The sequence below is a fragment of the Moschus berezovskii genome, chromosome X (genome assembly GCF_049115385.1).
Source record: "Moschus berezovskii isolate FMDL1 chromosome X, NW_MosBer_1.0, whole genome shotgun sequence".
In the NCBI taxonomy this organism is placed as follows: Eukaryota; Metazoa; Chordata; class Mammalia; order Artiodactyla; family Moschidae; genus Moschus; species Moschus berezovskii.
This window is the reverse complement of record NC_142488.1, coordinates 91,361,074-91,471,343: the sequence shown is the minus strand read 5'-3', so window position 1 is coordinate 91,471,343 and position 110,270 is coordinate 91,361,074. Positions and strand designations below refer to the sequence as shown.

General features: G+C 39.8%; 2 protein-coding genes across 3 annotated transcripts; both read left to right on the top strand.

The window, feature by feature from the left end:
- Nucleotides 1–13,880: 13,880 nt before the first annotated feature.
- TMEM35A (transmembrane protein 35A) lies at nt 13,881–26,649 on the top strand. The gene is made up of 2 exons (XM_055438352.2): nt 13,881–14,131; nt 24,885–26,649. Exons 1-2 carry the CDS (start codon nt 14,012–14,014, stop codon nt 25,296–25,298), a joined length of 534 nt encoding a protein of 177 aa, XP_055294327.1. The 5' UTR covers nt 13,881–14,011; the 3' UTR covers nt 25,299–26,649.
- Nucleotides 26,650–28,173: 1,524 nt separating this feature from the next.
- CENPI (centromere protein I) lies at nt 28,174–98,743 on the top strand. Of its 2 annotated transcripts, XM_055393391.2 has the most exons (21): nt 28,174–28,234; nt 30,100–30,332; nt 31,207–31,332; nt 35,847–35,965; nt 36,250–36,357; nt 48,600–48,648; nt 48,918–48,964; nt 50,216–50,305; nt 50,645–50,767; nt 51,000–51,167; nt 51,317–51,437; nt 52,978–53,069; nt 58,164–58,281; nt 58,369–58,433; nt 61,382–61,476; nt 64,667–64,802; nt 65,921–66,045; nt 67,525–67,573; nt 67,689–67,907; nt 81,486–81,527; nt 82,199–98,743. In XM_055393391.2, the coding sequence occupies exons 2-21, from the start codon at nt 30,113–30,115 to the stop codon at nt 82,298–82,300; spliced, it is 2,214 nt and encodes a 737-aa protein (XP_055249366.1). In that variant the 5' UTR covers nt 28,174–28,234; nt 30,100–30,112; the 3' UTR covers nt 82,301–98,743. The 2 variants fall into 2 exon arrangements, with proteins under 2 accessions (XP_055249366.1, XP_088689796.1); XM_088833670.1 differs by lacking the exons at nt 64,667–64,802; nt 65,921–66,045; nt 67,525–67,573; ... (1 more) ...; nt 81,486–81,527; nt 82,199–98,743 and having other exon boundaries at nt 61,382–61,480.
- The last annotated feature ends 11,527 nt before the right edge of the window (nt 98,744–110,270 follow it).

The window sequence follows — 110,270 nt, the reverse complement described above, 5'->3', positions numbered from 1 at the left end:
ACCTGATGAAAAGACAAGACACACAAAGCCAGAACACACAACCATGGGTTTTGGTAATTCTAGGAAAGCAGCAGATCTTCTTGGTAGTCAAGGAAGGAAGAGAATGAGAATTGGACTGAATGCATAGAATTTTAATCACTTGAGAGGAGGTGGGGGCTGCAGCATGAAAACAGGAATAAGCAATATGTGTCCATATGTGTCCAACGTCCAAGGCCCAGGAGGAGGCAGGCCGGGTTGGAAAAGATTGTGGTGACTTTTTTCCGTGCATCTTGCTGGATCTTATTCCATTGGACTGCCAGGGAATTCCTCCTATTATATTTTTATACATTTTGGCAGATTAAATATTTTGATTAAATAGAATAAAAAAGAAGGGCCTGGAGTTGGAGTGCTGGGATGCAGGGTTTGAACTAGTACCCTTAACAACAGGCATCTGGTGAAGAGTCTTTCATGAGATGTTCCTGGAAGGGAATTCAAGGAGCTGTGTCATCAAGATGGGAGGTGCTGAGTCTTTGTACTAAGGCAGGCTACACTGTATTCTGTAAGAGTATTTTAATATGTGCACAGAAGCCCATGAGCAACTCAAGCAGGGGATGATTGTAACACACGTAGGTTTCTGAGCCCTACTCCACACCTACAGAATCGAAATCCTGTGGTGGGTAGGGCTCAGGCATATTGGGCTTTTAATAAGCACTCCAGTGATACCCATGAAAATTTGAGCCCACTACCAGGCAACAACTCAAAATTCCAGATGAATTAACTGAAGGTCAAAAAAATAAAATAAAATCCCTAAAATATAGATGATTTTACCTCTGAAATTTGGACATGGGAAAACTTTAGCAGTGAGAAAAACCACCATGTAGGTAGATTTTACCACACAAATTTGAAAAACTTACATATGACAAAAATTTAATTAACAAATTCAGTCATTAAACAGAAAAATATATATGACTATGGCAAAAGAGTATTATTTTACTGTATAAAGAGCTATATAAACTGATAAGAAAAACCCAATGACCCCAACATAGACCTTGGCAAAGGCACGGAGACATAATTCACAGGAAAAGAAACATAAGTGGTCAAAAATTGCTTTGTTCTACCTCTCTAATAATGACAGAACATGCCAACTACATCATGTAGATAATATTATTTTATCTATAAAATTAATGGGAAAAAAAGAACCGATGTTACTGAAAGTAGTCCATGGACTGTGAGGCAGATGCTCTAGCACATTGCTGGTAGAATTGTAAATTGATACAAATTTCCTGGAAAGCAATTAGAATCCAGAGCTTTTAAAATTTTCATACTATTTGCCCCAGAAATTCCACCTCTAGGCATCTATTTTAAGGAAGTAGAGATGTGAACAAAGATATATGACCAGAGGGTCTCCAAGTTAAAAATAAAAAACCACCTTCAAGGTCCAACATTAGAAGAATAGGGAGTGGTTACATAACATATGGTCTGTCCATAGATGATAACAGAAACACTAAAAATTATGCTTGTGGCATGGTGTTAGAAATCAGGATGCCCTTTAGGGTGCAGAGAGTGGCTGTCAGGGGGCATGAAGAGGCTTCTGAGGTGCAGATAGTATTTTATTTCTTCATCTGGGTGCTGGTTATAAAGATGTATTCACTTTGTGAAAATTCATTGTTATACTCTTGATGTGTATGCTTTTCTGTATGCATGTTATATGTCGATTAAAATTTACTTAAAATTGTGTCTTTGAAAAATCTATAATGACATGAAAGTGGTGTAGAAGGCAATCTTAAGTGAAAAGAGCAGGATAAAAAATCGTGCACTCAGTATAATTTTAAATTTGTAAAGAAAAAAATGCATTGGAAGACAATGGTTGCTTCTAAAGAGGGGACTTGGGGTGACCATTTACAAAATTTTTTTCCATTTTTCCTTTTCTATACTTCCCAATGTTTTCTACAATGAACAGTCATTACATTGATAATTAGGGGAGAAAACACCTAAAATATCAGAGAAAAAGTAAAATGATGAATCTTAGTGAAACTCCCATAATATGTGAAACTGAGAACAAGATTTCATCATTTCCCAGGGAAGTGGTTTAGACTCTGAGGGCCTAACTTACACTAAGCAGATTTATAGGAGACATAGTGCCAGTGAGGAATATAGTTTATGAAGACTGAAACATTCTTATCTCCCATATAAGGTTATACCTACCAGCCATGAATGTATTTGAAAAACCAAACTAACAATCATTTGTAGTTTGAATATATGGAGCTAAATGGTTTTGACTGAGCTCTTTGACTGGGTTATATTTAACACATTTATCAGATCAGTGTTTCTGTTACTTGATCAAAGATGGATAAACACTGACTCTCCAATGGTCTTTTCCCACCATCTCTAACTAGTTACCAGAATCTTCTGTCATTACATTATTAACTGCCTCCTAGCCTCATTCACAGTTGCCAAGGTAACAGCTCATCTTACATGAATTACATTCTAGGTTGGTAGCTCCCAAGTGAGATATTGGGAAGCATCTTAATCTCATTGGCAGTATATCTGCAAATTATATTCACAAGAAGTTGCTTCAAGGAAGAGTCACAGATGGCTAGTTTCATCCACTGTGAGCTTTTTAAATTTTTTCAATTGAAGAGTCTATCGCTTTCTGATATATGTGTCTAATTTTTTCTAAACTCTACCTCTTAGGTTTGGAGATACACATTACCTTGGGGGCCCTTCAATTACCTGATAAACATCAAGCATTTTGGATGATAGTACTTAGGAGAATGGCACTTACAAAAATACAGAAGTCAGAAAGGGAAGCTTTTGGGAGAAGGAGATGATAGTGGAACATCAAGTGAAGGTCCAGTGGGCATGTAGAAAAAAAAAAGAGTTAACATAATAGGAAAGCTCTTATGTTGGAGGTGGGAGGAATTACCCTGGAAACTGTCACCAAACTACCTAGCTACTTTTATGTTCTAGTTTCTAGGGTAACACAGATATTTACTACCTCACATTTACATGGGTGGTGCTAATGTTCATTTTTTATACAGCATTGAAATTTGCAATTCAATGTCAATAGCATTCCAGCATTGACAGCTCATCCCTTAGAGCTAGATTAGAGAAATAACGTGGGGACACCTATTCCCTGTCTTGCTCTACACTGGAATGCTATCAGTACATGAGCCTTGGCTTCATGCCTGGGATTCAGCACCAAGGGCACCAATTCTACAATTACCTAGAGGCCAAAATTTCAATCCTTTCCAAATTGCCATCCTCAGCAAACCCTCAATAACACAGACACTCATCTTTACTTTCTTTCCTGATACTGTGTGCCTGGATTTCTTTTAAGAGCCATTATTAGGTTGAATGGAATGGTAGAACTAGATTGCTTCTAAGTCGTGCCCCCACTTTAATGTTCCATGAATCGCTGAAGAAACTGATAGATGAAATACTTTTTGCCCCATCCCCACTGAGTTATTTGGGCTTCCCTTGCAATGAATCCGCCTGCAATGGGGGAAGACCTGGGTTTGATTCCTGGGTTGGGAAGATCTCCTGGAGAAGGGAAAGGCTACCCACTCCAGTATTCAGGCCTGGAGAATTCCATGGACTGTATAGTCCATGGGGTCACAAAGAGTTGGACACGACTGAGCGACTTTCACTCACTTCACTGAGTTAAGATGCACTACTAGGTTTATGATCTTATGATCAGGATCTTTTCCAAGGGAACCCAATCATATTGGAAATGAAAGGTGATTACAGTAAGTCCCCTACATGCAAATGAGTTTCATTCTGAAAGCACGTTCGTAAGTCCAGTCTGTTTGTAAGTCCAACAAATTTAGCCTAGGTATCCAACTAACATGATTGGCTGTATATACTGTAATAGGTTTATAATACTTTTCACACAAATAATACATAAAACAAACACAAAAAATAAATAAAACATTTTAATCTTACAGTACAATCCCTTGAAAAGTACAGTAGTACCAGCTACATCACCACTGTTTTTACACTTGCTTCTAGACTTCTGGAGCTTGAATTAGAGATACTGCACTACTGTAAGCTAGACATTACTGTAAAGTGCACAAAAGCACACACTTAATAAAGGATGCACACATGTGACAATGTACGCCAGACATGTGAACTAACTTGTGGATTTGTACATGCGAACTTATGTTTGCATCTTTAAAAGTTCTCAATGTGAAGGTTCCTATGTAAAGGACTTATTGCATCCAGAACAGCCCATATAATAATGAGTGTATGTGTGTGTGTTTAGTCACTCAGTGGTGTCCAACTCTTTGCAACTCTCTGAACTGTAGCCCACATGGGCTCCCCTGTCCTTGGGATTTTTCAGGCAAGAATACTAGTGTAGGTTGCCATTTCCTCCTCCAAGGGAATCTTCTTGACACAGGGATCAAACCTGAGTCTCCTGTGTCTCCTGAATTGCAGGCGTATTCTTTACTCACTGAGCCAAAGTATCCAACATTTACTGAATCCTTACTTTGTGCCTTATACTGTGCTCTGTGTTCTATACACATCATTCTGTGTAAGTACCTATTTTACAGAAAAGAAAACTAGCAGCTCTATTTTACAGATGTGATAACTGAGGATTAGAGAAGGATCAATAACCTGCCCAAGGTCACACTGTAAGTGATGGAACCAGAAATTGAATTCAACAGTCTGATGCCACATCTCCACTTTTAATCTTTTAACTTTTGGCCAGTGGTTCTCAAATTTTAGCATGCATCAAAATGCCTAGAGGGCTCCTCAAAACACAGATTGCTGGGTATCATCTTCCAGAGACTCTGATTCAGTAGATCTGGGGGCAGGGCCTGAGAATGTGCATTTGTAAGACATCCCCAAGTGATACTGGTCTTGCTGGAGTAGGGGAACCGCACTCTGTACTCTACTGCCTCTGGTCAAGAACAGAAGAGCCTACAGTGGAAAAGAAGCTCAGGTGGTTTGTGTTTGCCTCATGGCTCAGTGCTCAGGGATCCTGGGGATGTTCTGATCTGCAAGTTTCAGTTTCTTCTCCAGGAAGACCAGACAACTGGCTAGAGACAACACTCAGGGTGAGAAAACAGTGCACTGGCTGCCCTCACAGAATATAATATTTCTGGAAATAGCTAGACATATCCTGAGTTAGGCTCAGTTTCTTAGTCCTGACAATTATGGAAGCCTGATGCATGTACCGTGTGATCTTGGTTCTCTTTTGGAGGTAACCTGAGGAGTTAAGAGGAAGTTCAGTATTTGCCCAGTATAGCTACCTGTCAGTTGGGATTTTGATATAACTCAGACATTCAGTTCAAGGCTGTGGAGGGGCTTGATTAGCACCACTTGTGAAGCTGAGGAAAGAGCCATTACTGTGCAAGTTTTCCTTAGAGCTGGTTGTTCACACCTACCTTATAAAGAATGTCTGTTGCCTACAGTAGACAGACAGAAGCACACATTGAACATAACACTCACCCCACCATGACCTTATTTCTCTTTTCACTTTTTCCACCACGTGCCTCATATTTTCCTGAGATACAGCTGAGGCCGCTGAGTTTTAAGACAGCAGAATGCAGTGTTCATTAGTGTAGATGCATATTAGAAGCACTTGAACAGCTTTGTAAAAATACCACTGCTGGAGACCCCACCCCAGACAAATTAAATCAATCTCTGTCGATGGGTCCCACTGCTGCTGGTACTCAGGGGCTCAGTAGTGTCCAACTCTTTGCAGCTCTGTGGACTGTAGCCTGCCAGGTTCCTCTGCCAGAGGACTCTTTCAGGCATGAATACCTGCATGGAGTGCCATTCTCTTCTCCAAGGAATCTTCCCAACCCAGGGATCAAACCCACGTCTCTGTTGTTGCTGTTCTTCAGTTGCTATGTTGTGTCCGACTCTTTGCAACCCCATGGACTACAGCACTCCAGGCTTTCCTATCCTTCACCATCTCCTGGAGCTTACTCAAACTCATATCCATTGAGTCGGTGATGCCATCCAACCATCTCATCCTCTCTCATCCCCTTCTCCTCCTGCCCTCAATCTTTCCCAGCATCAGGGTCTTTTCCAATGAGTCGGCTCTTCGCATCATGTGGCCAAAGTATTGGAGCTCCAGCTTCAGCATCAGTCCCTCCAGTGAATATTCAGGGAGGGACTGAATATCAGGGCCTCTGAGCCCCACTAATATGCATTAAAAACCCATTTCCTGGTGATTTTAATGCTAGTCAAGGTTAAGGGTCAATAACGATCCAAAAATATAGGTTCTGCTGTGGCTCAGACTCCATTTCTAACTGTGCCACTTAGGAAAAGATGATCTTGGGCAAATGACCTAAACTCTCTGAACCTCAATTTCCCCCATCTGTACAAATTGGCATAATAACTGAATCCACTGGGCTTGTTCCATAGGACTATTTGGAGGATTGAATGGGCTGGCATATGTAATGCACCGTTATGATACAGTGCCTAGCACAGAATGATTGCTGTCAAGATGGTTGTTGTTCGGTCACTAAGTTGTGTCCCACTCTTTGCGACCCCATGGACTGGAGCACGCCAGGCTGGTAGCCAGTGATAAAATTAAGGCATCCCCCTTCAGTCTACAGAGCAAGTCATCGTGTTGTGACCCTATGGGAGGTGTGGGTGTTGTGCACATGCTGCTGTGACTCACAGTCTTTCAATCAGGACCACTGTTACAAGGCAAATGACTCAGCAGGACATCTACTGTACATCACAGCAAACCTCTCCCATAACAAATAGGGGAAATGGCGCTTCTTTGGATAAGACACAAGCAAAAGCAAACCAGAAGCAAAATAATATTGATTCTCTAAGAGATCAGCCCACAAAATACCTCAAGGAAATAATGGGCCACTTGAGGTTCTCAAACTACTCTTTGAAAACCACCAAAAGAATGTGAGTGATCTGCGCTATAATTGGTGCCCTCAGAGCATTCAGGAGTCACAATACAAAAACTTAGTATCTGCTGCCTAATGTGTCATCAATTAACACATTTATGTTAACTCTTCACTGTCTGCAGGCTTGTGAGTTTGCAATGCCTTGGGCAGTCACCATTCAGAGACCTTTAGAGTTGGAGCAAAAACCTACCAATATCTAAGTGCTAGGATGTAAGGAATGAGATGGATCAATAAAAGAATTTCTCAGGCCCTAAGAAACAACAAAGACGTCCACCTCTTTGAAGGAACAAAATATAAGATCTCAGCTCAGTTTCAAGTTCAAGACGAAAAATCTAGTATTCTATTTCACATCCAGAGCCAAATAAAGATAAAGACTATCCATCTCAAACCAACAGCCAACATCATGACAAATGATAAAATAGAAGTTAGCAAAACAGTAGTTGTTAACAAAATGAACTTTTGGTTTCACACCTACCTGGGTTTCAAATGCCGGCTCAGGGACATACAAGCATGTGACTTTGAGCAAATTACATAATCAATCAAAGCCTAACAATGATAGTTGCTACTGTTTAGGGTTGCCATAAGGAATGAATTAGATTACATGTGCAAAGCACTTAGAATGGCATTTGACACATGCTGAGTCCTCAAAAAATTGTAGCTCTTTACTAACTTGAAATAAAAGGCAAATGCATCCAAATGCCATGATGTGAGTTATGCTGCCATTGATGTCAGACACTGTTTGGTGTATAGGGAAAATTTGAGTAGCAGAAGTGCTTAGTAAGAGAAAAGACAAATTAACTTGTCAAGTCCTTCCTCTCTCAATAGCAATAGATTCTTTCATAACGATGATTGTTTCCCAGTAGTAACAAGCATTGGCTTTCATGCTTCTTTTTGTGTTCCAATTCATGGTTCCTTGACATGCAGTAAGTGGGCCTCCATTTGTACTCTTGCCCCAGGCCAGGCATATGTAAGAAGCTGGTCTGTAGCTAAAGCAATAAGATGTGAAAAAGAAACAAGGCGTAAGTATTGGAAGGGAGACAAAAATCATCATATTTGCAGCTGATCTGGTTGTCTAGCCAGAGAACACCCAAGGGAATCAATTGAAACCCAGAGATTTAACAAGAGTTCAGAAGAGTTCAGCAGAGTGGCTGAATACCAATCAATAGTTTTCCGGTAAGTCAGCAACAACTAGTTAGAAGTATAATGGAGAAAAAAATCCATTCATGATGACAAGAAAAGCATAAAATCCATAGGAATAACTTTTTAAAAAGTATAGGTCCTACACAAAGAAAACAAGGATGTTTGTACATCTCTCAGCAACTAGGATTTGAATAAATGGAAATCAATACCATATTCCTGGATGGGAAAGCTAAATTTTGTAAGATATCAAGCTTTAAAATTAATTACATGCTTAATTCAATCCAATCAAAATTCAAAGTTATTTATTTAACCTTGATAAAGTGATTCTAAAGTTTACATAAAACAATAAAGAGGGGAGAATGGCAAAGAAATTTTAGAAAAAGAATAATAGTGATGGGAGACTTGGCTTATAAGATATTAAAATGTATACATAAGTAATAAAGTTTATTTATTTTTATTTTTTATATAATATTTAAAATACAGTACTGTGATTCATGGGGTCGCAAAGAGTCGGACACGACTGAGCGACTGAACTGAACTGAACTGTCACAAGAGGGCTTCCCAGGCGGTCCTAGTGGTAAAGAACCCACCTGCCAATGCAGGAGACAATGGTTTGATCTCAAGGTCAGCAAGATGCCCTGGAGGAGGGCCTGGCAATGCACTCTAGTATTCTTCCCTGGAGAATCCCATGGGCAGAGGAGCCTGGCTGGCTACAGTCCATGGGGGTCACAAAGAGTCAAACACAACTGAAATGACTTAGCACGCATACATGCACATACTGTCACAAGAATCAGTAAACAAAATCAGTAGGATTGAACAGAAAGCCTTGAGACTGACCTAAAACAAAACAAGAACCTAATGATATACAATAATTTATGGCTGATTTGCATTGTTATATGGTAGAAGCTAACACCACATTGTAAAGCAATTTTCTTCCAATTCAAAAAGAAAAAGAAGCATCACAGACCAACGAGCACAGATTTCGTCAACAATATTAAATGTAAAAAAGATGAAAAACTAGAACTGCTTTACGAAAATACAGACAAATGTTTAATCTTGAGATTGGGAAGAATTTTCTAAGCAAAAATCAATGAATAAAATCACAAAAGGATTCCTAGATTTGACTCTACCAAATTTATTGACAAAGAAGAGCTCTTATGAATCAATCAAAACTCACTAACACTCAAAATAGAAATGGAAGAGGACATAAACTGCAGACATGCATACAACTAATAAATATATGAAAATATTCTAACATACTAATAATCCATGAAATACAAAATTCTACACAATGAAATTGGTGAAGATGAAAACCACACTGATACTCTTGGTGCAGATCTGATGTGGTGATGTATATATATTTCTATGTTGCTGATCAGACGGTACAATTTTTTTCTGGAAAGTACTTTATTAATATGAACCGAGTCTTTTAAATATTCATATCTTCTAAATGAATTAAAGGAGTGTGCACACCAAGTAGCTTCAGTCGTGTCCGACTCTTTGTGAACTCATAGACTATAGCCTGTCGGGCTCCTCTGTCCATGGAATTTCCCAGGCAAGAATACTGGAATGGGTAGCCATTCCCTTCTCCAGGGCATCTTCCTGATCAGGGATCGAATCCAGATCTCCTGTATAAGCAGGCAGGCAGGTTCTTTACCACTAGCCCCACCTGAGCACAGGCCTGAGCACCCTAATAGGTGGAAGCCCTGCTCTAGACTTGAGAAGATGTTTCCCTCCTGGCTCAGTTTCCTCATTCATAAAATGGAGACAATTAATAGTACTAATCTCACAGTACTTGCAAGTCACTTAGCATAGTGCCTGGTATCCTCTAAGTGATGAGTAAATGTTAGCTCTTATTAAATTTGTGTATATATGAAAACTTCGTAATTTTGACCTATCATCTTCTAGGAATTTATCCTAAGAAAAAGTTCAGGAATTCAGATAAAGATATATAAGGATATGCACAGGGAAAAAACATGGAAACATCAACCATCAATATCTAGCAATAGGAAAATAGTTAAATGAATTGCAGTACATTCAAAAGATGCTAAAGTTCTATGCGATCATTTTTTAAAGATGTGTCTAATGATACAGAAAAAATGCTAACAAGTTAAAAACAAAGCAGGGCATAAAGCTGACTCTATAGTAGGATCAAATTTTGAAAAACTAATTTATAAATATTTTGTACATAGGTATTTAAGAAAAATGTCAGTGAAAATATCGACCCATCAAAATATTAAGAATATTTATCTCTGCACACTGGAATCATGAGGAACTTTTTCCTTATTCAGGATTTTATTTATTATTCAGTATTTTATACATTTTTATAGTTAATAGAGGGCTTCCCTGGTGGCTCAGAGGTTAAAGCGTCTGCCTCCAATGCGGGAGACCCGGGTTCGATCCCTGGGTCGGGAAGATCCCCTGGAGAAGGAAACGGTAACCTACTCCAGTATTCTTGCCTGGAGAATCCCACGGACGGAGAAGCCTGGTAGGCTACAGTCCACGGGGTCGCAAAGAGTCGGACACGACTGAGCGATGGAACGGAACGGATAGTTAATAGTGTCATTCCCAATATCATGTAATCTGAAAGGAAAATAACATATATATATATATATTTTTAAAATCAGTTACTCAACTACGTGAATGGACATCCCTAAGTACTCATTTTACTGCCATGTTCAGTATAGGACATTTGGAAAACAAATTATCAAGACAAACATTTCATTTTGGATTATTCTTTCCAGTTTTTTTATGTATGAAAAAATTTTCTCCTCTCTAACAAATCCTACTCTCCACTATGCAACAAGCCCATTGGGAGCAGTATCTATGCCTCATTTATTTGTGTATTCCTACAGTGCCTAATTAACTTGTCTGTACGTTGCAGTCACTCACTAATTTATAGGTTGAATCATAATCAGAAAAGAGTCTAAAATGCTTCCACCATAAGATATAAATGATGGCTAAAGTTTAAAGTGTTACTACTCCCCAGAACGTGCTGTGCTGTGATTAGTCACTCAGTTGTGTCCAACTCTGTGACCCCATGGACTATAGCCCACTAGGCTCCTCTGTCCATGGGGATTCTCCATGCAAGAATACTGGAGTGGGTTGCTATGCCCTCTTCCAGGAGATCTTCCTAACCCAGGGATCGAACCCAGGTCGCCCACATTGCAGGTGGATTCCTTACCATCTGAGCCACCAGGGAAGCCCACTCCCCAGAATAGCTGCATTTAAATTCATCAAATTTTTCCCAGTTAAGATATATAAGGCTCTGGTGCACAACAGGGGTTGTTCTAGGTATTGGGGGAGATATGCAGAAGTTGTTCCTACCTTTTAAAAAAATTATTTATTTAGGTATTCTTGGCTGTGCTGGATCTTCGTTTCTGCATGTGAGCTTTCTCTAGTTGAGGCGAGTGGGGGTACTCTCTAGTTGCAGGTACAGGCTTCTCATTGCTATGGCTTCTTTTGTTGCAGAGCACTTGCTCTAGGGCATGAAGGCTTAGTTCCCCCTCAGCATGTGGAATTTTCTCAGACTGGAAATAGAACCTGTGTCCCCTGCATTAGCAGGCAGATTCTTAACCATTGGGCCACCAGGTAAGTCCTATTCCTACCATCTAAATGCTTACAATCATAGCTAGTTGTGGTGTGGATTAGGAAAGCAGAACAAGCAAGAAAAGAACCACATCCACTGAGGTCTCATTGTGTTAGACACTGTGCTAAGCAATTTATGAACATAAAATTCTTACAACAAACTTTTGAGGTAGAATTTTCATTCACACTTTATAAATGTGGAAATGGAGGCTCAGATAAGCGACTTATCCAAGTTTACAGTTAGTGGTAGAGCTGGGATTGAAACCCTGGGCCTTCTGGGTCTGACTCCAGACTGTTCTCTCTCTCTTAATGAACACTGCCTCTCAAAAAGTTGCATCTGTGTGTGTCATTACAACGTTCAGCAGTGTCAGGTAAGTGCCATATTTATGATGCAAAATATTATATAGAGAGGCAGTAGATGAATGGTTGAGAACCTGGGCTCTGGAAATGACTACCCAGGTTTGAATTCTGTCTCTCCACTTATTAGCATATACTCTAGGGCGAATTACTTAATTAACTTCCGTGTGCCTCAAGGTCCCATCCATAAAATGGGAAATAGATGGAAAAACAGTGGAAACAGTGTCAGACTTTATTTTTTGGGGTTTCAAAATCACTGCAGATGCTGATTGCAGCCATGAAATTAAAAGACGCTTACTCCTTGGAAGGAAAGTTATGACCAACCTTGATAATATATTAAAAAGCAGAGACATTACTTTGCCAACCAAGGTCCGTCTAGTCAAGGCTATGGTTTTTCCCATGGTCATGTATGGATGTGAGAGTTGGACTGTGAAGAAAGCTGATCGCCAAAGAATTGATGCTTTTGAATTGTGGTGTTGGAGAAGACTCTTGAGAGTCCCTTGGACTGCAAGGAGATCCAACCAGTCCATTCTAAGGGAGATGGATCCTGGGTGTTCATTGGAAGGACTGATGCTAAAGCTGAAACTGCAATACTTTGGCCACCTCATGCGACGAGTTGACTCACTGGAAAAGACTCTGATGCTGGGAAAGGTTGGGGGTGGGAGGAGAAGGGGACGACCGAGAATGAGATGGCTGGATGGCATCACCGACTCTGTGGACATGAGTTTGAGTGAACTCCGGGAGTTGGTGATGGACAGGGAGGCCTGGCGTGCTGTGATTCATGGGGTCGCAGAGAGTCGGACACAACTGAGCGACTGAACTGAACTGAACTGAACTGATGTTGTTAAGATGAAATTAGTTAACACAAGTCAAGGGCAGTGTCTAGCACTTAGTTAACAGTCAATAAATATTGGTTACTAGAACAGGAAGTCAGAGGGAGAAATCGTATCCAGCTGGGAGCGCATCAGGGAAGTCTTCATGGAGGAGGTGACACTGAAGAAGAGGCTGATTGCCGATGAAGAGTGACCGAGCAGGCAAAGAGAATGTAGGGGAGGTGGGACATCTCAGGTTGGATGGGACCATGAGTAGAAAGGAGACGGGGTGGCAGTGGGGGTTATTGGAAGATAAACCTCCAAAGGGGCTTCCCAGGTGGCTCATTGGTAAAGTATCTGCCTGTCAAGCAGGAGACGGGAGGGAGGGGGTGTGTGGGGGAGTTTGATCCCTGGGTTGGGAAGATCCCCTGGAGAAGGGCATGGCAACCCACTCTAGTATTCTTGCCTGGGAAATTCCATGGACAGAGAAGCCTGGTGGGCTACAGTCCATGGGGTTACAAAGAGTTGGACACGACTGAACACACACAAACCTCCAAAGAGAGGCAGAGGTTCAAATATGGAAGGCCTTAAATGTCAAATTTAAAACTCTGAAATTAACCACTGAGCAATAGGAGCCATGAAAAAACTTGGAGGAAGAGGAAGATAAAGCTTTCTTAGGCAACAATCAAGCCTTAACTTTGCAGATTCATCCTCGAGTGTTAGCAACTGCAGAAACTAGCAACTCCAAGGACTCATGTTTTGGTGAGGGAAAGTCAACGGGGAGAGAAGGAGAGAGGAAGGAAAATGGGAGAGGAGAGAGGCTGAAAAGTGAGAGTGAATAATTAAAGAACTAGAGAGATTGAAGCGCTCCTGGGGGGAAGTGATAGAATGATCTTCCTTCATTCCTCATTTCAGAGGCAGCCCGAGGACTGAATTCGCAGCATAACCTACCTATTTCCCCATTTAAGACTTGCAGTTTCTACCTCAGTTTGGGACTTCGTTTAATTTGGAGACTGTGCTTTCTGGCCAGTGAGGAGCAAGCGTAGGGCATTAGGACCCAGCGATTGTTGTAGTGAGAGAGGTTGAATCTCGATCTCTCAATTTTTCCCTCGAGCTCCCTCCTCTCCCTTTGTCATTCTAGCTGCCTGCTGCCTCCGCAGTGTTCCTCTAGCTCTCTCTGCGCTTAGTGCCTGCGCCTTAGACCGGAGGGTGCACAGAGCAGAACGATTAGTCCGGACCTGCCTTGGTGACCCCATGGCATCTCCTAGAACCATAACCGTCGTGGCCCTCTCAGTGGCCCTGGGACTCTTCTTTGTTTTCATGGGGACTATCAAGTTGACCCCCAGGCTCAACAAGGATGCCTACAGTGAGATGGTAAGTGAAGCAAGCGGGTGATGAGGAGCGCACTCCGCAGGGATGGAGAGTACCTCTCCCCTTCTTTCCTCCCTGGTCCAAGGTCCCAGCCTTTTCACCCCTACCCCCACCCCGGACCCTCCCTTCTCCCCAACAACTTTGCATCTGGGAAGGAGCAGCTGGAGGAGAGCGAGATCTTTTGTGGGCTAGCTGGGAACAACTGTTCGGGAGCCACTGAATGCCAGTTGGGGGAGGGGTTGCCCAAGTAAACCCTCCATCCCCAAGCAAACCCGAGGGCTGAGACCTGCGTAACACCTGTCACCGGCAGGAGCCCTCTCTTCCTTCCAGCACACCCAAGGTCCGGGCAACCAGCCTGCAAGTCTGATTGCTTCCCTTGGAACTAAGAGTTTAGCAAGCTGGAGAGTTCATTTATCTTGGGGAAGAACAAAAGGGAAGGAGGAAAGAGCTGAGGGCGAATGGGCTACTAAAACAAGCAATTTTTAGGGGCGGAGATGGTATCCCTCATCCCAGATGGGGAGTGGATGGTATTCCCCTAGCCGCCTGGGCGTGTGTCTATATCCTCGAGACAAAAGCAGACTTGGCCCAAATAAAGGTCACTGAAACCGTGCTTCTTCTTCTCTCAAGGGAAAGCTGGATGTTTTGTTTTATTTTGTGTTGTTTCTGGGCTAATCTGCAGTCTGCTTTTTCCCTCCCGCAAAATAGTCCATAATCCCCATCTTGGCTCCCATGGATGCCCAAGGCCAGGCCCTCTGCAGGGTTTCCCCTCTGCAGAGTTCAAATCACCTGAAGGTGACCAAAACATCTCCTCTGCAACCTGGGGGCTGGGCTGCACTCCCCAGCTGGGCGTTAAGCGAGAGTCTAGTCCCCAGACTGTGGAGTACGAAGGATATGACAGGAGATGCTTCCAGCACTTTCTTGCTCTCTCGCTTTTCCTCCAGTCACTCTGCCTCTTCATTACCCCACCCCAGCTGAAGAGAACCTGCTTCTCACTGCTTCTGCCAGACTGCCAGTCCTGGGAGGGAACCCATTACCAGGCTCTCAAGGTCAAAAAGGAAAGGAACTTAGGGGAGAAACAGGAGGAGAGAAGAGGCAAGAGGCACTCCCCATTAGGACTGAGGCAAGGAGGAATAGCCCCACACGCTGACAGTTGACAGGAATAAATAGCTCTCCTGGAGCTCACTGCGGAGCCTTCCAGAGCCCCTCAACCATGAGCTGCAAATGGATGGAGCCTGGCAAATCATAGGTACTTGGAAATGTTTGCAAGAAGCTCAGGCTTCAGTCTCAGGGTTTAAGCTAGTGTTTCCCATGTCTCTCTCATCACAGGATCACAGGATCACCTTGGGGTCAGGGAGGGCAGCTGACACTCAAGGGCCAAGGGCTAGCCCCAGTGGCAAATCCTAATGAGTTTCTCTTTCCTGCTTTCCCTCCTCCCACAACATTTGACCAGATGGAAATGAAATCAGGTCAAAATGAGTATCCAAGACAGCCTGCATTGGGGAGAGGAGGGGACAAGAGAAGAGGTGGGGTAGCAGAAGCCACCAAAAGCAGAGGGAAAGGGTAGAGAGGAATTGCCACTATATTTTTATCTTGGCAGTAGTAGTTTGGCGTTAGGTTATAAATAAATGCATATGCTCTTGATTTTCTTTCCTTTTCATATATACATACATTTATATGTTTGTGTATGTGTGTGTGTGTGCCTCAGGTATATTGAAGCTTTCCCTTTCTGTAGGGACATAGTACTCTTCCTCAGTATACTCCCTGTCTCCCTAGACCCTGCTCAGCTGCTTTAGAGGCCATTCAAGCTGCACTCTAAGTACAGTGTTAGGTTCTGCAGGCAATCCAACTAAGATGGAGTCACCGGGAAGCTTCCGATCAGCTTGGCAGGCACTCACGAGGAGGATCAGTCACAAATGGGTTTACAGTAGGTTTCTTCCCAGGGAGTGGAGCTGTCTGTTACAGTCTAGTGAAAGGCAGAAGAATATATGAAGATTCCATATCATACAAAGGAAGATATTTAAATAGGTGTAATCTAAAACAGCAGTACAGAATGATTGTGTGTGTCTGACTCTTTGCAATCCCATGGACTGTAGCCCTCCAGGCGCCTCTGTCCATGGGGATTCTCCAGGCAAGAATAATGGAGTGGGTTGCCATGCCCTCCTCCAGGTGATCTTCCCAACCCAGGGATTGAACCCAGGTCTCCTGCATTGCAGGTGGATTCTTTACCAGCTGAGCTACCTGGGAAGTGTGTGTGTGTGTGTGTGTGTGCGCGCGCGCGCACCCCCACGTGCACAGTTCTGTGCTTAAGGGCATCTGGAGGAAATGGAAGAACTATAGCTGGGAGGTAAACGTCACAGTACTATGAAGCTTGAGGAGGATTTTCAGACTGCCCTTGTCCAGAGTTCTCTCATGCATTGAGTATTAGGCCCCAGGCTAGAGATGGCTTTCTGGCATAGGGCCCACTGCATTGTGCCTGGGCCAGCCCAGCTTTATTGTTGAACCCATAGAAAGTGGGGACGATTCAGTTCTAGTACAAAGAAGGTGCTCAGTTTATATTCGTGGAATTGCTGGGTGAATGAATGAGTCATTGTAGCATTGTCTTGGCTGGTCACCACCCTTCAGATTTCTCTGGTTGGCTCTTGATGATGCAGTTCAGAAGTCATTTCTTGCCTCTTGGAAGCAGGTTACAACCCCTGAGGACTCCAACCAGAGATCAGCTGGGATGATGATCTGGGATTTTCTGTTCTCCATTGAGGAGTGATTCCTCTGTATTGATGGAGTTAGTCATGTTTTGACTGCAGTGCCTTTTTATATAAAATCTCAAGGTGTTGTTCTTATTGTTTATGATTGTTCTTTAAAATATCTCAGTGAGGTAGATTCATTTTTTAAAGTTATGCTTATTTTATTGATGGATAAACTGAAACAGAGAAAGTTTAATGACTTATCCAAGATGCTAGGCTAAGCTGCTCCTGGAGCAGAGATTAGAAACCAAATCTGTGACTCAATATTCCCAGTAGAGGAATCATTAATGGTTACAACTGCTTTTTTGGATGTCAGAACTTACAACCGATTCTTGAAAATATGTGGCACATTCTTTCTCCTTTTTTGGTACCAGTTCAACTGTCCCAATCCCATATTTTGGGGTTTCATTTTACATTGAAACCAATTTTTTTAAATTTGGATTTTTTTTTTGTTCTTCTGTCAACTATTTTTTTTTTCTAAAATCATTAGTGTTATGTTTAGGTGTTAACCTGTCCATGGAGAATCACTGCTAAAAACTAGACAGACAAATGAATATGAACTTCTTTCCTGTCTCTACTGGGGAAGCCAGAAAAGGTTACTGGAAAGAGTACAGACTTTGAGTCATATTGGTTTGGGTTCAAGACCTGACACTCTTGAAGTGTCTGCCTCAGTTTCCTCATCTGTAAAATGAGGATAATACCTACCACAGGAGGTTGTTGTAAATATCAACTGAAGTTGCATATGGAAGAATCTAGTACAGTATATGAATATGATAGGTGTTCAAGAAATGCTCTGGGTTCAGGTGATGATATAATTGACACATCAGTGATTTCCTGACTAATTTGAAGGACCAGTTGAAGGGACTGAAATCAGGCATTTAAAAGAGCAGGTTGCTATTTTTACATGCGTTGGTGAACAGACCTCTATGCAATCAGCTAATATAGAAAACCCTACACATGCTGCTGGGTTGCATAGTGAATCTTGTGCAGAATTTCTGGATGCCTCTCTTGAATAGCCCGTTTGGTATGTATCACTCCATACCTCCTCCCAATTTAGCAAGTGTCACTATAGAGTACTCTAAATCCCATGTGAATGCAACACGACTGACCACTCCCTTGACTAAGTGCCTTCATTAATTCACTTGGAATTGGGAGACGGTACACAAATGCTGCCAGGCAGTTTAACATATGAATGGTTGACTTGCTCTCTGTTTGGTATTCAGCTCTTTGTAGCAGGGGTTCACTAGCAGTGGTTCTATCCTGCACGCACAAAGGGCCACAAATGGAACAGTAAGAAAACACCAAAAATCCTGTCACATTGAAGCCAAAGGATTTTTGACCCTAAAGAGGACAGGGCAAGTCTTTGCCGCTTCTTTGCAGCCCTCATAGGGAAGGTTTGTTGTTGATTTGAATGATTTGCTTATTTGTAGTTAAATACCCTCCACTATTTCCCCAGGGTTTTATTTAATGTCCACAGGTGATCTTTTATGCTTCCAATCACACTATTAATTGCATTCCAACTGCATAATAAGATAGTAATTTACCAATGCTTAGACTGTTCTTTGAGGTGGTACAATACGTTTATTCCCTCAGAGAGGCGACTGACCCTGAGATGTGAAGTGACTTTGCTTAGCTTATACAGCTAGTTAGCCTAAGCTAAACTATGTTGGAATTTATGCCAGGAAGCTGGTAGCCTCCAATGGCCAACAGCTGTGCTTGTTTTAGAGTGACTTTTGACTGAAAGTGGAAGTCAGACCCTTCTCCCCTTTGATGCAGTCTGGGAGGGATCCACTCTGGTTAGTAGGGTCAGGCTTGCAGCTTCCTTTTTAGGTGGAAAGTAGAACTGCTTAAAAGGTGCTTTTATGCACATGATATTTGGCAATTAAGCATGTGATGGCTTTTTATTGCATTTAAGAGATGATCTATGATTCACATATGGCTTTTTTTTTCCTACAGAGATTCAGGAAAATCATACTTGAGTCAGTAAATTTTTCAGCACTTATGTAGCCTTTATGATCTAATATAGCAACCAGACTGAGGTTTTTAGCCAAAATATATTTTTGTCAGTGCCCTCTTCTGCTTTCATATAGTTTTCCCCTATAAACTGTATTGAAGTATAACATACATACTGAAATGTACACCCAAATGTACAGCTCAAGGAATTTTAAGAATTCTATGTAACCTAGATCAAGAAATAGAACATGACCAGCATCCCAGAAACTTCCCTCATGGCCCCTTCCCGTTAGTACCTACACCCACCCCCTGCATAAATCCCAACTTCCAACAATATAAGTTAGTTTTACTGTTTTTACTTTGGCTGCCTCATGCAAAGAGTTGACTCTTTGGAAAAGACCCTGATGCTGGGAAAGATTGAAGACAGGAGGAGAAGGGGACAACAGAGGATGAGATGGTCAGATGGCATCACCAATTCAATGGACATGAGTTTGAGCAAACTCTGGGAGATAGTGAAGGACAGGGAAGCCTGGCGTGTTGCAGTCCGTGGGGTTGCAAATAATCAAACATGACTGAGTGACTGAATAGCAACAAATAAATGGAATTATACAGTATATTAGCCAAATTATTTTTTTTTCGTTTACCTAACTGGTGTAAGTGAACTAAAGCGGAACAAATCATTTGCCCTCTCTTCCCATTTTGTCCTGTTAGCTGGCTTGGATGGGTAATTAACTGTAATCGAAGATGAGTATTATTAGACAGTTGTGAGCTGTTCAAGTTTAATGTAATTAATATGAGATCATGAACCCTAGAGTGTTGTGAAGACTAAATGATAAAAAGAAAAAAGATGTGACTAAAGAAAGGTTCCATATGCGTTTGATTCATGTCTGAATCATACCATCTCATACTATACAAACGAACCGGCTTGAATCATTGCTATTATCATTAAGGTAATTACTGTGGCTTGCAAATATATGGATTTCTAATTGTGTGCTTCAGTAATGATAAAACATGTGTATGTGGCCCTTGGTTGATGCTATGATGTTATGATTCTTTGACCAAATCTCCAAAATGCTCATTTAATTTCAAAAGGGGGGAAACTGAGGTAATACAATACTTAACTAATTTTCTCCAAGCAATTTAGGGGCAAAACTAGAATTGGAATTTAGCTAATCTTAGCCCAAGGGTATTTCTGGATGACAGTCTTTGATTAAAGGTATTTGGAAAAGTTGACTAAACCCCTCTCTCTCCTTTTACTATAAGGAAACTGGTTACAGTGTCTGGATCATGGCAATGAAAAAGAAACAGAACTATACAACGTCTGTGAGAAAGAAACAGACCTAACAAAGTGAACTGTGAGAGCCTTTTGAGAGAGTGACTCAGTTAACTCTTTATTCTTACTGTCACAACAATTAAAGTCTGTAGAGATCTAATTACTATAGACTTAAGACATGTGACCCTTCTATTAAAGTTGAGGTGACCTGGCCCAAGTCTTGTGGGGACTGGCAATAGTAGGATACTTTTGATGTTTCTATCCTACTCCACAGGAGAAAGAATAAAGGGCTTCCTATAGTGTCAAGACCCTATCCAAGCTGAGTCCCATCTGTAACAAGTTAAACATTCACTGTCTGGAGTCCTGGAGAAGAGATGCTATCTGTACCTACTCAGCTTTGAATTAATGATGTGATGAAATGACTTATCCACATGCAGTTTCCTCTTGAGAAAAGAAGGAAAGAAAGAGGCAACTGCTGCATACAAATATCCACAGCTACAGTTGCAGAGGTTAGATAAATTGAAAAAGTAATATGGAGTTATACCAAATGGAGAGAAAAGTGTTCATTGAGGTCATAGGAACTAGATCTAAAGACCTGGAATTTGGCCTACAGATTCTACTATAGTATAGATAAAAATCTATTCTTCAATGATGGGTGGTTAGCCCTAGGCAAAACAAAGGAATGTTTCCAGAAGCCACTCAGTCAGCATCTAGAAATCTTTGCTTTGAACTGATTGTAAGAAACTCATCCTGCTTCCTGTGTTTATTATGTTAGAAGGTTACACTTAGGACTTAGGATCTGCCTCTTGGGGAGCTTTGTGTTGCTAATTAGAAAAAGTCCTACCTTCAGAGTGATAAGAAAAACTCTTGGGTCTAGATTTCTTTCCCTCATGTCCCCCTGCTACCATCACCAGAGTGTAGAGGGACAGAGAGTGAGCAGGTGGCATCTAGGCCGATAGTGATAGGAAACCACCAGATGCCCTATCCCTTGACTCAACTCTGATCCACATGCATCTAGCTCAGTTAAACCCAGGGTTTTACTCATCCTACTGGTCAACCTCTCCTAATTTCTCTCTGAAAATCCCTGATTTAACCTAAAATGAGAAGGAGGAGGAAGGACTGATACTTTGAGTTTTCTTATATGCTCAGCAACAGGGTAGGGACTAGAGGTGAATGAAGTGAAAGTTGCTCAGTCGTGTCCAACTCTTTGTGAGTCCATGGACTGTAGCCCACCAGGCTCCTCTGTCCATGGGATTCTCCAGGCAAGAATACTGGAGTGGGTGGCCATTCCCTTCTCCAGGGGATCTTCCTGACCCAGGGATCAAACCTGGGTCTCCTACATTGCAGGCAGATTCTTTACTGTCTGAGCTACCAAGGAACCCAAATTATTTGGAAGCTTCAAGAGTCAAGGATACACCAAAAATGAGAACGCTGTGAGCAAGGAGATCAGACCAGTCAGAGGTGAATAAAGGTAAATAAAGACAACTAAGAACTGAACTGAACTGAACTGAAGACAGGATCTGACAGGGCCAGAGTTAGGAAGAGGTGTGAGGCAGGGTCGTACAAGTGCAAAATCGGATCCTGCCTCTGTTTAAAGTTGTGATTTTTTGTGTGTGTGGATATTATTTACCTTAATCAATGAGTGTTTTGGTGCCTTCTTAAATTTTGTACTCAGGGGACATAACCTTACTCATTTCGTCTTAGTCCCAGCTTTGCTCAGGAAAATGAGACTCAGAGAGGCAAGTAATTTGCCCAGGGGGCACCCAACTAGAAAGTAACAGAGATAGGATTTGAAGCCAAGCCTGTTTGAATCCAAACCCATGCTTTTTTTTTTTTTAACTAAACCATGGATCTTAAAACAGTACTCATAAAGGATTATCTTGTGCCACTCATGATAATTAGTCCATGAAATAAAGGTGCATTCACTAGAGAAATGACTTAACATTTGTTCCAAACTAGAGTGTGTGAACATTATTCTAAGCACCAGATGCTCCCAACAGGTCAAGCTGCCTTTCTGCCTAATTCTTGTAATATTTGTCTTGCATCTGGTGCTTTTGACTATTCTCTTCTTGAAATTCTTGGCCCTTATGACCCCATCTCTCCTGGGTTGCCTCCTACTTTTCTAACCACACTTGCCTCTGTCTATGTTGTGGATTCTCTTCTTCCTCCCCTTATTAAAATGTCTGTCACACAAATTTTCCCACTGTATACATTCTACCTGGGAATACTGATGACCATCAATTCTATATCTTTACCCCAGACCTCTATTACTGAGTTGCCTATGAGACAGCTCCACTTAGAGATGTCTTAGAGATACTTCAACTAAAAAACTCCAAATTGAGTTCCTCACTCCTTCTTGCCTCTTCCCCCCTTCTTCTGTATGCAGTCTTCTCCCTTTCCCTCCGTGGCCACATCCGATAAAACATCAATTCCTGTTGACTTTGCATTCGAAGTATCCTTGACTCCATCCCTTCCCTCTATCCTTATTGTCATTACTCTAGTCCAGGTCTCTCACCTGATCTCCTCACTTCCAGGCATACCTCTCCCAATCCATCCTCAATGCTACTTCCAAAGGGATCTTCCTTAAAAGCAAATTATGTTGTTCTCTTGGCTTATAGGATAAAGTCCAGCTCCACAATGCAACACTCTATGATCTGATTCATATCTGTCATCTCTGTTTCATGTCTCCCCCTTACCTCTCCCTCTCCCAACCTATGCTGAGCTGGGGCAGTGTTTAAAATACACCAGTCTATTATGTCCTTCAGGGCCTTTGCTCAGCCAGCTTCCTCTGCCTGCACTGCCCTTCCCTTGTTGATCCTGCAAACACCTGCTCTTCTTTAAGAGTCCATTCTAGCTTTTCTCAGTCCCCATCTGGGGAAATTTGACCACTCCTGTGCGTTTCCACTGTACCTACTACCATAATGCTACACTGTGTTTATGTACTTCCATAACTTTTCTTCCTATAAATGCAAATTTTAGGAAGGCAAGGCTTTTGAATGATTGATATCTGTATCCAGAGTACCAAGCAAAATGCTTAGCACAAGGAGGCACTTAATACATATTGAATGAATTAATGGATACTTCATGAAAACAAAGTAGTGGGCGAAACCAGGAAAAAACAGATTTGATAAAATCTCATCAATTTACTACAAGATGAGGATTGGGTCCATCTGAATAGTGAAAAATATTATTATCTATTACTGTAAGGTCAGTAAAATTCTATTACTTTGTAGTATAACCAGTGCCTCCCTTGTTTGTTCCATGGTATCTGCCTTTGGGCTACAATTAGACCTTACACAGTACTCTATTATATACCACTAACCATGCTGCTTCCGTAATGTTTTTATGCATGTTCCCTCCACTAGAACGATAGCTTCTTGACCCTGTTATATTCATCTCTATATCTCCATCACATAATCCATAATAGGTATTCAATAAGTGTTTATTGAATTAAAATTAATCAGTGTCTTGTAAAAGCCCAGGGATTTATGTCAATGACCATAAGAATGATTTTTGAAAAAAAAAAAAAAAGAATGATTTTTGGCTTACTATATCTTCAAGATATATAAGGGGCTAACATTTGCATACATTTAAATTTTTCTATTTGCTTCGCACACTTTTAAAAAAAAATTTACAGATTCCACAAATGTAAACTCCAACTCAGATATTTTTTGAATTATCAAAAATTCCAAATTAAGGAAGTCCAAATTAGTGAGGCTTTATTTTCTTGTTTCATTTTTGTTGTTGCTCATATGCATCTGCATTTGGACAAAGCAGGCACTGGAAAACGTGGATATGGCTAATCTGTATCAGTTTTTATGGGCCCAGTGAATTTTCTTTTAAATCCTAAATGTTGTTTATGATTTATAATCAGAAAAAAATTTCTTTCAAGGGTGCTTCCACTTCAGGGGGCCTGGGTTTGATCCCTGGTCTGGAACTAAGATCCCAAATCCCCAGTGCTGGCACTCATTGTGGTAGAAAAAAAATGTTTTTAAACTATAAAGTCAAATTCTGTTACCTTTGATGGTGTTCAGTTCAGTTCAGTTCAGTCGCTCAATCGTGTCTGACTCTCTGCGACCCCATGAATCACAGCACGCCAGGCCTCCCTGTCCATCACCAACTCCCGGAGTTCACTCAAACTCATGTCCACAGAGTCGGTGATGCCATCCAGCCATCTCATTCTCTGTCGACCCCTTCTCCTCCCACCCCCAACCTTTCCCAGCATCAGAGTCTTTTCCAGTGAGTCAACTCGTCACATGAGGTGGCCAAAGTATTGGAGTTTCAGCTTTAGCATCAGTCCCTCCAATGAACACCCAGGATTGATCTCCTTTGGAATGGACTGGTTGGATCTCCTTGCAGTCCAAGGGACTCTAAATAGTTTTCTCCAGCATCACAGTTCAAAAACATCAATTCTTCGGCAATCAGCTTTCTTCACAGTCCAACTCTCACATCCATACATGACCACGGGAAAAACCATAGCCTTGACTAGACGGACCTTGGTTGGCAAAGTAATGTCTCTGCTTTTTAATATACTATCTAGGTTGATGGTGTTACTAACGAGTAAATCACAAGGATCTCAGCGGATTGCTTGCTTTTTTCCCTTTATTATTTGTTTCCCTTTATTTATTATAAGATTTTTATTTACGGGACATGGTAAACGAAGAACAGGGCACCCTTGACTGGTGTGGAAAGGGAATGGTGGGGAAGAAGGACCTTGCTTGTGTGCTTTTCATTCTAATGGTAAAATCATGGTTAATGCAGCATTTTCTTTTATTGTATTCCACTCTAGAAACGTGCTTACAAGAGCTATGTGCGAGCCCTCCCTCTGCTGAAGAAAATGGGGATCAATTCCATTCTCCTCCGCAAAAGCATTGGTGCTCTTGAGGTGGCCTGTGGCATTGTCATGACTCTTGTACCTGGGCGTCCCAAAGATGTGGCCAACTTTGTCCTCCTTTTGCTGGTGTTGGTGGTCCTCTTCTTCCACCAGCTAGTCGGTGATCCTCTCAAACGCTACGCCCATGCCCTGGTGTTTGGAATCCTGCTCACCTGCCGCCTGCTGATTGCCCGCAAGCCTGAAGACCGGTCTTCTGAGAAGAAATCCTCAGCGCCAGGGAACGTGGGGAGTGACGGCAATGCAGGGAATACCGAGGAGCAGCCGTCCTTGTACGAGAAGGCCCCTCAGGGCAAAATGAAATTGTCCTAGGAGAGCAGAAGTGCAAAAAAGTGGATCTTCCAGGCAGTTGCCTCCATGACACCCAAGAAGATGTCAGTGTGTGTTTTTCATTTATCTTGGGTGAAAAGGGACACATATAACCTGCAAGTTGATGGTCCTATTGGCTTGTGTACACCTATACCCTAAAATGACCCCCCCACATAGATGTGCGTGCACCACCTTTAATCACTCTGGGGCAACTCTCACATCTTGCTGCATGTACATGTATATGGCTAACTATTGAAGTGTATTTGTGATGGATTCCAGCAAGCATGTGACTGAGATTATGTGTGGGTAAATGTTACTTACTGTGTGTGTGTGTGTGGGTGGGTGGGTGTATGTGTGTGTTCGCACACATGTGCTAAGGAGAACGCTCTGATCTTGAACTAATCCTGCATAGGTATCCTTTCCTTTATAGACTGATTCTAGTGAAGGCAGAATAAAATAAATCTCCTATAAAGAGAATCCCACTTACTTCTTGTTATAAAACAAACTATGTATTCCCATGGGATAGGGGGATCCCTCACTAGATTAAGCTGAAAACTTAAACCTCCCGCTTTAGGAAAAAGTTCCTTCAATTTGAGACACTGAGTTACATGTAAAATGAATTAACCTCTACTTTAAAAGTTGTTTAAATTGTAAATGCTCCATATTGAGTTTAATTAAAATAAGAGAAATATGCAGTCAGTAGATAGTCTAATTCTTCAAGTGATAAAATTTGAAGTTTCACCTTGCCTTTGTTGGAGCCCAGCCTACTAAGCTCCTTTACTCACAGTTGGAAACTGAAACAACAAACTTGTTATCAGACATCTGTTTTGGATTTTCTTAAGCCAAAAGCTGCCTCACTTCCACTGTTCTCCGCAGCTAACCAGGATTTGGCAGCTGCTCCACTGTTGTGGTTGAGGGAGCAAAGATTAGTCCTGTTAGAAGTCTGTGAATCTCCAACTCTAGCTGTTCTCTTCAATCATCTGAAATTTGACAGAGGAGCTGTATCCAGTCTTTCCTGCCAATCAGATTCACTATTCTTACTGAATTTTCACTGAACTTTGCTAGTGTAAGCAGAGATCCAAGTTACCCCCATGGTTGTCTCCTCTGCTACACCTCTTTCAGTGGGTGGAGTTTAGCTGGGGGAAGGCCATTTGATATGGGTTAGTCAGATTGAGCAGTATGTAAATTTGCTTTCTTTGTTATATACTGCTGCTTCTGCTTGTTAGATGTGCTCTCATGGTTTAAATATCATTGTACCAGGGATGGGGAAACGGGTGGGGGTGTTGTGTGTGGGGAGTACAAATTAATGTATTTTCTTCAGTGTCATTGTTCTTGTTAATTGATACCTCTCTGTCTTATTTCTCTCATTCTTTCAAAATAAACAGTTTTGAAGTTTGGAGGAAATAGTCTGGACAAATAATGAAAGTCTGGAAAGAAAGGGTCATATCATGGGATTCAGGCTGTTTTATTTTTGAGTGGATGTGGGAGGAAAATAAAGACAAGGGGGAGTACAATAATAATATACTAGTGAGGTTACAAACTTTCTAATCTCATTGAAGTTCACTCACAATTTTGTGATGTCAGTACATGAAACAGAAAGCCACAAAATTAAGATTTCAATACAATTCCCAGGTTTGGTGATGCCAAGGGAAGGTTGAAGAATGATTTCACAAAAAAAATTGTAGATTAATAAATAAAGATGAGACAGTGTGTCTCACTATATATGTACCCACAAACTGGCACAAATTCCAGTGCCACAGACTTGTAACATCAGGCAAATTATTTTACCACTCAGGGCCCCAATTTCATTTACAAAAACAGGTGATTGAAGGCTTAAAATTCTTTCCAATCTACATATGAGTCTATGAAATGATTAAAACTATGAAAATGTGTCTCAAGAATTTTTCAGTTTTACTAGATAAGGAAGAGCAGCTATCATAGAAAATATTGAATAGTCAGTTCTCATGCATGATTAAACACGAGTTCTTGAAAGTACTTTGAAAACCATGTAAGATGTGGCAAATAACCATTTTTGCTGTAGTCTTTCCCAAATACATCAACATAATCTGATTCTTCATCTCTCCCTAAGATTGCAAAGTTTCCTCCCACAGTTTTGCCTACAGTTTATAGGTTATGTTTTGGCCTCAAAAAAATCTGTGAGAGTCACTAAATTTTTATCTTTTCTCGCCACTCCCCACTCTAGGAAGATTAAACCAGGGACTAATCTCAGGTCTCAGACTAAGCCCTTGTTGCTGTTTTAGCCAGTGTCTGTCAAGTCCATTGACTCCTCAAAGATTAGGAATCTTTGCATTTTGATTGGCCAGCTACATACAAGACGCCGTTTCCAGCAAACCCTCGAAGGTATGCGTGCCCATTCTCGGTAAAAAGAAGGCAAATTCAGCTGTCCTTTCCTCTCACCTCCTAGAGACTGCTTCAGAGGTCTCAGGCCCTTTAACTTAATTCTCTTGCCCAGCAGGGGAGAACAGCCTTTGTTGAGAAGTTTGCAGTTTCATATTTTCTTACAAAGTCCCGACATTTGGGATCAGCCTGAGCAAAAGGATCACTATAATTGGTCTTGTTAAATTCAACAACCAAGACACTAATCGTTTTGTTTTACGCACAGTGACGAATGCGAACAATATTAGAACAAGGGGAACGTCAGACAATCAGCTGATTTCAGCAGCAACGGCTGACTTGCTGCGCGTCCCCGGGCCCGGGCGGGTGGGGCGCGCGGCTATTAAGTTTGTGTTAGCGTCAGCGCGCGCAGCGCCTCGCGCCAGGGAGCTGCGACTCAACCAATCAAGCTTCAGCAGAGCACGTGGCTCCGCCCCGCCGCGCCCGCGTCCCGCGGAAGCGCATGCGCGGGGTGGAGCTCGTTTATTTGAATCCGAGAGGTGGTGTTTGCAACCTGGAGCGTTTGGGACCGCGGAGTGTACGAGGTGAGGTACTTTTAAACACGGCAAATTGGGAGCCCAGGTGCTGAAGAGAATCAGTCTCCTGACTTCTGAGCAAGCCAGTCCTACAAGGTGTCGGGTTTCCCCCGGACCAGGAATCTGCCCAGTGGGTCTGTGGTCGCGGCCAGGTTTGCTCCCTGTTGAGGCAGGCTGTGAGAGGGGAGTTCTTGGGGAGCGATGGGACGGTTCCATCAGAAGGGGCCAGAAGCTGGTCGCCCGCCCTTCTTACGTAGGACCTGAGGAAACAACTGGCAACCTGGAACCTCCTGGTGGTCTAGACATACATATTGCTCTCCTTCCTGCTCCGGCCTCATCTGTTCCTAGAACATTCCTTTCGTTTTTCCCATTTGCAGCCCCAAACTTAGAAGTCATTCTGGCTTTCTCCCTTTTTCCCTACATCCAGTTCTTTTGTTATGGCCTTGATCAGTCTCCTTCCGAAATATTTCACGAATACAATCATCTTCTGTCTCTCTTTACACTTTAGGCCAGGTTCAGACCACAGTCATATCTCTTCTGGCCCTTTGCTAAACTTTTTAAATTGTCTGTTTCCACTCCTGGACCCCTGACATTCTGTTCTCTGCGCTGCAGCTAAAACGATCTTAAAATCAGATGGTATCACTTCCTCTCTGACACTGTTCCCTTCCCCTTGTAGTTAGTTGCCTATGACACTTAAAACCCAGACTCCTTGTTTTGGTTGACAAACCCCAATGTAGCAGTCCCTGTCTGCCTTTCTGACTTTGTCTCCCACTACTCTGTACCTCTTTCATGCCACTACTCATCCTCACCTCTTACTGGTGGTGTTGCTGTTTCTTTAACACACAAAGACCTTGCTTCAAGATCTTTGTATGTCTTGCTATTTCCTCTCCGTGAAATACTCTTTGACCAGATCTTAACATAGTTGGTTCCTCCTGGCATTTGAATTTAGCTTAAAGGTCACATCAGAGAGGCTTTCTCTGAACACTTGTTCCACAGTAGCTTGTCACTGTCACCTCACCTTTTTTTAATCACACCACTGTATTTTATGTTCACTATTAGTTATTTACTTATTTATTGACTCTCGTGCGCCTCCCCATCCCACACCGGTAAGTTTCACTATAGCAGAGGCCTTGACTTTTATTATTTATCCCTGATAAGTAGAACTGTGCTTGGCATATAGATGATGCTTAGTAATTATTTACTGAATAAGAGAATTAGTGAGGCATGTTTCTATTCTGAGAATCCTTAGTTTGGCAACCAGTTTGTGTTAAACTTTGCACTGACAAGGCTGCTACTGCTGCTGAGTCACTTCAGTCGTGTCCGACTCTGTGTGACCCCGTAGATGGAAGCCCACCAGGCTCCCCCCTCCCTGGGATTCTCCAGGCAAGAACACTGGAGTGGGTTGCCATTTCCTTCTCCAGTGTGTGAAAGTGAAAAGTGAAAGTGAAGTCGCTCAGATTAAAAGCAAAATCAAGGCAAAGTGGAGAGAAATAGGAGTGGAGAAAGTAACTTTGAGTTCATGAAATGAATTAGTGTTAGACTCACTTATGTGATACAGCCATTTTAGGAGAATTTGTAATGTTCCCTGTACTCTTACCATCTTTCCCCCCGCCTCCCACAGGGCCAGTTCAGCTGGTGAATGTTACCTTGGAGAGCTGTTTCTCTCTGTTCCCCTTTAGGTCAAAGGGCTTTTTGAGAAAGTTAACCTATAGATTTTGTTGCCTGGATTGCTGTCAGTTTTTACTGTGTACTTGTATGCTAGGTGCTCTGTACTGAATGTGGGGAGTACAGATAGGTGTGGTCCTTGTCTTTGGAGTAAAAAGGGAGGGAATGTTTGGCTGGTTAGTGACACCTTGACATTTGTTTCTGTATAGAACATATGCAGTAATGTCATCTCAAAAGAAAGTTAACTCTTGGACACGAAAGAGGACTTCACAGGGTAGTAGTAGCTATCAGACTAGACTCTCGGCCTGGAGAATACAAGAGGACCTAAATGACTCAAAGAGCCTCTCAAAACGTGGACAGAACAATACTGTGGAAGATTATGAAGGTACTGACGATCAAGCAGAAGACGCTCTGCAGATAGCATTGAGATACTTTGAGAAAGGTAAGAGATTGTTTTCCTTGTGTAAGGCTTGTTTCTGTGAAAAAATTCTAGACTCTTTTTGGTAAGGATCTTTAAAGGAAAGCATATTTTGCTCATTCGTGATTTTTGTTTATTTAATGGACATTTATCGAGCCCTTAACTACATATCGCTATGCTAGGTACTAGGGATACAACAACACAGAATGTTCCAGCAGAGTGGTTTTCAAACTGTTGCACATTGGGATTAAATTACCTCAGAATCTTTTTCTTTTAATATTGATTTATTTGACCACATCATGGATGCAGTTTTGTCACAGGAGGTGCGGATCTTTGTTGTGTGATGTGGGATATTCCATTTTACAGACTCTCTAGTTGTGGCACCAGGTCTCAGTAGTTCTGCAGCATGTGGGATCTTAGTTTCCTGACTGAGAATCGAACCCAAGTCCCCTGCATTGCACGGCAGATTCTTAACCACTGGACCACCAGGGAAGTCCCCTACCCGAGAATCTTTAGAAACCACTGGTACCTGGCATCCATCCACTCTTAGATTTTCTGATTTTATTAGTATGGGACACAACTTGCGCATTGGAATTTTTCAACAGCTCTCTAAGGTATTCAAATGTGCAGGAAAACTTGTGAACCACACTGTCTTAGTTATTGAAAACAGCTTAGTCTTAAGTTCAGTGCTTTTAGTTAATTTAGAGCAAAGAAACCAGGGAAGGACTCAGTTTTCCTGCTGTCAAATATTCTAGAGTTTTAAGGGCTTTGAAGGGTTTTTAGGAAGACTTCTTTTTTACATAAAGCTGTTCCTTTGAAGTAATATAATTTTAACTGTTGAGGCTGAGGAGTGAGAGGGTTTTAAAGTCCTCACTGTTTACTATTGTTCCTCTTTCAGGTCCCATTAAAACTTCACAGAGTAAAGAGAAACACTTGAAAACTGTGGAAAATGTGGCATGGAAGAATGGGTTAACTGCGGAAGGAATCGACATTCTATTAAGTGTGGCACTCAGTGGCAAATTTGGTATGTCACGGGGATACATTTTTCAGCATTAGTTTTGCCTTTCAGAATTTGAATTACATTGTTGACTGGAATCAGATGCAGTTAAAGAACTGTATATTTTTCCTATTCTCTTCATAAAACCAATCTAAGATTATACAAATGGACCGTTCTTATGTCCAGAATTCGCTTGTGGCTCAGCTGGTGAATCTGCCTGCAACGCAGGAGACCTGGGTTTGATCCCTGGATTGGGAAGATCCCCTGGAGGAGGGAAAGGCTACCCACTTCAGTATTCTGGCCTGGAGAATTCCATGGACTGTATAGTCCATGGGGTCGCAAAGAGTTGGACACGACTGAGCGACTTTCACTCACTGTGTTGAAACTACCTTAACAAAAAGTTTCTGTGTGCATATACTGAAAATGGCTAGTTATAATATTTTTATTTTTAAAGTGGATTCTTGTTACCAAATGCTTAAAAGTGATTTTTAGTATTTCTCTTAGGAAGGGTAGATAGCAGTTTAAGTAGTGTTGCTGGAAGGCACATTAAGAGATCACTGGTGTACTTTATTGCCTTTAGGTTCACTTATCAGTGACAGCAAGTTGCTGTTGATATTGTCTCCATTCCAGTGTCTGTGGCTTTACCAGTTAAGATGCTTTTTCTTTTGAGCAAATGCTTCCTTTTCTGTTCTAAGTTCATTTGTATGGGGGTGGAGGTGGGGAATCTTAGAAAGAAATAGTATCTGTCCATTATTCTTTTCACTTGAGAACCTTTTAACCTACCCTCATCCAAATTTACACTTAGAGAGTATTTTAGCCCTTGAACATTCTCATTTGAAATGTGAGGGAACTGAAGCCCAGAGTGGTTAAAGAGACTTGCTTAATCTCAGAGCTAGAACTGGGGAGCTCTGGTCTCCTTACTCCCCTTCTAGTGTTTATAGTGCACCACACTGCTACCAGATTTTCTACTTTTTTTCTTTAAGACAACTATCAAAATTGGATACTTAATACACCATTTTGCATATTGGGTTCCTTTGTGCATACCCTGTCATGTTTGCAAGGGTGTGTGTTAGTCCCTCAGTTGTGTCCCGACTCTTTGCGACCCCATGGACTGTAGCCCGCCAGGCTCCTTTGTCTATGGGATTCTCCAGGCAAGAATACTGGAATGGGTTACCATTTGCAAGGGTTTGTGTATGTATTTTAAAGAAACAATGCATGGCTAGCTGAATTCAGTATATGACTTCCAGGTATTTTAGTTCTCTATTTTTACCTGATTAGTGCTTTCTGTTTTCCTAGAAAGTTAAATTTGACCTAATAAAATTGGTCTTCTTATAAGTGGTTTCAGATTGTTTGCTTCTAACATATATCCATGAATTCATATTTAACTGATTAGTGTCCATCAAAAACAATTCTATCTATTCCTACTCCCCTTAAAACATGTATAGAATGTACAGATGTTTTGTACTTTGGAATTTCTCTTCTCTTTTATGATATCTCAGAAATGAATGATTAGGTTTTCGTGATGTTTGCTAGGTCTTAATCGGAGAAGGCAATGGCAAGCCACTCCAGTACTATTGCCTAGAAAATCCCATGGATGGAGGAGCCCGGTGGGCTGCAGTCCGTGGGGTCGCTAAGCATGACTGAGCGAATTCACTTTCACTTTTCACTTTCACACATTGGAGAAGGAAATGGCAACCCACTCCAGTGTTCTTGCCTGGAGAATCCCAGGGACGGGGGAGCCTGGTGGGCTTCCGTCTATGGGGTCACACAGAGTCGGACACGACTGAAGTGACTTAGCAGCAGCAGCAGCAGCTAGGTCTTAATAGCAAATGCATGTGTTTTTTAAAAATGAATGCCTCAGGCTTTGAAACTTGTATATAACAATTTGAAAAATAATCTCTAGCTTTCTAGTCTAATTTCATTTTTCTTTTAAGCTGGAATTTGGAGACATTAAAGGTCGCCTCCTTAATTGCTTTTCTCCTTTTAGTTATTTCTATGATATCCCCCATCACTATTAGATCTTTGTATGTAACTCCTTTGCTAAGCTGAAATGCATATTCAAGGGCAGGTATGCTAGAAATGTCATAATTAGATACAAAGAGACCGTATTCTTTAGTAATTAAAAAGTCACTGGGAAGTAAGAATAGAGTCAATATAGACTCTATTCAACATAGAATTCTCCCCTTGAATTTGGTATATGTATAGAGTATTAGTGGTCAGACTGTTATAAACTTTACAAGAATTGGGGGATGGGAATAGGGGAGAAGAGAGGTAAAAACAAGAAATCACTGAGTGGAGAGCAGAGATTTTTATTCTTATGATTCATTACCTGCCATCACTGCTTCCTTTTTTCAACACAAAATGATGGGGTAGAAATTGTAGTTATGTGGGATAAGTAAATCTAGAGAACATGATGACTAAAGTTAGTAATATTGTATAGAATATTGGAAATTTGCAAGAGAATAGATTTTAGGTGCTCTTATCACAGAAGAAAATGGTAACTATGTAAGGAAATAAAATGTTGATCAGTTTGACTATAGTGGTCATTTTACTAAATAGGTATATAGTATCTGCCAGGTGTTTACATGTTGCAACTATATAAATAGTTGTAAATATAATGTAAATGCAGTATAAATAGTTGCCCGTGTATGCCTAATTCAAGCTTTGCTGTTTGGAACTTTATGTAATATTTTTTTAGGAACACTTTCTGTGTTTAGTTGAATTCACAGATGTGGAACTTGAGGATATGGAGGGCTGATTATATCATATCATCATGTTGTGCATCTTAAATATATACAGTTTTTACTAAGGAAAAAAAAACAAGAGGTCTGCACCTGTAGGAAAATAAAAGACATGTATAAGATATTTCTGAGAATGCTACTTACGGGTGAAGTTAAGAGCAGTGTTATCTTAGTGAATGGATGTGATCACCATGCTATAGTGCATGTAAGACAGTGTTTAAAGACCTCTATGTTTCTAAGAATGCCACTTTCGGGAGAAGTTGAAAACGGTTATACTGAATGGATGTGATTACCACACTGTAATGCCTTTAAAACATTGGGTAAAAACACATGTATCCAAGATACTGTTGTGGCTTCTACTTGTATGAGAAGTTGAGAACACTAGTTTTCCAGTGAATGGTTCTGATCACCACAGTATAATGCAAATAAAACAATGTTTAAATACAAAAAGAAATTGATAATATATGTGTATATAAAATTATTGAAGCCTTAATAAGCAGAAGCTGATATAGGGTCTTTATTAAGACAAAGCTATTGGTCACATCACTTCTATTAGCAGATGGGAGAATAGCATGGAAGCCAGAGAATGATGGTAAGATTGGACCAATATAGAATGACAATACTACCAGCTAATGGGGTAGTTGTTTCATTCTGGTATCCTTTCCACTTTTGAGGGGTGGATGGAGAATACAAATGCATCTGTCCTTAAATGTAGCAGCTGATGTAAGATGTCTTACAGTAGATTTAAATAAATCAGAATCTATTATGCCATTTTAGAAAGTCCTTGAAATTTTCCTAGGAGTAAAACACTATTTTTGAGATGTAATTCACATACCATAAAATTCACTCTTTTGAAGCATATGGGGTTGGTTTTGTTCCTTTTTTTTTTATCATATCCATGGAGTTGGGTGGGCTTCCCAGGTCTGCCTACAGTGCAATCCGTCTGCAGTGCAGGAGACCCTGGTTCAATTCCTGGGTCAGGAAGATCCCCTGGAGATGGGATAGGCTACCCACTCCAGTATTCTTGGGTTTCCCTGGTGGCTCAGAAGGTAAAGACCTGGGTTTGAGCCCTGGGTTGAGAAGATCCCCTGGAGAAGAGAACAGCTACTCACTCAAATATTCTGGTCTGGAGAATGCCAGGGACTGTATAGTCCATGGGGTCGCAAAGAGTCGAACATGACTAAGTGACTAAGCACAGCACATAGAGTTGGGTAATCATGACTACTATCTAATGTCCAAACATTTTCATCCTTCCACGAAGAGATCCTATATTCATCCTCCATTGTTAGATAGAAATATTAGAGCCAAAGAATTTGCTTTATAGTTTATATTAGAAGTTAAAGGTACATTTTTGTTTCAAACTATGCTTTGTAATGATGATAAGTGTTATTGCTGCTGCTGCTGCTGCTAAGTTGCTTCAGTCGTGTCTGACTCTCTGCGACAACATAGACGGCAGCCCACCAGGCTCCCCTGTCCCTGGGATTCTTCAGGCAAGAATACTGGAGTGGGTTGCCATTTCCTTCTCCAATGCATGAAAGTGAAAAGTGAAAGTGAAGTTGCTCAGTCATGTCCCACCTTTTGCGACCCCATGGACTACAGTCCACCAGCCTCCTCTGCCCATGGGATTTTCCAGGCAGGAGTACTGGAGTGGGCTGCCATTGCCTTCGCCATAAGAGTTATTGAATATTACTTTATTGCCTTCAATGTGAAGTGAAAGTTTTAGGATCAAGAGTTAATTACAGTGAAGGGACAATCAAGACCCTAAAATGTAGTTTAATTTGGACTTTGTCTACTTTCTAGGGAGTGCTGTAAATACGCGGATATTCAAGTGTATGATTCCAGCAACTCTAATATCGGAAGATTCTGTGGTTAAGGCGGTCTCCTGGCTTTGTGCTGGCAAGTGTTCTGGTAGCACCAAGGTAATTTTTTTAAACATTTTGCTGATAAGTCCTTCAGAGCCATTTAAGGGCTGGCAAGAAAGAGCCACTTATGAAGTAATGGCAGTGACCTTTTGTGCAAAGCTTGTAGTTTTGGAACAATATAGCTTGATGAAGAACTCTGTTCAAATAGAAATTTTTACTGAGAAATAAAATCTGTTATCCTTCTTTGTGCTAGAGGCTTCTAAAACAGTCCTGAGCGGGGGAATTAAGCTCTTTTGTGCCAGTTATGTTTCTCTAAAGATAAGCATTTTGTTTCTCAATAGGTGCTGTTTTATCGTTGGCTGATTGCAATGTTTGACTTCATTGATCACAAGGAGCAAATTAACTTGCTCTATGGCTTCTTTTTTGCTTCATTGCAAGATGACACGCTGGTAAGTAAGAATTGAACAGCATTATACATTTTGATCAGTGGTACGTGCTTGTATATCGATGGATATGTGCTTCAAAGTGCCAAACAACTTACCTTACTTATTTTAAAATGTATGAAACAGAAGAGTGTAATGAGTAGCATAACAAACACTGTTATACCCGTCTCTCAGATTAACAAATGGAATTTTCCCCACATTTGCTTTTTATCTTCTTTTAAGGAAATAATCATTACAGATAGAATTGAGTTCACATTGGAGTCTCTTTGCTGATCTAGAGCAGTGATTGCCATCTTTTCACTTTTAAACCACTTCAACAGGGTCCTTTGGGTCACTTATTCTACAGTTTCTTGATTAACACTGAAAACCTCATCAGAATTAATGAGAAGGAGAGGATTACTTTTCATGAGATACCAGTGGACTGATTTTGATTAAATAGCATAATTAGTCCCATTGAAAGCATTAATAACTCTAAGAAATCAATCTACTGTCCACCTGGAAGTCTTTCAAGGACCATCAGTAGTTCACAGACCATGTGAACCATTCATCTAACAGAACTTCTCTTGCTTTGGGGAAGGGAGGGAATTCATTTATTGATTTCATTTTCAAAAATTGACTGTGTTTGTTGCATTATATGAGACAGTGTAGAAGATTTAAATATTAGCTGAGAGTTTCTATATTCCAGGGGTTTGTAATCTATTTCGGAGACTAAGGAAAGCACATAAAGTTAAATGACAACATGTCAGTTCTGTTATCAAAGACAGTGTATGTTAATATGAGGATAATAATTGCCGTGATATTTCCAGGAAGAAAAGAACACTGTAAACCAGAGTGATTAGAAAAAGCATCATAAAGTACGTGGGCATTGAACTGGGCCATGAAGGTGGAGTAGGATTTGAGATTTGATGTTTGATATGACAGGAATATTTCAAGCAAAGTTGTGAACTGTGTTAATTGTGTTTTAGGAAACCTTAAATAGATCAGACTGACTTAATTACAATTGATGTCAGCAGTGGTGGGTGGTAAGGCTGAAAAAATTGGGTGAGGAAAAATTGTAGAGGTCTTTAAATATGATGGTAAGGAATTTGAACTTTATCCAGTGGGGAAATCACTGAAAAACTTGGGACAGAACATGTTGAAAGCAATATTGTAGGAAGTTGTATCTATTAAATAATGTCAAACATTATGAATTAGGATGGAAGCTAGAATCAGAAAGACTAGTTAGGAGACTGACATGATGATGATATCCTAAACTAGCAATTCTCAAATATGCTCTGTGGATCCTTTGATGCTTCCTGAGAAACTTTCAGGAGGTCTCAGAGGTTAAAATTATCTTTATAGCGATATCAAGATGTTAGTAGCTATTTTCACTGTGTTGACATTTGCACTGATGGTGGATAAAACTGCTGACCCACTCAGGGCACTGAGTCTGCACTGTAGTAGCGTTTGTTGTGTTCTTTACTGTAGTAAAAAACAAAAATGCAAGTTTTACTTAATAATGTCCCAAATGAAGCAATAAAAATTATTTCATTAATTATATTAAACTTCAACCTGTGAGATATATCTTTAATATTCTGTCTGATGAAATGGGAAGTATAAATAAATCCCTTCTGCATATTAAAGCACAACAGTTGTCACGAGGAAAGGAACTTTGTGTGATTGAATTGTGAGCCAAACTAGCTGCTTTTTTCCATGGAATACCATTTTTACTTCAAAGAATGACTGACATATAAACTATGGTTATTCAGACTTGGTATTTGGCAGATGTTTTCTTGAAAATGAACAAAGTGAGCTGATCATTTCATAGAAAACAATTGGCGCTATTTGTTGCAAGTGGTAAAATTTGAGCTTTTAAGCGAAAATGACAAGTTTGAAAAATTTGTATTTGTCATTGTGAACTTGACAGCTTCCCAATACTTAAAAGACTTTGCTGATGAGAATGAGAATATTAATGACTGTGATTTTTAGTATTATATAATGATTATAATTATATTAATAATTATATAATGAAATATGTCAACATTTGGGAGATAGGTATAACTAATTTCCAAATGATCTCGTTTGAAATTATGTATGGGTAAAAGCCATCCAGAGTGCAAGATATACCAATGAATTTTAATGGAATAGAGTACAAAGAGTTCATTGATAAGATTTCAGAATCCATGTTGCATCTATTTCCTAAGAGACTACCACTTATTAGTTTTGGTGAAGTGTCAAAGACTAATATCCACAATTTTTTGAAAAGGCTATTAAAATATTCCTTCTTTTCCAATTACATATGTGTGTGAGGCTAACTCTTCTTCATGTACTTCAATCATAACAATATATTGTTACATTTAATGCATAAGCAGAGTATCTGTAAAGTCAGAAACATTATAGAAATGTAAAACTATGTCATGCTAAGTCTTTTTTTGGGAAAATATAATTATTTTTCATAAAATATTTCATTTATGGTTAGCATGTAATGAGTTTATTTTTTAAATGACTTACTAAACATTAAAAAATTTCCTAGTTTTAATTTCTAATATGGTGAATATAAACAGCTATAAACCAGATAAACAAAAGCTTTTGGGGATCTTCTAATTTTTAAGAATGTAAAGAGTCTTGAGACCAAAAAGTCTGAGAATCACTATCAGAGATTAAGGGGTATGAAAAATTGAAGGGACAAATCTTAAAGGAGACTGTAAAGGAAGAATTGACATAATCTAGTACCTAAACTGGATTAAGGGAAATGTCAGGAAATAAAGATAAGAGTTTGTAAGTCAGCATGATGCAGAATGATGGTACCTTTGACCATAAAAGGAAATTTGTGGAAAAGCAGGTAGTTTTAAAGGAACGTAATATGTTTGGCTTTAGATGTACAAAGTTTGAGGTTACATCCTGTAAAATTCACTCAGTGAACATTTACTAATGTGAGAGTCATTGAACTAGTATTGGAGATACAAATATGAGTAAGAATAAGTTAACTATTGGTCTTCCCATATGGTGCTAGTAGTAAAGAACCTGCCTGCCAATGCAGGAGACATAAGATACCTGGGTTCAATGCCTGGGTCGGGAAGATCCCCTGGAGGAGGGCATGGCCACCCACTCTAGTATTCTTGCCTAGAGAATCCCATGGACAGAAAAGCCTGGTGGGCTATGGCCCATAGGTTGCAAAGAGTCGGACACAACCAAATTGACTTAGCACATAAGTTAACTATAAGCCTCATATAGTTAACTTATATGAGCCTTATATACCATGCACCAAGTGCTTTACACAGTATTTCACCAACTCTAAGATGCCATCAGTTTTAAGATGCATCATTATCTTTTGAACCATGACAATGGAATGTTGCCATTAAAATTGTCACCTGATACTGATTTTAGGATTAGTTTTGTTTTCAGAGATGTTAAAATGTAGAAAATGAAATGTCAGACTATGTATTTTTTTCCTAGTTTTGAGGGTCTGAAAGTTCTTTTTATTCTTAACCTCAATTCAAAATAAACATTTATTTAGCACCTATTATTTTCTATACTTGTGCTCTCCAGTGTGGTAGCCACTAACCTCATGTGACTAAATGAGCACTGGGAATGTGGCTGGGCCAAACTGAAATGTGCTGTAAATGTAAAACACACACCAGATAAGAAGTGGTTTTAACTCATTTAAACCTCTTTACAGCCTTGTGACATATACACTTTTATCCCCATTTTAGACAGGAGGAGTTTGAGGCACAAAGAAGTCAAATAATTATCCAGAATCATGTGACTAGAGGCAGGATTTATGGGAAATGCTATTCCCATTTTAGAGATGAGACAACTGAGGCTTGGAAAAGTTATGTAACTTTGCTAAGGTAACCTACCTAGTAAGCGGCTGAGCCTTGAAGATCTTTAAATGTAGTAGGACAGAGAAGTACAGTGTGATAAATCCTGTGAGAGTAACCACAGAGTTCCATCGGAATATAGAGGAGCAGTATCAAAATAAGACTAGGGATCAGGGTTAATGGAGGAGGAAATGGCAGCCCACTCCAGTATTCTTCCCTGGAGAATTCCATGGACAGAGGAGCCTGTCCTCTGTAGCCTCTGTAGCCTGTGGGCTACAATCCATAGGGGTTGCAAAGAGTTGGACATGACTGAGTGACTATCACTTTCACTTTCAGGGTTAAAGTTATAGGGATTTCTTTTCAATAGGAAGAGAGATATGAGTGTTGATGTCCATAAATTTGTGAGTTAGTAAGGGATGGGATTGAGGGAATTCCTGACCAGTGGTTTTAGTGGGTTTTTTTTTTCTCTCAAATTTCACTCAAGTAGGAGGCAAGGTCTTATGCTGAGAATGAGTAGGAAAAGATAGAATGTTAAGTTTGAGAGTATACATTTTGAAATAGCTCTTGGTGGAAATAGAAGTAGATTATAGACACAGTTCTGAAGGCCCAGATACGTTTAGGGAGCACGAATTTGTGATGTTACTAATGTCAAGGGTCGTAGTTCCTCCAGGGTGGGACACGAAGGCAAGAGAGTGACTGAGCTAATGGATCAGGAAGTTTAGAGAGAAAAGGGAGAAGGTGAAGACAAGAGAGCAGATTGAGAGCACAAACAGCTGAGTTTCAGGTTGCCTTGGTGACATTAAAGACATGTATTAGGGTTAAAAACTGGAATGATAGAAGTTGTAGCATTGGAGTTTAAGATTGCAGGGGGGTACTGGTTCAATGTGATGACAGGATTTAGAGTGACAGTGGGGTGAGTTGTTGAAGACTAGAGTAAGGGAATGAAGGTTATTGGAATTGAAATTTTCCGTATCCTATGGATTTGTTGTTGTTGTTGCCGTCGCTGCTCATCTGTCAATTACCAAGTGAAGTATGTTGAAAATCTCCCACTCAGAAGGCATACTTGTCAGTTTTTCCTTAAAAAGTTCTGTCAAATTTTGCTTTATATATTTTGAGTCTATTATTAGGTAAAGGCACAATTATAGTTTTCATATTGTCCTGCTGAGTCAAACCTGTACCATGAAGTAGCGTTTTGTTAGAAATGCTTTTCGTTTTAGTCATTTTGTTTGATATTGACATTGTCAACTCAGGCTTTATTTGGCATGTATTGCTTGGTATGGACATTTCACTTTCATGCATTGGAGAAGGAAATGGCAACCCACTCCAGTGTTCTTGCCTGGAGAATCCCAGGGATGGGGGAGCCTGGTGGGCTTCCGTCTATGGGGTCACACAGAGTCGGACACAACTGAAGTGACTTAGCAGCAGTAGCAGCATGGACATGGACTTGGGCAAACTCCTGGAGATAATGAGGGACAGGGAGGCCTGGTGTGCTGCAGTCCATAGGGTCACAAAGAGTAGGATACAACTTAGCGACTGACCAGCAACAACATTGCTTGGTGTATTTCTTTTGGTTTTTTGAAAAATCTTCCTTTGCCCTCATGTCTTACACACTTCCCCACTCCAGCATTCTTGCCTGGAGAATCCCATGGACAAAGGAGCCTGTCTGGCTACAGTTCGTAAGGTTGCAAAGAGTTGGATATGACTGAAGCAACTTAGCGTAGCACAGATTTTGTTTTTAAATCCTGTTTAATGATTTTTCACTTTTGCCTGGAAAATTAGTTTATTTACCTTTGTAGTGATTATTGATATCGTATAAATAAGTAGGAATACCTTACTTTTTAAATTTATTATTTGGGCTGCACTGGGTCTTTATTGCTGCAATCTTTTCTGGAGTTGCAGGGAACAGGAGCTACTTTGTAATTGGGGTATGTGGGCTTCTCTTGTTGCACAGCACAGACTCTAGGGTGCACAGGCTTCAGTAGTTGCAGCTCCCAGGCTTTAGAGCACAGGCTCAACAGTTGTGGTGCATGGGCTTAGTTGCTCTATGGCATGTGGAATCTTCCCAGATCAAGAGTGGAACTCCTGTATTGGCAGGTGGATTCTTTACCACTGAGCCACCAGGGAAGCCCTGAGATCTCTTATTTTGAGCTTTCTAAATGATCTGCTTTTTTTCTGATTCTTTTCCTCATCCCTCTTATTTTGGATTGATGGTGGTTTTCCCCCATTCTTGGTTGGAAATTACATACTCTGTGTGGTGTTGTTATTATACCTATTTTAATATGCACATATAGTATAAAATGTACTATTTTTCTTTTGTTTGGAAGATATAGTTATTTTTCATAAAATATGTCATTTGTCATGTAATGGGTTTATTTTTTAATGAATTAATATCTATTTATAATTTTCTCAGTTGAAATCTTTAAGGCTTTTCTTAAAGTCTAGAGGTAATCAATATCTTTTTCTCCATCTTGAAAGATACAGGGCCCTGGAATGCTGTAACTCTGATCACATCCCTCCCAGATTGTGCACTATTATCTGATTTTAGTTCTGACTCTTCGCCTCCTCCTCCACATACACACATAGTAGACATTATTATTTTCTTCACAATTAATATTTGTTTAGATTTACCCACATAGTTGCCAGTTTCTTTGCTCATCATTTACTTTTACAACTCAGACCTTTAATTGAGATTATTTTCCTCTGTCTGAAAATATTTTCTTTAAATTTTTTTTTTCTTTTTTTGGCTGCACCACCCAGCATATAGAATTTCCCCAACTGGGGATTAAACCTGTGCCCGCTGCAGTGGAAGTGTGGTGTCTTAACCTCTGGACCACTGGGAAAATCCCTAGAATATTCTTTCAGTAGAATCTTTTTATTTTTAATTTTTTAAAATTTTTAATTGAAGGATAACACAGTATAGTGTGATTTCTGCCATCCATCAACATGGATCATAGATATACATATGTCCCCTCCCTCTTGAGCCTTCTTCCCACCTCCCACCACATTCCACCCCTCTGGGTTGTCATAGCGCCCCAGTTTGAGAGTAGAATCTTTGATGGTAAACTCTGTCTTTGCCTAAAAATGTCTTTACTATGCCCATGTTCTTGAAAATTGGTTCTGCCTAATCAGGAAAAGAATTTGAAAAAGAACAGATACATGTATATGTAGGGAAAAAAAGAAATTTGGTTCTGCTGTGTGTAGAACACTAGAGTGACAGTTAAATTCTCTCAGGACATTGACAGTATTATTCCACTGGCACCTCCTTTCCATTGTTGTTGAATCAGTCTAATTGTAATATGTTGTTTCTTTTCTCTCTGAATACTTTTTAAAAGCAGCTTTGTGAGATATAACTTACGTACCATACAGTCCACCCAAAGTAAAATCTACAGGGTTTTAGTATGTTCACAGATATGTGCAACCATGAGCAGAGTCAATTGTAGACCATTTTTATCACTTCAAAAATCTCATACCCCTTGGGAAACCAACATATTCATGTGGCTTGCTTTATTGTGACCTTCTTACACTTTAAAAAAAAGCTCATACATTTTAGCTATCACCCCTATCTTTCTATTTAGAGGTTCTTAAGCAACTCCTGGGAGAAGGCAATGGCACCCCACTCCAGTACTCTCGCCTGGAAAATCTCATGGACAGAGGAGCCTGGTAGGCTGCAGTCCATGGGGTCGCGAAGAGTCGGACACGACTGAGTGACTTCACTTTCATTTTTCCTTTCATGTATTGGAGGAGGAAATAGCAACCCACTCCAGTGTTCTTGCCTGGAGAATCCCAGGGATGGGGGAGCCTGGTGAGCTGCTGTCTATGGGGTCGCACAGAGTCGGACACGACTGAAGCGACTTAGCAGCAGCGGCAGCAAGCAACTCCTAGGGCTTTTGAGGTGGCACTAGTGGTAAAGAACCTGCCTGTCAGTGCAGGAGACATAAGAGATGTGGGTTCAATCCCTGGGTTGGGAAGATTCCCTGAAGGAGGGTATGGCAACCCACTCCAGTATTCTTGCCTGGAGAATCCCCATAGTCAAAGGAGCCTGGCGGGCTTCGTCAATGGGGTCGCAAAGAGTTGGACACGACTGAAACGACTTTGCATGAATTCATGCAAGCAACTCCTAATATGTTTTGTGTCTTTAGAGATTTGCCTATTATGGACATTTCACATAAATGGAATCCTACAGTGTGGGGTCATTTTTGACTGGCTTCTTTTAACTTACTTTACTTTTTACTTGAAAGCATAATGCTTTGCCTATTCTAGGTACCTTATATAAGTGGAATATCCAGTATTTGTTCTTTTGTGTCTGGCTTCTTTCACCTAACATGTCTACAAGGTTCATTCATGTTATAGCATATATCAGAACTTTGTTTTTATGACTGAATGATATTCTGCTGTATGTATATACCATTATCTGTTGATGAACTTTTGTATTGTTTCTACCTTTTGGTTAACATGAATAATGTTGCATTGAACATTGGCATCCAAGTGTCTGTTCAAGTCCCTGCTTAGAATTCTTTTGGATACATACTTAGGAGTTCTTTGAGGCAGGGACTGAACCTTTTATAACCAAAATATCTAGTATTGTAAACTTCATAAGAGCAGGTCTTTTTGTCTGTTTTATCTACTGCTTAATAAATACTTCTTTCATGAATGAATGAATAGGATCTATTCATAAATGTTTGTCAAATAATTTCAGTATGCTTGAGTAGTTTTCATGATGCTGACTAAAGAGTTTCTTGCTCAGCATGGCAGGTGAGAAGGGGGCTTCCTTTTTTTCCTTCTTCTCTTTTAAAAATATTTATTGAAGTATTCCAGGTGGGACCAGTGGTAAAGAGCCTGCCTGCCAATGCAGGAGACAAAAGAGACGTGGGCTCAATCCCTGGGTTGGGAAGATCTTCTGGAGGATGGCATGGCAACCTACTCCAGTATTTTTGCCTGGAGAATCCCATGGACACAGGAGCCTGGAGGGCTACAGTACATAGGGTCATAAAGAGTTGGAGGTGACTGAAGTGACTTAGCATGCATACATACACCAAATTACTTCTAAGTAATCAGTTCAATCAATTTTTATAAACTGAACACATTTGTATAAGTATCACCCAGAAGAAATAAGGATCCTAACTATAAAAAGCATTAAAAAAAGTTACAACTTGTGACTTCCCTGGTGGTCCACTGGTTAAGACTCCACTGCAGAGTGTGTGGGTTCAATCGTTGATCAAGAACTAGGATCCCATATGTCATGTGGTGCAGCCAAAAAGTAAAAATAAAAAGTCACAACTTGATGGGCGCCTGACTCTGTAGTGACTGAAATGCGGTGGCTGACTATTTGTCAGCAAAGCAATTGTAAAGTCTCAGATGCACATGAATTTTTGCTTTCTAGATGTGATTAAAGGACAGTTTCAGATAGAATACTAGAGTTTAGGGTGACACTCATTTTATACCCAACATGTATTGCTAATGGTTCACAGCATTCCCTGTGTTGCTCAGGTGGTAAAGAATCTGTCTGCAATGCAGAAGTCTGGGTTCGATCCCTGGGTTGGGAAGATCCCCTGGAGAAGGAAATGGCAACCCACTCCAGTATTCTTGCCTGGAGAATCCCATGGACAGAGGAGCCTGGCGGGCTACAGTCCATAGGGTCACAGAGAATTGGACATGACTGAGTGACTAACACTTCCGCTTTCAGTGGTTCATATCCTAGGGATGTGAGGCAGTGAATTTTTTTTTTTTTACAGAAAGTTACTATATTTTGTGTAGAATATGGCAGACTTGGTCATAATATGTATTCTTCCCTTGAAAAAAAAGAAAATCCTATATCTAAATTCACACTTTTTACAAGTATGTTCAGTCTTTATCAACTCATTTCTAAGTGGAGGAGTGGCAATATGGAATTCTGTACTTAGAGTCATAACTACCAAAATATAACTTTGTTTAAAAAAATCTTGGGTTTTGCTGCTTCTGTAGTCCCATTTAATAGTTTGTTATTGTTGTTGTTCAGTCGCTAAGTCGTGTCTGACTCTTTGTGATCCCAATGACTGCAGTGCACGAGGCTTCCCTGTCCTTCACTATCTCCTAGAGTTTGCTCAAACTCATGTCCGTTGAGTCAGTGATGCTATCCAATCATCTCATCCTCTGTCGCCCCCTTTAATAATTTACTTTTTCAATTTCCTATATTCTAAAGCAGGTATTGGCAAATTTTTTCTTACAGGGCCAAGTAGTAAATATTTAGGTTTGAGCTTCATACTGTCTTTGTCACAAGTACTCTTTCTTGAGTTTTACACATTCATAAGTAAATGGTCTGTATCTCGTGCCTTTGTTGGCTTTCTGTGAGCTGTAGTTTCTGGGAAGTGAGCAGCTCTCATTCCTGTAACTCTTGTAATCCAGTCATTCGTGTGCCTCCTTCATGAGGATTCAGTACGGCTGTGGTGCTGTTATCCCTCTGATAGGAACTCTAACTCTGTGTAAAGCCCCAAAGATCTGTTACTTATTTTTATTTTATATTGTACTATATTTCATTTACAGTGTTGTTTGTTTCAGGTGTATAGCAAAGTGATACAGTCATATATATATATATATATATGAATTAACAAAAGCAGTTCCCGTCTTTTGATGGGGTGCTCATGGTTTATAACATAAATGGCATTATTTTGAGAGAGGGATAACTTAGGTATGGCATTGGGTGGTTTTTTTTTTTTTTGCAGCCTGAGGCAGTTGTAAAATAACTTAATGTAGCTTTTTACAACTGTGTATTCTATAGTATTTTTTCATTTGGTGAAATTTTAACTGTTAATGTTTTTGGCATTGTGCTTTATACCATTTAATAAATAAAAATTAAAAAAAAAAACAAGTACTCACTCTGCTGGTGCAGTGCAAACTCTACTACAAACAATAAACAAATGGCTGTGTTCCAATAAAACTATTCACAGTGACCAGCAGTGGGCTGAATTTGATCCACAGGTGGTTGTTTACCCATCCCTGCAATAGAATATTGTTTTCTTGTCTGACAAACAGATACTCTTAATTTCATGAACTCTGATTTATTGGGGTTTTTTCTTTTATGTTTTATTTTATGGTTATCATTTTTTTAATGGAAAAGATGAACTGCTACTCTCTGGTCATGAAGATACTCTCCTCTGTTTTCTTCTAGAACAAGTAGCAGCAAATTTCCTATAAAGAAAAGGAAGTAAATATTTTAGGCTTTGCAGGCCACTCAGCTTGTGTCACAACTGCTCAACTCTGCTGTTGTAGCAGGAAAACAGTCATGGCCAATACATAAATGAGTTAGTGCAATTGTGTTCCAGTAAAACTTGATTTGCAAAAATAAGTGAACTATAGTTTGCTGACCTCTAATCTAGAATAAAACCTCAACAAGTGGTCACTCAAAATGATGTGGTATAAGGAACCAATCCTTCAGTACTTTAAGTTCAAATTTATTGAGTGTATGCTATTTTGCCAGACTGAGGGCTAAATGGCTAATTAAATTCTGATATATTCACTGGAATAATAAGATCATTGAAATGATCATTTTGAAGACCAAGTAACATGGGAAAATACTTTTAAGTGGGAAATCAGGATAAAAGTTTTAAGTTTGTATCTTAATAGGTGTGGACTACTAGAAGGAATTGGCAATCCACTCCAGTATTCTTGCCTGGAGAATCCCATGGACAGAGGAGCCTGGCAGACTACAGTCCAGAGGGTCGCAAAGAGTCAGACATGACTGAGGCAACTTAGCATGTACACACGCACTAGAAGGAAAACATGAATTTTTGTTAGGCAGAAGAATCTGTTTCTGGTTTTCAAGTTCTCTGCATTGTTGTATTCCAAAAATAACTTTAAAAATAGTGTAAGTGAGTAAGTGAAAGTCACTCAGTAATGTCCAACTCTTTATGACCCCATGAACTATACAGTCCATGGAATTCTCCAGGCCAGAATACTGGAGTGAGTAGCCTTTCCCTTCTCCATGGGATCTTCCAAACCCAGGGCATTGTAGCATGTATATTATCATATATGAAATGAATCACCAGTCCAGGTTTGACGCATGATACAGGATGCTTGGAGCTGGTGCACAGGGATGACCTGGAGGGAGGATTTGGGGAAGAGGGAGGGGAGAGGGGGGTTCAAGAAAGGGAACACGTGTACACCCGAGGCAGATTCGCGTCATTGTATGGCAAAACCAACCAATATATTAATGTAAGGTAATTTGCCTCCAATAAAATAAATTAAAAAAAAAAAAAGAATCCAGGTCTCTCGCATTGTAGGCAGATTCTTTACCAGCTGAGCCACCAGGGAAGCCCAAAAATGGCATAAAGACATGCTAATTGAAACTATTGTTCATTCAAGTCCTGAAGCCTTTTTACTTAATCAGTGTAGGATTGACATTTAAGGAAAATGGATTGTTGTTCGCTTCAAGATATATTGTCATTTTTTCTTTTAATTTTTATATTTTGACAGTGCCCTTATGTCTGCCATTTGTTATATTTACTTACCAAAAAAGAGAATGGTGAGTATTTTCATTCCAGTTGTATTACATTCACTCTGTGGAATTAGCATTTGTGTTGGCCTTTATAAAGTTTTAATTATTAGCATTAGGTCTATAGCAAGGTTTTGTGGGAATTGCTTTTTAGTACTTTTACCTAAGAGCATCTGCTTAATGGCTTAACTGAGCAGGGTAATTATATTCTTAATGTGTTGTAAGGAGAAGCTACATGGACAACGTTTCTTTTTGTTCTGAACCACAAACTTAGTACTTCTTTTCTTTACCTTCACTAGTCAAACCATTTCGTGTGAGAAAACTGCTTGATCTTCAGGCCAAAATGGTGAGTACTCAACCTAAAACTCGCCAGTGTACTCTGTGCTAGGTATGGAGCTAGGCTTTGGGGATGTAAAACTGAATGCATCATTATCTTCAAGAAACTTTTTGCCTGGGGAGCTGAGTCAACAAAATAAAAATCAGAATTAGACTGGGGTCAAGGAAGGAGTGATGATGGTGAGTAGAATTTAACTAGACCAGGAAGGAAAAGAAGGGCATTCATGGCAAGGAACAGCATGAGCAAAAGCCAGGTAGATATCAAATAGCAGCAACTGTTTATGGAATTGGGTTGGTATGGCTGGAAATTAAGTGTTAGGGAGTAATAAAAAATGACTATTTTGTTAAAGTGACTAACTTATTTATTCTGTGGCTGTGATCTAGAAAAGCATTCTTCTCTGGATGCTTAAACTTCAGTATATTTCCTGACTACTATCTCTTGTCCTTACAACCCTCTTGCCTTGTTATTTCCACTATACCTGCCAGGTAACAGAAGCTTTGGGTATAAAACCGTTGGAAGTTGTGGTGCCTATGCCTAATTATTGAAGCCTGCATGACCTACATAGAGGCATTCAGTTTTCATGAAAAACACAAACATATGTGCACATTTGTGCTTCTCCAGTATGAGGTTTCCTGTTGGTATTTACAATTCAGTGATTGTTTTTGTTTTATTAGGGGCTCCCCTGGTAGCTCAGATGGTAAAGAATCTACCTGCAATGCAGACCTGGGTTTGATCCCTGGGTTGGGAAGATCCCCCAGAGAAGGGAATGCCAACCCACTTCAATATTCTTGCCTGGGAAATTCCATGGACAGAGGATCCTGGTGGGCTGTAGTCCATGGGTTCACAAAGTCAGACAAGACTGGGCAACTACCACTTTCACTTTCTTGTTTTATAGCTTCCTGTTTCGGTTCTTTGAGTGCATGCAGTATCTTCTGCTAGCTCTCTGAGGATAGTAATAATAATGATTTTGTCTAAATTTAATTTTATTTCATATTAATCAGGCAGAGAAGAGAGAAAATATAGGGAAGAGGTAAAATATGGGAAAAGATCATAAAAGAGAACATGTCAAGTCGGCGAGGGTTGCTTTATGATAGTTGATCTAAATGTTTGATTTTCTGTCCCTCGATTTTCTATAGCATCTTCTATAGCTATATCACATAATAAAATTAGGATCTGAATATATGTTTAATCTTTTTATTTTATTGTTACTTTATTTTTCTTATTGGCCACAGAGTTGAAAACTCTTTTATTTTATTTCAGGGAATGCAGCCTCATCTCCAGGCTTTGTTGTCACTGTATAAATTCTTTGTTCCTACTTTGATTTCTGTATCTTTGCCTATGAGAAAGAAGGTAAGAGATTAAGGAGCGATAAGTCATATTTGGATAGAAATATGTTATTTTGAGTAAGTTAATTTATGGATTTTGACTAAAATGTTTATAGCCTACTGTTTAAGATCTAATATTGTAGTATTGCTTCTGAGAAGTTTTTTAGGGATTAACACTTCCTTTTGATTCTATTCAGTGTTCTTAACAGATTCCTGATTAGGAAAAAAAACCACTTTAAATGGACCTGCATGGGTACAAAATATTTCATATTTAATTTACTTTCAGTTAATGAAGAGTTTTAGATTTTATACCATTCCAACTTATGGATACCTCCTCTCATGTACTTTATATTCAAATTTACAGATCTATTTTAAAAATTCAGAGAATCCATGGAAGACCGCTCTACTTGCTCTGAGGCCAAGGAATCAAGAATTTCCTTCAGAACCTCTAAAGTTGATGTTAGCTAATGTCCATCCTATAAAAAGAGTAAGTATTTAAAACCCCAAATAACTTCCATAGCCTTCTTTATTGTTAATTCAAGCCATAACGTTTCAGATGTTGGAAGAGATTATAGATGTCTGAGTATATTTTAATTAATTAGGATTCTATGCAAACCACATTCAGGCTCCATTCATTAGATCACCTTAATAAGTGCTTTTACATGTATAGTTTATAATCTGTTTGATCCACTGATTGTTTCATTATCTTTCTTTTTTAGAAATGGAATTCTCACTCAATTATACCAGTGCTAAATTCCTGTAACTACAGTAAGGAAAGTAGGAAAAAAAGGATGAATCTTTCTGATTACTTCAGTAGCAATGGATCATTTCCACTGGAACAGCTTAAAAGCTTCCCTCAACTCTTACAGAACATTCATTGCTTAGAGGTATATAACTGGGCCACATGCTTATTTGCACAATCCATTTGACCTTCATGGCCTTTATTTTTGTTTTATATTTCTTATCTGATGATTTCCTTGTTGCTCTGATCTCCTTTTTATATACTTACAGTTGACCGATTTTTCTGTCTTTGCAGCTACCTTCTCAGATGGGTGCAGTGCTGAACAGTTCTCTGCTACTTCACTATATTAACTGTGTCAGAGATGAGTCAGTCTTACTGAGGCTCTATCACTGGTTGAGTCAAACATTACAAGAAGGTAAAAATTGATGCTTTTAAAGTGTTAGATGAATGAAGAAGGAGCAAGATGGTTTAGAAATAGGTTTCTTTTAAAAGAGTGACGATGTCTAGACAGGAGGAGCCTTCATAAGCTATAATAATTTTTTCTGATAATCATATATTCAGAGCCTGAATGCTGCCATTGTTCTAATTTCAAGGGAAAGTAAGAAAGGAGATGTTGTTAAGGAAACACTACTGCATGGTCACCAGAACTCACTGGGTGCCTCCACTTTGATGACTGTCACAGTCCAAGGCCTCTCTATCTTTTGTATGTTCAGAAACTTGCTGTTAAGCCTTCAGTATCATCAGATTAATGCTAACCAAACTCTGAGACTATTGTGTAAGCCAGAATGTCAACTTATTATTTCATGATAGAAGTAATTCCTTCTGGTGACCAAAATGTTCATGTTTGCGGACTAGAATAGCTCTTCTCTGCTATCAGTATATATGGGAGCCACATTAGTCATCAGAAAGTTTCTTAATTATCAAACTGAAGGAAAGGGAAGTGAGAGAGTTTTTCCTTCAGGCCATGGTAAAACCCAATCATTTCATTTCCTCTGAGGGGTCAATCTCTCTAAAAATAGTATTGTGTTCACCAGATTATTTCTTTCCTGGATAAGCAAATCCTGGCTCTTCGAGTGTTTAAGGTCAGTTTTAGTCAGTTCCAGGGTAACTCTCTTTTTCCTACCCAGAGTCTTTCTTTACGTAGGGTATGATACAGTCAATTTCCGCTCACTAAAGTTCTGCCACTCTTAGATTGCTCCTGCTGCTGCTGCTAAGCCACTTCAGTCGTGTCCGACTCTGTGCGACCCCATAGACGGCAGCCCACCAGGCTCCCCCGTCCCTGGGATTCTCCAGGCAAGAACACTGGAGTGGGTTGCCATTTCCTTCTCCAATGCAGGAAAGTGAAAAGTGAGAGTGAAGTCGCTCAGTCGTATCCGACTCTTCGCGACCCCATGGACTGCAGCCTACCAGGCTCCTCCGTCCATGGGATTTTCCAGGCGAGAGTACTGGAGTGGGTTGCCATTGCCTTCTCCAAGATTGCCCCTGCTGCTGCTGCTAAGTCGCTTCAACCGTGTCCTACTCTGTGCGACCCCATAGACGGCAGCCTACCAGGCTCCGCCATCCCTGGGATTCTCTAGGCAAGAACACTGGAGTGGGTTGCCATTTCCTTCTCCAATGCACCTAATTCACCCTAATTGAAATTTAGGCATTCTCAAGCTTTTATATACTTTTGGATTACTCTGTGGCATAAAGCTAATCGTATTCATTATATATGACTTTTACCACCTTATTTTTTTTGCTATAAGCTTTCCCCCTGTATTACTAAGTTCTTGAGGAATATTGCACTATCACCTCCACATATTTGTTACAGTCTCTAGTGTGAGTTGGCTGGGATGTATGAGACTGATAGCTTGTTTATATTTATCATTTATTTGTCACTTTAGAGTTGTGGTGATGTTTTGTGTAGCTTTTATTGTTGTGCAACCAGAGCCTTATGCTTAATATTTCTGTTCCAGAGTGTACTTGGTACAAGGTGAATAATTATGATCATGGAAAAGAATTTGCCAACTTCCTGGACACTATCCTCAGGGCAGAATGCTTCTTACAAGTAAGGTTCTGCTTGTTTCCTACTTATATCACCACTTCTTTTTTTTAGCTTTTTATGTTGTATTGGGGTATAGCCAATTAACAGTGTTGTGATAGTTTCAGGTGAACAGCAGAGGGACTCAGCCAATCATATACATATATCCATTCTCCCCTAAACTCCCTTTCTATCCAGGCTGCCACATAACATTGAGCAGAGTTCCATGACTTCATCACTTATTAATTTATTTAGATATTCATTGAAAACCTTTTCACTGATGCTTGACATCTTTTTTAAACAATATTTCTCAATTCAAAATTCATCATGAGTGCGTGCTAAGCTGCTTCATTTGAGTCCGACTCTTTGAAACCCCATGGACTGTAGTCTGCCAGGCTCCTCTGTCCATGGGATTTCCCAGGCAAGAATACTGGAGTGGGTTGCCATGCCCTCCTCTAGGGGATCTTCCTGACCCAGGGGTCTAATCTGTGTCTCTTGCATCTCCTGCATTGGCCAGTGAGTTCTTTACCACTAGTGCCACCTGGGAAGCCCAAAATTCATTATAGACAGAGCCAATTGAACTGATGTTTATCTTTGTACTGTTGGCTGTGAAGAAAGAACTTGTTAAATTATCCAAATAAGAGAAAAATATCTAGAGAATTCCCTGGCTGTCCAGTGGCTAGGATGCTATGCTGTCACTGCTGGACACCCGGGTTCAATCCATGGTCAGGGAACTAAAATCCCATAAGCCGCATGGCATGTGTCACCCCTGACACACACAGAAAAACAGACAAAGAGGTCTGTAATTTAAGAGAGCAAACTGAAGATGTAACTGAATAGATTAAATTAATTGAATTGTCCAGTAAGAAAAATCTCACAAGGTCACTGTAGTTGTTCAGTTGCTAAGTTGTGTCTGAACAATTTGCGACCCCATGGACTGCAGCACGCCAGGCTTCCCTGTCCTTCACTATCTCCTGGAGTTTGCTCAAACTCCTGTCCATTGAGTCAGTAATTATTTCATGGCTGCAGTCAGCATCTGCAGTGATTTTGGAGCCCAAAAAAATAAAGTCTGACACTGTTTCCACTGTTTTTCCATCTATTTCCCATGAAGTGATGGGACCAGATGCCATGATCTTTGTTTTCTGAATGTTGAGCTGCAAGCCAACCTTTTCACTCTCCCCTTTCTCCTTCATCAAGAGGCTGTTTAGTTCCTCTTCATTTTCTGCCATTAGGGTGGTATCATATAGATATCTGAAGTTCCTGATACTTCTCCTGGCAATCTTGATTCTAGCTTGTGATTCCTCCAGCACAGCATTTCATATGATGTACTCTGCAAGTAAGTTAAATAAGCAGGGTGTTGATAAACAGCTTTGACATGATCCTTTCCCAATTTTGAATAAGTTTGTTGTTCCATGCCTGGTTCTAACTGTTGCTTCTTGACTTGCATACAAGTTTCTCAGGAGACAGGTAGGATGGTCTGGTAGTCCCATCTCTTTAAGAATTTTCCACAGTTTGTTGTTATCCACACAATGAAAGGTTTAGTGTAGTCAGTGAAGCAGAAGTAGATGTTTTTCTGGAATTCCCTTGCTTTTTCTATGAACCAACAGATGTTGGCAGTTTGATCTCTGATTCCTCTGCCTTTTCTAAATCCAGCTTGTACATCTGAAACTTTTTGGTTTACATACTGCTGAAGCCCAGCTTGAAGGATTTTGAACATTACCTTGCTAGCGTGTGAAATGAACGCAATTGTGTGGTAGTTTGAACATTCTTTGGCATTGCCCTTCTTTGGGATTGAAATGAAAAGTGACCTTTTCCAGTCCTATGGCCACTGCTGAGTTTCCCGATTTGCTGACATATTGAGTGCAGCACTTTAACAGCATCATCTTTCAGGATTTTAAATAGCTCAGTTGGAATTCCAACTAGCTTTGGAATTCACCTCTGCTAGCTTTGTTTGTAGTAATGCTTCTTAAGGTCCACTTGACTTCACACTCTAGGATGTCTGGCTCTAAGTGAGTGACCACACCATCGTAGTTATCTGGGTCATTAAGGCCTTTTTTTTACAGTTCTTCTGTGTATTCTTGCCACCTCTTCTTAATCTCTTTTGCTTCAGTTAGGTCCATACCATTTCTGTCCTTTGTTGTACCTATCCTTGCATGAAATGTTCCCTTGGTATCTCTAATTTTCTTGACGAGATCTCTAATCTTTCCCATTCTATTTTTTCCTCTGTTTCTTTGCATCATTCACTTAGGAAGGCTTTCTTATCTCTCCTTGCTATTCTCTGGAATTCTGCATTCAGTTTGGTATATCTTTCTGTTTCTCCTTTGCCTTTCACTTCTCTTCTTTTCTCAGCTATTTATAAGGCCTCCTCAGACAACTACTTTGCCTTCTTCCTTTATTTTTCTTTGGGATGGTTTTGGTCACTGCCTCCTGTACAGTGTACAAACCTCCATCCACAGTTGTTCAGGCACTCTATCAGATCTAATCCCTTGAATCTATGTGTCACTTCCACTGTATAATCATAAGGGATTTGATTCGGGTCATACCTGAATAGCTTAGTGGTTTTCCCTACTTTCTTCAATTTATGCCTAAATTTTGCCATAAGGAGCTCATAATCTGGGCCACAGTCAGCTCCAGATCTTGTTTTTACTGAATGTATGGAACTTCTTCATCTTCAACTGTAAAGAATATAATCAGTCTGATTTCAATATTGACCATCTGGCGATGTCCGTATGTAGAGTTGTCTCTTGTGTTGTTGGAAGAGATTGTTTGCTATGACTAATGTGTTGTCTTGACAAAACTTTGTTAACCTTTGACCTACTTCATTTTGTACTCCAAGGCCAAACTTGTGTGTTATTCCAGGTATCTCTTGACTTCCTGCTTTTGCATTCCAATCCCCTAAGATGAAAAGGACATCTCTTTTAGTGTTAGTTCTAGAAGGTCTTGTTAGTCATCATAGAACCATTCAGCTTCAGCTTCTTCAGCATCAGTGGTTGGGGCATAGACTTGGATTACTGTGATATTGAATCATTTGCCTTGGAAATGAACCGAGATCATTCTATTGTTTTTGAGATTGCACCCAAGTACTGCATTTAGGATGCTTTTGTTGAGTATGAGGGCTACTCCATTTCTTCTAAGGGATTCCTGCCCACAGTAGTAGATATAATGGTCATCTGAATTAAATTTGCCCGTTTCCATCCATTTTAGTTCACTGATTCCTAAAATGTTGGTGTTCACTCTTGCCATCTCCTGCTTGACCACATCCAATTTACCTTGATTCATGGAACTCACATTCCAAGTTCCTGTGCAACATTGTTCTTTATAGCATCGGACTTGACTTTCACCACCAGGCACATCTACAACTGGGTGTCGTTTCCACTTTGGCCAAAGCCTCTTCATTCTTTCTGGAGCTATTTCTCTGCTCTTCTTCAGTAGCATATTGGACACATACTGACCTGGGGGGCTCATCTTCTGGTGTCATGTCTTTTTGCCTTTTCATACTATACATGGGTTTTCAAGGCAAGAATACTGAGTGGTTTGCTATTCCCTTCTCCAGTAAACCATGTTTTGTCAGAACTCTCCACCCCATGACCCATCTGTTTTGGGTGGCCCTACACAGCGTGGCTCATAGCTTCATTGAGTCATGCAAGCCCCTTTGCCATGACAAGGCTGTGATCCATGTGATCGTTATAGTTAGTTTTCTGTGGTTATGGTTTTCGTTTTGAAGGCTATGGGATTGTAGTTCTTGCTTCTTCTGTCTGCCCTCTGATGGGTGAGAATAAGAGATTTGTGCAAGCTTCCTGATGGGAGGGACTGGCTGTGGGGAAAACTGGGTCTTGCTCTGGTGGGCAGGACCATGCTCAGTAAATCTTTAATCCAATTTTGTGCTGATGGATAGGGCTGTGTTCCCTCCCTGTTAGTCACAAGCAGTGACCCTATGTTCTTATAATCAACAAGCATTTTTTTGATTGCTGAATATGTTAAGCCAGTTAATTATTTGGCCTGGGTAACCCTGAGTTGTACTATTAAGCTGCTACTCAGGTATCAGCACCGTCAAGAAGCCATTACTCAATTTGGGTTAGATGTTTGTTCTTTGTGCTCCCTTGGCTCTTATGTGTTTTCCTGTATCGTGGTATCTTGAAGCATCTGTTTTTCCATGCATTGTGGGCTCCAGACAGGTGGGAACCATGTCTAACTTTTCTGCATGTATGGGTGTTCAACTTGGTACCTGGTGCAAAAGAGATTCTCAATAAATATTTGTTGAATAAATCTTAAGGATTTTATATGAAACCATTGAATTAGAAGTTGGGTATGGATAATGGTGGTGAGAATAAAACAATTTAGGTTGACTTTTTAGATTTTCTGCTTGGGAGGAGGATGATGGGAGTATAAGAAAAACAGGCTAAGAAGGAAAGATATATTTGGTTTAAAAGATGCCTGTGGGATATCTAAGAGGTTCGGTAGGCAGTTAGATAACAAGTCTAGGGATCAGAATGAGATTTGGGCTGGAAAAGCAGGAAGTTAAGACTCCTCATGATAAAGGTGATGGTTTTAGCTGTGTTATAGATGTGATTGTTCAGAGAATTCATGTCTGAAAAGAAGGTGCAGAATAGAGTCTTGGTGCATGCCACTATTTAAGACTCAGGATGACAGAATTAAAAGGGAAAGTCCTGGATCTTCACTCACTTGTGAAAACACAAGCAGCTAGACACTCAGCCCTCTCCAGATGGTGTTGCCCAGAGTTCAGGTTTGGTCTGTGGCTTCTATTGAAATTGCAGACTTACTGTGCAACTTTATGGACTATTCGAATGTCTGCATGTACTCCAAAATAATAGTTTCATTTATCTTGAAAAATATTTCATAATTTGATTTCTTACCTTCTTTTTAGTTGGTGAAGTTTTATGGTATTTGAAAACTATATTGATAAAGATGTTAAAGTATTCAAATATTAATCATCTCGTTCTTTTTAGGAGAAAGTCTGATACCTAACCCAAGGCTTTTAATTATATTGATGACAAAAAAATTAAGAGTAAAACAACTATTGCACAATGTAAATTGGTTGTTTTAAGTGTAGTTATGACTGAAGAGCTCCACGTAAGGTTTTACCATCAATTTGTGTTATAGGAGGGGTTTTATTCCTGTGAAGCATTCCTGTATAAGAGCCTTCCTCTCTGGGATGGCCTCTGTTGTCGATCACAGTTCCTTCAACTTGTGAGCTGGATTCCTTTTAGTAGCTTCTCTGGTATGTATCATGAAAATTTGGAGCCATTTAATTCATTGTAATGTTAATTAAAAGAATTGAATGATGTTTTTCTTTTCTGATTTTTAGAGGTGAAGCCACTTCTTTTTGACCATCTTTCACGGCTTTTCTTTACATCATCTATTTTTTTCAAGGTAAAAAAAATTGTCTTAGTCTATGGCTGGTGGTACACAATTTCAAACCCACATTACAACAGTAGTTTTTTAATAGGATTCACCTGAACCTGGACTTGAGGTGCTACATCACTCAAATCAAAATTAATGTATAGAATTTTCTGTTTTTAAGGTTTTGTCACATAATTTTCCTGAACTGTTTACACTTGTGGTGGATGATGAAGTGAATGAACAGGTGGCAAATCAGTATTAAAAACAAACGAGGAAATAACTTAAGCATACTTAGTTTGATTGTTGTGGTTGATAGTTTTGTAGATACACTTTTTCATTTCTCAGATATATATTGAGCACACACTATGTGTTATAATAGTCATTTTCTGTTAATAAAATTGTTCTAACCTTATATAATAAAATGTGTTACTATTTTGTAGTGTTCTCCAAAAAAAAAAAAAAAAAAAAGACCTCTGTGGTTTACAGGAGTTCTAAGTTTGAGAACCTTTCTTATAGAATGGTTATTCCTATTCTAAAAGAGTGACAATATAAGTAATGTTCCTTTGTAATTTTTTTCACCTTAAATCATTTATTGTTGGCCACATTTACAGAAAAGATATATTGTCCTGATTAGTGTTTATCCTAATCAAACGGTACTTTATTAATTGCCTATCCCAAACTTCTAATTCGATTATTCTTTTTTTTCTAAAATGTTTTTGTTTATTTGGCTGTGCTGGTTCTTAGTTATGGCATGCAGGATTTTTAGTTGCAGCATGTGAACTCTAAATTGTGTCATGTGAGATCTAATTCCCTGACCGGGAACGAACCTGGGCCCCCTGCATTGGGAGTACAGAGTCTTAGCCACTGGACCACCAGGGAAGTCCCTCAGTTATTCTTTATTTTTTCTCTTATTCTACCAATCTAGAGTGCTGTTTATCTGTAAATATTAGATTAAACCATCTGAATAGATTTAACCTGATAGGTAAAATCTGTTTGACAATTGGCAGTTTCATATGTTCCAGTCTAACAAGTATACATTTATAAATACATGCATATGTTCGTATTTGAGATTAGGAGGTGGAGAGAGGAAGGGAAACAGACAGTGGGCCAAAGACAGAAATCAAGGGAATACTTACTACTTAATTCTCACTGAAAAGGAGAGTATTTAAAGGAACATTGTCAAAAAGTATGAAAAGAACTACAATTTGGAGAATAGTAGTTCCAAAGAAACAGAGAGACACAGGCTATCAAGAAGGAGTGAAGGGCTAATGTTGCCATGTATCCCAAGAGGGTCCAGAAAGATACGGACCAAAAAAGTTTCTTTTGGAATTGATAATACAGAGGTCTTGGCTACCTTTGTAAACAGGTTCAGTGGAGTGTGGGGTAAAAACCAAATTGTGGAGCTTGAGGAGTCGATGAGAAATGAAGACAAGGCAATGAGTGTTGACTGTGTTTCCAAAAGTTTGGCTAAGGGAGGGATAGAGAAAGAGAGCTATAGTGGGACTTTGAATCAAGTGAAGGTTGTAATTTTTTTTTGTCCCCAGAGTGAGAAAAACCTGAACATGTTTATAGATAGGATAGAAGGAGCCAGATGAGAAGAGAGGTTGAAAATGGGGAAAGCTGGGGGGATAATTGACAGTGCAGGGTTTCAGAAAAAGCATGATAGTATTGGTTTAAGACTAGGGAGAGTGATTTGCCTGAATGGGTTGGGAGATACTACTGTTTTCTAAGATTGAGGACAAGGATGTAGAGATAGGTGGACATAGAGATACATTTGTACAGTTTGATCAAAGAACAAGAAATTGAAATACTTTTTCTTAAAAATGTTAAATTTCTCAAAATAAGAAGTACATTGTAGAGGACAGAATTGAGTAGGGAGCTTCAAGAGGGTGTTATGTGAAGAGAATAGCCATTTAAAAAAATGGGAGAGAGAGACAGCTGATTGAAGAGAAGTATAGTAAAAGGATCACTGGGCTTCATTAAGGGCCCAGATGAAATTGGAGACCATAACTTAGGAGTGGTGTAGAGCTGCGCTTTTCAATCTTTTTTTTAAACCCATGCCCCCTTCTCATAAAGATAAAAACCTCATGCCTTCCATTAATATGGAGGCTGGATGGGATAGAGTAGGTGAGCGGAGATTTTCTGAATATGACATAGTAATATTGAATATCTTTCCATATGTTAAATTAGCAACAAAATAGAAGATTATTTTAGGTGATTCCAAGTTTGATTTCAACTCAAACATATTTATAATCTGAATGTGAGATGTGTCAGTTTCTAAAAAAAATTAATTGAACTCTTCAATGAAGTAACAGTGAGCTCTGTATCGCTGCAAATATTCAAATAGTATCTAGACCATTAATTATTAAGGATGTTTGAGAAAGATTTCCTGTATTAGGTTTTGGGATGGTGTGGATTGCTTTCAAATTTGTAGATACTACAATTTATCCTTATAAGTGTTCTAGGCACACTTGTTTCAAGACTGTATTGTTTATATGTGAATAAGTTCCTGGGATATCAAGGAAAAGCCTGAGAAAGGAAAAACTGTAGAATTGTTTTCCACAGTCACAGAAGATAAATTTTATGACCAGCAAAAGAATAAATTGCAGTTGTAGATCCAAGGTTAAAAGAGTAGGAAATACATATCTGAAGCAACTTAAGAGGATCTCTGAGGGAAGATAATAAGAGGTGGGTGATGCTATATTTGATGATGTAATATATTATGAATGAATATAATTTAGAAAAACAAGAGTCTATTCCTCACTGATAAGCTGGGGACCAGCTTGTAGAGAAAATGGCAAAATAAACTTGAACTTGCATTAATCTGTCTCTTGGAGACCGGTCAGGTTGGGGCAGCAGGTGCAGGGTTCTGAATTGGATGTGGTTGTCTCCATAGTCCCTTCTATCTCTAAACCTCTGATTTAGTCTGTTCTCAACACTATGGTATAACTGAATGATTTTTTGTTTTGCCTCTGCAGTGTAGTGTTCTTCAGTGTCTGAAAGAACTACTGCAGAATTGGCTGCTGTGGCTTTCTATGGACATCCACGTGAAATCTGTGAGGAACAGTCCTCTGTGAGTTATCTTATAATCTTCCACAAGAGTTGATCTGTGCAAAACTGCATATGGAGTTTAATGGTGTGACATGAAACCTAATTGCTCTATGTAAATACTGAATCGTACTTTTCTGAGTTTTTTTTCCCCTACTTTTCACCCTTCCTCACAATCCTGTGAGAAAGAGTAATTCTTCAAGTTTTATTATATAAATCAGAAAGCAACTCCTAAGCCTCTAACGTTAGAACTTGCAACTTTGGCTTTCATTCAGTTAAGCTCACTTTATAAAATGTATTCTTGCTTATATGTGAAGTCAATTTTGATGATGGCTAGGAAAATCTGTTATTTTGCTGTACAGACTTTTTTTGTTTCCCTGATATATTTTGCTTGTATGCATTAATTTAATTTCAATTTGTAATTTTAAAAGAGCCCTGAATTTCCATTATGTTCATTATTGTTAAATATAAAACCTCAAAGTGAAAGTCAAAGACTTAACTTAATTTCAAGGAACTGCCTAAACCAAGTTGCTTTGATTCTTTCTACCTAGAGTCTTGAGTTCTATATTCTTTTTTAACATTAATTTTTTAACTTTATATTATAGAAAATTCCAAACTAATTCAAAAGTAGAGAAAATAGTACAATTATTACCCTTATGTACGCAGCATCCAGCTTCAACAGTTACCAACTCATGGTTAACTTTTTCTCATCTTTAACACCCTTCATGTCTCTTGTCCTTTGTACTAGATATTTTTTAAGCAAAACCCAGACATCACTTCAGCAGTTGAAAAATGATATTAGTATAACATGTAAAAATTAATAGTTTATAATATGTTCAAATATCTAATCAGTGTTCAAATTCCCTATGTTATCAGTCACATTCTTACTTTATAGCATAAGGATCCCTTAGCTTCAATCACAAATACTTGGTGGTTAGTTTAGTGAGATTAGTCTCGATCTATTTTTCTCTGTTCTTTTCCCTATGGTTATCTCGAATTTTGTTATGAGAATGGAGAAAACAAGATTCTTGGAAGTTTCCTGGAAAATTTTTATTTCTTCATTATTACAGTGCTTCCATGTATCATGTATGTCTGATCACTTTTAGAAGAAAATGGAGCATTAGTGAGTAGTGAAAGTATCTTGTAAAGCGGTGCTTCTCAAAATGTGGTTCCTGGACCCACAACATCAGCATAACCTGGGAACTTGTTGCTATTCAGTCTCCCAGTTTTGTCCAACTTTTTGCGACCCCATGGACTGCAGCACTCCAGGCTTCCCTGTCCTTCACCATCTCCCAGAGCTTGCTCAAATTCATGTCCATTGAGTCAGTGATGCCATCCAACCATCTCATCCTCTGCCACTTCCTTCTCCTCCTGCCTTTAGTCTTTCCCAGCATCAGGGTCTTTTATAGTGAGTCAGCTCTTCGCATCAGGTGGCCAAAGTATTGGAGCTTCAGTTTCAGCATCAATTCTTCCAATGAATTTTCAGGGTTTATTTCCTTTAGGATTGACTGGTTTGATGTCCTTACTGTCCAAGGGACTCTCAAGAGTCTTCTCCAATACCACAGTTCGAAAGCATCAGTTCTTCGGTGCTCAGCATGCATACATGACTACTGGAGGTAGAGCTCAGAAATATCTGTTTTAACAAATGCCTCCAGAATTTTGGTACAAGCTAAAGTTTGAGAACCCCTATCATAAGAAATTCCATTTGAATGCTTAATCTCTTCAGATACCTCAATTCTATTATAAATAGTATGTTTACATTTATAATCTTTAGCCAATTTGCAGTGTAAGTCTTAGGCACCCTAATACAGGTGGTTTACAATTTCTGTACTTTCTTTCTAAAAATCCTAGGATCCTTTTTAATTAGTGTCATAAATTTTGAGAGGGCATTTAAAAAGGGTCTCTGCTTTCTAAAATTCTTAAAACAAATAAATGTACATAATTGTAGGTAACTTTGCTTATCTTAATACTACTTGACATTATAAAATATAGCTCTTAAGTTCTTTATAATTCCTTCCATTTTGGAGACAAGAGTGTAATGCTATGTCTCCATCATATGACCATGTACCATAGAGGGAGTAAATTGTAGTTGAAGATCACAAGAAGAGAAGGGTGGGAAACTGTTCTCAGCAGTGGTTCTCCAGGGGGCATTTTTTGTTGGCACAGTGACTGGAAAGAGGGTGCTAACATCTTTTAGTAGGTAGGAGCCAGAAGTGCTAAACATGCTGTAGTCAGTAGGGAGTAGAAGGCAATCCTGAATGGTGAATTGTGTCATCTAAAATACTCCCAGTAGTGTCCTGTAGAGAAACACTTTCAAAGTATGCTGTCTGAGCAGTCATTATTGTGCAGATTGTTTCAGACATATTTGTCAAATGCTGCCAGAAATCATAAAGTACAGTTTTGCAAGTGACAGTCTGATTGTATGCATCCCCACCTATTTGAATAGTCTCTTAATCTTTTCCTGCTTGCTCTGCCACTGAATTATGTCATGGTGGTGGGTAACGGTAGAGTTGTCGTCATTTCAAGCTCTCAAGACTATATATGATTCCTTTTTCCTTGTGCATAACCATTGTTGGCTACTTAGGTCTGAGGGTAAAGCCATGAAATAACATTTCCCAGTCTTTTCCCAGTCCACTCAACAGTGGATTGTAGGACAAGAGTGAATGGATGGATGGATTGAACCAGTTATACCCATGTGTCATTTAAAGAGACACGATTCATTGATTTGACTAGAGTATAAAATATCTAGATCTGGTTTTTACTAGAAGAATGAAAGATGGCAGAATTTTTACTCATTCATTTTAAAAATTGAATTCCAGTTAAAGTGAATATATTTTTAACAGCAGTTTTAGTTCAGAAATTCAGGCAAAACTGGTTTTGGATTTGTGTACTTAGAAACTAATTTGCTGACTGCTGTGGTCCCTGGACATTGGTAATATTATCTAAAGTCTGGAGTTTAATCCTTTCTTTCTCTGTTATTTACTAACATTAGAGTGGTTGCTCAGGATATTCTATGAATTGGTCTTAACGGTTCCCTAGATAGCTGTATAGTTGTAATCACTGTGGTTTTTAAAAAAAGTGAGTTATACTTTGGAGCGCCGATCATTTTCTGAAATTCCCAACAGCTTTCTGCTGTATATTTAATCCAGCTTTAGCTGGGAAATTGTGAGAACTTTTGCTAATATGAATCTGCATGTCATGGTTTCTTATTGCAGAGAGACAACTTTAGGTGGATCCATGAACTCTGTGTCTGAACTGATTCACTACGTAGGATGGCTGTCCACTACTGCAGTGCGCTTGGAAAGCAACCGTACTTTCTTGCTGCACTTTATTTTGGATTTCTATGAGAAGGTAGTACACATCCCATTTCCCCTACTTAGATTTTTGTGATAGCTGTCTGCTTTACTACTCTCTTGTTTAAATTTTATGCACAGCTATTAAGTTGGGTTATGATCTTATTATCATAGTTAATTTTAGTTAATAAACTAAAGTTAAACATAGTTAATTTTGAAGTAATGATTATATTCTGGCCTGAATAATTGACAAGGAGAAAAAGCAAATGTTTTTTTCTGAAGTGCAGGTACCACTTTAATAGACATTCCCCTGAATAATGCTAACCCTAGACAGAAGTCTGTCTTTTTGCTCATCCATTATAGAGCTCTAAACCCTGGTAAAAAAAAAAAACAAAAATATGCTGTTTCCTTAGCTCTCTACCCCTGGCTTTCAGTTGCCTTATTTCTGCCAGTACCTATGATTCTGGTCCTCTTTTGTTATTTTGTAGTATTCAACCTAGATGGAACTATTATCTAGGAAGTACCCACTAATCTCAGTTTTCCTGGCTTCTTCCCTTCACTGATACCTAGTTGTATTATATTTGCTTGGAAGATTGCTTGTTTGTTTTCCAGGTTGACAGCTAACTAATGTGATAAATCAGTGTTTATGGGACTTAAGCCCACCTAGGGCTTCCCAGGTGGCATTAGTGGTAAAAGTATGTCTCCAATGCAGGAGACATACTAGATGGCGGATTCAATCCCTGGGTTGGGAAGATCACCTGGAGGAGGGCATAGCAACCCACTCCAGTATTCTTGCCTGGAGAATACCATGGACAGAGGAAACTGGTGGGCTACAGTCCATAGGGTTGCAAAGAGTCAGACACAACTGAAGTGACTTAGCACGCATAGGACTTAAGAAAGAAATGTTCCTTTCCCCTTTCTCCCTAACTCTAAGATTTTTCCCCAGAAAAAAAGAGATTTTAATAATAAAACCTTCCAGAAATAATCCTCTATCATAAGATTACTGTTTGGTGAGGTACATTTTTAAGCAAGTTGTGGCTACCTATTCTGTTTATGAATCAGGCAGGACCATCCCTAATGTTATTGCTTATTCTCTAGTGATGATTCTTTGGGTGAAGTTGGTTGAGGGGTTCTGAGGAATAATTTATATACTGATGTTATCATTCTTCCCAAAAGGTGTGTGACATATATATAAATTATAGCCTTCCATTAGTGGTGTTGTTTCCTCCTGGGGTCTTCTATCCTGCACTCCTCAGCCTGGATTCCAGTATCCTGAATCAACTCTGTTACATTATGGACAGGTATGAAGCCTTTTTCCCATTTTTATATCATAATTCCATACTCGTTTTCCAGCTATAAAATAAAGTATATAAATATATTACAGTAAGATTATATGGGTTTCCCGGGTGGCGCAGTGGTAAAGAACCCGCCTGCAATGCAGGAGCTGCAGGAGATATAAGTTCAGTCTCCAGGCAAGGAAGATTCCCTGGAGAAGGAAATGACAACCCACTCCAGCATTCTTGTCTGAAGAATCCCATGGACAGAGAAGCCTGGCAGGCTACAGCCCATGGGGTCTCAAAGAGTTGGACACAACTGCACACACACATACAAGCTTATTATATATAATGCAGTAAAATATTCAGAACAATACGATTGTTATTTATTTTCTGCCAGGGCCTTTGGAAATAGGAAACCTGGCTTTCTTTTGGGAATGACCTTCTAACGTGGAACTATTTTAACTGTGTTCTTAAAATGTCAACATGAGGGATGTGTAATAGAAGAATTCATAGTTAAGGATCTTTTTTGCAGTGGTACTGTTGCACTCAGCATTGTTAATTCCTGTTGCTGTGTTGCAAAGAAAAATTAGTCATTTACTGACAACTAACAACTGGTTTAAGCCTACATAGCTTCTTTGGTAAAAAGAACATTTTCTGGGAGATAAAAGGGAGCTATTACCAATTATATGAAATTGTAAGTATTAAATTTCTGATACCTTCTAATTTTTCCACTTATGGACTGAAATTGCTCTTTTTAGGCCATAAGTGTAAACCCTTTTGGCATAACTTGTAGGACTATGCTAAGGGTTAAATAGGACTGATTTGAAGCTGAAACTCTAATACTTTGGCCACCTGATGTGAAGAGCTGACTCATTTGAAAACCCTGATGATGGGAAAGATTGAGGGCAGGAGGAGAAGGGGATGACAGAGGATAAGATGGTTGGATGACATCACCAACTCAGTGGACATGAGTTTGAGTGAACTCCAGGAGTTGGTGATGGACAGGGAGGCCTGGCGTGCTGCAGTTCATGGGGTCGCAAAGAGTCGGACATGACTGAGCAACTGAACTGAACTAAACTGAAATGTTCAACAGCTAATTAATTAGAATAGTTCTCAGTTAAGAAAAAATAATATTTCTAAGTTTTCCCTTTAGCCTGTCTACTACACCTTTTTTCCACATTAAGAAAATGTTATGTATCAGTAGCTGCTTTTGAGACTCTTATTAATTTTAAATACTGAAACATTAAAAACATTGCTTTTTTTTACTGAAATACAATTTACAGAGTCAAGTGCATATCTTAAGTGTACAACTCAATATTTGAGCCTCTGTTAATTTTTATTCTTTGAGGAAAATGTACCACAAAAGGAAAAAAATATTTAACTAGACAGCTGGATATTTGTGTATGTACATATATTTACATTTAAAATGTAAACTTTTGTTTGTATTTAAATAGGAAAGGCATTTAATGGTAAAAGTTTTATTCTGTTTGTTCTGTCTTTTAGGTATCATAAAAATTTGACTGCTGCAAAGAAAAATGAATTTGTACACAAGGTATGGATGATGAATCTCTGTATTAAGTCACCATTGTAGAGATATAAGATTTGCTGGGAATAAGAAACGAAGGGAGAATAGGTGATAATGACAATTTTTTTTCCTTTCCCAATAGACAAAATCAGAGTTCAGCTTCAGCAGCAAGACCTATCAAGAATTTAATCAGTATCTGACAGCCATGGTTGGTTGTCTGTGGACATCCAGACCCTTCCAGAAAGGGATATATATTGACTCTGAAGTCTTAGGAAATGATTCAGTAGCAGAGTATAAAAAAAGTTTAAATTTAGTCCATCATCCTGCTTTTTTGAGTTATACTGTTTCCTTTCTGCTACAGGTAAGAATATTTAAACAGTTTTTAGATTTTCTGTGGGAATACCATGATGGCAAAAATAGGAAATTTTATAAATTTAGTATGTCTGAATTGCAAGACATGTGTTCAGTCATACTTTTTGAGTATCAGCTAACTTTTAGGTATTGTGGTAGGCTCTGGGGATTCAAAGTTAGTTTCTACCCACAGAGCTTGGGCTTGTGGCAGGGACAGATTTGTGAACATTACTGCAATATAGTTAGGTGAAATGAGAAGTACAATTGTGAGAAATAGGGGAAGGGAATATTAGTTCAATTCTATTTGGGTAGAGGTAGTGCCAGGTAAGAAAAAGGTACAGAGAAGTTGAAGCTTTGGTAAAATCCTTCTAGACAAGATGGAAAATGTAAGCTAGACAGTATTATAATTAGAGTTGAAGTGTTAGCCAAAGACTGCTGATATAATGGGTTGATATCAGTATGTAGGCAAAGGAGTCTTCTTAGGACTTTATCACCAGCCCCGTCATTTTCAACATTGTGAGTGACTTACCTCAAGTGGTGTACATATCATCAGTGTGTGGATGACACAGCAGGATGGAATTACAAATACACTGATAGACTCTGGCTTCAGAATTCCCTGAACAGACTGGAGCATTAAGAAATCTTAACAAAGTGAACAAAATGTATAGAATGGGAGAGAGAGTCATTGAATAATTGTTTAATATATTCATGCAAGAACCAGGCACTGTGGTGAACAAGACACATCTAAGTATTGCCCTTATAGAGCTTAGAGTCCAGTCGGGAAGGCAGTCATTAAACAGACATCTTACAATAAAGAATGATGAATAATATAGGGAAAGTACAGAGAACAATGAAGAAATACACGGGTGTTTGACCCAGCTCAGGCTTTACAGAAGTGATGCTGATTGGAGTTTTGAAGGATGAGCATGAGCTTGTCAAGACAGGAGTGATATTTGAGGGAAAGTGCAAAAATAGAACAGGGTGCAGTAAACTCTTCCTGTCGAGGCCCAGACTGTAAATATTTCAGGCTTTGCAGGCCACATGGTCTCTGTCAAGATTACTCAGCCTTGCTGTTGCAGCATGAAAGTGGTTATAGACAGTGAGTAAACAAATGGGCATAATTGCGTTCCAGTAAAAGTTTATTTACAGAAACAGGCATTGGACTGGATGTGGTTTGCCCTTTGTCAGAGCATGCTGTATTTGAGGAATTTAAGCAGAATTGTAGGGCTTGGGCAGGTATTCTAACCTGACTCAGCAGCACAAGTACCCAGGGTACTTTTCCAAAGTATACATGCTTGATTACTTGCACCCTGACATTTTGATTTACTAACTGGGGTGATATCCAGAATCTACTTTTTTGATATAAATATTCTGATATGCAACACGAGTTGAGAGTCACTGCTGTGCTTAGTCGAAATTCTTTGAGACCCCGTGGACTGCTGCCTGCCAGTCTCCTTTGTCCATGGAGATTCTCCAGGCAAGAATACTGGAGTGGGGTGCCATGCCCTCCTCCAGGGGATCTTCCCAACCCAGGGATTGAACCCAGGTCTCCTGCATTGCAGGCAGATTCTTTACTGTCTGACCCACCAGGGAAGTCCAAGAATACTGGAGTGGGTAGCTTATCCCTTTTTCAGGGGATCTTTCCGACCCAGGAATTGAACCAGAGTCTCCTGCATTGCAGGCAGATTCTTTACCAGCTGAGATACGAGGGAAGCCCTCGAGAGTCACTAGAGTAAGCTATAGCATGGTAGGAGATGATGTTTTAAAATGTAGTCAAGGACCAGATGGTGAAAAAAGTAATAGGTAGACCTTCAAAAACATACTGATTGACTTCAATAATTGAATAAAAATTACAGTTTTCAAGTACACAGAGGCAGTATAGTTTTGTGATTTTCTGATATTCTTTCCTTTTTCTCTTTTCCTTTCATAATAACTTGCCTGATTTATCATATAATACATAAAAACTTGTTTCAAATTAATGATATATTACTATTAATAATGAGACTGGGTGAAATTTGAAATATTTTTAGTTCTTGCTCCTGGACTAAATCCTATGAAAAATGTACATTGCATATACTGTGTTTTATATGCAATTAGGTACATTTGTTTCAGTTTGTTCATGTTTTAGAGATTGCTTTTTTCTTTTTATTTGATCTAATGAAATCTTTTTTATTGAAGTATAATTGATTTATAATGTTGTGCTAATTTCTACTGTACAGCAAACTGACTCAGTTATCTACATAGATACATTCTTACTTTATATTATTATTCATTATGATTTATCCCAGGAGATTGAATATAGTTCTTGTGCTATAGAGTAGGAACTTGTTGTTTATCTGATTTTTTATTTAATTTGATTCTTAGAATATATAAAACATTTAAATGATTCCAAATTCTTAACTATAGGAATTTCATCCTTATTTCCTCCATCCTATCTTTGTCTTTAGGGAGCCTTTTTTTTTAGGTAGTCATTTTATTGCTTCTTGATTTGTTCATCCAGTGTTTTGTTTCTTTAAACTTAGTAAGCAGTGTTTTGTTCTATTCTTTTAGTAATTTATTTGTTTTGGTTGCACTGGGTCTTCATTACTGTGTACAGGCATTCTCTAGTTAAGGCGAGCTGGGGCTCCTCTCTAGCTGTGGTACGTGGGCTTCTCATTATGGTGGCTTCTCTTGTTGCAGAGCACAGGCTCTAGGTATACAGACGTTAGTAGTTGTAGCACACAGGCTCAGTAGTTGTGGCATTCGGGCTTTGTTTCCCAGGGCATGTTGGATCTTCCCAGACCAGAGAATGAACCTGCATTGGTAGGTGGATTTCTATCCACTGTACCACCAGGGAAGTCCAACATTGTTTTGTAATCCGTGTTTTATAATTCCAGTATCAGGAGTTTTGTGTGTCTGTCTCTGTTGCCTCCTTCTTTTACTGTTTCTTCCTCATGTTGCTTAATTTGTTTGTGTGTCCTTAATTTCAACTTTGTGATGGACACCTGCACTATTATTTGTAGAAAGAATCAGAAAACTAGAATGATATCTTCTGCAGAGAGTGTTTTCATTTGCTTCTTGCATGTACCTAGGGATACTCTTGGAGAAGGGAATGGCAGCCCACTCCAGTATTCTTGCCTGGAGAATCCCATGGACAGAGGAGCCTGGTGGGCTACAGTCCATAGGGTCACAAAGAGTTGGACATGACTGAGCGACTAAGCATACAAGCCTAGGGATGCTCTTTGGCACTCTCTCTCTCTCTAAGCCGCTTCAGTCGTTCTGAATCTGTGTGACCCCATAGACGGCAGCCCACCAGGCTCCCCCATCCCTGGAATTCTCCAGGCAAGAACACTGGAGTGGGTTGCCATTGCCTTCTCCATCTTTGGCACTAACCTAATGCAAATTGAGATTCCTTACACGATTGGTGGACAGATTGCAAGCCTGTGAGAAGGCTAATTTATTTCTGGTGAACTCTTACCTTGAAGGGGTAGCCCTTTGGGTTTCTAGTTTAAAGTGAATGTTAGTTTATGAGAGTTCCCACTTTTGGCAAACCCTTTGCTCTGACTTTAGTCACCTTAGCCCTTGGAGGTTGTGGAAGTGCAGCTCAGGCTTTTGTTTGTTTCTTTGTTTGTTTTTCCACTGTGTATAACATACTCTGATTTATTCCATTCCATTCTATTCTAATTTTTTTAAATGCTGGTTGAAGTCCATTGAGTTGATTTCATGACCTCTTAGTGGAGATGCAGCTCAGTTTTGCAGCTGACTCCTTTGGATTGGCAAATTCCCTTAGGCAAGGAATGATTTTGAGTATTAGGTTTACCCCTCTGGGCTCTTTTTGGCTTAACCTTACCATCGACTTTGGTATTCCCTTTATTAATGTTACCCCTGTATTACTTTTTTTATTTTGTAAATTCTATTTATTTATTTTATGTTTTGGCTGTACTGTGTGGCATATCGGATTAGTTTGCTGATCAGGGAACTATGCCCTATGCAGTGGAAGCATGGAGTCTTAACTACTAGAGGGCCAGGGAAGTCCCATGTTTTGTAAATTTTAAAAATACAAAAAGAGAGAATGTATAGTATAATGAGCCCCTATAGACCCAGCTCCATCTTTATTCCCATCCAGTTTCATACTTTCCCCTGACCCAGTTAGTTTGAAACAAATACCAAATGTTACACAATTTTACGTAAATGTTTCATTCTATATCTCTAAAAGATATGGGCACTTAAATTTTTTTTTCTGTTTCTTCTTATTTTTCACAACTTTATTAAGATATAATTCAAATACAGTATAATTCACCAATTTAAAGTATACATTTCAGTGGCTTTTAGTATATTCACTGAGCTGTGCATCCATTACCACAATCTGTTTTAGAATATTTTTATTATTCCCAAAAGAAACCCCTTGCCCCTTAGCTATCGCACTCCAGTTTCCCCATTCCCCAGACCTAGGCAAACACTCATCTACTTTATATCTATATAGATTTGCTTATTCTGGAAATTCATAAAGGTGAATTCATACAGTAACATATGGGTTTTTGTGACTAGCTTCTTTCTAATGTTTTCAAGGTTCATCTATGGGTATGCAGTGTGTAAGGATTCCATTTTCTTCATACCTTCCTCAAGATTTGTTATTGTCTGGGTTTTTTTTTCTTTTTTATTCTAGCCATCCTAGAAGCTGTGAAATAGTATTTCATTGTGGTTTTAATTTGCATTTCCCTGATAGCTATTGATGTGCTTTTTGATTGCTATTGATGTTCATCTTTTCATGTGCTTATTGCCCATTTGTATATTTCCTTTGGAGAAATGTCTATTTATACCCTTGCCCATTCTTAAATTAGGTTATTTGTCTAAATGGCTTGTAAGACTGATTTCTATAGTCTAAATTCCAGTTGATTATCATATGATTTGCAAAAGTTCTCTCTTATTCTATGGGTTGTCTTTTCATTTTTAAGTATCTTTTGAAGGACAGAAGTTTTAAATTTTGAGGAACTCTTAATTTATTAATTTTTTAGTTTATCACGTGTACTTTTTTTAATGCCTCCTGTTTTCCTTCTCCCTTCAGCCCCTGGCAATGACCAGTCTACTCTCTCTGCTTCTATGAGTTTGATTATTTGAGATTCATCATATAAGTGGTATCTTACAGTATTTGTCCTTCTGTGTTTGACTTATTTCACCTAGCATAATTTCCGTCAAATTTGGTCTCCCAGTAAATTGTGACAGATAGGGATATTGGTTTTTCCTCATGATGTCTTTGTCTGGTTTTGGTTTCAGATTAATTCTGGCCTCAAAGAATAAGTTAGGATATATTCTCTCTCCTACTCTTTGGAAAAGTTTGTGAAGGATTGACATTAATTCTTTAAATATTTGGTAAATTTTACCTATGAAGCCATCTGGTCATGGGTATTTTTATTGGGAAAGTTTTTTAAAAAATTAATTTATGTTTTAATTGGAGAATAATTACAACATTGTGGTGGTTTTTGCCATACATCAACATGAATCAGCCACGGGTGCATGTGTCCCCTACTGTTCAACCTCTTTTCTTATAGGTCTATACAGATATTCTATTTTTTTGAGTCACTTTCAACATTTATTTTTCTAGAATTTGTCCATTTTATATCATTTATCTAATTTATTGATAATAACTTTTATTTTTTTAATTAATTTCTTTTCTTTTTCATTATAGCTTATTACAGGATATTGAATATAGTTTCCTATGCTATACAATAAGATTTGTCGTTTTGATAATACTTATTTTTATAAAATAGGTAATGTTTTCCCCCTTTCATTCCTGATTTTAGTAATTTGAATCTTTTCTTTTTTTCCTTATTTAGTCTAGCCAAAAGTTTGTCAGTGTTGTTGATCTTCTCAAAGAACAAACTTTCGGTGTCATTGATTTTTCTCTACTTAAAAACTAAAAGCTTTAAAAATTGTGGTTAAATACATGACATAAAACTTAACCATTTTTAAGTATATAGTTCACTGGCATTAAAACTCTTCATCTTGTAAAACTGTAACTCTGTACTTATTAAACAATAACTCCCTATTCCCTCCTCCCTCCTCACATCAGCCTTTGTAACCTTCATTCTGCTTTCAGTCTCTGTGAGTTTGACTGTTCCAGATAGCTCATAATAGTGGAATCATATGTTTGCTTGCTTCACTTAGTATAATGTCTTCAGGGTTCATCCATGTTATAGCAGTGGTTTGAAATATCCTTTTGAAAGGCTGAATAATATTCCATTGTATGTATATACCACATTTTATTTGTTCATTCTTTGATGAACTTTTAGCTTGCTTCCAGCTTTGGCTGTTGTAAATAATGCTGCTATGAACATGCATGTAAAGTTCTCTCTTCAAGTTCTTATTTTCAATTCCTTTGAATATATACACAGAAGTGAAATTATTGAATCAGATGGTAATTTTTTTTACTTTGTTGAGGAAACAGCATTCTATTTTCATATGAATTCTATGTTCATATCATCAGTACAGAAGAATTCCAATTTCTCCGTATCTTCCTTACCAGTATTTATTATTTCCTAGTTTCTTTTCATAATAACCATCTTTTTTAAAATTTAAACTTATTTGCTATTGGGGTAACAATATTGTGATAGTTTCAGGTGAACAGTGAAGGGATTAAACTATATATATACATGTATCCATTCTCCCCCAAACTCCCCTCCCATCCAGGCTGCCACATAATATTGAGCAGAGTTCCATGTGCTATATAGTAGGTCCTTGTCAGTTATCCATTTTAAATATAGCAATCATAATATCCATCTTAATGTGTGTGAAGTGACATCTTATTGTGGTTTTGGTTCACATCTCCATAATGATTAGTGTTGCAGAGCATCTCTTTATATGTTCATTGGTCATTTGTTTATCTTCTTTGGAGAAATATCTACAAGTCCTTTGCTGTTATTTTAATTGGGTTATTTGTTTTTTTTTGTTTTTGAGTTATAGGAATTCTTTATATAAGAAGTCTGGATATTAATTATTTACAGATAAATGATTTGCAAATATTTCCCCCATTTTGTAGGTTGCCTTTTCATTTTACTTGATTGCATCCTTTGATGCATAGAAGTTTTAAGCATGATATAATGCCATTTGGATATGTATATATGGATATAGATATAGTCTGTTTTGGCTTGTTCTTCTGGTGTCATACCTAAGAAATTGTAAAATCCAGTGTCATAAATCTTTCCCCCTATGGATTTTTCTAATCCATAGAAAAATATAGTTTTCTATGGATGTAGAAATCCATACAGTTTTTAGTCTTATGCTTAGATGTTTAGTCCATTTTCTTCCCTTTCTTCAGTTAATTTTTGTGTATGGTATAAAGGATCCAGCGTCATTCCTTTGCATGTGGAGATGCAGTTTTCCCAATACCATTTGTTAAAGAGACTGTTCTTTCCCCCAGTGAGTGGCCTTGAAACCTTTGTCAAAGATCATTTGACTGTATTCATGATGGTTTATTTCTGAGCTCTCTGTTCATTTACGCTGGTCTATATGTCTGTCTTCATGCCAGTAACACATTATTTTAATTTGAAACTTTATAGTAAGTTTTGAAATCAGGAAGTGTGATATTCTCTCTTTATATAATTTTATTTCTATTGTTTCTGCTCTGATCTTTATTATTTCTTTCTTGCTTGCTCTGCATTTAGTTTGCTCTCCTGTTTCTGGTTTCTTGGCAATAAATTAGATTATCAATTTGAGATCTTCATTTTTAATGTAAATATTTACAGCCCTGATTCATCTGCCATGCTCACTAGGAAGGACCAATGGCTTACATTGCTCTTCTTATGGAATTTTAGTAGATCTTGTGGAATAAATATTTTTATATTTTTTGTATGTCATTAGGATAATTTCCAGAGACTTTAAATCCTGGGTTTATAAAAACAGTCTTTGCCAACTTTGCCTGTTTTGCTGGTGAGTAGTTCCACAGAATTCCTGGTAATCCCATCCTGGAAGTGGAACTCCATATGGACACTTATCATAGAACAGCCACCTTCTGTTTCTTGAATATCCTTCCAGATGTGTATTGTATATTTTTGTGTAAATGATCTTTTTCAACACTGTACATTATACATACTTTTCTGTCTGTTGACCTTTTTTTTTGACTTAGTATCTTGGCTTTTGTTTTGCCTGTGTGTGTGTGTGTGTGTGTGTGTGTGTGTGCGCTCAGTTGCATCCAATTCTGTGACCCCATGGACTGTAGCCTTCCAGGCTTCTCTGTCCATGGGATTCTCCAGGCAAGAATACTGGAGTGGGTTGTCATTCCCTTCTCCAGGGGATCTTCGCGACCCAGGGATTAAACCTGCGTCTCCTGCTTTGGTAGGCAGATTCTTGACCACAGAACCACAAGGGAATCCCTTTGTTTCATATTTGTACATAAAGGACTGCCTCATTCTTTTTGTTGTGTCTGTAGTATTTCATTGTATGAATGTAGTACAAGTTAAACATATAACTTATAAATTGAGTTTTTGAGTTATTTCCAATCGTTATTAAATTATACTCTAATGAATATGTTTGAACTATATACATTATTTCATACATGTGCAAGTGTGTCTGTTGGATAAAATTGCTCCACATGGAATTGATTTCAAGTGGTATATCTTTGTAATTTTGTTAGGTATTGTCAAATTGCTTTCAGTAGAAGTTATACCAACTTCAGTTCAGTCGCTCAGTCGTGTCCGACTCTTTGCAACCCCATGAATCACAGCACGCCAGGCCTCCCTGTCCATCATCAACTCCCGGAGCTCACTCAAACTCATGTCCATCGAGTCGGTGATGCCATCCAGCCATCTCATTCTCTGTCGTCCCCTTCTCCTCCTGCCCCCAATCCCTCCCAGCATCAGAGTCTTTTCCAGTGAGTCAACTCGTTGCATGAGGTGGCCAAAGTATTGCAGTTTCAGCTTTAGTATCAGTCCTTCCAATGAACACCCAGGATTGATCTCCTCTAGAATGGACTGGTTGGATCTCCTTGCAGTCCAAGGGACTCTCAAGAGTCTTCTCCAGCACCACAGTTCAAAAGCATCAATTCTTCAGTGATCAGCTTTCTTCACAGTCCAACTCTCACATCCATACGTGACCACGGGAAAAACCATAGCCTTGACTAGACGGACCTTGGTTGGCAAAGTAATGTCTCTGCTTTTTAATATGCTATCTAGGTTGGTCATAACTTTCCTTCCAAGGAGTAAGCGTCTTTTAAAATCATGGCTGCAATCACCATCTGCAGTGATTTTGGAGCCCCAAAAAATAAAAGTCTGACACTGCTTCCACTGTTTCCCCATCTGTTTGCCATGAAGTGATGGGACCAGATGCCATGATCTTTGTTTTCTGAATGTTGAGCTTCAAGCCAACCTTTTCACTCTCCTCTTTCACTTTCATCAATACCAGCTTACGTTACTGCTAACAATAAATGGGAGTCCAGTTGCATCCAATTCTTACTTGGAATACTACGTGATGAATCACAGAATAGAATTAATTTTCTTTAAGTTAATTCTCTTTTCTTCCCAGACTGTGTGTGTGTATACGTCTTAATTATAAGATTCAGTCTCTAAAATGGTAAATGCTATCAACTTAGACATAGCTAAGCAAACTTATTTTGGAGGTTCAGGAATTAATATATTCTTGTGTTTTAGGCAGGTTGATTCTTTTTAAGATTAGAATATGATTGCTTTATAATGTTAGTTTCTTCTGTACAACAAAGTGAATCAGCTATGTGTATACATAGATCCCCTCCCTCTTGAACTCCCCTGCCACCATCGCCCCACCCCCATCCCGTTCCTCTAGGTCATCACAGAACTCTGAGTTGAGCTCCCTGTGCTATGCAGCAGGAAGGTTGATCCTTGAAAATTTAATTCTAACAGCATTGTGCACATTTGGCAAAACATGTTAACTAGCATTTCTGTATGATTCTGAAAATACTGGGCTTTAATGTCAATCTTTCTCTTAAAAGAATACCTTTTGAGCCTTGTCACCAACTTACTGCTCATTATCTATTGATTATACCTTTGAGGTGATAAAAATAACCTCTGATACTATGTTCAGTTCAGTTCAGTCGCTCATTCGTGTCCGACTCTCCGCGACCCCATGAATCACAGCACGCCAGGCCTCCCTGTCCACCACCAACTCAGTGTGATTTAATTCTGACAGTTTTACTTTGCTGAATTATCACATTGTAAATATTTCAAATTGGCCATATTTTTAGAGATAATTTAGTAAACTTAATTTGGCCAGTCAGTTCTCAGTATTGGAAGAGTCAAGTTACTCCATGAGTCTGGACATTTGTCAAGCTTATGTTTCAGGAAATTCTGAAACTCTTGGTTTTCTAATCAATTACTTTTGAACTAATAATTAGATATATCTTTGTTTATTCATTCAACAAATATTAGGTGTCCACTATGCTTTTGGTGGGCTTAATCTGCCAACAATGCAGGAGACCCTGGTTTGATTCCTGGGTCAGGAAGATCCCCTGGAGAAGGAATAGACTACCCACTCCAGTATTCTTGGGCTTCCCTGGTGACTCAGATGGTAAATAATCTGCCTGCAATGTGGGAGACCTGGGTTCAATCCCTGGGTTGGGACGATCCCCTGGAGGAGGGCATGGCACCCCACTCCAGTACTCTTGCCTGGAGAATCCCCATGGACAGAGGAGACTGGCAGGCTACAGTCCATGTTGTCACAAAGAGACAGACAGGACTGAACGACCAAACACAGCACAACACAGTATGCTTTTGACACTAGGAATACAGTGCTTAAGAAGATAGCTACCATCTCTGTCCAAATGGAGTTTATTCTGATGAGAACAAGCAATAAACAAGTAATGAAATAAGCAGATGTGATAATCCATGAAAGGCATAAACAGGGTGGTGTGAGAGTGTGTGACTGGGGAGTTGTCAGGGATGAGTGTTCAAAGAAGGCCTGTTTGAAGAGGTGACAACTGATCTGAGATTTCTTCTATAAGATGAGAATAAGCCTAAAAATAGCGAGAAGAGCATTCTGGGCAGTGGGGACAGTACTTAAGGGATTCAAGGGAAAAAAGGAAGGCCATTGTGACTTAGATTAAGGAACAAGAGGAAGCAACAGTTAGAACTGGACATGGAACAACAGACTGGTTCCAAATAGGAAAAGGAGTACATCAAGGGTATATATTGTCGCCCTGCTTATTTAACTTATATGCAGAGTACATCATAAGAAATGCTAGGCTGGAGGAAGCACAAGCTGGAATCAAGGTTGCTGGGAGAAATATCAATAAACTTCAGATATGCAGATGACACCACCCTTATGGCAGAAAGTGAAGAGGAACTAAAGAGCCTCTTGATGAAAGTGAAAAAGGAGAGCGAAAGAGTTCGCTTGAATCTCAACATTCAGAAAACTAAGATCATGGCATCTGGTCCCATCACTTCATGGGAAATAGATGGGGAAACATGGCTGACTTTATTTTTGGGGCTCCAAAATCACTGCAGATGCTGATTGCAGCCATGAAATTAAAAGACGCTTACTCCTTGGAAGGAAAGTTATGACCAACCGAGACAGCATATTAAAAAGCAGAGACATTACTTTGTCAACAAAGGTCCTTCTAGTCAAGGCTATGGTTTTTCCAGTAGTTATGTATGGATGTGAGCTGGACTGTAAAGAAAGCTGAGCACCAAAGAATTGATGCTTTTGAACTGTGGTGTTGGAGAAGACTCTTGAGAGTCCCTTGGACTACAGGGAAATCCAACTAGTCCATCCTAAAGGAGATCAGTCCTGGGTGTTCATTGGAAGGACTAATGTTGAAGCTGAAACTCTAATACTTTGGCCACCTGATGCAAAGAGCTGACTCATTTGAAAAGACCCTGATGCTGGGAAAGATTGAAGGCAGGAGAAGAGGATGACAGAGGATGAGATGGTTGGATGGCATCACCAACTCAATGGACATGGGTTTGGGTGGACTCCAGGAGTTGGTGATGGACAAGGAGGCCTGTTGTGCTGTGGTTCATGGGGTCGCAAAGAGTCAGACATGACTGAGCAACTGAACTGACTGTCTGATAGAAGAACAGGATAGGTTATTTTGTTTTTGTGGAGAGGGCATTTTAAGAATCAAGAGTCAATCAGTTAAGTAGGACCTACTTAAGTTTGAGATGCCTGTTAGATATCCAAGAAGTGTAAGTAGGCACCTTGAAACAGGGACCTTTAGAGCTCAAGAGAGGTGTTGGAATGCGAGAAATAAGTATGAAATTCATCAGCATGGACTATACTTCATCAGTTCCAAAACTACTTTTTTTTTCTTTTTAACTTTTCCGAGATCAGGGTGCATCTTGTGATTGGTGTCAGCCAGGCAGCAATCATGATAGAGTTGTCATTTGCTGTTTTAAGTGTGTACTGGTAGACTGCCAGAATCAGACCTTGCAGATTGGATGTCAGCAGCGTGGGGGAGAATTGGAGATGATATTGGAGCACTGTTTAAACCCTTAAATGACTCAGAGGAAGAAGGTAGGGAAGAGGTGAACCATACATGTTACGGACATTTCCTTGAGGCAAGGGCCAAAAGTAAGTTAGCTTTTTGCAGTTGAAACCTAAGCACCTTAGCTTTCTGTTCCTTTAAGAAATGCTGCATAATCCACACTCTGGCGCAGAGAATGATACTGTGTGAAGCAAAACATAGATGTCCACAACCCTGGAGTAGAAAAGTAATTCAGAAGAGTTAGACTCTGAATGTGAAGTTTTAGAAATAACTGTCACCACTGAAGTTTGTTTTCATTTACCATTTCATGTTGGTAAAAATGATACATGTTCAAAATCTGCCTACATCTAAAACTCACTCATTGTAAAATATAAACTTCTAATTGTGTTATACATAGTTTGATCAGCGGAGTTTTTTCTCAGTGATTCATAAAAAAGGATGTTAGAATTGATGGCTTTTCAATGAAGTACCGTAGGTGATAGTTAAAGCCAGAGAATAACTAGCTAGCTCACCTGGCTCTTGAGTTTACATAAAGAATTTCAATTTCAGAAATCTACTGTGTACACAGACTGCCTCACCAGACTTCATCCTCATCCTTCAAAACTCAATTCAGATAGTCATATTCCTCAGGGAAAACCTTCTATAACACCTTCCATCTCCACCCATGACTGAGTCCAGAATTTTTAAAAATGAGGCCATGGTGCTCACTTTATCTATTGCGATTTTATCTTCTTTCTGTTTGTGCTTCTAGGGAAAAATATGAAAGGTTATCCGTTCCGTTCCGTCGCTCAGTCGTGTCCGACTCTTTGCGACCCCGTGGACTGTAGCCTACCAGGCTTCTCTGTCCATGGGATTCTCCAGGCAAGAATACTGGAGTGGGTTACCGTTTCCTTCTCCAGGGGATCTTCCCGACCCAGGGATCGAACCCGGGTCTCCCGCATTGGAGGCAGATGTTTTAACCTCTGAGCCACCAGGGAAGCCCATGAAAGGTTATAGTGGGTGTTTATTCGAAAGGATTCCAAGAATGTTGGTAGGAATAGAACATAGCAAATGAATCAGACAGTGAAGAGCCATCTTAATTTTCTGGTAATTTCTGCTAACCAAATATTTTCATCCTCATTTCTCTCCATTTCCTTTTTTGTTTGTTTTTTGTTTTTAAAGGAATGCCCAGAAGAAAGGAAAGTAAACATGAGCTCTATTCGGGTAAGGAAATTTATTTTCATCTTGTGCGGGGTTAAGCTTCATTTCATCAAAATAATTTATACCTTTACTTTCCCTCAATCCCAAGTCTGCTGCCTAGGCAAATTCAAAGTAAAGTATTTGCTTTCTGAATTAATTCTAGTGACTTTTATGTCACTTCACTGGCACATACCCTCTACATAGGTAAAACTATTCGTAGTTTGACTCTTGCTGTTGTATCTGTACATCACCTTATTTTATAATACGCTTGCATGTAGTCAAAGTGTGACTGTAACAAAACCAAACACAGTTGTCTCAGTATAGAAACTCTGCTGTGTACATATTTAATATAGACAGTAATGTAATAATGTCTGCTCCTGTGCTGTGTACTTTAGATGTTAAATTCCTAGAGTGCAGGAATGATGACCCATTTCCATTTCACAGTACTTGTTCAGCTGAACAGCTAAATTTTTTTGTTAATATAATAAAAGGAATATTTAGCCCTTAAGCTTTGGGTATGCTCTAGTTTGAATGTTGCTTTAGTGACTGAGTTTTAGAAAGAACATGGCTCCTCGAGCTTACTCTTGGTATGCACATCCAGGATGCTGGGAACTTTTTCTAGGTAAAGAAGAGGAGGTAGAGAATAAGCAAAACTAAATACCTGATAAGTAATTTTCCCTTTTTTGTGCCTGCAGGGGAAGAAATGGAACTGGTATTTGGACTATTTATTTTCAGAGGGGTTACACGGCTTGAAACACTTCATAAGAAGTAGTATTCATCGTTCTTCTGTCCTCTGAGCAGAGAGCATAAACCACCTGATCAACATTATTTTTTATGTTTCATGTCACAGATGTTTTAGCACGATATTTTTAAAAGGCTTCTGTTAGCAGTCATGTAATAGGACAGACGTGGGGTTGGGGTCAAGCCAACCCGGGTTTGAATCTCACATCTGCCACTCACTAGTTTTGGGACTGTGTTCTGAGTTTTTTTTTGTTTAGGGCCTTAAAATAATAGCAGTCATTTATTATTAATCTTTCTATTTCTGGGAGGCAGGAATTTGGGGAGAGCTTCAACTGGGTGGTTATGCCTCAGGGTCTCTCCCAAACTTGTAGTCGGGTGGATGGAAGGCTAGAACTCTGGAGGCTGACTGAGTTAATCCCCCCCTCTTCTTAGAGTCTCAAGGCTCCTTCATGTGGTCTTTCCATGTGGCTCACTTGGGCTTCCTTACAGCATGGCAGCCAAAGGACAACTGGATGCTTCTGTGGTGGCTTGGGGCTCCAGGCAGGCAGATGTCTCAGGGACAAAAAACATCACCTTTTCTGATGCAGCCTTGGAGATCATGCACTCTCAGTTCCTTCATACTCTCTTGGTCACAAGCAAATCACACACTTTCCCGAGTTCAAGGGGAGTGGTATTAGATTCCACTTCATGAAGGGAAATGGCAGAGTTCTTGAGTAGAGTTGGCAAATTATGACCCTTGGATGAAATCAGGCTCCCTCTCCAAGGCAGTCGTGTCTGGGCATGTATGTCTTGTTTCTGGCTTCGCCATGATGTCAAAGCTGAGTGTTTGGGACAGATACTTTGTGGTCTTCAAAGCCAAAAATATTTACTGTACAACTCTTTATAGAAAAGTTTCCTGACTCCTATTCTAGAAGACCATGTTGGATGAGTGATACTATTTTAGCCACCATTGGCCTCAGGCAAGTTACAAGCCTCTGAATTTTACTGGGGTCTCCAAACCTGGCACCAGACAAGATAACTGAGACATCTGGTTGCCATGGAGATGACATCATTGGACCATGTGTGTACAAGTGTACCTTCAGAGTTTCTCAGGCCTTTTGCACAGGAGCAGAGGTACACCCGGCTTACTAGCTACTCGTTCTTTGCTGTGGCTGCCATCAACTTTTGTAAAACTGAGAACAGGGTAAGTATAGCCTTTGACTTTTCATGTAGCAAACTGTTTGCAGGAGTTAACTGCTTTACAAAGTTGGCAACCACTTTTAGAATCCCCAATTGCTAGTTTAGGAGGAGAGTGGGCACTGCTTATGCACTTCTTGTAAAAATGAAAATCCATTAACTTTATGATTCATGCACACTCTCTGACAGCATTGGGTCAAAGGGGCTGGGGCTTTTTTTCCTTCCTTCACCTGATCAACATTAAATGAATGTTGACAGAAGCAAACTGAGCATGTGGGACTAAACTACCTTGTTGCTGAAGAGATCAAGAGGCTCAACTTGAGTTTCCTTACTCGTTTTACTAACAGACTGCTTCCTTCAGGGAGTACTTAGACTGCCTTTCTACCCATGGCTCAGGAGAGCCTCAGTGTGACTGACTTTATTTTCAAGATCTAGGTTCTTTAGCCCACTAGTGAAAAATGACTTCATCATCAGTCTCTGCCTTCCACCAAATTATGCATAAAATTATCCATTGTATGGTGGGATTTTTCACATTTTTGTGAACTATGATTTGCATTTTTATGGAAGAGAGCAGATGATAATATACAGTGGCAGCTAAGCCAGACATATTTATGCAAAATACTCAGCTGCCTCTGAAACCTCTGCGAATGTTGCCCTTCTACTGATTTTGGACAATCATACCAACCCCAAGTTAGGATATATTTCTAACTCCAAAAGCTGGCTTTATGTAGTTGGTAGATTCTTGGGCCTTCGCTGGTCTTCTAGCAATTTGATGAGAGAAGGAAAGGGAGAGAACTGTAGGATAATCCACATTCCTGGAGTTTTACCAGTTTGATTTCACAAGACTGCTCTATTTTGTGCATGTATGTGTATGTATAGATCCCATTTTTAAATGTTTAGGTTCAAATAAATTAGCTAACTTATTTTCAGGAATAATTCTGAAGCTTTAAAAAATTTTTATAATAGCTAGAATATCTTGCTGAAAATTTACCACAGAATTTTGCTTCAGTGCTACAGAAAAATTCTTTTAATAAAATTTGTATCATTTGAGAGAAATCAAGCTGAATTTACTTTTGTATTTAAGGGCACATTACAGTTCTTTTTTTCCTGTAAAGCAAAACATCCCTGAACTATATTATTGGAAGGTGTTAGACTAGAATCCTATTTATTAATTCATTTTTTATTTTATACATATTTACTGGGCTTACCATATGCTGTGAATTCTTCTGTGTGCTGGTTATATAGTACCTGCTTTTGTGGAATTTACTTCTCCATTGGAGAAGACAGATAATACAGGTTTTAAATAGATGTATAATATCAGATGCTATAAAGAAAAAGCAAAGAATAGGGACAGAAACAAACTGAGTGTATGGGACTAAATTCCTTTCTCATTGGTAGAGGACCAGTGGCTCATTGAATTTCCATGTTTGCTTCAGCAACAGACTGCCATCTTCAGGGAGTACTTAAAATTGTCTTTCTATCCATGGCTCAGGAGAGCTTCAATGTGGCCAACTTTGATTTGTAGGATCTGGGTTCTTATAGCCCGCAAGTGAAAAATGACTTCATCATCAGACTCTGCCTTCCACCAAATTATACATGAAGATATATACATGTCTGTGAAGGTTGCAACGTAAGATGCTTAAGGAAGGCCTGTTTGAAGAGGTGACATATTCAGAGGACCTAATGAAATAAGTGTATGAACCATGTGAATATTGGGGAAAAGAGCATTCTAGGAAGAGGTAAAGGCAAGTAAAAAGGTTTGAAAATGTTAACTTACTTGGCATGTTTGAGGAATAGCAAAGGCCAGTAGGGTTACAACCTAGTGATTAAAGGAATGATAAGAAATGAAATGGGAGAAAGCCAGGGAGTAGTTCATGACGATCCTTGTAGCCGGGTATGGATATGTAATGGGAAGCTATTAGAAGGACGGAGAGCTGAGGAGTGGCATAATTTGATATTGTGGATCACAACAAACTGGAAAATTCTTCAAGAGATGGGAATACCAGACCACCTTACCTGCCTCCTGAAAATGCATGTCAAGAAGAAGCAACAGAACTGGACATGGAACAACAGACTGGTTCCAAATTGGGAAAGGAGTACATCAAGGCTGTATATTGTCACCCTGTTTATTTAACTTACATGCAGATTACATCATGCAAAATGCCAGGCTGGATGAAGCACAAGCTGGAATGAAGATTGTTGGGATAAATATCAATAACCTCATACATGCAGATAATGCCACCCTTATGGCAGAAAGTGAAGAAGAACTAAAGAGCCTCTTGATGAAAGAGGTGAGTGAAAAAGCTGGCTTAAAACTTGACATTCAAAAAACAAAGGTCATGGCATCCAGTCCCATCACTTCATGGCAAATAGATGGGGAAACAATTGAAACAGTGACAGACTTTATTTTCTTAGGCTCAAGAATCACTGCAGATGGTAACTGCAGCCATGAAATTAAAAGACGCTTGTGCCTTGGAAGAAAAGCTACAACCAACCTAGACAACATATTAAAAAGCAGAGACATTACTTTGCCAATAAATTTCTGTCTTGTCAAAGCTATGGTTTTTCCAGTAGTCATGTATGGATGTGAGAGTTGGACTATAAAGAAAGCTGAGTGCCAGAGAATTGATGCTTTTGAACTGTGGTGTTGGAGAAGACTCTGGAGAGTCCCTTGGACTGCAAGGAGATCAAACCAGTCCATCCTAAAGGAAATCCGTCCTGAATATTCATTGGAAGGACTGATGCTAAAGCTGAAGCTCCAATACTTTGGCCACCTGACGCAAAGAACTGACTCATTGGAAAAGACCCTGATGCTGGGAAAGATTGAAGGCAGGAGGAGAAGGGGACAACAGAGGATGAGATGGTTGGATGGCATCACCAACTCAATGGACATGAGTTTGAGCAAGCTTCGGAAGTTGGTGATGGACAGGGAAGCCTGGCATGCTGTGGCCCATGAGGTCACAAAGAGTTGGACATGACTGAACGACTGAACAATAGAGCTGCAGTGTAGAGTTTAGATTGAAGAGGATTAAGGGGGAAAGCAGAGCAGTTAGGTTATTACAGTTTTTCCAGGCAAGAGTTCTAGACTAGTGTGGTAGATGATGGGGAAGGTGGGGTGGGTAGGTGGGTAGTCAGATACTGGATTTAAGCTATATTTTAAAGGTGAAGAAGATAGGCTCTGCTGATAGCTTGCATATGAAGGGGGGAGGGGAGTAAAGGATGACACCTAGTTTTTTGATTGAGCAACTGGGTGAATGCTAGAATGGAGAGATGAACAGATATGAAGGAGTGTGGAGTCATGAGACTGTTTTTGGTCATGTTAGTTTGGAGATGCTAAATAGGCAGTTGGATATCCAAGTCTAGAATTCAGGGTACACTTTGGTTCTGACAGAATTGATTTGGGAGTCTTTATTACATGGCCATGATATTGGATGAGATCACTTAGTAAAGCTTGCAAAGAGAAAATGGCAAAGGACTGAACCCTGGAGCATGCCAATATTAAGAAGTAGAGAAGAGGAGGAACCAGCAAGAGACTGAGTAGTACTCACTAGTGAGCTAGAAGAAAAGTTAGGAGACTGATGTCCTGGAAGCCAAGTAAAGAAAATGTTTCAAAAAGGAGGGGGTATTTAATGGTATGGAATGTTGCTTACATATACCTGTATATAAAAAGCTTTAGCTGCTTTGAAGTAAATCTGATAGCTTCCCCAGTGGGTAGCCCTTGTCATTTAGAAAATTTTCTTTTGCTTTTAAGTTCGTACTCCAAGTAACTTCCCATATGGTTTTTCACAGCATATTATTTTGGTCCTTAAGATCATGTAGAACTTTAAATTGTGAGAAGGGGTTTGATTAGTTTTTATGAAAATTCAGCCCCTCACAATCTCATATCATGGAAGAAACTTCTCTAAACTTAAGTTTATATTCTGGGAGAAAAAAAATTTTTTCCCTTAGTTTGCGTTTTTAAAAGTTCAATAATTATTCCCTGGGTACCTCTGATCATATTCTTCTCTTGATCAATTATTTAACACACTTAAAATTAGATATACAGCTGTGCAAAAATGCCAAATCTAGTTATTTGAAAAGTCTTTTTTGAAGAATCTTCATGGCAAAGAAAAACAAAATAAGAATATTTTGCTTGCATGCAAAACATGTCTAAGAAAAAAATAGAAAATGTGGTTTGTTTTCCCAATTGTACAAAAAGAATACCCAGTATTTGTGGAAAATTGTCGATGTTATAAATATTGACTTAATATTCAATAACAATGCTGTTAGATTTCTAACATTTTTTGGTCATAACTTCTTTGGTCTTGGGGACAATCTGGAAAGAAAAAACGATAACTCTATGGTGCCTCAAAAACTTATTAGCATAGTAGAAATTCTCTTTATATCAGTTATACTTTATCACAAAATAGTTTATTAGATAGAAAAATTATTCTCTAAAATTGATGTTACATATATATATATACTTTAGGTGACCTTTTATTTTTTTAATATAAATTTATTTTAATTGGAGGCTAATTACTTTACAATATTGTATTGGTTTTGCCATACATTGACATGAATCTGCCCTGGGTGTACATGTGTTCCCCATCTTGAACCCCCCCCCACCTCCCTCCCCATCCCATCCCTCTGGGTCATCCCAGTGCACCAGCCCCGAGCATCCTGTATCATGCATCGAACCTGGACTGGCGATTCGTTTCACATATGATAATAATATGTTTCAGTGCCATTCTCCCAAATCATCCCATCCTCGCCCTTTCCCACAGAGTCCAAAAGACTGTTCTATACATCTGTGTCTCTTTTGCTGTCTCGCATACAGGGTTATCGTTACCATCTTCCTAAATTCCATATATATGCGTTAGTATACTGTATTGGTATTTTTGTTTCTGGTTTACTTCACTCTGTATGATAGGCTCCAGTTTCATCCACCTCATTAGAACTGATTCAAATGTATTCTTTTTAATGTCTGAGTAATACTCCATTGTATATATGTACCACGGCTTTCTTATCCATTTGTCTGCAGATGGACATCTAGGTTGCTTCCATGTCCTCACTATTATAAACAGTGCTGCGATGAACATTGGAGAGTACATGTGTCTCTTTTGATTCTGGTTTCCTCGGTGTGTATGCCCAGCAGTGGGATTGCTAGGTCGTATTTCCAGTTTTTTAAGGAATCTCCACACTGTTCTCCATAGTGGCTGTACTAGTTTGCATTGCCACGAACAGTGTAAGAGGCTTCCCTTTTCTCCACACCCTCGTCAGCATTTATTGCTTGTAGACTTTTGGATAGCAGCTGTTCTGCCTGGCGTGAAATGGTACCTCATTGTGGTTTTGATTTGCATTTCTCTGATTATGAGTGATGTTGAGTATCTTTTCATGTGTTTGTTAGCCATCTGTATGTCTTTGGAGAAATGTCTGTTGAGTTCTTTGGCCCATTTTTTGATTGGGTCGTTTATTTTTCTGGAATTGAGCTGCAAGAGTTGCTTGTATATTTTTGAGATTAATTCTTTGTCAGTTGCTTCATTTGCTATTATTTTCTCCCATTCTGAAGGCTGTCTTTTCACCTTGTTTATAGTTTCCTTTGTTGTGCCAAAGCTTTTAATTTTAATTAGGTCCCATTTGTTTATTTTTGCTTTTATTTCCTATATTCTGGGAGGTGGGTCATGGAGGATCCTGCTGTGATTTATGTCGGAGAGTGTTTTGCCTATGTTTTCCTCTAGGAGTTTTATAGTTTCTGGTCTTACATTTAATCCATTTTGAGTTTCTTTTTGTGTATGGTGTTAGAAAGTGTTGTAGTTTCGTTCTTTTACAAGTGATTGACCAGTTTTCCCAGCACCACTTGTTATGATATTATATTTTTAAGATCTTTTTTGAATTGATACTACTTTTCACTTTGTTTAAATTATTAGGTTTTTAAACTTAGTGGAAGTGTTAGTCGCTCACTCGTGTCCTCTTTGCATCCCCATGACTGTAGCCAACCAGGCTTCTCTGTCCATGGAATTCTTCAGGCAAGAATACTGGAGAGAGTTGCCATTTCCTTTTCCAGTGGATCTTCCCAACCCAGGGATCAAAGCCAGGTCTCCTGCTTTCCAGGTAGATTCTTTACCTTATAAGCCACAAATGTACAGAGAACCCATATTTCTGTCATGTAAAAAAGATCTGTTTCTAACAAAGATGGACACTATGGACTGAATGTTTGTTTCCCTCAAATGTATTTGTTGAAGTCGTCACTCCAGTCCCTCCTTCTCAACGTGATTCTGTTTAGAGGTGGGACCTTAGGTAATTGGATTTTGAGGATGGATCTCTCATGACATGGGGTTAGTGCCTTTATGTTGTTGTTACTCGGTCCTGTCTGATACTTTGTGGCGCCATGGACTGCAGCACACCAGGGTTCTCTGTCCTTCACTATCTCCCAGAGTCTGCTCAGACTCTTGTCCATTGAATCGATGATGCCAATCAACCATCTCATCTTCTGTCATCCCCTTTTCCTGCTCTCAATCTTTCCCAACATCAGGGTCTTTTCCAGTGAGTCAGTTCTTCGCATCAGGTGGCCAAAGTATTGGAGCTTCAGCTTTGGCATCAGTCCTTCCAGTGAGTATTCAGGTTTGATTTCCTTTAGGATTGACTAGCTTGATCTTGCTGTCCAAGGGACTCTCAAGACTCTTCTCCAACACCACAGTTCGAAAGCATCAATTCTTTGGCACTCAGTCTTCTTTATGATCCAACTCTCACATCCATACATGACCACTGGAAATACCATAGCTTTGACTATACAGACGTTTGTGGGCCAAGTGATGTTTCTGCTTTTCAATATACTGTCTAGGTTTGTCATAGCTTTTCCTTCACAAAAAGTGTCTTTTGTTTCATGGCTACAGACGCTGTCCACAGTGATCTTGGAGCCCAAGAAAATAAAGTGTGTCACTGACTGTTTCCATTGTTTCCCCATCTATTTGCCATGAAGTGATGGTACCAGATGCCATTGACCTAATTTTTTGAATATTGAGTTTTAAGCCAGCTTTTTCATTCTCCCCTTTCTCCTTCATTAAGAGGCTCTTTAGTTCCTCTTTGCTTTCTTTCATTAGGGTGTCATCTGCGTGTCTGCAGTTGTTATTTCTCCTGGCAATCTTTGTTCCAGCCTGGCATTTCGCATGATGTACTCTGCATAGAAGTTAAATAAGCAGTGTGACAATATACAGCCTTAATGTACTCCTTTCCCATTTTTGAACTGGCCCATTGTTCTGTGTCCAGTTGTAGCTGTTGCTTCTTGACCTGTGTACAGGTTTCTCAGGAGGCAGGTAACGTGGTCTGGTATTCCCATCTCTTTAAGAATTGTCCACAGTTAATTGTGATCTACACAGTCAAAGGCTTTCATGTAGTCAGTGAAGCAGAAGATGTTTTTCTGGAATTCCCTTGCTATCTCTGTGATTCGGATATTGGCAATTTGATTTCTGGTTCCTCTGCCTTTTCGAAATCCAGCTTATACATCTAGAAGTTCTCAGTTCAAGTACTGTGGATGCCTAGCATGATGGATTTTAAGCATTACCTTGCTAGCATGTGAAATGAGCTCATTTGTACAGTGTTGTTTGAACACTGTTTGGCATTGCCCTTAGGGATTGAAATGAAAAGTGACCTTTTCCAGTCCTGTGGCCACTGCTGAGTTTTTCAAATTTGCTGACATAGAGTGCCGTACTTTAACAGCATCATCTTTCAGGATTTTAAGTAGCTCAGTTAGAATTTCATCACCTTCACTAGCTTTGTAGTAATACATCCTAAGGCTCATTTGACTTCACACTCCAGGATGTCTGGCTCTAGATGAGTGACCACACCATCATAGTTATCTGGGTCATTAAGACCTTCTTTGTATAGTTCTTCTGTGTATTCTTGCCACCTCTTCTTAATCTCTTTTGCTTCTGTTAGGTACATACCGTTTCTGTCCTTTATTGTACCCATTGTTGCAAGAAATGTTCCCTTGGTATCTCTAATTTTCTTGAAGAGATCTCTTATCTTTCCCATTCTGTTTCCCTCTGTTTCTTTACATCATTCACTTAAGAAGGCTTTCTTATCTCTCCTTGCTATTCTCTGGAACTCTGCATTCAGTTGGGTATATCTTTTGGTTTCTCCTTTGCCTTTCACTTCTTTTCTCAGCTATTTATAAGGCCTCCTCAGACAAATACTTTGCCTTCTTGCTTTCTTTCTTTGGGATGGTTTGGATAACTGCCTCCTGTGCAGTGTTACAAACCTCCATCCACAATTCTTTAGGCACTCTGTCTATCAGATCTAATCCCTTGAATCTATTTGTGATTTCCACTGGATAATCATAAGGGATTTTATTTAGGTCATACCTGAATTGCCCAGTGGTTTTCCCTACTTTCTTCAATTTAAGTCTAAATTTTGCAAGAAGGAGTTCATGATCTGAGCTACAGTCAGCTCCCAGCCTTGTTTTTGCTGACTCTGTAGAGCTGCTCCATCCTTGACTTTGCAAAGAATATGATCAGTCTGATTTTGGTATTGACCATCTGGTGATGTCCATGTATAGAGTTGTCTTTTGTGTTGTTGGAAGAGGGTGTTTGCTATGACCAGTGCATTCTCTTGACAAAACTCTGTTAGCCTTTGCCCTGCTTCATTTTGTACTCCAAGGCCAATCTTGCCTGTTATCTGTTTTTCTCTTGACTTCCTACTTTTGCATTTCAGTCCCCTAAGATGAAAAGGACCAAATCTTTTTTGGTGTTAGTTCTAGAAGGTCTTGTATATCTTCATAGAACCATTCAGCTTCAGCTTCTTCAGCATTAGTGGTTGGGGCATAGTCTTGGATTACTGTGATGTTGAATAGTTTGCCCTGGAAACGAATCAGGATCATTCTGTCATTTTTGAAATTGCACCCAAGTACTGCATTTCGGACTTTTTTGTTGACTATGTGGGCTACTCCATTTCTTCTAAGGGATTCTTGCCCACAGTAGTAGATATAATGGTCATCTAAATTAAATTCACCCCTTCCCATCCATTTTAGCTCACTGATTCCTAAAATGTTGATGTTCACTCTTACCATCTCCTGTTTGACCACTTCTAATTTACCTTGATTCATGGAACTCACATTCCAGGTTCCTATGCAATATTGTTCTTTACAGCATCTGACTTTACTTTCACCACCAGATACATCCACAGCTGAGCATCATTTCTAGTTTGACAGCCTCTTCATTCCTTCTGGAGCTATTTCTCCATTCTTCTCCAGTAGCATATTGGACACTTACCAACCTGGGGGGTTCATCTTTCAGTGTCATATCTTTTTGCCTTTTCATACTGTTCATGGGGCTCTGAAGGCAAAATGCTGAAGTGGTTTACCATTCCCTTATCCAGTGGACCACGTTCTGTCAGAACTCTCCACCATGACCCATCCGTCTTAGGTGGCCCTCCACGGCATGGCTCATAATTTCATTAAGTTACACAAAGCTTTGGTCCATGTGATCATTTTGGTTAGTTTTCTGTGATTGTGGTTTTCATTCTGTCTTCCCTCTGATGGATAAGGATAAGAGACTTGTGGAAGCTTCCTGATAGGAGGGACTGGCTGTGGGGAAAACTGAATCTTGCTCTGGTGGGCAGAGCCTTGCTCAGTAAATCTTTAATCCAGTTTTCTGCTGATGGATGGGTTTGTGTTCCCTCCCTGTAATTTGGCCTGAGGCCAAACTATGGTAGGAATTGTTCTTGTTCAATCACCAAGTTGTCTCCAACTCTTTGTGACCCCATGAACTATAGCATGCCAGGCTTCCCTGTCCTTCACTATCTCCCGGAGTTTGCTCAAACTTATGTCCATTGAGTTGGTGATGCCATCCAGTCATCTCATCCTCTGTCGTCCCCTTCTCCTCCTGCTCTCAGTCTTTTCCAGCGTCAGGGTCTTTTCCAGTGAGTTGTCTCTTCACATTGGGTGGCCAAAGTATTGGAACTTCAGCTTCAACATCAGTCCTTCCAATGAATATTCAGGGTTGATTTCCTTTAGGATTGACTTGTTTTATCTCCTTGCTGTCCAAGATTCTTAAGAATCTTCTCCGGAACCACAATTCAGAAGTGTCAGTTCTTCATCAATTGTAGGGATTATGGCGGTAATGGTGACCCCCTCCAAAAGGACTTATGCCAGCATGCCACGCCTCCCAGGACTGCTGCTGTCAGTGTCCCTGACCCCCTGGCAGGTCACTGTCAACCCGTGCCTTCACTGGAGACTCCCAAACACTCGCAGGCTGGTCTGGCTCAGTCTCTTGTGGGGTCACTGATCCTTTCTCCTGGGTCCCAGGCCCAGGAGTCCAGGAGACCCAGAAAGTCCAGGTGTGCCTTTAATGGAGAAGACAACAGATCATCTTTCCCTTCCCTGTGTGAATATCCATCAGGGAAGGCTGCTGTCTACAAGCTTGGAAGAAGACGCATGCTGATGCCCTGATCTTGGAATTTTAGCCTTCCGAATTGTGAGAAGTATATTTGTTTTTTAAAGCCACCGAGTCTGTGATATTTTTATTATATAGCAGCCTGATCTAAGACAATGGGCAGTAGTGTTTAACAGAATGTATCATTGACATCATTAACGCTCTATTTTTATAATACTCAGAAGAGCATATCTTCCCAAGGAACATAATAGTGTATGTGAATTAAAGTCCGCTTTAAAGTATGTACAGGAATGCAGACCTTTTCAGCTTGTCATGAAGAATATTAGCTTATCTAGTTTGCTTTGGTGCACAGAGCTGAAGGCTGGATGTTAAGAAAACCTTTCATTGCTTCTAGTTTTAGATTCATCATTACTATCACCTTGAGCTTCCCTGGTGGCTCACTGGTAAAGAATCTGCTTGCAATGGGGGAAACATGGGTTTGATTCCTGGGTTAGGAAGATCTCCTGGAGAAGGAAATGGCAACCCACTCCAGTATTCTTGCCTGCAGAATACCATGGACAGAGGAGCCTGGCAGAAAAAGGAGTTCGTCAAGGTTGTATATTGTCACCCTGCTTATTTAACTTATATGCAGAGTACATCATGAGAAACGCTGGGCTGGAGGAAGCACAAGCTGGAATCAAGATTGCCAGGAGAAATATCAACAACCTCAGATATGCAGATGACACCACCCTTATGGCAGAAAGCACAGAAGAACTTAAGAGCCTCTTGATGAAAGTGAAAAAGGAGAGTGAAGAAGTTGACTTAAAGCTCAACATTCAGAAAACTAAGATCATGGCATCTGGTCCCATCACTTCATGGGAAATAGATGGGGAAACAGTAGCTGACTTTTTTGGGGGGGGGGCTCCAAAATCACTGCAGATGGTGATTGCAGCCATGAAATTAAAAGACGCTTACTCCTTGGAAGGAAAGTTATGACCAACCTAGACAGCATATTTAGAAGCAGAGACATTACTTTGTCAATGAATGTCCATCTAGTCAAGACTATGGTTTTTCCAGTGGATGGATGTGAGAGTTGGACTATAAAGAAAGCTGAGTGCAGAAGAATTGCTGCTTTCTAACTGTGGTGTTGGAGAAGACTCTTGAGAGTCACTTGGACTGCAAGGAGATCCAACCAGTCCATCCTAAAGGAAATCAGTCCTGGGTGTTCATTGGAAAGACTGATGTTGAAGCTGAAACTGCTATAGTTTGGCCACCTGATGCAAAGAGCTGACTCATTTGGAAAGACCCAGATGCTGGGAAAGATTGAGGGCAGGAGGAGAAGGGGATGGCAGAAGATGAGATGTTTGGATGGCATCACCGACTCAATGGACATGGGTTTGGGTAAACTCCGGGAGTTGGTGATGGACAGGGAGGCCTGGCATGCTGCAGTCCATGGGGTCGCAAAGAGTCAGACACAACTGAGCGACTGAACTGACCGACTGAAAGTTTGTGTTCCCTCAAATTTTATATGCTGAATTCCCAGTGCAATATTTGGAGTGAGGCCTTTGAGGGTGATCAAGTCATGAGGGTGCACCTCTTATGAATAGGATGAATGCCCTTATAAAAGAGACCCCAGAGAGCTTCCTTGCCTTTTTCATCAGGTAAGGTTATAGCAAGAAGATGGCTGTCTATGAGCCAGGAAGCTGGTCCTCACCAGACACATTGTATCTTTCTGCACCTTGATCTTGGACTCCCCAGCCTCCAGAACTAAGAGAAATAAACTTCATGTTTATATGCTAGCCAGTTATAGCAGCCCCAAAGGACTAAGACAGGAAGTGACTGCTAATGGATATGAGGTTTTCTTTTTAATTCTCATTTTAAAAAAACTTTTAATTGGTAGAAAATTGCTTTACAATGCTGTGTTGGTCTCTTCCACAGAACAATGCAAATCAGTCCCCTCCCTCTTGAGCCTCCCTCCTTTTCCCCCATCCCACCCCTCTAGGTCATCACAGAGGGTGGGACAAATTGAGCAAGTAGCATGGACATATGTACACTATCATTGTAAAATAGATAGTGGGAAGTTGCTATACAACACAGGGATCTCAGCCTGACACACTATGAGGTTTCTTTTTTAAGATGATAAAAGTGTTCTAAGCTCTGTAAATATGATAAAAACCACTGAATTTTATGTTATTAAGTATATCACTAAAGTTATTTTAAAAAAAGCTTATCGAACTGTCTTAAGTCCTGTTTTGGAAAAGGATGAAATGAGTAATCTTAAAGATCTCATGTTTGGATATTGATTATCTTAACTGCATAATAACAAATTTAAAAAATTATCATAAAATCACTGTTTGTTTCTCTTCTCATACCTTGTTCTCTTCCAGTCTAGGAAATTAGGCCTATGCAAAGAGAATTTTATATGGTAACTGTGTAGCTATCAAATATTTTAAAGAATTTTTAAAGGTAGATATTAGATTTGCATGTTTATTGAAGATATTTTAGGATCAGCAAGGAAAAAAGATAAGCTGGAACAATTTTTAAAGTATAGATAGGTAAGTGGAAGTAGGTTATGAAATTGTGGGTAAAAATCACTAATATTATTTCTCTTTAAAAAGGTTTTGATCAATTTTAGAGGTATTTGCATATTTTTCTACCAAAAATAGAATATATAATATAATTATAATGGATATATTCAAACAAATTAAGGGCAACTGAGTTTCTAACAAAATATTTAATTTTCTTTATTCTGAATGAAGATACGGTCAGAGTGAATGATATTTTAAATAGAAATGGGAAATTTTCACATTTCTATATGGATAATCTTGAAGAAAAATTTATTAACCTATTTAATTTCAGGTGAGAATTGTAAAAATTAAGTTTATTTCAATTACTTAACTCTTTTTCTAAGCTGCTCTGTGTAAGAAAATCTTAGTTGTGTTTAGAATTCTGTTACTATTGAATCTAGAATAACTTAGCATCTCCCCCTGCTGGAGGTTTACCCCACTACAAGGGATTTGACCTCCGCTAGATCCCTGGGTTGAGAAGGTCCCCTGGAAGAAGGAAATAGCAACCCAGTCCAATACTCTTGCCTGGAAAATTCCATGGATGGAGGAGCCTGGTGGGCTACAGACCGTGGGGTCGCAAAGAGTCGGACACGACTGAGTGACTTCACTTTCACTTTCACTAGCCTCTGCTAGTGTAGACGAAGGAAAAATGAGTGTGTTGAGCTGAATGGGGGAGCTAGAGTACAATTCTAATTTCTCCCCTTCTTGACTACAAAGATCCATTTCCCTTGTGTCTGGAAATAAACTGAGCTTCCCTCAACTTGAGGATTCTTGATATAGACTTAGGGTCAGACAGTAATTGAATCTTGCTGGGTTCTATACCTCTTGAAAAACCCTACCCCTATTAGCCATTTACATAAGACTAGACATACTGACTAATAGCTACACTAGATTGTTTTACCCTAAACCTCAGATTTTTCCTTGACGTTAATAAGGATTCTTTCTTTTCTTAGCATCTTGTCATTCTAGTACCAAATATCTTTGACAACTTTTCATATTTTGCATTTTTGTGTTATCAGGTTTATTTAAGAACTCTGTAAGACAAGTTTTGGTAAGGTAACTGTTTTACGTTTGCTGCTTTTTTCTTATTCTGTAAAATACACATAATACTTAAAACCTTAATCATTTTAAATTATACAATTCAGTAGCAATATGTATATTTGCAGTGCTGTGCAATCTTTAGCAATATCTACTTTCAGAACTTTTTATCATCCAAAAAGAAAACCCTACACCCATTAAGCAGTTGCTCCTCACTTCCCCCTCTTCTCTCAGCCCAATATTCTGCATAGTTCACATAAGTAGAATCATACAATATGTGGCCTTTTGTGTCTGGCTTCTTTCACATGCATAATGTGGCAACATGTATCAGAACTTCATTTCTTTTCATGGCTGAATAATATTTCACTGTATGGACTCACCGCTTTTGTTTATTCATCAGATGATGGGCATTTGAGTTGCTTCCACCTTTGGCTATTGTGAATAGTGTTGCAATGAAAATTCATTTATACAAATGTTTATTTTAACACCTGTGTTTCAGTTTTTTTGGGTGTGTACCTAGGAATAGTATTGCAGAGTTATATGGTAATGACATGTTTAACTTACTGAGGAACTGCCAAACTGTTTTCCAAAGTGTCTGGACCACTTTTCATTCTCATCAGCAGTGTATGAGAGCTCCATTTTCTTCCACATCCTTGCTAACACTTGTCATTTTTCATTTTGTAAAAAGTGATCTTACTTTAAAAAACTGTTATTTGTTTAATTTGACTGTGATGGGTCTTTGTTGCTGCACAGGCTTTTCTCTAGTTGTGGGGAGTGGACTTCTCATTGCGGTGGCTTCTCTAGCTGTGGAGCACAGGCTCTAGGGCATGCAGGCTTTAGTAGTTGTGGCATGTGGGCTCAGTAGTTGCATTTCCCAGGCTCTAGAGCACAGGCTTAATACTTGCAGTGCACAGGCTTAGTTGCTCTGTGGCATGGATCGAACCCATGTCCACCACATTGGCAGGTGGATTTTTTAAACTTTTTAACACTTTTAACCTTTTTAACTTTGACTATACATAATTTTGTTGGTAAAGTGATGTCTCTGCTTTTTAATACACTGTCTAGGTTTGTCATAGCTTTTCTTACAAGGAGCAATCATCTTTTAATTCATGGCTGCATTCACCATCTGCAGTTATTTTGGAGTCCAAGAAAATAAAATCTGCCACTATTTCTACTTTTCCTCATCTATTTGCCATGAAGTGATGGGATTGGATGCCATGATCTTAGTTTATTGAATATTGAGGTTTTTTTCCAATAGTTTAAAAATATTTATTTGGCTGCACCAGGTCTTTTTTTTAAAATTAATTATTTTAACTGGAGGCAAATTACTTTATAATATTGTGGTGGTTTTTACCATACATCAACATGAATCAGCCACAGGTGTACGTATGTCCCCCCATCCTGAAACCCCCTCCCACCTCCCTCCCCACTCCATTCCTCTGGGTTGTCCTAGAGCACCAGCTTTGAGTGTCCTGCTTCGTGCATCAAACTTGCACTCATCATCTGTTTTACATATGGTATACACATGTTCAATGCTATTCTTTCATCTGTTTGCCATGAAGTGAGGCAAGGAGATCCACCCAGTCCATTCTAAAGGAGATCAGTCCTGGGTGTTCATTGGAGGGACTGATGCTAAAGCTGAAACTCCAATACTTTGGCCACCTCATGCAAAGAGTTGACTCACTGGAAAAGACTCTGATGCTGGGAAGGATTGGGGTCAGGAGAAGGGAACGACAGAGAATGAGATAACTAGATGGCATCACCAACTCAATGGACATGAGTTTAAGTGAACTCCGGGAGTTGGTGATGGACAGGGAGGCCTGGCGTGCTGTGATTCATGGGGTCGCAAAGAGTCTGACACGACTGAGCGACTGAACTGAACTGATGGGACTGGTTGCTATGATCTTAGTTTATCAAATGTTGAGTTTTAAGCCAGCTTTTTCACTCCCCTCTTTGATTCTTCATCAAGAGGCTCTTTAGTTCCTCTTCACTTTCTGCCACTAGAGTGGCATCATCTGCATATTTGAGGTTGCTGATACTTCTCCCAGCAATCTTGATTCCAGCTTGTGATTCATCCAGCCTGGCATTTCGCATGATGTACTCTGAATAGAAGTTAAATAAGCAGTAGTATCGCTTTGCATGCTTGTGCTAAGTTGCTTCAGTCGTGTCTGACTCTCTGTGACCCCATGGACTGCAGCCCTCCAGACTCCTCTGTCCATGTTCTCCAGGCAAGAATACTGGAATGGGTTGTCATGCCCTCCCTCAAGGGATCTTCCTGACCCAGGGATTGAACCTGTGTCTCTTATGTCTCCTGCATTGGCAGGCGGGTTCTTTACTGCTAGCACCACCTGGTTAACTAAGGCTAAAAACTATTATTGTTGCAACTACATCTTCTATCAGCAACTGCCACCCATCAGAGCCAAAAGCAGGAAGCATCTCTCTTTCTCCACATTCTGATCTCCTGTCACTGCCTTTTATTGGCAGACCCAAACAGCAAGCTAAGTTAGCAAAAGAGCCTGGGAAATGCACAGAGCAAAGTCTAGAATGATAGGAGTAGAGTTGAAGGGCAATGAGGAAATTACTGGCACAGGTCCAGTAAAATGGGAGAAAATAGGAGAAAAATAGATAGTTGGTAATTCTACTTTTTCTATTCCATTCTTAAAAGCTTGAGTGTCTAGAAACTTTGAATAAAAACTTGACCTAATAGTATGGTGGTTAAGAGAGTGGACTCTGAGGCTAGATGGCCTAGTTTAGAATCTAAACCCTGCCACACTCTAGGTGAGTGGCTTTGGGCCCGTTGTTTAATCTCTCTGTGTCTCAGTTTCCTTATATGTAAAACATTGATAATAATATCACCTTCCTTTTAGGGCTGTTGTAAGAATTATGTGAATTAGTACATGTAAAGCACTTAGAACAGTGCTTAGTATATAATGGTCACTTGATGAATGTTAACCATTATTATTTCTTCCCCCAGTTTACCACCGTTAAGTACTATGGAGAAAGCAGTAAGCTTTCATTTTTCCTATATCCTGTTGGTTTTCAAGGAAATAGTTTGTTTAACATGATAATAATTGAACTCAGAATCCTTACCCAGCAATTTTTCTTTGAAGTGAGAATCTTTAGTCAAGAAGAAGCTGAAGATTTGCAGGGAGTAGTTGTGAGATAGAGAAATGCTAATGGTTGACATTGATATATATTGTCAGAAAAACATGCAGTGAAAGTAAAACTGACAGTCCAGTGAATAGCCATTAAGATAAAAAGGAACGAGAAGCATTGGGAAAGAAATGGGGATGAGATGTCAGTAGTCCACTCTTGTTAAGTATCTTTCTATTGCAAATAGAAAAGGGATTTGCTCCTGGAGACTAAGTGTAGGGATAAAGATGTCTATGGGATCCATGGGCTTCCTTGGTGGCTCAGATGGTAAAGAATCTGCAAGCAATTCAGGAGACCTGGGTTCAGTCTCTGGGTCAGGAAGATCCTCTGGAGAAGGGAATGGCAATCCACTCCAGTATTCTTGCCTGGAAAATTGCATGGACAGAGGAGCCTGTCGGGCTACAGTCCATGGGGTCACGAAGAGTTGGACACAAGTGAGCACCTAACACTGTCTTTTTCTTTTACTTTCATGGTTCATCTCCACAGCACACATACATAGTATAGCGGAGTGGTTTTGGAATCATACAGGCTTGAGTTTGAGTCCCAGATGTATGCCCTTGTGCAAGTAACTATCAATTTGTGTCTCCTTTGTCTTATTTGTAAAATGAAGAAAATAAGACTACCTAATTCATTCACTCATTTAAAAAGATATTTGTTGTGTAACTACTATTTGACAGCGTTCTACTAGATCCATAGGGTTGTGGCATTACTGAAAGATCACAAACATATATAATGTGCTTAGCACAATATAAATATTTCATCAATGTGAGTTATTGTTATAAGGTAGAGCCTCAGTAAAAGTTGAATTCCAGGGCTAAGACTTCCAAACCAACATGTCCAAAATCAAAGTTGCACTTCCCTCATGATATGCCTTTTAATTATCCCCTGCTCCAGACAAGCAGATAAATAAACACAGTCTGTTTTTTTTCCTGGGTTCCCTTTATCTGTTAACATCTAAGGAGTCATCCACATTAGACATGTTCATCATATTTGGTTTTTCTCTGTCTTCCTCCACATTGAACTGGTCACTTGATAGTGGTACACCAGTTCACACTGGCCTGAGAGAGCTGACTGACCACACGTCTTCCCAATGTCACTTCCAGTGATGTCTAGTGGATAGCTTGAAATCAGCCATGACAAAGTATTTACACCATGGAAATCAATGAACAGTATAAATCAGGGCTTTTCCCCCTTTTCTGAGCCAGTTGTTTACCAGCATATGACTGCTTCTTAGTGCATTCAAATCTGCCACCTTTCAGTTCCCATTACCACTACCCTAGACATGGCTCTCATTTCTTATCCAGTCCTTTGCCTAAAGGCTCCTCAGTGGTCTCTTTACTTCTGCCTATCAAGCTTCAATACTCCCACAGATCTCTCTTTGCAAATGTGAGTTGGATTGTGTTTCATCTGCTTAGAACACCTCATGGCCCAGAGGAGTAAATCTACCTGCTTAACCTGGCATTCAACGCCCTGCATGTTCTGCCCCACCCTTCAGTGTTCCAGTCTCTCAGGTATCACTCTCATTTCACTGATACCTTCCAACGTGTCCCACTCAGCTATTCATTTTCTTTCTTTCTTTAAAAATTTTATTTATGTATTTATTTGACTGCACTGGTTACATGGGATCTTTGATCTTCATTGCAGCATGCGAACACTTAGTTGCGGCATATGGGATCTAGTTCTCTGACCAGAGATCGAACCCCAGCCCCCTACATTGGGAGCATGGAGTCTTAACCACTGGACCACCAGGGAAGACCCTATCCACTTTCTTGAATCCACCATGCACTTACAAAGCCCTGTGCCTTTGCTCATGTTGCTCTCAGCCTGGAATGCCCTTCCCTGCCTGGTGACCAGTTTAAGTATCAGTCCCTGTTGGAAGTCTCAGAGACTCTCTCCTCTTGCAGTCAGAGTTAATTTCATAGTGACTGTGCTATCAGGCTGAACTTCCCCCAGGGGAGGAAGCAGTGATGAAAGGTATAGTAATAGCAGTAGCAGCATGCTTTCAATAAGCAGAGATCTTTTGGATAGCTTGGCCCTTGCTAGGTTTGAACATAAAAAACGACTGTACACAGCATGGGTGCTAAATGTGGCTCATCTCTGTGGGGGTCAGAAAATATACCTAGAGATTCACATGGCTGGAAGGGGCTATCTCTGCTTTTAGCAGAACTGCACCTAACCCACCTTAGACCAGCAAAGGAGAACTTTTTGAGAATGTCTTGTAGAAGAGAAAAAATAATCCTAACAAATTGCTTGCCTTGTCTGGTACCTCCCTCTCACCATGAGCTTTGCTACCCTAAGTGGGAGGCACAAGGAACTGGGACACAGGAATCCAGAGAGTGTACCGATTCTTGGGTTGGTAGCTCATTGGAGCTTCGGGTTCATTCTGCTCAGTCTGCCATTGCCCTGATTTCCTCACAATTAGATTGTTCACAAATGGTTGTTCACCTGCACACTGTTTCTGAGGTTCAGCCCATCAGGAGTGAAAAACAAAAACAGGGCCTTCAAATGGCAAAGGGACTTGAGAGAAAACAGCAGAGTTGGCACTGGAATGCCCAATGATATTAACTCACTGTGAATGCCCTTGAGTCCCTCCAGTCCTTCCCTGGGAGAACCAGAGACATTTCACTGGGTTGTTTGTTGTTTAAAGATGGAATACAAGTCCAGTGAGAGACTGGTGCAGCAGAGGACATAAACATAGAATTTTATACAGATCTGGCAGCAATCCTATAACAAACAGAAGTGCCCACACATAATTTTTTGTCACTTTGTGAATTGAGTTCAGGAGGTTCTGACTCTAAGCGCTGTATGTAAAATAAAAGCAGTTAGTGCAGCTGTTGCTATTGTACTCTCCAATCTGGAATTAAGTTACAGGCAGAAAATATAGACTATTTTTTCCCACTTCAGTTTAATCACAGTTTGGAAGCAGGAAGCTCATTTGTTGCTTCTTTGGGGTCCCTTGCAATGCTTAGCACTACTCTGCACACACAAGAGACTCGATAAACATGAAAGCCAGGAATGGGGTTTAAAGATTCCTGCCTGGGACTTCCCTGGTGGTCAAGTGGTTAAGAATCTGCCTGAAAATGCAGGGGACACGAGTTTGACCCCTGGTCTGGGAAGATTCCACATGCCACAGAGCAGCTAAGCCCAGTGCACCACAACTACTAAAGCCTGCATGCCATCTAGTCAAAGCTATGGTTTTTCCAGTAGTCATGTACAAATGTGAGAGCTGGACCATAAAAAAGGCTGCGTGCTGAAGAATTGATGCTTTTGAATTGTGGTGCTGCAGAAGACTCTTGAGAGTCCCTTGGACTGCAAGGAGATCCAACCAGTTAATCCTAAAGGAAATCAACCATGACTATTCATTGGAAGGACTGATGCTGAAGCTGAAGCTCCAATGACTATGACCACCTGATGCAAAGAGCCGACTCATTGGAAAAGACCTTTATGCTGCCAAAGATTGAAGGCAAAAGGAGAAGGGGGCAGCAGAGGATGAGATGGTTAGATAGCATCACTGACTCGATGGACAAGAGTTTGAACAAACTCTGGGAGATATGGAAGGACAGGAAAGCCTGGTGTGCTGCAGTCCATGGAATCTCAGAGTCAAACATCACTTAGTGACTAAACAACGACAAGCGCACTCTAGAGCCCATGCTCCATAACAAGAGAAGCCACCCCAATGAGAAGCCTGCTCACTGCAACTAGAGGAGCTGCTGCTTGCCTCAACTAGAGAAAGCCCATGCACAGCAGTAAAGATCTAGAGCAGCCAAATATAAATAAATTAATTAAAAAGATTCCTGCATGGCAGCAATTAGCATGGTCAAAACAGTATTCTCACTTTCACTCCCCACCCTCTTTAAGTTTATTTTGAGCTTTGTCCCAGCAAAAGACCCCCTACCCCTTCAGTTCAGTTCAATTCAGTCGCTCAGTCATGTCCGACTATTTGTGACCCCATGAATCACAGCACGCCAGACTTCCCTGTCCATCATCAACTCCCGGAGTTCACTCAAACTCATGTCCATCGAGTCGGTGATGCCATCCAGCCATCTAATTCTCTGTCGTCCCCTTCTCCCGCCCCCAATCCCTCCCAGCATCACGGTCTTTTCCAATGAGTCAACTCTTGGCATGAGGTTGCCAAAGTATTGGAGTTTCAGCTTCAACATCAGTCCTTCCAATGAACACCCAGGATTGATCTTCTTTAGGATGGACTGGTTGGATCTCCTTGCAGTCCAAGGGACTCTCAAGAGTCTTCTCCAACACCACAGTTCAAAAACATCAATTCTTCGGAGCTCAGCTTTCTTCACAGTCCAACTCTCACATCCATACATGACCACTGAAAAACCATAGCCTTGACTAGACGGACCTTTGTTGGCAAAGTAATGTCTCTGCTTTGAAGCACAAAGGCTTGTTTTTGGAGTAAACAGTACAAAACTCCCCAGGAAAAAAAAAAAATATGCTGTCTCGGTTGGTCATAGCATTCCTTCCAAGGAGTAAGCGTCTTTTAATTTCATGGCTGCAATCACCATCTGCAGTGATTTTGGAGCCCCCCCCAAAAAAGTCAGCCACTGTTTCCCCATCTATTTCCCATGAAGTGATGGGACCAGATGCCATGATCTTAGTTTTCTGAATGTTGAGCTTTAAGCCAACTTCTTCACTCTCCTCTTTCACTTTCATCAAGAGGCTTTTTAGTTCCTCTTCCCTTTCTTCCATAAGGTTGGTGTCATCTGCATGTCTGAGGTTATTGATATTTCTCCTGGCAATCTTGATTCCAGCTTGTGTTTCCTCCAGCCCAGCATTTCTCATGATCTCATTTCTGCATATAAGTTAAATAAGTAGGGTGACAATATACAGCCTTGACATACTCCCTTTCCTATTTGGAACCAGTCTATTGTTCCATGTCCAGTTCTAACTGTTGCTTCCTGACCTGCATATAGGTTTCTCAAGAGGCAGGTCAGGTGGTCCGGTATTCCCATCTCTTTCAGAATTTTCCACAGTTTATTGTGATCCACACAGTCAAAGGCTTTGGCATAGTCAATAAAGCAGAAATAGATGTTTTTCTGAAACTCTCTTGCTTTTTTGATGATCCAGCGGTTGTTGGCAATTTGATCTCTGGTCCCTCTGCCTTTTCTAAAAAAAAACTTGAACATCTGGAAGTTCACAGTTCACATATTGCTGAAGCCTGGCTTGGAGAATTTTGAGCTTTACTAGCATGTGAGATGAGTGCAATTGTGCGGTAGTTTGAGCATTCTTTGGCATTGCCTTTCTTTGGGATTGGAATGAAAACTGACCTTGTCCAGTCCTGTGGCCACTGCTGAGTTTTCCAAATTTGCTGGCATATTGAGGGTAGCACTTTTACAGCATCATCTTTCAGTATTTGAAATAGCTCAACTGGAATTCCATCACCTCCACTAGCTTTGTTCGTAGTGATGCTTTCTAAGGCCCACTTGACTTCACATGCCAAGATGTCTGGCTCTAGGTGAGTGATCACACCATCGTGATTATCTTGGTCATGAAGATCTTTTTTGTACAATTCTGTGTATTCTTGCAACCTCTTCTTAATATCTTCTGCTTGTTAGGTCCATACCATTTCTGTCCTTTATTGTGCCCATCTTTGCATGAAATGTTCCCCTGGTATCTCTAATTTTCTTGAAGAGATCTCTGGTCTTTCCCATTTTATTGTTTTCCTCTATTTCTTTGCATTGATCACTGAGGAAGACTTTCTTATCTCTCCTAGCTATTCTTTGGAACTCTGCATTCAGATGGGTATATCTTTCCTTTTCTCCTTTGCTTTTTGCTTCTCTTCTTTTCACAGCTATTTGTAAGGCCTTCTCAGACAGCCATTTTGCTTTTTTGCATATTTTTTTCTTGGGGATGGTCTTGATCCCTGTCTCCTGTACAGTGTCACAAACCTCCGTCCATAGTTCATCAGGCACTCTATCAGATCTAGTACCTTAAATCTATTTCTCACTTCCACTGTATAGTCATAAGGGATTTGATTTAGGTCATACCTGAATGGTCTAGTGGTTTTTGCCACTTTCTTCAATTTCAGTTGGAATTTGGCAATAAGGAGTTCATGATCTGAGCCACAGCCAGCTCCCGGTCTTGTTTTTGCTGACTGTATAGAGCTTCTTCATCTTTGGCTGCAAAGCATATAATCAATCTGATTTCGGTGTCGACCATCTGGTGATGTCCATGTGTATAGTCTTCTCTTGTGTTGTTGGAAGAGGGTGTTTGCTATGACCAGTGCGTTCTATTGGCAGAACTCTATTAGCCTTTGCCCTGCTTCATTCTGTATTCCCAGGCCAAATTTGCCTGTTACTCCAGGTGTTTCTTGACTTCCTACTTTGGCATTCCAGTCCCCTGTAATGAAAAGGACATCTTTTTTGGGTGTTAGTTCTAGAAGGTTTTGTAGGTCTTCATAGAACCATTCAACTTAAGCTTCTTTAGCATTACTGGTTGGGGCTTAGGCTTGGATGAATGTGATTTTGAATGGTTTCCCTTGGAAATGAACAAAGATCATTCTGTTTTTGAGATTGCATCCAAGTACTGCATTTTGGACTCTTTTGTTGACCATGATGGCTACTCCATTTGTTCTAAGGGATTCCTGCCCACAGTAGTAGATATAATGGTCATCTGAGTTAAATTCACCCATTCCAATCCATTTTAGTTCACTGATTCCTAGAATGTCAGTGTTCACTCTTGCCATCTCCTGTTTGACCACTTCCAATTTGCCTTGATTCAGGGACCTAACATTCCAGGTTCCTATGCAATATTGCTCTTTACAGCATCGGACCTTGCTTCTATCACCAGTCACATCCACAACTGGGTATTGTTTTTTGCTTTGGCTCCATCCCTTCATTCTTTCTGAAGTTACTTCTCCACTGATCTCTAGTAGCATATTGGACACTTACCGACCTGGAGAGTTCCTCTTTCAGTGTCTTATCATTTTGCCTTTTCATACTGTTCATGGGGTTCTCAAAGCAAGAATACTGAAGTGGTTTGCCATTCCCTTCTCCAGTGGACCACATTTTGTCAGACCTCTCCACCATGACCCATCCGTCCTGGGTGGCCCCACATGGCATGGCTTAGTTTCACTGAGTTAGACAAGGCTGTGGTCCGTGTGATCAGATTGGCTAGTTGTCTGTAATTATGGTTTCAGTGTGTCTGCCTTCTGATGCCCTCTCGCAATACCTACCCTCTTACTTGGGTTTCTCTTACCTTGGACGTGGGGTATCTCTTCATGGCTGCTCCAGCAAAGCGCAGCCGCTGCTCCTTACCATCGATGAGTCACCCCTCCTGACCTTGAACGTGGAATATCTCCTTTCAGCTCTCCTGCGCCTGCACAGCTGCCGCTCCTCGGACGTGGGGTATCTCCTCTCGGCCGCTGCCCTGACCTTGGACGTGGGGTAGCTCATCTCGGCCGCTCCTGGGCCGTCACAGCCTGGCACTCTAGGTCACCACCCCTGACCTTGGGCGTGGGGTAGCTCCTCTCGGCCATGCTTCCTGCCCCTTCAAGATAGTCCTAAATCAAACCTCTCAGCTAGCTCATCAACTTGATCTTCTCTTCTGCATATTTGTCTTTTCTTGGGGTCAATTCGGGTATCCCAACTCACAGGACTATTTCCAGGAAAAGTGCTGTTGGGAGGAAGTTAAAATAATATTAGGTTCCAGACTTTGCACCTAACAATCACTTCCCTAAATTTTCATTGTTCTCTGTCCTGTGATGGAAAATGGGACTGGGAGGGGCTCAGTTGTGTTAGCAGGAATCATTTACCCTAGAACAGAATGTATTGACATGCAATAATTTCCTCTTTGGTGCTGATCTTCTTCTGAAACTTCTGTAGTGCATCAAGTGGTTCCCTGGCACCCAAGTATGGTTTCTACTTTACTTCCTCCAGTCATGGCATTTTTCCTACCACTCTTCTCAGCACATTGACTCTTCCCCAGAGCAGTTCCAGTAATGGGCCCGTGAAACTGGCTTAAGGTGTGTCAAATTTTACTCCCATCCATGGCTCCCTGACAGGTTTGCTCTGATTCTGCATGAATAGCAATATTAGATAACATTTATTGAAAATTTCTTACAGGCCAGGCAATGCAGTAGCCACTTCAGATATGGATCTCATATGGATATGTACTCATATCTACGCTTATGGCATGAGTAATTTTATTATTTTCATTTTACCAAGAGAGAAACTAAAGTCAGTAAGCAGGCATTAGAGTCAGGATTTGAGCACAGGCAGTTGACCTTCAGAACCTGTGCTGATGACTGCTATGCTATTACAACTCTGAAGTATTCAAATTAGTAAGTACTCAATAAATATTTGAATAAATAAAGCAATGATGAGAGGTCTTTATTTTCCAAAGGGCTTCCTCCAAGGCCTCCCTCAGGCAGAATCACGTGTTTTTACAACACCCTGACCCATTGCTCTGAGCAGGGTTTAGACAGATGGTTGAGGGCGATTAGGTTGTGCTTGACTTTTTTGAGCACAATTGAGTCCCACTTCAGAAAAGTAGAGAGCAGTTCAAAAGTGAAATTGTCTTCTCTGGTCTGTGAATATGAATTAGCTGTGCTCAGGCAGCCAGCTTACTCTTAACTACTCTCAGGAGAAAGTCTTGAGACCTGGGGAATAGGTATCCCAAACCCACAACCTCAATAGCTGCAGTTTTCTCATGGGTAGAGGTGGTGGGCGTAAAACAGGGAGGACACATAGAACTTCAGTCTGATAACATGATTTCTTTCAAATTATTGGGTCACAATCTTCATATGCCTCAGCATCTCCCTGATGAAATGGAAGCAGTCTCTTGGGCTTGCTTTCTATTTCCAAAGCAAAATTCAGAATCAGTGCTTCTAAGACTGCAAGGCTCTCTGAAGGCTTAGCTGATTGCAAGCATTATCTCCAGAAGTTAGGGTGTACTGATGCAAAGAAGTATAATGGGAACAATTCAGGTAAAATGGTAGATTGGGGAGAGGGCAATGAACTGCTGGAATAGGATTTGTTTGTTGTTGCTGAGAAAGTTGCAATGGGAGATTATCATATATAACACACTTTAGAATTACAAAGCACTTTACAAGCATTCTTCAGTGCAGTCCTACAAATTGACTAAGACTGAAAATAATGAGGGCAAGTCTGAAAGAGCCAGCCAGTGGGTAATAAGTATGATTAGTAATTGAAATGAGAAAATGACAAATATACCTCTCAGGCCCAGTACAGTATATCTCTAAGAGCCTTGTTCCGTTCCTTTGTAACTGTTTCCAAGAAGACTCTGGATTCACACTATGACTGGGTAGGAGTGAAGAGTTAGGCTTCTCTGGTGATGTTTGGGGTTGCTTAGCATTGTATTTTGAGAGAACTGCATCTGGTTTACTCTGATACCCCTCTATGCTTCCATTGCCTTATTATAGCACTTCCCTCATTCTACTTTGTTTTGTAGTTGGTTGAGTAGGAGAGTGACTCCTCTATTAAACATCTTTGTATCTTAGTTTGGTGTTGGAAATATTTTACCCTTGCTTATGTGCCCTCCAACCCCAGAAACCAAATCAATTCTAGTTGATCTCAGTCCTGGATGCTCTAAAAATGGGCAGATCAAGCATATGCTTAGGAAACCAGCTAAATAGAAGCACTAAAGGTTTTTTTTTAAGAATTGGATATGATATTTCAAAAAAGGATTGACACAATGAAATGTAGCTTCATACTCTCTAGGATACTGCTGCTGCTGCTTAGTTGCTTCAGTCATGTCTGACTCTGTGC

Coding starts and splice junctions, on each gene's coding strand:
- TMEM35A (XM_055438352.2), top strand. CDS start 14,012: ATGGCATCTCCTAGAACCATAACCGTCGTGGCCCTCTCAGTGGCCCTG. Junction 14,132..24,884: donor AGGATGCCTACAGTGAGATG/GTAAGTGAAGCA, acceptor ATTCCACTCTAG/AAACGTGCTTACAAGAGCTA.
- CENPI (XM_055393391.2), top strand. CDS start 30,113: ATGTCATCTCAAAAGAAAGTTAACTCTTGGACACGAAAGAGGACTTCA. Junction 30,333..31,206: donor ATTGAGATACTTTGAGAAAG/GTAAGAGATTGT, acceptor TTCCTCTTTCAG/GTCCCATTAAAACTTCACAG. Junction 51,438..52,977: donor GAGTCAAACATTACAAGAAG/GTAAAAATTGAT, acceptor TTTCTGTTCCAG/AGTGTACTTGGTACAAGGTG.